The following is a 144,179-nucleotide window of genomic DNA, read 5'->3' on the forward strand; positions in this document are numbered from 1 at the left end:
TCCACGGAAAGGGAAGGAAGAGTGTCCTGAACCAAGCCAGATTCAGGAAGCTCCTCCCTGCCTGGGCGTGTCTGTTTCAAGCAGGGGCGAGCCTGGAGGGATCTGGGTGAATGGCGCTTAGGACAAGAATTGGGTAAAAGCAGGGGGTGGCTCACCTGGTCTGCAATGAGTCCACGGAAAGGGGGACAAAGTCTTAATTTGCCTTTTAGAATCAAATCAGATATCTTTTCTTTGTAGGTCTTTAGCTTTTTATTCTGTTTATGTGGCAGAAATATCCATTCTAATATAATAGTTTCCCTCTGCATCAGAATCCCTGAAGGGTATTCTCTGGATGGTAAAATAACAAGAATACAGTCTAAATTAGGGTCCACATGGTCTACATGTGCGTCCAGTATTATGTTTTCCATCCATTGTAATTCTCTTTCTGCTTCAGAGGATAATATCTGTGGACTGTTTAAGTCCTTTTCCCCTTAAAGACTATTTTTTAAATGCTTTAAGTCATGTCCTTCTACTCCAATTATTGTCAGTAGTTGAGAAATTTCCCCTAGCAATTACTGCAGACCATTAAGAGTTTGATAACTTTTTGCAGCCTGATTTTTTGTAAGTCTATCTTGTAACATAAATAATTAATAGAATCTCCTCTTTGTGTCTTTTTTTGTGGCAATCTGAAATTCCTTAATGAGGTAGAAAGTCCTTCACTGTTTCAAACATCTATTCTAATGTTTCCTTCATAGAATCTGACAACAAAATGTCATCTATATAATGATAAAGTATGGATTGTGGAAATTTCTTATGAAGTATCTCCAAAGGTTTTAGTATGAAGTGCTGGCACAAGATAGGGCTATTTAACATTCCCTGTGGCAAAACCTTCCACTGAAATCTCTTAACTGGCTCTGGTACCAAGAATTTGAATTTTCCCCTATCCTTTTCTTGTAACAATATAGTGAAGAAACAATATTTTAGATCAATGACTATGATAGGCCATCCTGTCAAGGCCAGCATGTCTCAGCCCCAAGCCATGGTAGCCATGAGGTTTGGCCTGAGTGGTGGATCCTGAACTTGGAAATTCCTAGCAACCCAACGGCTATAAAGACCAAACACAGGCATCTTGTCATCTTTTGCGGGCTCTCAGTTCCATGCTCCAAAACTAGAGTCTTTTCTTTATTCAGCATATTCCTGGCTGTTTCCTAACCATGTTTCCCTGACCCTGAAGCCATTTTTCTCTCCCTTCGGTCAACCCCTATGCCTGGTCACAGCTAACTCTCCCTGCCCTTTCTGGTTACTTATATACCTCCAGCCCTCTGCCCAGGTGCAGGCCTATTCAAATGCTTAGTTCTGTAGAGATGCAAACTAGGGGACATTCCCTACTGAGGCCATGCTATTCAATGCAGACTGGAGCTCCTGGTTAATGGAACCACTGGAAATTTCCTAATGGAATTTTCCTGGCCCCTGACAATTTCCCCCTCTTAAGTTAATAAAAAAGAAACCTGTGCTTCTGCCAACGGGACAAATGACTGTGTCTGGCTTAGGTGGCTCTCTTCAACCTACCAGGGGTGCCCGTCATGGAACCACGAATTCTGTCATGTGTGTTCTGTCTTAGGATTCCCTGTAGGCAAGGAAACCCACACCCATCTCTGGCTGGCATTAGTCTCTGTAAAACAAATAAGGTTAATGGGGAATGGGCCTGGTCCAGCTCCAAATAGTTCCTGAATCAGAAAAAAAATCCGCCAGGAGGTACCACCTGAGCTCTCATGGCTGCAAACAATTCTCCTGTGGGAAGGAGACTATAAAGGTTAAAATGGCCTTTTAAAATCTGCATGGGAATGCCTCCAGTGCCTCTGGTACAGACATGACTTAAGTTTGCTCTCTTATACATACTTCTATCCTAAGGCTTGTAAATTACACGTTACATTTTTGTTAGAAAGAACTCTGACTCCTAGTTTCTAATAACGTTTGCATATCACATATAGCAAGGTCACAGACATTAACAATTTCATCATGAACATACATTAGGGTGAGTTACAATATAATCAAAAGACAATGTTTTCACAACCCATGTGGTGTGAACAATTTCACAATTCTAAACTTTTTTCCTTTATTCCCTGCCTGGGACTCAATGCCCTTAAAAACTTTCTATTTCTTGCTTAAAATCCAAAGTTCTGAAATCTGTAAAGTTCTGAAATCAGGTTTGTAATATCATACATAGTCTTTGAATGTTAACTGAAAAGTCTTTTGTCCATGTCCAGTTTAAGCATTGTGAAGGGGCTTCTGCCACTTACTCTGCTTTAAACCTGTATCCGACTGTCCTAAATGGGTACTTTTTCCCAATGGGAAAACTGGCAAAACAGTTTTGTGTGTCTAGATGTGGCAAGAAGGCAAGCTGTTTGTTGTCCAGTTCTTAGCTCCGGGATGAGCACTCATGGATTCGGAGAGGTGGATGTAGTCTGTCTGTAGGGAAGCTGGTGCTCTGGAAAGCATCGCAAAACTGGAACTGAGTGTCTCATATCCTTCTCTGGCTGTAGGTTGGATATCCTCAAGGTTCAGGAACACAGGTTCAGTGTTTCACTCCAGCTGGTTCAGATGGTCTCCTGTGGACCCAGGGCCAGTTTTGCTCTGTTCTATGCATCTCACCAACTGCTCTGGTAGCCAGCACGCCTCGTTCTCCACCTTCGAGAAAACACAGACATGCCCTCGACCCCAGATAATTATGGGGTCTGGTCCCCTCTATTGATCTCTCCATTTGACCTCAGCAAAATTCGCCCACGTTCCAGGCATGCCAGAATCTGTCTGCAGCAGATTGCTCACTGGTATCCACATTTAAAAAGTTTAGGATAAACAGTGCATGGTTTAACACATCATGTGGAGGCTGGGGGCACAGCTGCCCCATTTTTATCTTAGATGCTGTGCTTTTAAGGAGTTATAAGCATGTTCTAAAATTCTGTGTCCTGGAGAATCACAAGGATTATCTATCTGTCTTTTGATCATTTTCCCAATGAGTACAAAATAACTAACACGCCTCATCATAATATCCATCTCTTTTGTTTATCTTTATAATTCTGGGACTCCCATGTAAGCAAAATCATCTTAAAACAGTGACTTATAACATCAAGAAATCTGAATACGTGTCAGTTGCCACGTGTATGTATTTTTAACTTGCCAAACTGTGCAATGAGTAACATCCATTTGCCATAGATGGTTAGGGAGTAGGTCTTGAGGATTCACTCCTAAATTAGCCATAGGTAGATATTGTGGACATATTCCACATTGTTTGATGATTTGACCAGTAGTCTCTCTGGTCAGGCCAAATTGTTTTCTTAGACTTTTGCTATTTTGATGAAGAAAGTTATAAGACTGTAGAGCTTTCTCTATTTAAGGCAAATCAACCAATTTTGTTAATTGATCTGTTGACTCATTTCATTTGGCTAGTAATCAGGGAAAGGCCTTATTTAATAGGTTCCCAGTGTGACCCATAAACCATGGCAATTCTCTTAGGTGAACTGCATTTTGAATTTGCTCAAATAATATTCTAACCTGACTATTACTGATCCTTGCATGGAACTGTCTCTATTACCTGAAGAGCATTAAAGACATAGTGACTATCTATACTGAAATAAATATTTCAGTATAGTAAAAGAATTATTTACTAGGAGCTGAAAGACCATGGCAACAGCTCAAAATTCTTTTATTTGAGTTGACGCCAGAGCTATCTGTTCCACCTATTCCTTTCTATCAATAACATATGCAAGCAACTCTTTCATTAGAGCCATTAGTAAAAACTAACATAGCATTTTTATAGGACTGCTTTTTACAATTTTGGGGAATATAAGGATGTATCAGAGTAAATAGTAACAGTCTTCAAGCTGCAAATTGATTATCAATTTTTCCTGAAAACAGAGCATAGGCAATTGCCCATGAATCACTGTTTTGAAAGAGTCAACTTGTTGCTTGGAATAAGGAACATGTATCATACTTGGTTCTTGCTTAAAATACCTCCTAGAATCCATATGGCATTTCTGCATCAAGTGGGCTACTGTTTTAAAATAAGGGTTTAATACTTTGGCTGGCAAGATAGGTAGGTGTAACCATGGTAATGGTTCCTCCTGCCATAGAACAGAAGTTGGACTATGCTTTGTGGGCAGCACATAAGCTTTCAATTGTTTTGCACAGTCAGTATAATATATCTGCTGATGCTGAATAGCCTCCTCTAATTATAGAAGGACTTGTCTACCTTCTTAGTTAGCTGTCTAGATAAATTGGGATCACTACCTCTTTATAGAATCTATTTATTTTTTATAGAATCTTATTTAAAGGATTTAAAATCATTAGATGTCCCCCCAAAAGGACTCAAGCATTGAATATTTTTTAACAACTTAAAAAAAACTCACTCAAAGATTGTAAACTTTCTTTTTTAATTGTTATATATTAAGCCTTAATTTCTTTAGAATACAACATATGTCCCAAACAATTTTTGAGATTTACTTAAAGTTTCCGAGCAGCCTTTTCTAATCTAACCTTCGAAGCTGACAACCTGATAAGACCTCATTTGCTTCTTAGCTGACCTGGTCTAATTTGCATTTACATAGACATATTCAGGCTGTGAATCTAACAGGGTGGCTGTGTCCTGAGGCTTTTTCTCATAATCCTTTTTAAAATTATGTATCAACTTTTACTTTCTAGATTTTCCTTTTATAACCATAAAAATTTAGGTAGGAGGATCTGGATCCTCTCCACTGCCATATTTTACACAATCAGCCACAGATTCCTCATGCCCTTAAGCTAATGCTATAGGGTTCTGCTATCTTTTTCATTGACTATCTCCTAGGGCTCAAATCATTAATTTTTCCTGTTAAGGCATTGGCTGACTTACTGGATGCTCTTTTTAACTATATTTAAATTGATTTTGATATTTTTTAAACTATATCTGAGGGAATGTAAGTATCTTTCTAATCATATCCAAGGCAATTTAATCAATTAATTTTGTCAGCATTCATGTATTCACAATCATACACATATCAAACATTCATGTGTGGCCACACCAAACATTCATAACTTGCATACATCTCACATTTCTCTTTTTGCCTAGGTTATGATCAGTTTGTTGAAAAGAAAAATCCTTAATTGAAATTTCTCCTAACATAATAGCTATAGTTAATCCTTGAAATATGAGCACCCAAAATTTGAACAGATCTAAATTTACCTATGTTGCCTTTCTTCTCCATAAGGTTTTAAAACAGTTTCTGACCGGTTGTATCAATAGCATTTGTATACATTTGATTGGTATCAGCCAAAGCAGCATCTCCCAAGGCTGTATGTTAACCCGAGGAGCTCCAGGCTGTCTGCCCTGTCAACAGCTTTGTTGAGCCTTCCGTGGCCGCTGGCCCGAGCTGCTAGCTGAGGGTGGGTGGCTAGTGGCTGCTGCCAGGACTGACCTTGGCCTTAGCTCAACTTTTGCCCTCCAGGCCACTGAAAAATCTGTGGCTGTATTTCAGGCACAAACCTGATACCCTAGTTTCTCTTCTGTTGGGACTCTGTTTGACCCAGTACCCTTCCTGATGATGTCCAAAGCAACCTCTAGAAGGCTCTGTGAATTTCTTTCCCCCTATGCCTTGCTTTCTCTGTAGGAATAACATATTTTTAACTGAAGTTCCTGTAAGGCAGCCTCCATCGCTAATCCCTGAGTGTAAGCTAGGTTGAATACCTGAAAAATATCTTAATGAACTCGCCTACATCAGCTGTCTTTCTGTGCAGCCTTAACTCGGCCTGACATGCAGTACCAGCATTCTCATAATCTAGCAGTTTCACAATCAAACTTTCAACACCTGTGTCTCTAACTTTTTTTGGATAATGTCCACACAGGCCTAAAACAAATTCTGAACTAACTCTCTTGGTCCCTGCCTGCCCTCTATAACAAATACTCTCCTCTGACCAGCAGGCCATGGCTACCCACTTTCAATTTCCCAGGGGTGAGGCTTCTACAGAAATATTCCCTGTCAGCCCCTGGGTAAAAATTGCTGTTGGTCCATACTGGACATAAGCCATCTTTAGTTCCTTGAGCTGTTTGAATGGTATTGGCATATGTATCCTGCTTATGTTCCCCTGAGCCTCTCTGAGTCTCTCTCTCTCTGATCCAAGGAAACCTGTAAGTGATTTAGCTAAATCTTTTAAGCCTCTTAGCTCCTGCTGAAGTTTACCATTGGGTATTTGCCTCTCTGTATTCCCAGTTTAAAATGAAGGAGGTGAAGACTCTCCATCTTGGTACTTATTATCTCTCTCTTCCTGTTCATCCCAATCATTTGTCCTATATATTCATTACCATCCAGCTGCCCTTAGTAGTAAGCATGGAGTTTTCTGTTCTCCATTACATCCCTAGAGATCTCCCATGGTCCTGCATGTATGCAAGGTGGCACCTATGTCTTCCCAAGCCCCGGTGCAACTTGAAATGCTAACAGAGTCATGGCAGTGGCTTTTGCAAGTGGGAAGGATCCTTTTAAAACTCTTAAACTCTAAAATCTCCTGTTCTTGCTTTGTTTCTGCTCTCCTGGCTATTAAACTATATCCAAGTAAATAAATATACAATCATCTGATTAACAATTATCTGCCTGATTTCTCTAACCATATATATTTTTACTTTCAAGGCTAACTTACTTCTCATTACCATCTGGCTAATATTCCTGTTTCATAGTTACAATTACCTGCATTTTTTAGCCCCGAAGTTTAACTCACTACATTTTACTACTCCTGATTTTAACGGGTTTCCTTGCATGTTTGTGGTCGATCTACATTCATTGGTCCAGTGTCTGCCCTTACCACATCTCCTACATAATCCAGAAGGTGGAGGCCTTCTATATGAGACATTGTTGGAATTGGCTTGCCTACAATTTCTCCTAATATGTGCTATTCTGCCACAGTTGAAACATCTAGGATCCTGAATGATGCCTTCTCGAACCTCTGGGGATTGCTCTTCCTACCCAAGTTCCTGTTTCATTACAGTGAGAGCATTTGGCCTCTTGGTGTCTTTTTAGATCCTTGGAATTTTCTTCTCCTTCCCAAGCCTCTGTGTCAGCACTTATAGAACATTTAGCCTCTTGGTGTCTTTTTAAACCTTTTGAGATTGCCTCTCCTACCCAAGCTTCTGTATCTTGGACATTATAGTCGAGATTTAGCTGTATCAAGACTCACTCCTCTAGTGGTACTGATCTGATCTTTAAAGGAAAAAGTATTCTTTTGCATATTGGATTTGCATTTTCATAAGCAAGAAAGTATTTGAGTATTTTTCTGGTTCTGGATCTGCTACCTGTAACTCTACCACCCTGGATAGTCTTTGTAAAAAGTCAGTGAACTGTTCTGTAGATCCCTGTGTTATCTTAGTATAGGTTTCTACTCTTTTTCCTGGTTCACAAACCTTGTCCCAGGTATTTAAGGCTGCTGCCCTGCATAAGGACAATATGTGCTCATCATATCCAGCCTGAACCTGTGGATCAGCATAAAGACCCTCACCAAGAATCTTATCTTGGGGAACTTCATAATGTTTCTTTATTCCTTGAAGCTCGAGAGCTTGAATTTTTCAAGCACGGCTGATATTAGGCATTCCCAATCTATGAGTGTTATCCTATTAAAAGTAACCTACAAATTTAATAATTCTTTGACATAAGGGCTATAGAGACCATATGAGAAAACAGACTCCTTGATTCCTTTGAGGTCTTTTAATTGTATTGGTTCCCATTGATATGAAATATGACCATTTGGATATTTTTTTTGGATGGCAGTTTTTCTATCACAGTCGCTGGGAAGACAGAGTGGTGTGTGCAAAACAACATTAGGAAGGTTTTCCTGATGTTTGATTGGAATATGTGCATTGAATTGGGAGGAATAAGATTCTGTGATGTCCAAGGCTTGGAGCCTGGCTACCACAGTCTCATGAAGAGATAATCATATAAGATTATAAGAATTTCACAGAATCATTCAGTTTCCTTGTTTCTTCATTCACATGTGCTTCCTCTAAACCTTTAATATTCTCATCCTTAGATACTATCTGAATGGTATGTAAATTGCATTCTAAATATCTAATCCTAGACTCCAGCTTTTGGCCTGTGGCAATAGACTCATCAGACATGGAGTGAACTGTCTGTGCCAGTTGGCTAATCCTGTCCTGGTTCTTAGTTATCTTTCTATTCAAGGCATCAGACATGGAACAAATTTTGGTTTCTATTTGGCCATGAGTTTCTTCTACTCGTGTAAGTAGTATGGCCAGACTTAGTATCTTCAACTTCTTTATGTAAACTTTTCATGTCTTGCATTTCAGATATCAAGTTTTCCTATCTGCCTTTTATATCTTGCATCCAACTTGCTAAGCTGTCCTTTTCCCTGTGTCTCAATCCTCTGGTTAGTGATATCACCTGAACTATAAAGCTGACTGCTAACATGGTATATAGGTACATTACAGGCAAACCATAAGCCTCCTCTAACATTGAATTCATGTAAGAAGCAAGGATATTACCAATTGTCTGCATTGTCAGATATTCTGCCATGATGTAAATTTACCTGTGCCAGCTTCTGTGCCAGCTTCCCTTTCAGCTGCAGTAACTGTGTTTGACCAGCAAGTGGTAAAGGTTGTGGTGGTGCACTGTTCGCTGCAGATGGCTTGAGTCTGTCTCAAGACCATCTGAAAAATACCTGAATACCTTTTAGACTGAGTTAGAACAGACAGAAGGGATTGGCTGTTGTTAGAAGAAAACGCTTTGGTACTGAGCGGTACCAGTTCCAGGTACCCATTGGTATTCAGTGCTATGAGGCTGTGTTATGGGCCATGCTGACTGTGGCTGCAATGACTAAAACGGAAGGGGAGGAGCCTTGGGTTAGGAAACCCATGGAAGGCACAGGGCGAAAACCTCGCTTGGGCTGCGAGACTGACCTGGGAGGAATGAAGCCCCCCGGTAACTGTGGTTGCAGCAGGCTCCTCTCAGTGCAAATGAGCGGTGCTGGAGAGACTCTGTGGCGATTAGTGATCATGGGTGTTTCTCGGCAAGGGGTGTGGGAGGGAAAGGTGAAAGGTTACCCGGTTGCCAATGCAGCAGGGAGATAAACCCCGCCGGAGGTCACAATCCATCTATTGGTTCAAATTCAATCCCGCTTCTGATACCAGCTAAAGCCAAATGCAATGTGGAGTCAGAACTAAATTGATATCTGGTAGTTTATTAAAGAATAGTACTCACGCAAGGGAGCCAGTGACCAGGTTTACACAAGATGTCTGCTGTTAGCTCAGCCAGGAGGAGGAGAGAAAAGAGCCATGTGAGTGCCTCCCTCTTACTTAAACCCTTGCTACAAAACTTGGGCATGGTTAAGTGGTACCTGTGTCCAGCCCTAAGCAGGTGTGGTTAGCAGTGCCTCTAAACAGGATTTCTCCCTACAGAAGGTAGGATATACAGAATGAAAGAAAGATGAAAAACCTCAAGGCAATATGTAGGTGACTCGAAACAGGTTAAATTAAGTTAAAAGAGCTAGTGTGATAAGCCTAAGTTAAAACCATGCATTCATAATTAATAATAAGTCTCCATGTCTTTATTTGAGAGACAGTTGGTGGCCCAAAGAAAATGCCAACTACAGTTGGGTGTTTTGTTTATCCAGGCAGTTCACAAATAGTTATTGAACACCTAGCATGTACAAGGACCTACTATGTACCCAGAGTGAGGGATACAGCATGGACAAAGAATTCCTGCTTCTACCACCTTACTGATTAGTGTTTTAAAGCAACATTAAGCCCCAGAGACCAGGATCTGGAGCCCTAGAAGGTTGCCACTGTAGCTCTGCTGTACCTGGTGAGCTACGTTGTTTCCCCAAAGTTTTACAGCAGAATAAATTCTGGTAAATGCAAGACTGACTGGTGTCATGAGGACATTCAAGTGTCCCATATTACCAGACATACCACCTTCTGCACTGCCAACCCCAAGTTGCTAGCAGTGACTGTAGAAGCCAGCACCAATGTGGGGTGAGGGGGCTTCCTGGTGTTCCCTTTAAGCAAAATGGGTCACACTGACAAGGCCCACCCAACAGTGTGTGGGCACACAGGGACTGTCTGAACGTTGGCTGGTGTGCCGTAATGATGAAGTCATAGCCAGTGGCTAAGAGGACTGCACACTCATGGTGTGGCAGATGCCAAAGACTGGACTGACCTCCCGTCTGAGAGAGCTAGTAGTGGTGTTTGAAAGGTACACCACACATGTGAGCATCACTGCCTGGCACAAAATGTGCTGCACAGTGCAGGCTGCAATAATGTGATGCTTGTCTGGAGCATGGGCCCTGCCAAGGGGCTCTGCGAGCTAGATAGCTTGCATCCTCATATCACCTTTTTTATGTCAGCTGTAACCATAGGGATGCTTCTGCTCAGCTTGCAAAGACAAGAGTATCTGCATCATCCATCCTCAGTGGCACACCCTGGAGGCCATGCAGGAGAGGGATTATGAGGAAACAATTCCAGGCCATCTTTTTGGCAGGGCAAGGTATTCACCACTGGCTTTAGCTACATGGGTGAATGGCAACTGGCCATTCTCTGGGCTACAGAAAACTGAGGAACCCATGGGACTGGAGGATCTAGATATAAGCAATGGGAACTGGCTGCTCTTTCATGACCCAGACACCAGTGTGGTCTATGTTTGCCACAGGGGTGACTCCAATATCCAGAATCTCAGCTGGGCTGCATGGAGAATGGGACACATGGGGCCACCAGGGACCTGCACTGGCTATTGCATCCTTCTCTTCCTCACTTAGTTTTGGCTGCTAGATCACACTGTGGAGTTTGCTGCTTAGTACCTCTGAGGCAGGTTGTAGTCAGCCTGCATCTCTCCCCAGCCTGGCTGGGAGCACTACCCAGCTTTTGAAAAGTTTTTGTATCTAGGCCAACTCCCAAGTTCTCAAAGGAACTTTTTCTCTCACCCGCCCAGTCCACTGCCCCTTGCCCCATGAAAACAGAAGACATAGGTTCTAATGCAAGTTGAAAATGAATCTCCATGGGAGTCACCACTGGGAAAGAAGTAGGAGCAATTAGAATACAGACAGAGTCTTCTCAAAGGCCAAAGAGACAGTGGGCTTATGGCAGGGTGTTCCAGGAAAGCCACACATGGAATGAAGAGGCCAGTGAAGTGTCTTAGGGCAGGAGAGAGAATCCTGGTGCTTTGTGGGGCCACAGACATTGAAAGGAAACACATTTCTTTTAAAGTCACAGCACAGAAAAAAGTCTTCGCAGTACATCAGGCTGCTGTCAGGGATCTGTGCAATTTTCAGTAGGTCACCTTGAGAAAGTTGCTGTTTGGAAGGTAGTGTGTAGATCTGTTTGATCTAGTTGCTTCAATAAAGTCTCTTCGCTTGATAGTAGTAGTTCCCTGAGCTGCAGCTGGTATGATGACAGTTCTGTTCACACCAGCATGGGAGCGGGGAGAAAGCCTCTAGTATTTCCAGATCTTGCTGTTTTTAATCATTTTCCAATCACGGAAACACATAGCCCTCTTTCCTTAGTGCAAACACCTGGGAGCTCCCTGTGGCTTCACTGCACAGCACCAACTCAAGGAGAGTCACTGAAGACATAAGACAATTGACTAAAATCCAAGTATTCCATTGGGGATATAGGTCAGGGGGTAAAGCACTTACCTAGCATGTGTGAGGCCCTGGGTTTCACCTAACTGTTGCCTAGAAACTTGATGAAGATAATGGGGGAAAATTTTTATCACTATGACGGGGCAAAATTACAGGGCTGTTCAGAAGAGAGGGCACTAATACAAAAGTAATAGATGGATGCACCATGTTAGCTACAACATTTTCAAATACAGCAGAGCTCAAGAAAAACCAAGCTCTTTGTACTAGCAGGTAGTCAGGCAGGTAGTTTAGGGAGCCAATAACCAGTGTTCTAATCTGGTAAGACATGCATCTCTGTAGAATTCTAGAGGATAAAGGCAGAGGGTTGTCATATAGCAGAGTCTTAGTCTTGAGATATTTACTGCATTCCTGCCACACAGTTATAATTCTTCATTTGCTGTCAATGATGAAACAAATATTTTTGTGGATCATCTCTCAATGAATAACAGAATGCCTTAGGATGGATGAAAGAAATGTGCCCTACAAAAGAGCAGCACAGAATTACCTGCAGGTTGTTGGACAGCCCAAGGGATTGATGTGTTCTTAATCAGAGTGCATGGGGTCTAATAGCCTCAGAGAGGAAGGTTCATTTGCTTTTTTTGCTGACTTGAATAATTCCCCACAAGAGATAACAGCAAGAACAGATAAACTGGTCAAAGCCCCAGCAAGTAGCAGAGGCTGAGGATGCTGCTGCTTTTGACTCTGTTAGTGTTATCTTTTTGCTCCAGCACCTGTTAGTAAAACTCCACCTCTCAAGTAGGGCCACTGCTCAATACCTACATCTGTTTCTCAGAGTACTTTGAAGGTATTGTCTGAGTCTTCTTGTCAGAAATGCTGCTGAAAGCATTTCTGTGTTGGGGTAACAACCCCCCCCCCCAGTTTCTTTCATACAGAACAAAAAGTAAAGATGCTACTTTGCCCAAAGAGTAAGACAGTGATGCACCCATCCCTTAAGATAAGCATTGCCTTAGTGCTTCTGCAGTGGTCATGTTTTTCAGAGGTAGAATGTGAGAGTTTGGCATGAGGGAAAGCTGAAGATGCACACACAGCTTCTAGGTTATTTTCCTTGAGAAATAAGGACACTCATCAAGCACACATTATTCTGGATGTCTGCATATGGCATGCCTTTCCAGCTCTATCAAAAGTTTCTGTGTTTCTTGAAGAGTTTCACTTACCTGTTTTGATGGCAAAGTAAATGAAGATGAGTCATCAGCGAGAGGATGCAGAGCTCACCGGGGCATGCTACAAAAGGAATCAGAAGTAACAGAAGGATAACCTTGACAGGAAATTGAAAAGCAGCAGTTGACGCTTCTGCCTGCATCCTGCCTAATTGATGGCAACTATGAATGTGGATCTCACCTTCTCCCAATACTTGTTGCAATGTACTTTGGGAGTGGGGGACAAGAAAGACAAATACCCACATTATCATTAATGTTTAAAAGGATAATCAACTTTACACATAAGAATAGAGTGAGGAAAAACTGATTTGAGTTTTTGATCTGGAGTTGGTGCAGTGAAAAATGAGGAGCTGTAGAATTTCAGAAGGGAGAGAAATACCAGAACATTCAAACTAGCAGCTTTCAAACCCAATTACAGTTTTTAAGGGGATTTAAAGTTTTTATCTGTTATTTGTTCAAGGGGAAGACACCTATTTTTTATAGGGCTGGAAAAACATGGAAAATATCAGTAAGAGAAATTGGCATTGTAAACCATATAGAAATCCTTTTATTTTATTCATATTCTATTATCATTTCCCTTTATCAACATATAGGTGAGTTTATGCTTACTCTTATATTTTTGGTTGTGAGCCTAACCTTTAACAACTGAGCCATCTCTCCAGCCTTATGCTTAGTCTTGAGATTGACAAGAGTACTATTTATTTATTTATCTATCTATTTATTTATTTACTTGTATTTTTTAACATGTGTTCATGTATATATGGGAACACATGTGAGTGAGTGTGTGTGTGTGTGTGTGTGTGTGTGTGTGTGTGTGTGTGTGTGTGTGTGTGTTGAAGGCCAGAAGACATTGTTGGGTATCATTCCCCAGATGAAGTCTATCCTTTTTTATTTATTCTCATTGGCCTGGGACTTGCCAGGTGGGCTAGGCTGCCTAAGCAGAAAGCCCCAAGGCCCAAGGCTCTCTTTGACTCTTCCTCTCTAATCCCACTGGGATTAAAGGTATTCACCAGCATGTCTGATTTTTTTAAACGTGGCGTATGATGATTGAACTACAAGTCAATGTGTATATATTTTACTGAGTTCATTTTAGTATTGCCCATATTAGTGTACTCAATTTAGTGCAGCCTTTGGATGCAGGGCTGACCATTTGGGTATGGGCAATCTGTTAGGGAGATTGTAGAAGAAAGTAGACTCTGCCCATTAGACAGTCACTGCCTGCCTTACTCTTCAAGTAGTCCTGGAGTTTTGTGTGCTTTCCCTATCCATGCTGAGCCTTGAGTGTGGGAGTTCTGTTATACATGTCGATTTGGACCTATACACCCTAGAGTCAGTTCTCTGTACTTTGACAATTTATAGTTCTCTATGATGTCCCCTCTCTGCTGCAAAATGGCACTTATTTGATGAGGGCTGTGAGCTGCACTAATCTATTGTGTAAGGATATGTATTTTGAAGGCAGTTGGCTACTATATCCGTTTAGCAAAATAGTGGTGGATTTTCCTGTAAGGTCTATGGCCCCTGCAGCATGAGTTCTTGGCTAAGTTTACAGTACCAGACATGAGTTCCCTGCTATTGAGAATGTCTTAACTTTATCCAGAAAGCTGCCATAAGTATACCATTGGGCATCTCTTTCTTGGCCCATCATTGTTATTCATTGGAGTTACAGCTGCGAAGGACTGTGATAACTATCCTCCCTCCATGGTTCACTTATCACCTTTGGACACTATTAGAGCTTGACATCATGAAGGAGGTGTCCAGGTTTTTATCAACTTGGTTTCTCCAAGTTCTTCACCAATGTGTCTTATCCTCAAATTCTAGGAGGCAACTAAGAATGGTGAGGGTGCTAGGGGTTTCTTGGACCCCTTCATAATACTTTTTAAAACAAATATCTGTTGTTAGTGAACTTTCTGTTACAACAATAAAGTACCCGCAAGAACTTACATAATGAGAAGGTTAACTCTGTTGCCATTTTGTTAGTTTCAGTCTATAATTGGGTAATGGGGTTGACTATGCTGATCTGGGACCTCTGGTGAGAAAAGTATCATTGTGGAGCACATGATCTCTTCAGGATTGCTTACTCCATGGCTAGAAGTGTTGCAGATTCACAGTCCATTTTGAGAGCATGCACCCAATGACTTAAGGACTTCTAACCAGGCTCCACCTCCTATAGCTTCACTCTGGTGTGTGGGGTCTCTGCAAACACCACAACCCTTAGAGTAATGATCTATGTGAGGCAGAAAGGAAAGTCCAGTTCAATAAGACTCAGTAGCTGGTATTGGCTCAAACTTATAGAATCTGATACCAGGCAGTTTATTTTAGGCGTATTCAAGTACAGCACAATTTGGAGAAGATGTTTCCTGGTGATAATGAGCTCAATCCTATGAGCACAATAAAGCATATACCATGTCTACATTGAAATGCTTTGTAAAGTACATATGATCTCTTCCATAAAGATAGGTTCTATAGATTGACTACATGTGACATCTTAAGGGTCTGTGGGAGGACCTGGTGGTGTCTCAGCCATACAGATCCTGAGAAAATCACCAGACTACTAACCACATCCATTCCCAGACTTCTGTGTTGAAAACAGATCACACCTCTCTTTTCTTGAAGAGACATCCATCCCTGCATGTTAAACATCCCTGGTTTCCCTAGAGCTTATCTGTGAGTACAAGGACCTCATATCTTCTATACATCCTGGAGACCATGCATACATGTTCTTTGAGGGATATTCTACCTCCAAATTATAGAAGCTTGTACACTAACCTAAAATAAAAGTCACACAATAAATAATTTATACATGAACACAACTAAAATGTCCTAACTGTAAGCGAAAAACAATCAATTTATGATAATATATAACTCGAAACATAAGTTCAGCCAGAGAAATGAATTACATGAAATAAATAAGTTTACATTTGAAAGAAGAACAGGAAGTATTCTGAACAAGAAAAAAAAGAAAGTACAAAGCAGAGATGTAGTGGATATTAGAACGGGAACTAGGAGGACCAGTGTGCATTAGAACTGGAAACTGCTTTGCCTTGATGCCAAAGAGAATTAGATTCCAGATTCTCTGATGAGAAGAGTTCTCACCTATTCCATATCAGAGGGGAATTTGGATGGTGGGTAGAGGACAAGTTCTGGTTGTGTTAGATTGCTATCAGCACTTCAGGATTTCCCACACCCTCAACTATACCTGTGAAAAGCTATCCACTCTGTCCAATCATTGAGGCTAAAATCTTCCCCAGGACTGATGTGGAGGACTACTGGTCTGGCTAAATCCCTTTAAAATTATTTCAAACTGATATTCATTGATAACATATACTTATATGATGTTGTTTTGGTATATGTATACATTAAGTAATAATCAAATCGGTCCAATTAGCATATCCATCACCTCACACAAAATTTTCAGTCTACAAGGTAATTCATAAACTAACAAATTTAAGATTAATATCATATCAAGTATCTTTTCTGACAACAATGGGATAAAACCAGAAACCTATAACAGTTAGAACTTTAGAAAATTCCCAAATAAACACTAAGTATCATATCACAGCACAGATATTTAAAGTGATATTATGAAATTATGTTGTTACCAGACCTGCCATTAATTCTTAATTTTTATACGTTTTAAGGGAGGTACTTATATTTTCATATCACAGTCAAACATTTCTGTGTCCAATAAAATTATGATATTCTGTATTATTTTTATGGATTTAAATAAATGCCTGTTCTTTGATTAGTTTATCCTGCTGTAGAAGACTATTGAAAAGATTCATTACCCACAAAATGATTAAGGACTCTTAAAGAGCACACCACAAAGAGCCTAATGATCCAAGAATGAAGCATGTGTTTTTACCTTTTCTAAATGTATTTTCTAAACAATTTTATAGTATATTTACTGTTTTCATAGAGCATTTAAGATGATCTCTGGCAAAAGAAACCCATCTTTTCTATTCATTTTGAAGAATACACTATTGTTAACTATAGTGACCTATTGTGCATTAGAATGTGAGAGCTTCCTGCTATCTGTTCTGTTTCTACTTTTGCACCTGTTGATGAGAATGTCCCGTCTTGCCTCCTCTATACTCTACTCTCCTCTACCCCTCCCCTCTTCTTCCTCTCTTCTACTCTCTCTTTCTCTCCCTTTCTCTCCCTCCCTAGTTTCTGGAAACTACTTTCCTCTCATCTACTTCTACTAAGTGAACTTATCCATAATGGGTGATATCATATAGCTCTTTTTAATCACTTTTTTGCATTGCAGTGACAAAGTACTTGACATAAAAACTCAGGGAAGAAAAATTTATGGTGGCTCATGGTCTCAAAGGTCTCATTCCATCATCACTTGTCCTAGATGCTTGGGCAGAACATTGTGGTGTCAGGAGCATGTGGTTGAAAAATCTGTTCACTTCATGGTGGACAGGAATCAAGGATATTATATCCCTATATCCCTGAGGACTCACCTCTGTGACCCAGTTCTTATAGCTAGACCATACCTATTAAAGTCTCTAGAGCCTCCCAAATAGTGTCACATAATGAATAGCAGGTACACAAAATCATAGTCAGGCCATAATATAATGGCCTTTATCTTTCTGTGTCTTGCTCATTTTGGTTAACAGAAGATACTTTGGGTTCATCCATATTGTTATAAATGACAAGTTTTGTTATTTTTTATGACTGAATAGTATGCCTAACTGCCACAACTCTGATTGAGTTGTCAATCTATCCATCGTTTCCTCATCATTTCTGCCTTGGCAAGGCTCTGAGTTAGGATGTTTTTCTCTCCTCGGATGTGTAAGGAGCCAAATATGAGTGCTAATTATTGCCTCTACAAATGTTAACATTAATAGGCCCTTTCTTATTGCCTTATGGGAATTTTATATGGGTTATATAAAAACATAGTTCTCACTAAAATACTAACTATACACCCATTTTGTGACAGACAGTAATCTGGGTCATTTCCCAATCATTTATTGTTCTTGAAACATGTAGGGTAGGCTCTGTTCTCCCCAATTTGAAAACCAAGAAAACTGCTACCTAAAGGAATTAGAAGAGGGGAGAAGAGAACAGTTAGAAAGTTAACAGAGTCTGCAGAGATCCAGACACCACAAAGTAGAACCCAATTTCACCAACACCTAAAGTTGGAGGTGTGAGTTTCTCTCTCTTGTGTCATTCTTGGTGATTTTGATTTTAACCTCATTTCTCTCTTTCCAATGGTACTATTTATCCCCAAAGAGGAGCAACATACCATATTTTTAGGATTAAATCTCTATAGTATGTCAACACACCTGAGTGCCTTGCTGGTGTCAGTAATGGGAATTACTCCAGTCACTGTTATATCTCTGGGTTTTCTTGGTACTTGGGTTCTTGGCACAGATGGTGAAAGATGGTAGTCATGCTCCCTACTATGTAAATCTCTCATATCCTGAGTCTCTGCTTGTCACTTCAGTTTTCTTCCATCTTCCATGATTTTTCTGTCATCGTAAACAATCAACCATTTCCTGGAGCTACAGAGTCTCCCTAGGATGCTAGCTTAATATAATGTAACTTACTGATAACTCACATAGACTGTGTTTCATGAAGAGTTTGAGACACCCAGTGTGCTTTTTTTTTTCTCAGCTGTGATTTTTGTCTTATTGTTATCTTCAACTGGGTAAAGATGAAACACATCTAATTTTCCCCCAATAAATATGATCTTTAACTTCTTGATTATTTTTTCTTTTTTCAGAAAGGGATCATCATTGTTCTAGCCTCCTATTAGTTTTTAACGTTTTTCCTACTCATGTTTATTTAATCATTGATTTTGTCTTTCTCGATTTTCTTGTGTTTGTCTTGTATTCCATCATAATTGCCCCTTGGTTAGTGCAGCACTTACCCTATCCCTTTATTTCACTTTATGCTTTCTCTATGCCTACTTGTACTGTGGTCTGCAACAATCACTATTACATCCTATAAGCCTACAGTGATCACCACATCATCTGTTGCACTGAGTTTCGATATTTTGATGTACTAAATAGACCCCCATCCCCCGCCACACACAATTTCTTCTTTCTTGTTGTACCAGTTAGCAGGTGCTCCCCTTATTACAGAGAAGGGATGGTACATTCATGAAAACAGAAATCAGTAGGGTTCTTAAATGCTGGAAACCCAAGCCTTAGAGCACTAGAGAATGTGAAATCATTATTAAATATGCAGTGTGTGTGTGTGTGTGTGTGTGTGTGTGTGTGTGTGTGTGTGTGTAAACATGTAAGAGAAAAGGCTGTTCAAGATAAATTCCATCCTTGATGGAGGAAAGAGAAGAGTGGTTATGGGGGCTCTGGGTGTAGCAGAGATGGTGGTGACAATCAATGGTGCTGGTGTGAAAGTGGTGTGTTTTTTTCTAAGCATGCTGCAAGTAGAGAATAATCTTGAGATTGTGATGCTCTGAAAGGAGGGAAAGTGTATTGAGACTTAGCCCATTCATAATTCCCTGCTCATGTTTTTTCTGCTTCTGGAATTTCACTGGCCCTCTCTCCTATCAAGTACTGATCCCTCTTCACCCACCTTAGCTTTTGAAATTGGGCGAAGTTAGGTGCATTCTGGGTAGCATGACTATGCTCTTCTCTCCATGCATAGAAATCCCTCCTGCACCTTCTCTTTATCAAAATCCCTTCTAGATTTTCCATATCCTCCCAAATGTCACCTGAGTCATGAACTGTCCCTATTGTATCCCTTATTTGAACTCAGACAACATTGGCACATGTAGCCCTTGGCCATGGGTTAAGGAAAGTTGGATAAAGTGTTTACTACATCCAGCTTTGATGTGGATCAGATGATTCTATAATTGTATGTGCTCATCCCAACAATGTACAGATGATGTAAGTCATAGTCTTCTCCATTTGATAATTAATGGTAATTAAGACTTAATGAGTTATGTGGGAGCCATTTGAGTAGAGATCCTGGTGAAATTAGTGGAGAGCTTGAACAGTGGTGCATAACCCAAAGTGCAGGCATAGCACAAGGACAGTGATACTTTATGTCATAATCTAAGTCACTGTATTCATAGTCTCAGTAGGTCTTTAATAAGTCCGAATCTCAGTTCCCTCAGCATTTGCTAGTCTTTGTTTTTTCTTAGTTCTGGGAAATCGTAAAAACAGCAGGAACCTCCATCTTCTAAACCTATTTGGAAAGGCAGTAGCGTAAATCGGGGGTTAGGATCTCCATTCTTGCTGACATTTCTCTGTTGGTATGGTTGTTTGAGTACACCTCATATTTTCTTTGCTCAGGTTGAAACTGCTAGAGGGTAAAGTTTATTTGCCTATTTTGTATCCTTCTTAGTAATTGGCTTGTAGGTAAATTGCCAATAAATGTTTATTGAGTTGGCTTCTCTTACAGCACTTCTTCGTTCCAGTAAATCTTTGTACCAATCCTTCATCTTTTAAAAATTCATCTTAAAATGGTTTGAGACATTATTAACCACCTCTGATTCACATTTTTTCTTTTGAGTCATAGAATTTATATTTTCACACAATCAAGTTCATGATTGAAAAAATAAATTAGGTGATATGTATTAATCTTTGTACTTGAAAATATAGTTACTGGTGTTTAGTAATATTATTTGAATCTGGATTGACTGTATCTGTGAAATGTATGCTTTTTAGTAAAAGCAGATTGGGCAAAGGTCTCCTTTTCCATGAGAAGTGAGTTTAAATGAAGGGTGATGGTGCATTGTTTTGTGGGGCCACAAGTAGTTGTTGGATGCAATATGCTTCTGATGGGTGCTTATTCTGTTGTAAAATTTAGCCTGAAAACAACCTCCTCATTTCTCCCTGGCTTACCAGGGAATGACAAAATTCATTTCAGACACTTAAAGGTGTGTGAAATGCTGTGTGGCTCAAAAAAAATCGATTTGCAGGAGTAAATGCTAATGACAGATGCTTGTGACCTTGCTGAACCAACCCATCCCAGTAACCTATGAAACACAGAGTCTGCAGTTTTGAAATATGCTAACTTTGGGAGTTCATGGTGTTATTACTAGCAATGATGAAGACAAAGATGTGACCTTTCAGTCTATGTTCTATACATAGACATAAATGACATAGATAGAAATCAAATTTGCTTCCTCCACAAAGGAACCAAACTACTACTTTGAAAATTTTCATATTTCATTTATTTTGTGTGTATATGCATGTGCACATTAGACATATGACATGGGCATGGGGTTCAGAGGATAATCTGCAGTAGACAGTTTTCTCCCTTCATCATACAGGTCCTGGGAATTAAATTCAGCTCATCAAGCTTGGTGAAAAGTGCATTATCCTCCGAGCTATCTTATAAGCCTTGGATTACTTCTTTGCTCATATATCATATGTCATTTGAGGCATATGCTGGGAATGCTGTGGGATGTTTGAAGCATTTCACAGCAAGCATCAACTTCTCAAGATCATCTATGTATAAGTCTCCTGGGAAGAAGGGGCAGATAAGGTGACAACACACTAACATGGTTCATCTGGATTCCCAAAGGTCTAAGAAACTGATCTTTGAGATATCTGTGTTGAGAGCAGAGTTTGGGCTTATATTATTTATCATTTATTCTATGCTTTCCTAGGCATAAATAATTAAGGCAAATGATTTACTAGATGAAAGAAGTGTAAAAAGAGAAAGGAAGAATGGAAGGAAGAAAGAAAGAAAGAAAAAAAGAAAGAAAGGAGAAAAGAAAAAGAAAGAAAGAATTAGGCTCTATGTAGATCACCAGGCCCCTTAAAATTGTGGGTAGATCACAGATTCAAAAAGGATTTGAAAAGCTCACCACTTCTGTCTTAGGGTTTCTACTTCTATGAAGAGACGCCATGACCGTGGCAACTCTTGTAAAGGAAACATTTAATTAGATTTGGCTTGCAGTTTCAGAGGTTTAGTTCATTATCATCATGACAGGAAGCAAGGCAATTTGCAGGGAGATGTGGTGCTGGAGAGGTGGCTGAGCATTCTCCAAGTTGATCTTCAGGCAACAGGAAGTGAACTGTCCCACTGGGCATGACTTGAGCATATATGAGACCTTCAAGAATTCCTCCACAGTAGCACACTTCTTCCAACAAGGCCACTCCTACTCCAATGAGGCCACATCTGCTAATAGTGCCACTTTCTATAGCTAAGCATACAAACACATGAATCTATGGGCAGGGGATACCTATTTCAACAACCACAACTTGTTAACTTTGATGGCTCATGCAGTAATTAACTGGGCCAAAGGGGACACAGCTATTTGGTCAAACAGTATTCCAGATGGTTGTGAAAGGGTTTTCACATCTATCCTTGCCCCAATACAATGTAGTTCTTTATTTGCTGGCCTTTGGATTGAATTCATACTGTTGACTCCTTTGGATCTCCAATTGGTTTTTCTGTAGAGTTGAGTCAGACTTGACAGTCTGTGAATTCCTTACAACAAATCTCTCTCTTATCTCTGTTTCTGTCTCTGTCTCTTTGCCTCTCTCTGTGCATACACGTGTGTGTATGTGTGTGTGTGTGTGTGTGTGTGTGTGTGTGTGTGTGTGTGTGTTTCTGTCCGTCTGTCTGTCAGTCTCTCTCTCTGTTTTGTTTTCTTCTGAGAGTCTAGATCAAAGGAGTAAGTATTGGTAAGTTATCTAGTCTCCCTAAAGCTCTTCCCTTATCTCTAAAAATGCAAAGAAGGGATAATATTGCTTTTCATAATTTGGATTATATTATTACACATAGGAATTAGATGCTTAAATTAATATACAGTTCGAAATCATTGAGCATAGTAACTCATTTATCCCTTACAACTGTCCAATGAGATAACATCCTCACTGTAGATCAGCAAAAGGAAGCAGGTCTTACTGATGGTGCCTTGTACATGTTGTCATCTTCCTTCTCCTGACCCACATTTCTTGGAGGCATCTAAAAGCAGAAATTTAAAGGAGTAATTGAAATATGACAATAATGACTTTAAGGTACCCTGGAGATAATGGACAATGGTGCCTGCCACTACAATATTTACTCTTGGAATATCAACTCAAGAGAACATAAGCAGTAACAGATAACTTCTCATCTTTATTGTAAGCAGCTGATTTTTGGTTTCTATCAAACCAAGACCATGTAACATTAAATTAATATTAATTAGTATTTTATTGACTTTTTTGTTTTCTTTTCAATTTAATTTGATTTTGTTTTTGCAACCACTATGAACTAACAAAATTACAGTAAACTTTCTTGTATACATACTGTATATGTACACAAACATAGTATAACAATTATATTATACAAGAATAATGTACTATACAACAATAAGAATAGTATAGTAACAATAATTTAAACATAGTGTTGATTAATATTTATCTTTTGGATGGAAACTAGAATTCTTTAAATTTCAAAAGTATTTAAAATACTATTGTGAGGATAAAGTTGGTAAAGTAAGAGAGAAATACAGTTGCTTATCAATACTCATTTTTCCTGTCTGTGAATAAAAACAATCTCAGATTAAAGATATTTGAAAATGATAGGTTGCCACTCAGTTGACTATGTGTTCAAGGCTGTGCATGTACTTTCAGGTATAACTCTTTTCCATCCCATTTACACAGCATTAACATTATTTTAGGTGTAATGATGAAATGTAGACACACTGCATTGTGTGTGGTAGGATGATCCTAGCTTATAATACAAACACTATGTCATTTTATACAAGTGGCCATGACACTGGCAAACTTTGCTCTCTGAGAGGACTCCTATAAATTCTTCTTCATGGATACCAAGGGATAATTTCATTTCCTATTGATATTTGCACCTTACCAGAAACTGTCTACCACTAACTATACAAACAACTTCAATTTATTCTGGGAGTCATCTCTGGGTAGAGAAGGTCATTCATTCCTGCTCAGTCAACAGTAAGCATGCTCTGAGTACTATATAGAAACCAGACTTCATGCTAAGAGCTCAGAGGATACAATGCTCAACAAAAAAATGGCTCTTTCATTCAAGTAGGAGCTCTGACTCATATGTGAACAGTATATTTATTAGTTGCCTTTCATATTTCTGCGACAGAATGTTTGTAGAATGAACTTACTAGAGGAAGAAGTTGTTCTGACTCATTGTTAAGGGAATATAATCCACCATTGTGGCTGCCCTGTTTGAGTCTGTGGGAACATCTCATGTGAATCCAGCTAAGATGCGGAGATTGGACCAGAAATGGAAATGTGCTATAATCCTCAAAGGTCCATTTCCTGGGACACACCTCCACCAGCCATGTACTACAATTTTCCAAAATAGTGCTCAAAGCTGGGAACTAGGGTGTTCAGACACAGGAGCCTGTAGGAGACATGTCGTGTTCAAGCCATAACAGTGTATATATAAGTAAGTGAATAAGATTGTAGTAGGCTAGAGCTTCTAACAACACTGCAGTGGGAATGTAGCTGGTTGTTTTCTCTTTACTCTTTACTCATTGGGGGCCCGCCACCCGCTCCCAAATAAATCATATGGAATCTTATTCTTTCTTATAAATGCCTGGCTTTAGCTCAGCTTATTTCTAGCCAGCTGTTCTTAAATTATCTCATCTATCTCTTGCTTCTGGGCTTTTATTTCATATACTTTTTTTTTTTTTTTTTTGCTTTTTACTCCGTGGCTTGTTGTGTGGCTGTGTGCCTGGCCCCTCTCCTCTTCCTCTCCTCTTCCTCTTCTTGCTCCTCAAACTCCTCCCAAAATTCTCCTCCTGTTTATTCTCTCTACCTGCCAGCCCTGCCTGTCCTTTCTCCTGCCTTGCTATTGGCTGCTCAACATTTCATTAGACCATCAGGTGTTATTTCATTAGACAGGCAAAATAGCACAGCTTCACAGAGTTAAACAAATGAAACATAAAAGAATGCAACATGTCTTTGCATCGTGAAACAAATATTCCACAGCACAAACAAATGTAACACATTTTTAACTAATATTCTACAACAGGAGAACATAGTGATTGGTTCTTTTGTGTAATGGGGTGGAAATGCACAAAGACTGCTGTGGATACTTTGTGGGTCCCCTTCACAATGGTGGCTTGGAATCTATTTTCTCACTTACTGAATTTGGATGGAACCGTTGACTTGTTCTGGTCAACCAAATATGTCAGAAATGACAGTGTACCATTCCAAAGTCTAGCCTCAAGAGGCATTATCCACTTCCTTGTATTAGGCATCTTTCTACCACACTTGGAACAAGCCCAGCAGAGCCTATTGCATGCTGAAATGCCATGTGAAACAGAGGCCATCTTTCTGGGCTAAGCATGCCCTAGACCAGCCAGCCAACAGCTACTTACAGAAAGAATGGAGGCCTTGGCAATGGGATCATAGAAGACAAAGGAGATGCTCAGTGGAGCCTCTTAAGTTACCAGCTCATAAAATGATTGTGATCAAATGTGTGGCTGTCAACATAAACTTCTATATTTCAGAGTGTTTGTTTAAATAAAAGGTAAGATAGCAAGTCAGGGAACACTTCATCATTGAGGGGGAAGCTCAGACTGAAAGCAGAGGAGGACAGGGTGGTTTCAGACAGAGGAAAAAGCCCTAGCACAAGGGCACAAAGCCTACTCCATGCTGTCCTGCAAGTATTAATCATGGAGAGGAAGAATAAAGACAGCCGAGGCCAAGACGCTCAGATTTCAGATTCCAGACTCCAGATTCCCTAGTGGTGCAGGTGTGGGCAGTGTTTGTTAGAGGTGAGAGTCTGCTGTAGAGGTTGAAGCTTCAGGCCCCGGGAAAGGAGCCTTGTCCTGAATGAGCTTGGCTAGGGGCAAAAGTGACAAAGTTCATTATCTGGTTATAGGTGGGGTGACTCTGGTGGCCCTAGAGGCTGGTTTTTGTGGGATGGAGTGGACCTTCTCCCACCAGGAAATAAACTCCTGAAGATAAAGCCCTCACAGAAGATAAAGCCCAACCTGCACCAGGGTTTGCAGTGTGCCAGTGTTTTCAGGCTTCCCTGGGCAATCTGGGCCTGTGTCCCAGGTGAGCACAGTTCATGTCTTCTTGCTGACCATGAAGGAGTGAATTATTTTTCTCCCATGGAAGATGGAGTTTATTTCTTATTTGTTTCTTGATAGCCCTCTAAGTTTCTCTGAGCAATTTCAAATCTCTGAGAGCGCTGCAGCTGGCTTTATTAGCAGAGCTTATGCAACACATGGTAGGGATACCCATGTGCTGTTGATTGTCTGGCAGTCCCTCCTCCAAAATTCACAGACAGATGCATCCTACCCATGCGTCAGTATCAGGAGGTATGGCTGTTAGTTGGTGATTAAGTGAAATGGGAGCACAACAGAACTCGTTGGCTATGGATACCAGTTACCCCACCAGTCTTCCCAACTACAAAAATGCAACAACTAAATTTTTTTTATCTTCTAAAATTATCTAGCCTCGGGTCTTTTGTCATGGCATCACACATTGAATAAAATAAAGTAGATTTAGAATAAGCACTATGGAGAACTAATTATAGCAATTAGCAAAATTATTAGAGGAAAGCTGAGAAAAAATCTATTAGAGTGGGAAAAGCAATCATGTAAAAGCACTGTGTTCTCTTTAAATGGCAAAAGAAATCAAAGAAAAAAACACTTCACAAACTGGTTGTTGTTGTTTCCCGTACCACTGCCTGCCCACAGTTTTAACATGAAGGTCAATGTTTCCTCCTTTCAACCCCAGCATTTAAAATCATGTATGTCTGTCTTCCTTCTTTCACACTCTGAGAGGGGAACTCTCTCCTACAGCAGCACTCTGTCCTATCACCACCACCCCTGCAATCCACACCTCACCACCCTCAACCAGCTGGTTTCTGGATGTCCAGCTCTTGCACTAAGAGCTGACCATCGTATACTGGACATTGCTGGACATACAATGCACAAACTCTCACGTTATTTTTTTCCATAACCAAACTCACACTATAGCCCTGGTATATGCTGTACAGGAGTGTTTGTGCGCAGGTGCCAGATACTCTTTGCTACTCTGCATGGTCCCACCTTTGGGGCAGAACACAGAAAATATGAACAACTCTCCTGAACCAACAGCACCACTAGTCGCCACTCTGCAATTCTTCTCCCTAGCCCCAGCTATTCTTCAGATCCCTAGGGTGGCAAGTTTTATTTCTATGTTGGGAAGAAGTCCAATTCACTCCTATATATTCCCTTCCTGAACCAACAATTAGTCTCTTGAGTGCTTTATTTCACCCTCCTTTTATATATTTATTTTTTTACAACATCCAATTTTGTTCTTTTCATATATTCCTTAAACTAAACTTCAGGTTTTAGATCTCCTCTCTCTCTCTCTCTCTCTCTCTCTCTCTCTCTCTCTCTCTCTCTCTCTCTCTCTCTCTCTCTCTCTCTCTATCATACCTATTTATTCTAAAGTAGATTAATGAATAGAGCCTCAGGACATATGTGGTACCTGAATATTGGGAACTTTCAACATGGCTGGACAGGTGTACTGGGTGGTTTTGTGTGTCAACTTGACACAAGTATAGAGTCATCAGAGGAAAGAACCTCAGCTGAGGAAATGTTTCCTTGAGATCCAGCTGTACGGCATTTTTTTTATTAGTGACCAATGGGGGAGGGCACTGCCCACAGTGGGTGGTGTCATCCCTGGGATACTGGTCCTGGGTTCTGTAAGAAAGCAGGCTGAGCAAGCCATGGGAAGCAAGCCGTAAGCAGCACACCTCCGTGGCCTCTGCATCAGTTCCTGCTTCCAGCTTCCTGTCCTGTTTCAGTTCCTGTCCTGACTTCCTTCAGTGATGAGCAGCAATGCTGATGTGTAAGCTTAATAAACCCTTTGCAATCTTATGTGCTTTTTGGTCATGGTGTTTTCATTATAGCAAAAAACCACCTAACTAAGACAACAGAGTTTCATTTAAATTATAAAAGCAGAATGCATTTTTTAATCTCTCAATGGACTTCTAAAGGACAGATGCTTTAAGTTTTAAGATGTTTTATTTCTTAGTTTGATCTTTTGAGGATCATGCTTTTTGGTGTCTAATCAAGAATTAAAATGATTTTTAAATTATAGTTTTTTACAGTTTTCAGTTTTACATTTAAGTTTGTTATAAAATGTTTTTCTATTTCATTTTGTGTGATTTCTATTGATGACTGGATTCACTGACATTTTCCCTCCTCAATAGCCAATCTGCCTTGTATTGTTCTCAGTGCATTTTCGTATCACTCTGTAGTTCTCATTTTAGAATTTGATATTGATCTTAAAAAGCATTTTGTAAATTTCTTCACTTTTGGGGAATGTATTCAATTATAGTAACTAAAGACATTTGTTATTTCTCTCACCTGTAAAGTTCTGGGTTGTTTTTGATTGATTTTTCTCTTCATTATGGATCACAGTTTTCTTGATTGTTAGCTCACTTGGCAATCTTTGATTACTAGACAAACGTGAATGTCACCTTGTTGGTAAAGGAACAAATTTTTATGCTTAGAATTACGTTTGAGATTTGGTCATGGATGGAGTTCAAGTTTTACAAACTGCTTGATTTGCTCAAACATTGATTTTGGAAATTTGCTAAGAACATAAGAGCTCTCTGTAGTGAAGGTCTAAATGTCATTCACTCCCATGGCAGGCCCTTCTGGATCCTCTCTTTCTCCCTGAGGCAAATCATGAGGACTGTAGTCTAGTCTAGAGGAAGTACTATCCTGAGCTTTTTGCAAACACTGGTTATTGTTACCTCTAGTCAGCCTTGAGAAGTTTTCTTAAACATTATAGCCAGTTCTGACCACTGGAAGGGGGCTTTGTAGATGTGAACACTCAAATGAGGCTGTGTGAGTCATACATTTTCTTCCATGCTGATCACTTCTGTGTGGAATTTTATCAACTCCAATAGCTGGGTCTCCTTAGATTCTGACTTCATTGCTTTACTTTTCGAATCCCATTCCTGGGTCTCCCGTTCCTCTCCTGTGGCTGTCTGTCAAGTAGTCAGCTAAGTAACAGTAGGGCTCACAGGGTTGTTACAATCTTCAATGATTGCCACCACTCACTGCCTGATGTCCACTGTCTTGTGTAATTCAAGTGTTTGGGGTATTGATCCAATAGTTATGGAAAATCACTCAGAAGTAGAAATTCCAAAATACTTTTATTTTCTTCCTCAGATTTTTTAAAATTTGAATTAGAAACAAGATTGTTTTACATGACAATCCCAGTTCCCTTATCCCTCCCGTCCTCCCCTACCCCCCAACAAAAACCCTACCTATCACATGTCCTTTCTGCTCCCCCTGGATGGTGAGGCCTTCCATAGGGTGTTATCAGAGTCTATTGTATCCTTTGGGATAGGGCCTAGGCCCACTCCTGTGTGTCTTGGCTCAGGGAGTATTTCTCTATGTGGAATGGGCTCCCAAAGTCCACACCTATGCTAGGGATAAGTACTGAACTACTACAGCAGGTCCTGTAGATTTCCGAGGTTTCCTCACTGAAACCCATGTTCTAGGTCTGGTTCAGTCCCATGCTGGTATCCCAGCTATCAGTCTGGGGAGCAAGAGTTCCCTGATGTTCTGATCAGCTGCTTCTGTGGGTTTCGACAGCCTGGTCTGGACCCCTTTGCTCTTCAGTTGTCTTTCTTTGCATCTGGATTAAAGTTAAATTCAGTGGTTAGTTGTGGGTGCCTGCTTCTACTTCCACCAGCTGCTGGATGAGGGCTATCAGGTAGCATATAATTCAGGCATCAATCTCTTTATCAGGGGAGGGCATTTAAGGTAGCCTTGATTGTTAACTGGTATCATCTTTGTAGCTCTCCAAACATTTCCCTAGTGCCTGGTTTCTCTGTAAACCTAAAATGTTTCCCTCTATTATGATAACTCCATTCTTGTTATCTTCTATTCTTCGCCTGACTCAATCTTTCTGCTCCCTTATGTCCTTCTCATTCTCCTATCTCCCTCTCCCCTCTTCCCGTGCTCCCAAATTGCTCAGGGGATCTTGACAATTTCCCCTTCACCAGGGGACCATGTATGGCTGTTTTAGGGTCCTTCTTGTTTATAGCTTCTCTGGCAGTGTGGATTGTAATCTGGTAATCCTTTACTCTATGTCTAAAATCCACATATGAGTGATGTTTACTTTTCGAATACCATGTTTGTCTTTTTGTGACTGAGTTACCTCACTCAAAATGGTTTCTTCTAGTTCCATCCATTTTCCTGCAAATTTCAATATTCCATTGTCTTTTTTTTTTTATGCTGAGTAGTACTCCATTGTGTAAATGTACCACATTTTCTCAAAACATTCTTCAGTTGAGGGGCATCTAGGCTGCTTCCAATTTCTGGCTATTACAAATAGTGCTACTGTGAACATCGTTGAACAGATGTCTTTGTTGTATGAATGTGCTTCTTCTTGGTATATGCCTAAGAGTGGAATTGCTGGATCTTGTGGTAGACTGATTCCCATTTTCTTGAGGAGTTGCGATACTGGTTTCCAAAGTGGCTGTACAAGTTGGCACTCCCACCAGCAGTGGAGGAGTGTTCCCCTTTCTCCACATCCTCTTCCGCATAAACTGTCATTGGTGTTTTTGATTTTGGCCGTTCTGACAAGAGTAAGATGGTATCTCAGAGTTGTTTTGATTTGCATTTCCCTGATGGCTAAGGATGTTAAACACTTTCTTATGTGTCATTCAGTCATTTTAGATTCTTCTGTTGAGAATTCTCTATTTAGTTCTATACCCCATTTTTTAATTGGATTGTTTTGTTTTGGAGACTAACTTCTTGAGTGCTTTGTATATTTTGGAGATCAGCCCTCTGTCAGATGTGGGGTTGGTGAATATATTTCCCAGTCAGTGGGCTGCCGTTTTGTCTTGCTGACTGTGTCCTTTGCCTTACAGAAGCTTCTCAGTTACAGGAGATCCCATTTATCAATTGTTGATCTCAGTGTCTGTGTTACTGTTGTAATATTCAGGAAGCAGTCTCCTGTACCAATTAATTCAAGGGTATTTCCCACTTTGTCTTCTAATAGGTTCAGTGTGGCTGGGTTTATGTTGAGGTCTTTGATCCATTTTGACTTAAGTTTTGTGCATGGCAAAAGGCTTGGGTCTATCTGCAGTCTTCTACATATCCGATTCCAGTTATGCCAGAACCATTTGTTGAAGATGTTCTCTTTGTTCCAGTGTATATATTTGGATTGTTTGTCAAAAATCAGGTGTTTGTAGGTGTGTGGGTTAATATCAGAGTTTTCAACTCTATTCCATTGGTCTACCTGTCTATTTTTGTGCCAATACCAAGATGTTTTCAGGACTATAGCTCTGTAATAGTGCTTGAAGTCAGGGATGGTGATGCCTCTAGAAGTTCCTTCATTGTGCAGGGTTGTTTTTGGATATCCTGGGTCTTTTGTTTCTCCATATAAAGTTGAGAATTGTTCTTTCAAGGTCTGTGAAGAATTGTGTTGGGATTTGGATGGGGATTGCATTGAATCTGTAGATTGCTTTTGGCAAGATTGCCATATTTACTATGTGGATCCTACCTATCCAAGAGCATGGGAGATCTTTCCATTTTCTGGTTTCTTCTTTAATCTTTTTTTAGAGAATCAAAATTCCTATGGTACAGGTCTTTCACTTTTTTGGTTATTGTTACCCCAAGGTATTTTATGTTGTTTGTGGCAATTGTAAAGGGTGATGTTTCTCTGATTTATTTCTCCACCAATGTGTCATCAGTATATAGTAGGGCTACAGATTTTTTTTTGAGTTAATCTTGTATCCTGCCACTTTGCTGAAGGTGTTTATCACCTGTAGGAGTTCCCTGGTTGAGTTATTTTGGCCACTTATGTAGACTATCATATCTGCAAATAGTGAGAGTTTGACTTCTTCCTTTCCGATTTGTATTCCCTTGATCTCCTTTTGTTGTCTTATTGCTCTAGGTAGCACTTCAAGGACAATATTGAAGAGGTATGGAGAGAGTGGACAGCCTTGTCTTGTCCCTGATTTTAGAGGAATTGCATTGAGTTTCTCTCTATTTATTTTGATGTTGGCTGTTGGCTTGATGTATATTGCTTTTATTATGTTCAGTTATGTTCCTGTTATCCCTGATTTCTCCAAGACCTTTAGCATGAAGGGGTGTTGGATTTTGTCAAAGGCTTTTCGGCATCTAGTGAGATGATCATGTGGTTTTTTCCCTCAGTGTGTTTATATGATGGATAACATTGATGGATTTTCGTATGTTGAACCATCCTTGCATCCCTGAGATGAAGCCTACTTTATCATAATGGATGATTTCTCTGATATGTTCTTGGATTCGATTTGCCAGTAATTTACTGAGAATTTTTGCATCAATGTTCATGAGGGATATTGGTCTGTAGTTCTCTTTCTTAGTTGTGTCTTTGTGTGGCTTGGGTATCAAGGTTATTGAAGCCTCATAAAAAGAGTTTGGCAATGACCCTTTTGCTTTTATTGTGTGGAATACTTTGAGGAGAAGTGGTATTAGCTGTTTCTTGAATTTCTGGTAGAATTCTTGGGCTTTGTTTTTGTTTGTGAGACTTCTGATGACTGCTTCAATTTCATTAAGGTTTATAGGTCTATTTAAGTTGCTTATCTGTTCTTGATTTAATTTTGGTAAGTGAAATCTGTCCAGAAAATTGTCCATTTCCTTTAGATTTTTGAATTTTGAGGAATATAGGTTTTCGAAGTATGACCTAATGATTCTCTGGATTTCCTCTGTGTCTGTTGTTATGTCCCCCTTTTCATTCCTGATGTTATTAATTTGCATGTTCACTTTTTGATGTTTGGTAAGTTTGGATAAAGGTTTATCTATCTTGTTGATTTTCTCGAAGAACCAACTATTCATTATATTGATTCTTTGTATTGTTCCCTAGTTTCCATTTTATTGATTTTAGCCCTCAATTTGATTATTTCCTGGTTATCTGCTCCCCCAGGGTGTATTCTTTGTTTTCTAAAGCTTTCAGATGTCCTGTTAATTCGATAGTGTGATTATTCTCCTGTTTCTTCATGTAGGCACTTAGTGCTATGAACCTTCCTCTTAGCACTGCTTTCAAAGTGTCCCATAGGTTTGGGTATGTTGTATCCGAATTCTCATTGAATTCTAGGAAATCTTTAATTTCATTTTTTATTTCTTCCTGGACCCATGAATTGTGCAACTGGGTGTTACTTAATTTCCATGAGTTTGTAGGTTTTCTGTAATTAATTTTGTTGTTGAATTCTAACTTTAAAGCATGGTGGTCTGAAAAGATACAGGGGGTTATTTCATTTTTTTTTTTTGTACCTGTTGAGTGAGTTTTGCTATGTTGCCAAGTATGTGGACGATTTTAGAGAAGGTTCCATGTGGCGCTGAGAAGAAGGTAAATTGTTTTATATTTGGATGGAATGTTCTATAGATATCTGTTAAGTCCAATTGTGCCATAACTTCTATTAGTTCCTTTGTTTCTTTAAGTTTCTGTCTTGGTGTTCCTGTCCAATTGTGAGAGTGGGGTGTTGAAGTCCCCCACTATAATTATGTGCTGTTTTCTGTGTGATTTGAGTTTTAGTAATGTTCCTTTTACAAACGTGGATGCCTTTTTATTTGGGGCATAAATGTTCAGAATTGAGACTTCTTCCTGATGGATTTCTCCTGTGATGAGTAGGAAGTGACCTCCTTTCATCTCTTTTGATTGATTTTAAAGTCCAATTTATTGGAAATTAGGATTGCCACTCCCGCTTGTTTCGTGGGTCCATTTGACTGGGAAAATCTATTCCCAACCTTTAATTCTTAGGTACAGTCTGTCTTGGATATTGAGGTGTCTTTTTTGTATGCAGCAGAAGGATGGATTCTGTCTTCTTATCCATTCTGTTAATCTGTGTCTTTTTATAGGCAAATTAAGACCATTAATGTTGAGGGATATTGATGACCATTGATCATTCTTGTTTGTTTTTGATTTGGTGATGGTGGCAAAATTATGTGAGGGATTCTATCCCTTTTTCCTTTGGCTGTTGGTAAAGTGGGATTATCTATTGCCTATATTTTTCTGTTTGTAGTTAACTTCCTTGGGTTGCATTTTTCCTTCCAGAACTTTCTATAGGGCTGGATTGGTGAATATGTATTGTTTAAATCTGGTTTTGTCATGGAATATCTTGTTTTCTCCGTCTATATTGATTGAAAGCTTTACTGGGTATAGTAGTCTGGGCTGGCATCCGTGGTCTCTTAGTGTCGGTAGAATATCTATCCAGGACCTTCTGACTTTCAGAAGTGGAAAAGTCAGGTCTAATTCTGATAGGTTTGCCTTAATATGTTACTTGTCCTTTTTTCCTTTGCTGCTCTTAGTATTTTTCTCTTTATTCTGTATGTTTGTTGTTTTGAATATTATGTGGTAAGGAGACCTTTTTTTGTTGGTTCAGTCTATTTGATGTTCTGTAGCCTTCTTGTATCTTCATTGACATGTCTTTCTTTAGGTTGGGGGAGTTTTCTTCTATGATTTTGTTGAATATGTTTTCTGTTCAAAGGAACAGATTTCTTCTGATTTCTGAAGAACTGGATTTCTTCACCTTCTTCTATACCTATTATTCTTAGGTTTGGTCTTTTCACAGTATTCCATATTTCCTTGATATTTTGTGTTAGGGATTTGTTGGACTTAATATTTTCTTTGGTTGATGAGTCTATTTCTACTAGTGTATCTTCAACTTCTGAGATTATCTCTTCCATTTCTTGTATTCTGTTATGCTTGTGTCTGTACATCCTGATCGTTTACCCAGCTTTTCTATTTCCAGCATTCCCTCAGATTGTACTTTCTTTATTGTCTCTATTTCAGTTTTTAGCTCTTGAACTGTTTCCTTGAGATATTTGTTGATATCTTGTCTTTCTTGGTTTGTTTTTTCTTCCATTTCTTTAAGGGATTTTCTCATGTCCTCTTTGAGGTCCTCTATCATTTTCATGAAGATGTTTTTAAGGTCATTCTCTTCTGCTTCATCTGCATTGTGATATTCAGGTCTTGTTGGTGTATCATTCCTAGTCTCCAGTGATGTAATATTGGGTTTTCTGTTGTTAAATGTGCTTTTACATTGACCTCTTCTCATCCTTTCTTCTGATGGGTGTAGCAGGAGTCTCTTCCTCTCCTGGTGGGTATGGGACCAAGGTTCCCTTCTGGTAGATGCAAACACTTCCAATACTCTGATGTATGTCCTCTTATCGTGGATGGAGGTGGCACTATTATCGGGGCTTTGGCAGTGTCCAGGTGTGTCAGATCCTGCTGCGGATCTTGATCTGGCAAGCAAAACCCCAAAATACTTTTAAACTGTAGCACATTAGGTAAGTTGTCCCATCATTACTGGGGATTCATTTTAGGGTGATTTGGAGCCTTAGGGAAAATGGAATCCTTATTTTAAAATATGGAAACAGAGGGAAACTCATCATAGGGTATTATTAATTATCCTCACTGGTTGAATCTGAATTCCACTTGGATTGTGTTTGATTTCAAGGAAAGTAATGTTTATTTCTTTACTGGAATAATACAAGACAAGAACTTACAAAAGTCTTGATTTGGTAGTCTTTTAATAATTCTACTTTGTGATAAGAGGCAGATGCAGGATATTTGATCACACTGTGAACCCCTAGATTGCTATTTACTGAAAAAACCAGTTTCTGGATTTGGTCTTGCTCAGGGCTAGCACACACCTTTAACCCAAGAGCTTTCTGCTTGAATATTGTAACAGGATTAAACAAAGACAACCATAGGTTAAGTTCAGGGCAAGAGCTGGAGAGATAGATGGCTCAGTGGTTAAGAGTACTTCCTGCTCTTCTGAAGGTTTTGTATTCAATTCCCAGCAACCACATGGTGGCTCACAACCATCTGTAATGAGATATGGTCTTCTGGCCTGCAGGGATACATGCAGACAGAACAGTGTATTCATAATAAATAAATAAATCTTTAAAAACAAAACAACAACAAAAAGAGCAAGCAACCAGTTGACTCTATAAAAGCATAGAGAGTAAGAGGGATACAGGAGGATAGAGAGACACACAGGAAGTAGAAGGGAGGGACATTCAGTTTGAGGAGTTTTGTTTGAGATGGTGGAGAAGAAAGTTCTTTCTGGTATGTCAGTAGAGGAGGAAGGTCCTCCAGGTGCCTTTCTTCTTCTCTGTGACTGGCTGGCTCCTGAGTACTTATTGGTAAAATCAAATGATGGAGATTTTGTTAAAAACTGTAATAAAACAAGAAATTACTTGGTACATAGTTGCTAAACACACACACACACACACACACACACACACACACACACACACACACACACACTACATTGTGGGCTTTTTCCTAGGGCCAGCACATATGTGACTTGACAGTCTACTGATTCATCTTCCTATAATAAAAACTGGCTTTTCAGAGTCATTAAGAATGACCTCAACTTTCAGTGAGGGATTGCCTAGGTCAGGTTGGACTATGGGCATATATGTAAGGGACTTTTGTTAATTGAATTAATTAAAGTTGAAAGACCTACCCTGAATGTGGGCAGTAGTAGTTCGTAGTCAGGGCCCTAAAGTGCAAAATAGTGAAAAAATATAGCTGAGCAAGTAGGCTGCATATATACATTCTTTTCTCACAGCCTGTGGCTGTGGATGGGCTGTAACTAGCTGTTTGAGTTCCTACCTTGACTTAACCCCATGATGGACTGTTACTTGGAAATGTAAATCAAGTAAACCCTTTCTCTCCTAAGATGTTTTTTGTCAGTACATTTATCACAGGAACAGAAATAAAATTAGATTCTTTCTCATTTAGCTATACTGCAGTTGTTTTCATATCTAAGCAGAAATATTAACTAATGAATTCATGATGAGTTTTCCTCTTTTAGGTTTGAGTACATGGATTCTTCTCCATGTACAATAGAGCTACAACTCCATAAACCTACTGTAAACTGGGATTACATACCATATATCAAAAGCACAGTTAATATCTCTAGCCCACTGAACATAAAGCTTAGCATGGCCTTTCTCTAGCATGCTCTGAATATTAGTTGGGCAAAGTTATCTAACACAAAGCCCAGTTCTAATGAAGTGTTAGATCTCTTGTATAATTTATTGTTATCCTTAAAAAGAAAATGCAATTGTTTTGTATGGGTTTACTTTCCTATTGTAAAGTCCAATTAAGTCAAACTATTTTAAGTTGGGGACTGTTTATGTCTCCCAGGAACAACTGGTAAGCAGCAGTATTCTACTCAAGGTTTTCCGTACTCTGCTTTTAGTCCTGATAATTCTGTTGACTCAAATTTAGAGAATTGTCACTAGTTGGATACATAGTAGCAATAGTCTTAGATATACATTAAGGTTCTTATTTTCTTTATTTCCTCAGATAAGCCAATACTTATAAAGAGTACTAAGTTGAGAACCTTAAGCAGATTTTATCAGGGATGCCAGTGGAACATATCGTCAGAATCCTAGTGTTGCAGGGAGACAAAAAGAACTTGGGAAGTTGTTGAGAACAGTCTTAACTTCACTGCTCTTGGTGGTGCCAGGTTTTCAAAACAAATTCAATAGAGCATATGCTTAGCATGCACAAAGCCTAATGTCGTCCTTCATACAGAAACAAACAAAATAACAGAAGTTAGGACAGAATATAGACATGCGGGGCAGCATTTGGCTGAGGTCCTGTCTGAAGCTTTTACTTCTCCAGTCTGTGTGACCCACACTCAAACACTGAACAGTATCGTTTAAATGCCTCTGTTAGCATTCCCACTGCTGTTTCTAAAAGCATAGCTGCTCAGGTATGTTATATTCCTTCTGAGACCTGGATCTTTGATTAATCAAGAGTGAAATATAATACCATGATTCTATAGATACTAGGGTTACATTTCATCTGTGGAGACTTTTCAATTTTTTACCCCCCTTCCCCCCTCCCACCCCCTCCCCCGTGTGTGTGTGTGTGTGTGTGTGTGTGTGTGTGTGTGTGTGTGTGTGTGATGTGTGTCATGCAAGCTTTCGGAGGGCAGAGGACAACTTTTGGGAGTTTGTTCCTTCCATCTTGATTAGACAGGATCTCTCTAGTTTTCTGTTGCTGCACACTTTACTCCAGGCCAGGTGGCCTGTTAGCTTCCAGCAGAGTCTCCTATCTTTGCCTCTCATTCCTACCACATGACTGGGATTACACGCGCGCGCGCGCACACACACACACACACACACACACACTAACTAACATATCTGGCTTTTTGCACAGATTCCAGAGAACCTAGTTAGGTCGTCAAGCTTACCTTAAAACTTTTATCACAGGGACATCTCCCAGCCCTCTGGACTTTTAGATATTTCCATAACACAATTTTGTAGACTGTCAAGTGAACAATGAAGTTATTAGTGTGACCATGCAGTTTTATTAGGCAACTGTAGGGGAGCTACATCATCTGTGCCTTTTATTTGTGAATGGTTGAGAGTACACTCTCAGCAAAGACTCAAGTAGGGAAAGAACATACAAAACAAAATAGGTTTTGCTACTATGCGGACTATAATCCTCCAAAATTAATTGAAAGTTGCACTTCCACTAGTTGTAGTCTTTAGTGTCCCAAGGCATCTCTCAGTGAAGACTTTTGTCTCTCCTCAAAGTGTAGTAGAACCAAAGGATTTTTGGAGGGTATTTTTTAACCATGTAAACTCTCTTCACTTTACCAGCTACTCTCTGGATAATAGGAGACTATATTGTATGTGGGAGCATCTTGTAATGATCAGAATACTCTCCTCTTTGGGAGTCCTCATAAAATAACACAACTTCTGACTCTCAGGTCACAGAGTGCACTGATGGAAGCTCTTGACTCTTCAGCCAGGCAAGTGCTTTGCTTAGCAGATTTGATTCCTCCCACGTGCAATGATTTTTAAGCAGGTGATAGCTTTGCTTTAATTGCACAAACCAAACTGTGTCTTTAATGTTCACCAAAACAGTGCTAATTAACCAAAAGTTATAAAAGACAAATTGCACAATATGTGCCTAAAGCATTGAAGTCCTCATTTTCCCTCTGCTTTGTGTGAGTCACTGAATGTATCCTTGGTGACTGTGTGCTCTGCATGTGCAATACGACCCCTCATTAGATTCAGATTCAACTTATTGAATATCCATTGTGTACAAACACAGGACTAGACCAATCGCATTGGAGCTGGTATTGAGTTATATTTGGAGTTTGCTGGTGGTTACTTTCTTTCACAGTATTTTAAAGGAGAACATTTTTAATAATAAGACTTCCAAGAGATGCAAAGACTACAGAGTGGTAAGAAGTAAGTGAACATCAAGCATCTTCCTTCTCATTTTTGTCATTTTGTCCAGAAATACCCATGGATGTCTGTCAGGAGCTGTCTTCTAAGTACTCTTCTAAGTACTTCTAAGTACCGTATTGATGGTGACAGCTGCAAAAGGTGGTACCTGCTCTGCTCACCGACCTAAACTACTGGTCTGAGGTTGGAGAAGGATACGGTATATGAAGCCTGATCAGATCACGAATCAGACAAAATTAGAGATTATTGAAGAATTAGATCCAGAGCTATATTTAATTAAAATATTCATCACATTTTTATTTATTATGTGTCTTCACAGTGGCACGCATGTGCCATGACATGCGTGTGGTTATCGACGACAGCTTACAGGAGTTGGTTCTCTTCCACCACGTGGGGCTTGGGAATTGCACTTAGGTCAGTGGGCTTGGCAGTAAGTGCTTTTGACCCACTGAGCTGTCTTGGTGGCCCAGAAGTTATTTTTAAGGGGTGTTATCAGTGTCTTCTACAGAGGCAGGAGAAGAAAACAAAGTTTTTATTGAACCTTTGACCTAAACTGACAGAAAGTCTAGCTCAGCAAAGGGGATCCCCAGTTATGGGGAAAAGGGCACTTTCAAACTGAATGAGCAATGTGGTAGATATTTCCTCAGGGCTCTAGTCAGAGCTAAGAATAAACTGTTGTTAGGGCTTTGAACACTTAACAAACTAAACAGACAGCGTGTTTAAGACAAACGATGGCTAATGAATGGAAACATGGTTAACTGTGTAACACCCGCTAATGCTCTCTACAAAATTCATTTCCACCACCACACATGTGAGATGCATTTCGGACTTACATTGTGTGTCTCTTGTGGCATAAAATATTAGTCAGATTCAGTGAGCACTTTCTTCCTGATGTGGACAGTACTCCTAGTCCCTGAGTGAGAATGACAGAGGACCCAGCGAACCCACTATAAGGGTGTAGCATGAATAAGAAAGGAGCATCCATGTCCATTGATGTCAACAAGCCCATCCCTACTGACCAGACTTCTACAGCAATCAGAAAGGTATGCATTAAAACAGCTTCGGGGGTCTTCCCAGTATTTACAGAGGTTTGAAAGTCATTTAGTAGTTGCTTTTCTCACTGAAGACAGACATGTGACATGCTGATGGTAGCTAATTATACATGCATTCAAACTTTATAAAAAAGAATGAACAGCTTTGAAAACAGTCTCAATAGACTTCAACAATAGGTTGTCTGTTTCCCTAAATATTAAGTTTTGTTTCAACAGTTTTGTGTTGTCCTCTTCTTACCTTGACCTACCGTTCACTTTCTTTTAGGAGAAGGAATACTTGCTTATGTTTACTTCAAGGCTGTTCCATTGTAAACAATCTGTTTTATTCTTCTGCCATGATTTCTACTTGTTGCTATGTTTTGTAGGTTGTCTTTCCTTTTGAGTATAGACAACAATACATTCTGTTTGGGATTCATTGATTTCCGTGTGTGTGTGGGGGGGTGGGGGCAGGGTTGTTGTTGTTATTTTCCTATGAAGGGAGCAGGAAGATTCAGGCTGAGGAATAGCTCGAATGCTTACAAGGACCACTCTCTGCTGCTCTGTTAAGAGAATAGAGGTAAAGAAAACTGAGAATTTATTAGGGAGCCCATTGTTCTGTTCAGGCTGGAGGTTGGATAAGTGGAGGGTGGTGAATGGATTTATTGTTCTGGCCAAATGCATAATAACGCAGCCCTACAGTGTGTCATATAGGGAGTGTCTGTGCTTGTTACTGGAGTCCTAAAGGCTGTATGCTACAACAGTGCTGGGGAAACAAAGAAGTCAAAAAGCCAATTAAATGTATTTGTTTGTTTAGTTTATACTCCTCAAAGCTATGATTTCAAATTAGTTATTATTTACAATGAAATCCATACCATAGTATGATTATAAAAACAGTAATTCATAAAGAAAAATAAATTGTAGTATGAAATTTGAATGCTGTCTTTGAGTGATCCATTAGGGATTGTGTTGTTTATTAATTCTTTTACCTGGGATCTTTAAATAATGAAAGTTCATGTCTAAAGGAAATCAACAACTGACAATTTTCAAGAGAATTTGGATGGCAAAATAATCAATATTATAACTTAGCTTTGCTCTGGGACTTGAGATAAATGATTCTGACCATAAGGAAATTTAAAAACCAATTTATCATTTCTCTGGGTAAATATGAAGAGTCAAGATGTTGGAAGAGAACTATTGATTCAGGCTCGGGAAGCTTTGTAGGTCAATATTTCTTTCTTTGTAAAATGAGAAGGTTGAATTAGTGTGCTCTTCCAGTTCTAAAATTCACTTATCTTATTTTCTTTCACAGACCACCTCTCTCTAATCTGAACTGTGCATTCTGTGTACATTGTCTATCCTCATCCAGTGTGGAAATTCCACACAATAGCTTTGGTAGAATCCTTTCAATATAACTTCTTATATTTTTGGTTGTGAGCCTAGCCTTTTTTTAACGGCTGAGGCATCTCTCCAGCCCTCAATACAACTTCTAAATGGTTCTTGAAAGTTCAAAGTCCAACTATAGTTGTAGGAAAAGTGCAGAAATGTCCATCTACATGAGAACAGTATGGGTTTCAAATAGAGTCTGCAGGCTAGAGGTAAAGGTTTTCATTTTGGTAAGACAGGTGACATAAGGGTTAAGAAATTATTAAATTGACACAGGAGAAAAATAGTTTCCCACTTTAACCTTAGCTTTAGGATAGGCAACATTTGTCTTTCCTTCTGGGAAAGGAATGTGGTAAAGAAAATTTCATTCATGCCTTAGCTCATTGCAAAATTCAAGGTGAATGTAGGAGATACTGGCCTGTCTGTCTTCTATGTGGGTAAATTTCTGGAAAGCAGAGACATGTATTTTCTGGAATTTCTGTTGTAGCTTTAAATAATCCATTTCCTTTAACTGCAGAAATTTCAGATACTGGTTTGTTGCAGGCAAGATTCACTTTCTTTTCTTTCTCTCTTTTTTTTTAAAAAATCTGTTTTTCCTTATACTTTTCGGTGGGGAATGTGGAATGCTAGTTTATTGATAGTGACAACGTCCTGAAACATCCCAAATAGGACCAAGTCTCAACTTTCACAGATGTCTTCCTTAGCCCAGTTGACCTAGAAGTTGTAATGAGTCATTCTAGCAGCCAAGGTGTCCCCATTTCCCCAGCTAACATCTGCTATTTCCAGAAGGACCATATTGTTCCACCTGCACCAGACATGTTGATTCTGGGGAATTTGTTCCTTGGATGCAACTAAGACTCCTGTAGGGGCCAACCAGATCCATACTGTCCCTTCAACTCCCAGGTGACTTCAAACCATTTTCAGTGATGTCTTTTTTTTATTTTTTATTTTTGGTTTTTCGAGACAGGGTTCCTCTGTGGCTTTGGAGGCTGACCTGTGTGCTAGCTCTCGTAGACCAGGCTGGCCTCGAACTCACAGAGATCCGCCTGCCTCTGCTTCTCGAGCGCTGTGATTAAAGGCATGCACCACCGCTGCCCGGCTCAGTGATGTCTTTTACACTCAGATCAGCATAAGTAAGGCCATGGTTTCTTTTCCAACTAGTAAGGAATCTAAGATCATGCCACTATTTTTGAGATCACTGTCAAAAGGAGAATCTCTGGAAAACCACTAGAGCCAGGCTATAAAAGATAGATGGATAAAGGCTGGGTAAATGGCTCAGTTTGTAAGGCATTGGCCAGGCAAGAATGAGAGCCTCAGTTCCATCCTAGCAAAAGTGAGGCACAGAAACACGTGCCTCTAATCCCAGTGCTGGGGAGGCTTAGGAAGTGGACTTCAGTGGGTGGCCAGTACAACTGAATCTATCAGTTACAGGTTTGAGAGAGAGAGCCTGTCTCAAAAAACCAAGATGTATAAAAGAAAATACCCGGCACAGAAACAGACCTTGGTGCTCCACAGAGGAATATACACTTGTATGCATACCTGCATGTACACATGCATATAACACACACACACACACACACACACACACACACACACACACACACACACACAGTAGTGACAGATGATAGATAATTGTCAATGTTTAGATGATAGATAGGAAAACAGACAGTTATTAAATGAAAGCTGCTACATCAGTATATTCTCTCCAAATTGTGATGATCCAAGATCTAAAGAGCAATACACTGATTTGCAATAAGAGGAATTACGATAAGATAGATACTACATCTCATGTATACTACCCTTGGAACCACATAATAGGATAATGACAGTATAATGAGAAAAACCACAGGCAAATAGACTAGACAGTGATTCAGAACAATGAATAAAATTGGAGAGTCACTGTTGGGTATCCAGCACCTCTTTAGTACTGGGACTTTGGATTGGGTACATTCAGACCAGCTTCCCCTGCTAGAGGATGCAGAGATCAGGGCTGGCTGATGACCTTCTACTTTTGAAGTTTGCCTTGCAATCTCTGTATTTTCACTGTAGTTATTCTTAGTTATGTCCTTTTAAAAAATAATAGTTCTTATTTTTGGATAAGAGAGCCATTTATAAATATGTCCCTTATTATCACTGTACTTTGAATCAAGTTTGTTTGAGGCAATAATAAACCAAAGGATCATACCTATGCAATTGCAGGCTCTCATTTTTATCATTAACATTTTAAGTATCAATATAGCAGATGGAAAACTATGGTTATGTAAATTATGATCACCAAATTTAAGTTGGATATTTCTTAAGGGACCATTGATATAACCTGATATATAGCAGTCTGTGAATGATTGAAAAAACTTGGAAATAAATTACTGTCTCTTCTTGGACAAATTGATTTAGTGACTAGACAATTTCAGTATTCTATAAAGATTTGCCAAATTCATTTTATTCTTTATCTTTAATTCTGTTATATTTGACCTTTCTCTGTTTCCTTATCATTTATCTTTCTTTATTATGTTAACTTTTCTATTAGTTTAAATTCCCCACTCATTTTTGTCATTTATAAACATTGCATTCATTTTATTAACCCTTCAGCCTTCCTAATTGTCTTTCTAGTCTCAGAAGCTTTGTGCATTTAGGATGATTTTAGCTTCAAGTAACAATCCCCTCTTTTACCTCTACCAACTTCACTGGTTGAAACATCACTTAAGTTTCTGATTTTGTGTAAGATAATGGCTGTGGTCATGACAACCTCTGAATGAGTAAGTTAGAACATGTCAGGGATATCAAGACTTTCCATTCCTCTCAGTCCTGCCATAGCCTATTGGCTTTGTCTTGAAAGTGTCATCTCCTGTGGCTGCAGATGGCTGCTGCTTTCCCTTGCCATATCTGGTCCTGCCAACCATTTCCTTCCCAGAGGCCCCCAGAGACTAATTGTATGTCCCATCGGGGAAAAATTGTAGGACAACAATTCTAAAACTAATTGTTAGCAACTGGAATGGGAGGAATACTACTTCAGAAAAGAAATGCAGGATTTTACACTAATGAAAAGCAATCTGAGGGTGGAGGCTGGAGAGATGGCTCAGTGGTTAAGAGCACTGGCTGCTCTTCCAGAGGACCTGGGTTCAATTCCCAGCACCTACATGGCAGCTTACAACTGTGTACCTTCTGTTCCAGGGGACCTGACACCCTCAAAACAGACCTACATGTAGGCAAAACACCAATGTACATAAAATTTAAAAAATAAGTTAAAAACAAAAATACAACAAACAAAAAACAAAGCAACAACAACAAGAAAGCAGCCTGACTTTACGGGGAGCCCTGTAGCATTGCAATGGAGGGGTTTGGAAGCACAGTCAGATGTTGGGACACAGGCCTAAGGAAGCAAGCCATTCTCAGGCCTTAGTTTGTCCCTTTGTGTTCAGGTGTAAATGTGGTTGTTTGGGCTTGGATTTAAATCATGGCTCTCCCAGTTGTTACTTTGTAATATGGGTAATTAACTTGTAATTAATTGATTCCTTATTTGGGACTATCGATAAGTACCAAGTCTTGAAATCGTTTTGAATTTAAGATGGTATTGACACATAGGAGATAATATATTGTACAACTACAATCATTACATTTATTAAATCAAAAACAAAACAAACCCCTTTCCCAAAATAACAACAAAAAACAGGGATCAATATGCTACCATGGTATTATTACATTAGCATTGAACTTGCATTTAGAATTCCTTTGTCTCAGTTCCAGTTCCTGGAGTGGACTCTGACATCTATCTGCAGGATGTGCTCTCTGGGGAAAGAGCCCTTCGGGGTGCTAATGGAAGCAGGGCTGGGCAGAGGGGAATTGGGCTGTAGTACAATTGCCTTAAGGTTTCTGTGATCCTAAAGGGGATCCAGAGCTGAGACAGGCCTCCTGGGTCTTCCAAGATCAAGGCAAAGGGACTGGGCCTTTGCACCCCTCACAGTGCCCAGTCATTCACACAGAAAACAGACAGGGTCTCTCGGGGAAGGCAGCTTGCTCTGGTGAGGAAATTCTGTGAGAAGGCTACAACACTGAGTCATCTTTCACAGCTTCAGGGGCTTTCAAAGACATCTCAGATCTCAGCATTGTCATTTTGCATCATCCACTCTCCCCTCCTATCCACACTGGAAGACATGTGCATAACAGGGAAGGTTCCAGCACAAAATGAATACACAAATGGCTCAGTTTCTAACGCTGGAGCTTCCAGCTGCAGTGAAAAAGCAGCCACAGGTCAACAAAGGCTCTGTGAGCTTGGGGACTTCTGGGCTGAGTGTTTGCTGAGAACAACCATGGTCCACCTGCCTAGTACACAACCCAGAACAGCAAACCTTAAGAGAGTCAGAATGGTTTGAGAAAGGGAAGCCTTAATAATCTTAGAAAGCATTAACCCACCCAAAGAGACTATACAGAGTGTAAAAGACAGACCTCAAAATTCAAAATTTAGATTGTTACTTTGTTGTTAACTGTGGAGATTGCCTTGCCTCTTGCTTTGAATGCTTGAATATAACTTGTTAAAAATTCATTTTTCGTCATTTCTTACATGGGTGCAAAGCACTGTGATCATTTTTACCCCTCTATCCCCTCTGGCTCTTGCCCATGCCCTTCTCCCAATTTATTCTCCTCTGACTTCCATGTCTTTTTTTTGTAGGTGCAGATCCTGTGTCCACAGCCACTGCTACTGTGTGTTGAACACAGTTTTAAATCTAAATCCATGTTCCAGCTTAGTTCTCTGAGAACTTATATCTGGTGCATGGTAGAGGCACTGTGCACACATGTCACGTATATTGAATTCACAAAGTTGTTCTTTCTGTATTGATAAATACATCCAATTTTGGTCCTTGTGCCACAGATGGCCTCCATTGAGTAGGTGATAAATACTTGCAGTAGGAAAGGAAAGTGGTGGAAAACAGCACTTTTGTGACTGCAGAGCTAATTAGAAGACAACCACAACATAAAACCAATAGGCAGACCTCAAGGCTGCTACCACACTTGGTTTTCACTTACTCTCTGGTTTTCCATACTGAGAGTTGAGAAAGTTGATGGTAGGATAATCACGAGAAAGAGGAATGGAAGAGAATTTGTTTTTGTAGTGAAACTAATGAAAATTGGTTTCTAGGGAGGTGAGCCAAAGAAGGGACCCAGGAGACATGCTTAGACTCTTGTGAATTCTCTTCCTTTGAAAATTCGAAGAAGCAATATGGTATTGGGAGAAAGGCTTATATATTGCCAGAAAACTTGGAGTCCTTTGATCTGCTAGTAATGTGAAATCATGGTTTGCCAACTGGCAGAATGGAGTGACTGAAGCAAGACTGCATATTCACTAAGCTGTCTTCTTTTGCATGTGCCTTAGCAAGAGCATCAAATGGTCAAGTATCAGAGGGCTTCTCTTTGGGTGAAGGTTCTCCACTTGAGTTACAGCTTTTCTGTCTCTGATACATGCCCCCTGGATAGAGCGGGGCTCTGGCTCCTTTAGACCACTTATGATATTTTTAGTAAGAAATATAGCAATAATCTGGGATGTTCTTTGGAAAGTTTAGAGACATGAAAGACTTAAATATATAATTAATTGTTTCAAAAAACATTGATTAAAAAATGCACCCACTAACATTTAGACACAGTCCTCATGTACTACTTTCACAGACGGTTGTAAAGAACATTTTTATTTATATGTACAAAGGATGCTAAGTGGAGTCAAAGCAAATTTTAATGTGTGGGGTGTTAACATGCTTGAGTGTTTCTGGGACCAGGATGTAGTGTGGGCTTTCTAGGTAAATGGTTTGCTGGAGAGAGTAAGGTGTTTCATGGGAAAGAAGTGAACTATAAAGAAATTAAATTAATCACGGTTAGCTCTACCCAGGGACTGCAATGCTAGAGGGATGGAGAACATGAAATTTAGATTTACTTCCTTACAGCATTTGAATCTACAGGATGACAGAGAGGCTTACAATCAAATAAAACAAAATGCAAACAATTTAAGATGTGGGATACAAAGCACCAGGTTTGCTCACAACAAAAAGATGGGAAGAAGGGCACAAGCAATCTGTCCCAGGAGGTAGATGCTCCCTTGAGGGTCTCATGGAAGCTTGAAAGCACACTGCAAATGTGGAATAGACAAGTGACCACTAAAGGAATGCATGCCAAGGAAAGCAAGGAGTCAGGCACACTGAAGTTCACAGCAGTCAGAGAGGATGGAAAAGTCCAAGAGACCCACCCATTCACACACTTAGGAGTCCCATAAAAACACCAAACTGGAAACCATGATGTACAGGCAGGGGACTGGTGTAGATCTGTGCCGCCCTGTGCTGGGTGCTTCCATCTCCGTGAGCTCATAGAGCTTTGCTCAGTTGATTCAGAGAGACTCACTTTCCTGGTGCCCTCCATCTTCTCTGGCCCTTACACTCTTTCCACCACCTCTTCCATGGGGACCCTTGAGCTCTTGGAAGCCTATTCTTCTTCAATGAGAGACAGAAAGGGAGGGGAGGTAGGGTGGAGCTGGGATGAGTAGAGGGAGGGAAAACTGTAATCAGGATATCTTGTATGAAAAAAGACTATTCTCAATAGAGGGGGAAAAGACGGAAGTAAGCAAAGCTACTTTGTTACCACTAAAGCCTCTTCATATTAGTTCAATGGTGGCAGGATCTGCCATACTTCCCCCACACCAAACAACTCTCTGTCTTCTTGGAGACACAGCTATCAACACTTTTTCTATTCTATTCATCTTTTGATGCAGCCACAGAACTGAATTCTGACTAGAAATAAACAAAAGTTATGTGTGCTGTGCCTACTCCTTGCTTGTAGAAGAACTCACAAGGAGCACATGCCTTTGTAGAACCAAGTAAACAAGTTATCATGTCAAACTATAATAACAATTACTTGTAAGTATTATTACTTTGCTTTTTAAAAAAATATATATATAAACCAGGCTTGTTCTTGAACTCACAGAGATCCGCCTACCTCTGCCTCCCGAGTGCTGGGATTAAAGGTGTGTGCCACCACCACCCAGCATTACTTTGCTTTTTTAAATTTATGTTTTATGTGAACCCCTTTTAATTTTTAGGGAGTGCCGAAAAAATGAAACCCAAGTTAGTGGACCAGCCTCAGCCTCCTCCGCTTTGTTTAGGTCATGTGGTAATTGAATGTTAGATACATTGCCAATATGCACAAATAAATATAGACATTTTCTTTATAGAGAGTAATCTATGATAGCCAGACTGAGTTTATTTAAGTATATAGCAAGTAGCAGATAGGAGTAGCAGACAGACAGTGAACCACCATGAAATCAAGCACATACAACATCCAACAGAGACAACAGGAACAGCCTAATGGAAAACACAAACAAGTAATACCAGATTAGATGCTCACATCACCCAACAGAAATGACTGGGGAAGGCCTGCTGGCATGACCACACTGGGAGTCCCAAATGTGTGTCCTGTGTAGGGCAGAGAATTCTCTCTACAGGTGAGCTTCCAGCATCTTTTCTCACTGGAGGCTTTATTGTATTATGAGCTAAACAGTGGTAATCTCTGTTGGAAATGCTTCACTTTTCAGGGATTCTTCACAATTTTTTTTTTTATTAGTTCAAGATAGGGAGCAATCTTGTTTCACATGTAAGTCCCTTTTCCTTCTCCCTCCCCTCACCCCCATCCCTCCACCCCCACCCCAACCTACCCCCCACCCCATCCACCCACCACTCCCCAGGCAGGGTAGGGCCCTCAACGGGGGCTCTGCAAAGTCCACCAAATCTTCCTGTGCTGGGCCTGGGCCCTTCCCCATGTGTCCAGGGCCAGAGTGTATCCCTTCACGTGGGATGGGCTCTCAAAGTCCCTTCTTACACCAGGGAAAAATGCTAATCCATTTTCAGAGGCTCCCTGGAGTACAGAGGCCTCCTTATTGACATCCATGTTCAGGGGGCTGGAACAGTCTTGTACTGGCCTCCCCGACAGCATCTGGGGTTGATGTGCTCTCCCTTGTTCAGGCCAACTGTTTCTGTGGGTTTCTCCAACCTGGTACAGACTCCTTCGATCTTCATTCCTCCCTCTCTTCAACTAAATTCCAGATTTCAGCTCAGTGTATATCTGTGGATGTCTGTCTCTGCTTCCATCAGGCACTGGATGAGGGCTCTAGGATGGCATAAAGAGTAGTCATCAATTTCATTTTAGGGGAAGGGCTTTTAGGTTATCATCTCCACCATTGCCTGGGTTGTCAGATCGTGTCATCCTTGTAGGTCTCTGGAGATCTCCCTAGTTCCAGATCTCCTCTCGGACCTATAATGGCTCCCTCTAATATGGTATCTCTCATCCTGCTCTCTCTCCTCTATTCTTCCCCCAACTCAATATTTCTGCTCCTCCATTTCCTCTCCTCTACTCCTCTTCTCTTGCTCTTATTGTAGCAGCACCCTCCCCCCTACCCTCATGCTACCAATTAGTTCAGGAGTTCATGCCACTTCCCATTCCTGGGGTCCATTTATCCCTTAGAGTTCTTCATGTTTCCTAGTTTCTTTGGTGAAGAGGATTATAGGCTGGTAATTCTTTGCTCTATGTCTAAAATTCATATATGAGTGAGTACATACCATGTTTGTCTTTTTGTGACTGGGTTACCTCACTTAGGATGGTTTCTTCTAGTTCCATCCATTTGCCTGCGAATTTCAAGATTCCATTGCATTTTTCTGCTGAGTAGTACTCCATTGTATAAATGTACCACATTTTCTCTATCCATTCTTCAGTTGAGGGGCATCTAGGTTGCTTCCAGGTTATGGCTATTACAAACAATGCGGGTATGAACATGGTTGAACATATATCCTTGTTGTATGAACATGCACTCTTTGGGTATATACCCAAAGAGAGGAATGGCTGGATCTTGAGGTAGACTGATTCCCATTTTTCTGAGCAACCACTATACTGATTTCCAGAGTGGTCTTACGAGTTCACACTCCCACCAGCAACTTAGCAATGTTTTTAATACCCTTAGCTGTTTACTGTTTGCTTTCATGTTACAGAGCCAGAGGGCCAGACTGGGCCAGCACAGGGAGTTTGGAAGGACTCTTGACATAAACCTATTTGAGTCTGAGACCAGGTAGTCTTGTTCTTAAAGTCAGTTCTCAACAAGCACAAACCACACATGAGAGTTGACCAAGGTTATTTACATTGTATCACATATGCATGAATACATGTACATACTTTTATATACCTCTCCACTTATACATACAGTTTAGCTTTTCTGAAAACAACAACAAAGTAATGCAAAATCCCAGGGTAATTCTTACCTGTTTTGTGCTGCTATAACCTAAGAGCTGAAACCGGGAATTATAGAGAAGGAATTTAGTTCTTATACTTTGAGTGTTAGGAAGTCCACAATCAAAGATCCTACATGTTGCAACAGTCTTGGAGCTGTGTCACTTCATAGGGGAAGGTGTGTGTGTGTGTGTGTGTGGGGGGGGGCAAGACACCATCAAAGAGCAAGAAGCCTTTGCAGACGTAACCCCATTTTATAATCGGCATTAATACTTTCATGAGAGTAGGGACTGATGACATGAACATTTCTCATTAGACAGTGTCTCTCAATACTATTGGACTAGAGTTTAACTTTCTAACACACACATTTTGGAGAACTTCCAAAACATAGCAGTGTCCTAACACTGGAAGACAGCGTTATGTAGGTTAACCACACCTACTGTCTCCTCCCCCATGGTCAACCCATCTCATTCATGTTACCTGACAGAATTCAGGAGCCTTTATGATTTGTTAATGCTTGTCATTAAGAATTTACTTAAATTTTTGAAGAGGTATTTTGTTTGTTTCTCCCAATGACACTTCAAATGTCACCTAAGCTCTGTAAGTCAAGACATCTTTCTCTTCCTTCCTATGCTTACCTTTTAGCCTCTGTCATGCTCCTGGAACAGAAGATAAACACTCCATTCAAATCTGGAACTTTCCAAGCCTCTGCCCAGGTCTTGTGCATAGAGGATTTGTAATCTAGTATACCCACAGTGCAGCATTCCAGCTGAGTCCCTTCTCTTCCATGTGAAACCCACACATCTGAACCCTTGTTCTGCTATGGAGTATGCAAAGCAGGGAGCATCAAAAACAATGGCCCCAATAAGGGTTATGGCACTGTCAATTACTGCGGGTCCCTGTTATGCTAACACTGGGAGCAGCCACAATGAAACCCTGATGAGAGGGCAGAGACAGAGTGTGCTGTCATTAGCTCGTCACACACAGGTCAGAGTGGGCAGTGAACAGTAGGACATGGAGAATCTGTCCTTTGGGGATGACTGGCATAGTAAAGAGTGTTTGTTCAAGGACTTTTTTTTCTGGAAGGAAAACAAAGCCTGTCTTCGGAGAAGCACTCGAAGTATTTAGTGTTAGGGTTATATAAGCAATATGCTTTATAGCAACAGCTCATGGGAACAACAGAATATCCATTATGAACTAAGAAATCTGAGGAAATTGTTTAACTTCAATTATTATCATGTCTGCTTAATTTTTAGAGCCATAAAACGTTGGACCTTTTCCTCATAGCTCTCTTTTAATGACTTTATTCAAATCTAAGTTCTTTCCCCCCAGAGTCTAAATGAATGAATCAGACTCACATTAAGTCAGGACCAGCAAGAGAAATGGGCTCTATTTAATGAAAGTAATTGCAGATTCCAGAAAAACCTTGCTTGAAGTTTTCCATTTTCTTTTAGAATGCTAATCCCTTGGAGGCTTCAGGAGCTACACCCACCTTCCGGCTGACCTTTCTTCATCTAAGGCCAGGGTTGTGTTCTCAGCTACATCTGGGATTGGCATTACTCAATGACAAACTCTTCTGTGAGAATACTGTAGTTCACATATTTTTCTTTGTAACTGGCTGTGCAATTCAAGACTAAGAAGTTTGTAGTCAAGGAGCCTGTATCTGATAAGGGCCTCCTTTCTGTGTCATCCCCCAGTGGTAGGTGGAGGGGCCACTAAGCATCAAAGATCAGGAGGTCTGCCTTTGCAGTCTCGATCCCCTTTAAAATTGGCATTAATCCATTCATGAGAGTGGAGACTTGGGGGCCTCAACATCCCTCACCAGATGCCATCTCTCAACAGTGTAGGAGTCGAGTTTAAGTTTCCAACACATACCAATGGCAGCACACATTCAAATCATAGCAGTTTCCTTACTCTGGTAAGCAGAGCTTGGCAGGCTGGCCAGAGGTCACATCTATTCATGCAGTAAGTGAGTGTTTTCCGTGCAGAACTGTCTCCTCTCCCAGTTGTGCAATGACAGGCCTAGCTACCTCTTCCATCATTGGTCTGGGCATTTATTTATTTATTTGTTTACTTATTTTTAAGGTAGGCTTTCGGTCCTTGCTGGTTTCAAACTCACTTTGTTACTGGTACTGCCTTCAGATTTGAGACAGTCTCCATTTTCTTTATCCCAAGTGGTAGCATTAGAGGAATGTGCCACCGTGCTCACCCATCACATTCCTGGGTATTTAAAGTCGAGTCTGCAAGGTATTTTCAGCCACTCTATCACTGTTGAGGCTGATTTCTTGAGTAGGCTATTTGTAGAACTGGATTTCAGAGCTTCAGCCTGACATGCTCCTTTGCTGTAGGTGGATTTCTTTCCAGGCAAAGTAATTCTTACAGCACGTGTATAGAAAATATGACATGTGAATCTTATGGGCTGCCAAGGCTTTTCTCAGGCCCAAATAATTGGTTACTGATTGGGACTTTTGCTGAATCTTTATTATTATCAACTGAGGATTTCTCAAGTCTACCAAACCAATTCTGAGACATTCCAATATTAATTTCTTCTTTTCTAATTATTTGTAGAAATGAAACAGATGCCTGTTTCAGAGGCACGACAATGTGGTGATAAGAAAAAGCATGATTCTCTTAAAACTCAACAATTGATGGTGCGTTTTCCATTGCTAGATAGAACAAGTGACAGGAGTGGGGAGTGGAGAATAACTTAAACTACATTTCTTGTGCCATTTTTGGTAATAAACAAATGTAAAATTTAGATGTAAGCTAATGTGTGTGCATATATATATGTGTGTGTATATATATGTACATATGTTCCTTTTTGTGTACATATGTTTTATGAAATCTGCCTCATTATTTTGTAATCACATATGCATACTCATAACAAAAAGCCTCCAGTTGATTGACAAGTGAAACTCTATACGAGGAAAACAAATTTAACACTCCATCCAGTGTGTAGCATATGATCACCTACACAATCTGTGTGTCTGTGAATTTGGATTTGCATATACTTGTCTCTGGGGAAAAAAATGACAGTCTCTTCTTTTAAACATTTCTTTCCTGATCTGAATTTTTGACTATTAGTGAAATTAAAGTAGTCGAAATGATTAGAATGATGCACTTCTTAATAGGAAGATAGAAGCTGTCACTAAACAAAGAAATTGGACTAATATGACCAAAGAGAACAAAACTCATCATTTCCTGGTTTCCATAAGCAATGTGGACATCAGTAGTCATGGAGGTGTCTAGAGCTGGGAAGCATTGTGAAGTGATCCTAACCTACAGTCAACTTGGTGGTGCCTTGATAATAAACCTGCCAGCCTGCAGAAGTGTAAAAATAAATTTATATTGTTTATAAGTTACCAAGTTTATGGCTTTTTCAAAAAGCAGCCTGAACAGATCAATTTAGTAATTCTATTCTTAAAGCAAGAATAGGGCAGTGCATCATGATTTGTTTCCATGTGTCTTTGAGGTCTTCTTTAAAAACAAAAAACTCGTATGTTTATAATAAAAGGTTTCAAATTAATAGCTTAGAAAAACTAAAATACATTCTTATTTTGAAGTTGACTTAATTATGAGTCTGTATAAGAGGCATGAAAAGCTGATCGATAATTTTCACCGAATAATTACACCACTTTCTCCCTGCTTTTTCTCTCTCCAACCTTCCCAGCTACCTTCTCTTGAACCCCTTCTATGTCCATCCACACTCGAGTTGATAGTCTCTTTTTCTTTTATTATTATTGGTCTATATATACATGTTTGTACAGAGATATATGGAAAAGGAATTTATTGCATCTGCTTTTGTTGTATTATTGTTTCCAGGTTGATCACTCTGCACTAGACAACTAATAAGTGGCCTCATCCCATGGAGAGCATGATTCTCCCTCTTTCAGCTTTCAGTAGTAGCCTGGAGTTTTTTGCCCAGGGGTGGGGACAGCACACAGATTTCCCACTCCCATGTTAACGGGGTCTGGTGATACTGTCATTTTCTGGTCTTGTTCATGCAGCCATTTCTAGGAGAGACCTTTTCTCAGCAAAATCAAAACTTTTGGTATTCTGGCTCCTCCAATTTTTCTATCGATTCTTCCATGATGTTCCCTGAACCATTAATGCAGGAGTCATGATGTAGATGTATCTGTTGGGACTGGGCTCTCCACAATCTGTTGATCTCTGCATTGTGTTTAGTTGTGATTTCTGTGATGGCCTCCATTTGCTGTAAGTGAGGATTTGTTGATGGAAATTACACTTAATCCAGTAAAGGGAGCTCACACACAAAGAGGGTTTGCTGGCTGTGGGTTCATTGATAAATTTATTAGCTAATGAAGCAATGGTGATGAGTGCCTTTCTATATGTCAAAGTAAACGTGTCTATTTTTCCATTAGTTTTGTTCCATTTGGTCCTTTTATTTTCATTGCTTTCCTAGAGAAAGTAAACGGTGAGAATTTAAAGTTTGGCAGAAGAGGTTTATACCTTGAGTAAAGAGATGAATTAAATGAAGAACCCACAAACTCATAGTGTGTTTCCTGTTCAAAGTGTTAAGAGAGTATATGGTCATTGGTTGGTTGTAGTTTTAGCTACAAATCCTCAGTTCTGCCATATGTGGTACTTATGGTAAATAGTTTTCAGCAGGGTTAATTGAATTGCAATGACAAAAATAATATACACATATCAATTAAGTGCATACTATATATCAGGTACCACTAATTATCTACAATGGGTTCCATTATTTAGACCTTAGAGCTTTCGTGTGAGATATCTGTCACTGTTCAATTTTATAAGGAACCCAATTCTCAGATGTATAAGAACTTTATGTTCTCACATTACATTGTTCAAGAAGCTTTCTTGTGAGTGTTCTTAGTCACAACACCCCTAGGGGTTGGGAGGGAGCATGGCTGGTTAAAGGAGGTTAAACAGCAGTGAGTTTGTAGCAGAGAACCCTGGGTAGCATGTGTCTGTACCTCCTAAGGTTGACTTCTCTGCTGCTGAGTCTATTATGTAGCAGCTTCCCCCCAAGACTGAAACATTGCATCCTACAAGGAAAACCTTTAAGCAGGAAGGTAAACAACTCAAATATCATCAGGAAGTCCCTAAGACCAGCAAAGATGACTAGGCCCCTGCCTGCCAATGTAAGCAATAGAAGCTGAGATGCCAAGGAGATTCAGAACAGCTGAGCTACAAAGACAATTAGAGAAGAAAATGTGCATAGAAAACCCTGAGACCAGACCAGCTGCTTGGAAGGGCAGATACAAATGGAGATGCCTGGAAGAGGTTTACACTAGGACACATGGAAGGGATGCTCTCCAACCTATTGAGATGCCTGCAGGCTATGCAGTGTGCTCCAGGTCTATGGGCTTTGTGATCTGTTACCCATGTCAGGATGGGATTTGGTGATGCAGGCTGTATTTGAGTCATTTCTGCTCCTGTCAATAACCACAATCCTGTAAATAATCCCAATGAAACTCATTGGTTTACCCATGAGGACTTTGGTGGTATCTGTACTTTGTTCTGTCATGGACTCTTAAGAGACTGGTATCGGCTCAGGACCCCCAAGTCTGAGTTCTCAGCACAAAGGAGATTTATTTTTCCCAGAGAGGCAAGGGCAGGAAATAAGAGATAAAGATAGGAGATAGAGCATAAGGAAGAAAGGGAAGGGAGCAAGGGAGAGGAGGCAGGGATATTTTCTTAGGTAGGACAAAGGACTGCCTCTGAATAGAGAGTAGACAGAATGTAGCCCATAGGAAAATGGTGGCTTATAAAGGTAAAAGTAGAAACTCTGTGTTAGGATGAGATACTTAATTTTAATTTGGCATGTTAATTAAGTGAGCCAAAGGGGCCTTTTGTTTGCTGGACTTCAATACTTTGATAGCTAAACCTTGCTAGTCAGGCTTAGGAGGAGGTATTAGCCAAATAAGGGAATAGACCTTGCTGGCAGCTTTAGCAATGTAATCTAATGACTTTTTGCAAGGCAGAGGGAATGGGGAGAATGGGCAGAGCTTTGCTTGCAAGGTGGCAAGAGTCCCTTCAGGCTCCCTATCTGGAGTGAGAAGATATGTGTTCAGCATCTCTACAGGAAAAGTATCGTCATACAAGAGCTTCCACTTGCCACACATTCATCAGCCCGTGTAGGAACAGCTTCTTTCTGATTCCAGAGTGTCTCTTTGTCTGGGAAGAATGAGAAAGAGACTAATCAGAAGACTATGCCTCTCATTTCTCTGCTAGGTTTGGATAAAAGACATATATACTGTAGGGTAAAAGGACCAGGGAGAAAAACACCCTGACCCTGACTTGACCCCAAGACCACGGGCCAAGGAAAATGACCCTGATGTGACTCTGAGACCAGGGCCAAGGAAAGAACAGCCTACCCCTGACTTGACCCCAAGCACTTGGGCCAAGGGAAGAACAGTTTGCCCTTGGCTTGATCCTAAGCTCTGAGAAATCCCTCCATTCCCCCACCTTTCTCAGTGTTAATGGCCAAACAATGCTTCATTTCCTTTCCCCCAAAGCTCACTGCCCATGCTCCAAAAATTCTACAGAAGCCTTCCCCTCTGTCCATCCTTTTACTGACTTTCTCCCATTCAGAAGCAGCGCTATTCTGTTCTCCCCAATACATTTCTTCTGTGAGATTTGTTGTGTGGTGTGACTTGTGGTATTCTTTGGCTCCGAACTGCCAAGATGCCCTTGAGCTGGAAAAACCCTTACATGTACCTTACTACCCGCTACTTCCACACTTGACTAGGCCCTACACTGGTCTGTGTGAATTCCCTGATTGGATAGTACAGATCTTTATCCATTAGAAGTCAGAAACCCTGGCCATCTTGGCATTTGCTGGCTACAGTTGCTGAATTTGCCTGTTTACTGTTAACACTGGGAAGACAGGACTAGGAAACAGCCTAAAGGATCACCTGAATGTTACATACCTATCCAGTGTGTAATAACAACTCTGTCCTCTTCTTTTGACCATAGTCAAGGAAAATGCCTCCTTCCAGCATAGTGGCTCTTTGCTTTGAGCATTTTTCTTTTGCTTTGAGATACACAAAGCAATGGGGTGGCAGACAGAATTGAGACATTAATGGGGCACTTGCTATGTCTCCTAGTACAATGAGACACCATCTGGCAGCCAGTACTTAAATTAACAAAGCTTTGGAGAAGGTAAACAAAACTCCTCTTAATTAGGTAATAGGAGTGAGGATAAGCCAGGGCAACCTCTAGTTCATTTCTGTGTGGGTAGCAGAATGTCCTGCATACTAGCGTGAATCTAAATATATAAAGGACAGTTACCCCTCAGTTCTCAAGGGTGCTGACACATCTATTGCTAAGATTTCATATTAACTTCAATTTGGACTCAAGAAGGTGGCCTCCTCAAAATCTCTGCTGGTTAGGCAGCTATGCAAAGTGTGGAGGTTTTTTGTTTGTTCATTTGTTTTGTCTTGATTGTTGTATTGTTGGGAATTAAACTCAGGACTAGGTCAGTATTAGGCAGTATTCTGTCATTAAGTGATAGACCTTTGTTTCTCTCATTTTCTAGAATTCTTTGGGTACAATATGGTTATAAAATGGCCTCTTGAGCTGTATAGATACCTCAGTGGATATAGTTATTGCTGTACAAGCCTAGAGAAAATAGTTAAGATCCCTAGCACACATATAAAAAGCCAGGTGCCACAGTATGAGCCTGGAACCTCAGATCTGGACAGTCAGGTTTAGGAGGAGTGACAACTTGTCCTGAAAAATAAGGTGCAGAGCAGAAGCAGAAGATATTGGACATTGACTTCTGGCCTCCACACATGTATACACAGACTTGTACAAAGCCCCAGTCGTCCCCCACCACGCATTAGTTTTCTTTCATAGGCTGTTGGGGTGTGGCTGGTTGCTTTAGGTAGATGCGTGATGAGAAAATTCCACATTCTACAATTGGAGTCGTAGCTCTTGCCTGCTGCCCCAGCTAAATCCAGTGAAACAGGTGTTTAAAAAGCTTCTGAGTTTTACTGGATATTCAGAAGTCCCTATTGAGAAGCAAGCATAATATCAGGACACCACAAATTGAATCAAAGAATCTTCTGTTGTTATTTCTTAATGACAAGACTGTGACTTAATTTGTTAACCTCATTGTCAATAAAATTATTTGATAGCATTAAGATGTAGGGAGAACATTTAAGTCCATTGTCTACATATTTCCAGGCTACAATCATATCATCTTGGATTCCACTAGGGTCTTTGGAAGAATACATTTCTTCCCTCTCTCTGAACTCACACAGTTATATATATGGGATCCACCTTCATAGCTACTCACCAAAGCCCTTTAGGTAGAGCGATTATCTTATATGGGCAAAGAGAAGTTGATGCTGACTAGAACAAAGCAAGCCAGTATTCTGCAGGTGCTATTGAACATCCAACTCTCTTTGCTACCAACCCTCTGCATTTCTGTGTTCCAATAACCTCTGGCACTTGACAGCAAGAAGGTAGTGCCAGGGTTTCATGAGCTTGGAGAATCTCCTGATACTCAGATTAGCACATCTGCAGTGCCTGCTCCCGTGCTGAGGTTTCTACCAGAATGAAATCAGTCTATGGAACAAGTCTTGCTTTAGGGCAACTTGTTTCTAATGCCAATTCAATTTTATTTTAAACACTTTTCTGTCAAATGCATCATAGCTAAAAAGTAGTTCAGCTTTTCAAAAGTTCCTTGTAGAAGAAGAAATCCTAAAAACAGACTGGTATAAACTAAGCACTTAGTAAGCTTCTGTTTACTGTGCCAAAGCCTGCAGAATTTGTGGATCATGCTAGTATTTTATTTTATTTATTTTTTGGAAGTAGAGTGTCTTAGTCCCGGCTGGCCTTGAGCTCCCTATGTAGTCAAGGATGACCTTCAACTTCTGATCTTCCTCCCTCTACCTTCTGACTGCTGAGATTACAGGCATATACCACCATACCCAAGTGATGGCATACTAGAAATCAAACCCAGGCCTCATGCCTACTAAGCAAGCACTCTATCAAGTGGTCAATATCTTCACTTGATTATTTTTTATCTACACTTTACTTAAGTTGACTGATATCTAGACTATAAGAAAGGTCCTGCAGCTTGAGCTCAGAAATGTCCAGAGCATTTCTGCATAGAGAGGGGTGGACCCAGGAACTGCTAAGTCACTTCTCAGTGCAAATTGAGGCCACAAACACACAATTCTCCATTGTATTTTAAACAGTCTCTCAAGTCTACAGAAGAACTTGAAAGAAAGGGAAATGAGATATTCCTCAATAAGAGGTTCAGATTCCCAAACCAATAGGGGAAAGAGGAAATTTCTGGCCACCAAGAGAAGAGAGGTGGTATTTTGAGTGAGTGTGGAGTCTTGTAGGAAGTTGGTGAGTCTCCTAGGATTCACCGTGATGGCTAGTGTTATTTAAGAAAATGGTTTTTCCCCTGAACTCTTACTATCCATGTTCCCGGCTGTGCAGAGACACAGTATCCGACTCAGGTCAGGTCTATTAGAAATCTAATCTGCAATGCTGGGACAGATCACGGTGAAAGGGTTTTGGGACATGGCCAATCCCCATGATTCCCAGTGATTCTGCTCCATGGTTGAAAAGCAAATGTGTGGGTGTGTGATATAGCTGCAAATGGGAGAGCACTGACCCCAGGGGACACTCAGTTGCCTTCTAGATTGTTCTGCTTCTCAGTAATCTCATATGTGTCTTCAGGATGCTGAGCATGAATTTAGAACACCTCTCGAGGGATAGAGATTCTGAATTACAGATGAGAGAAAGATCACTTATGCAGGGAGTGTTTCCATTTCAAAACTGGGGATAGAAGCAGTATCTGGAGGTAAAGCTTGGCTGGGTATTCACTTGAGCGCATGTATTTCCTGGAAAATTAAAAAATCAATGTATTAAAATGAGCCCTTCTAAAAGTCAGGCAAATGCTTTTTTTCATTTCAAGTATCTTATTAGCATATATTTACTATACATAGTTTTGGGTTTCATAAAGAAAATTTAGTTTAAAAATGTGTGTGTTGGCCTTATTTACCTCACATCTATTCCCCTCCCTAGGACCCTCTCTTCCTTGTTCCCTCCCACTAGTTGTAGTGCAAATTCTAACCGGTTTTAATAATAAAATCCTGGAGTCAGATATGGGGTAAATGCTGAAAGATCAGAGAAGCAGAGCAGCCAGTCACTGGTTCTTACCTCTACTGAATCCTCAGACCAAAGGGGCTATCTTGTCCCTATGAATCCTCAGACTGAACACATTGAGCTCCTGTCTTCTCCTGCTGATACTCCTCTCTCCACCCAGCCATATCACTTCTGTCTCAACCTCTCTAGAGTTGGGATTGAAAGCCAGTGACTCCCAAGTACTGGGATTAAAGGTGTGAGCCACCACCACCTGGCTGTTTCTCTTTTAGACTGGATCAATCTCAAGTAGCCCAGGGTGGCCTTAAACGCACAGAGACCCACCTGCTTCTGCCTCCCTTGTGCTGGTATGTGCCATCTCTGCCTGGCCTCTATGGCTAACTAGTGGCTAGCTCTGCACTCTGGTCTTTATTTTTTAAAGTACAAACAAAATATCACCACACTAGTTTTGTTCCTTGCATTTTCTTTTGCCTTTAGGTCATATACAACACACACACACACACACACACACACACACACACACACACACACACACACACACAGTGTATTTATGTGTTTATGAATTGATAAAGAATTACAATCAGAATTACACATATATGCATGGTGTACATATGTGTTTATTCCTAAGATCCACAAATAAGAGGAAACTTGAAGTTTTTGTGGGTCTGACTTATTTTGCTTTACAAGTTACATCCATTTTCTAGGAAATTACATATTTTTGTTCTTTATACTTGAACAAAACTCCTTGTGTATATAACCATGCATTTGATTTATAATTCATCTGTTAGATAATTGAGTTGATTATATAACTTAGATATTAGGATAATGCTACAGTTAATTTGGATATACAAGTTTTTATCGGCATGCTGGCCTAGAAACATCCTAGTACATTTCCAGAAGTGGTATAGGTGGGTTATAATGTGGATTTATTTCTTGAGGAGCTTTCATACCAATTGGATGGACCAATGTATTAGGGTTTATTTTCTTATACATTGGTAAATGTATATCAGCAGTGTATAAGGGTTTATTTCCTCCTATATCATTTCTAGCATTTGTTTTTTTCTTTTTTCTTTTTTTCTTTCTTTTTTTTTTTTTTTGGTTTTTGGAGACAGGGTTTCTCTGTGTAGCTTTGGAGCCTATCCTGACACTAGCTCTGAAGACCAGGCTGGCCTCAAACTCACAGAAATCCACCTGCCTCTGCCTCCCAAATGCTGGGATTAAAGGTGTATGCCACCAATGCCCAGCTTGTTTGTTTTCTTAAAGATAGCATTCAGACTGGGGTGCAATGAATCTTCGTGTGGTTTTAAGTTCTATTTCTCTGATGACTAAGAATATTTAACGTTTTTTTCATGTGTTTATTGGACATTTGCACTTCATTTCAGAGAACTTTCCATTTCATTAAGTGATTTATTATGTTGCTTGATATTTTTGATATTTATTCTTTTGTAATCTGTGTATGTTCTAGATGTTAATCTTCTCTTAGAGGAATAGTTAGTGAGAGTTTTCTCCAATTCTGTGATCGGGTTTGCATATGCTGCTTTGTTCTTTTGCTGGGCAGAAACTTCTGAACTTCATGTAAACTCATTTGCTAATTCTTCCTATTATTTCTCAGTCCTTTGCACAGAATCTTCGCCCATGGCTACGTCTTGAAGTAATTTCCCTGTTTTCCTCTAACACTTTCAGAGTTTTAGGTCTTATATATGGTCTCTGACTCATTGGTGGGTAAGTTTTGTACATGGTCAGAGACAGAGATCTAGCCTCATTCTTCAACATGTGGATGTCCACTTTCCTAATACCATTTGTTGAAGAGATGTCTTATTCTTAAGTGTGTTCTTTTGGCATCTTTGTCAAAAAACATGTGGTTGAAGCTATAGTAGGATGCATCTAGATTTTCCCTTCTATTCTATATATCTGTCTGTCTTTAATTCCTTCTTTTGTGACAATACCATGTTTTTGATGTCACTGTTTATAGTGTGTCTTTACATTAGGGATTGTGATACCGACAGTATTATACTTTTTGTTGGGGATTAAATTACCTACTATCTTCTGTGCTTCTATGTGAATTTGAAGATTATTTTGCAACTTTTATGAGCAAAGCTATTTGAATTTTGATAGGTGCGGCGTCCACCCTTGACCAGCACAAGAAAGACACCACACCGAGGAATCTTCTTCAAACACAGTTTAATCGGGAACCTCTTTGCTTTGTACAATGTATAATGGCGGCGGCGGCCCCGGGCCGAGGGAGACGGGGCCTGATATAGTCTACATCTACCAATCACCTAACCCTACGTGGCACGCCAGGATAGGTTGTCTCCAAGCAGAATTAAGAGGATACATGACCTTTACCTAATTTGGAGTTGTTTACCACAGAGAGCGCTCGCCATCGGGCTGGCGGAGGGCGGAAACCGGCGCCATCTTTTGGGTGCGGTTTTCTGCAGCTCCCTACAGATAGGTATTACATTTATTCTCAGATTGTTGTGGTGGATTGCCATTCTTACAATATTATTTATTACAATCCGTGAAGATAGGAGTTCTTTCTCTCTTCTAGTTCCTTATTTAATTTCTTTCTTAGATGTTTTAAAGTATTCATTGCAGAGGTCTTTTACAATTCTCATTAAATATTCCATAAGTTTTTGAGGCAGTTGTGAATTGTATTATTTTTCTGATTTCTTTTTCAATATATTTGTTGTTGTAATATAGGGGATCTATTAAGATTTTTAGGTCAGCTTATCTCCAGCCATATTGCCAAAAATATCTATTATATGTTTTGGCAGAGTCACTAGGTCTATGTATAGAATTGTGTAATCTACGAATAAGGGTACTTTGACTTCTTTTTCTATCTGAATCCCTTGATTTTTCTTACTGTTTTAGCCAAGACTTCAAGTACATTTAGTGAGAGTGGAGAAAGCGAAGCTTTCTCCTTACTGGTTTTGGTGAAAAGGCTTTGAGTTTTTCTTCATTTAATATAATGCTAGCTATAGTTTGTTAATGATAGCTGATGTTATATTGAGAATGTTCCTATAATTAGTGGGTTTTCCTCCTAAAGGATTTCATAATGAAGGAGTGATAGATTTTGCAAATACTCTTTTCAGCATCTATTGAAGCAATCATGTGCTTTCTATCTTTGAGTTTGTTTATGTAACTGATTGTGTTATTGATTTGTGCATGTTGAGTTGTTCTTGCATCTCTGGAATGAAGCTAACTTGATATAGAGAATAATCTTTTAAATATGTTCTTGAGTTTAGTTTGCATATTTTTTACTTAGAACTTTTGTATCCTCATCTGGTTTTGGTGACACAACTAGTCCTGGCTTCATCAAATGGGTAGGGAGTTTCCCTTCCCTTTCTATTTTGTGTTGGTTCTCTGGAGGTTTGGCAGATTTAAATCATGATTCCATTTGGGCCTGGGCTTTTCCTGGTTTGGAGACACTATTACTGTTACAACTTTATTACAGATCTATTTAAGTCATTTATGTGTACACATATCTGGGGGCTGGATAGATGCCTTGGAAGCACAAGTACTGAGTTCAAATCTTTAGCAACTATGTAAAAGCTGGGTCTGGCAGCATGTATCTGTAACCCAACATGAGATTGGGTGGGGGCTCATTAGAGACAAACTGATCATAGATAATTGATGATCAGCCAATCTAGATAAAATGGTAAGCTACAGGTTTAGTTAGATATTGTGTCTTAAAATACATAATGTGAAGAGTGATGGAGAAAGATACTTGATTGACCTCTGGCCTCCACACACTCTTGCCTGGGTAAATATACCCATATGTATCCTACACACACACCCTCCCTCCAAAAGAAAAAGAAAAAGAAAAAGAAAAAGAAAAAGAAAAAGAAAAAAACACCTGTAGACACTTCATATGTGTCTAGAAATTTATCTGTTTCTTATAGTTTTCCTTATTTATTACAATGTAGGTTCTCAACATATACCCTAATAATGCTTTGAATTTTCATTTGTTGCAGTATTTTCCCTCACCTCTAATTTTATTAATTTGGATCATGTCTTTCTTTTGGTCAGTTTAGTTGAAAAGGTTCATCAATCTTGTATATCTTTTTGAAGAACCAACTCTTTCTTGCATTAATTTTTGTGTTGTCATTTATATTTTCATTTCATTTATTTCTGTGCTGATTTGTATTATTTTGTCATTTTAATGTTTATGTATTCACTCCTGCCCTTTTGTTTTTTCCAATACTTAGTACTTTCCTTAATATAATTTGTTTACTTGTTGTTCTAGCATGGTTTCTTCTTTCCTGTGTCCTAGTGAATATATTTCCCTCTCATCTGTATAAGCTTATTTGAGTATCTTCTGTAGGTAGATGGTCATGAAGAAGCAAAAGAGATTTCGAATGCCAGGTGAGACAAAAAATAACCTTTTCACAGCATCGTATAGTTAAAACATTAAATACACATAATGTAAAAGTATGTTGTAACCTGTCAGAGAGAAGAACTAAGTCACAGAAAGACAGTCTGATAAAAAAGACACAGTAGATGTCTCAACAGAAACTAGAAGGCAGAAGAGCATGAAACAATACATTTCAAGTTTTGAAAGATAATAACTGCCAACCCCAGATTAATATGTTCAGCAAAGTTATCCTTTATAATTAAAGAAAAATGAAAAATTTTGCATGATAAGCACTAATATAAGGAATTTATGATTGCAAAACCCTTACTTCAGAAGTTTTGTCATGCAGCTATCCAGGTAGATAGTAGCACTTTTATATAATGAGATAAACAATGGGAACAAATAGCCGTTTTCAAAGACATAGGGCTTTTTCTCTTTGGGTGTTTTGTTCTTCATTCTTGTCCTGGATTTGGGGTCAGACAGCTTACCATACATGGGGCAATGGAGAACATTTTGAGATAAACATGTATGGATCTGAAATGGGGGGTTGGGAAATAGAACCCTGTTTCCAGAGTCAGCTTCCCAGTGAGCTCAAATAACATGTGACAATTTACCAACCTAAGGTGTTATTATATCTATCTACTAGGATACATAGACTCTAAGTGTCCCTTCTAAGAATAATACAAGACAAATGTTGAAGGGGGAAAAACAAACAAAAATAAAACAGAAACAAACAAATAACTGGGGTAAGTGCTTGGGCAGGCTGGGCACAGCTAATTACCCCCAGTAGGCCAACTGTGGGTCAAGTTAATTTTGGGAGTCCTTATATGAAGTTTAGGTTTTAATAGAGGGCCAGGGGTGCATATGAGTAAGCAGAACTGGTCAAGGTGTGTCCCCAACTCTTCTTGGTTCCAGTCTTTCCTTGAAGGTGTTCTGACATATAGTTAGCTCCATGCGAATTCCCTTTCCAGAAGACACACCACTGTCATTGCATAATTATTATTTATAAAATGTATAATAGGGTGTTATAAAATTCTCTGGGGTAAGGTTGACTCTGGCAGCTCCCTTTCCTGGCTTCCAAACCTGTGGTGACTATGGCTCTGTCCTGTCACTATAGTTGCTGGGGTCCTCAGTGATGTGGCCTTTTGGAATTCTTGTTCATCCTTTTTCCTCTCATGGGGGACCCCCAGCCCAGGACTGGACTGAAGGTGGCTTGTGTACTTATTCCACTCCGATGTACTGTTTGTCTAACAGGAGTCCCCTCTCTTGCATGCTGAATTCTAATGCTTTCTACCTCAAGATGCAGCCCCTTATTTGTTGTTTCTTTTTTGTTGAGGAGGAGGTGAACACTGGGCATTTCTGCTACACCACCTTGTAAGTTTTCTCCAATTAAAGATGAGAGTTTCCCTGTGGTTTTATGAGAGTTACAAGACATCAAATCCTAAGATTTTTTTCCTAGGATTTTTTTTAATGTTCTTCATTACACATTGGTGAGATCTAAGGTAAGAATAGGTTTATTTTTAGGAATAAGAAAGAATATTTGAATTATGTGAAACCATAGGGATTTCAGTAGTGCATGCTAATAAGGAATATATGTAATATCTTGGAATTATATTAGTAAAAAGAATAAAGAAATAATCTGTATTGTGTATGACTCTCAAAAGGGTGGATTCCATATCAATAAAGAAGGAAGAAAAATGTCGTGGTGGTGCAGACTTCAAATGTGCCGCAGCATTTGTCACTTTTGCAATGTCAATGGAGGGAATATGTCAGAGTCACAAGAAGCAAAGGGAGGTTTAACATGAAGTCCATATTCTCCTGAGATTTACTTTTAGGATTAAAATGAATTAATTGTAAGTAAACATAATTAAAAACCAAACTCTTTCCCTGTCCCAAACATGCTTTAAGAGCATTGAAGGAAACAGTCTTGTATTGGAATAAGCAATTAAAGAAAAATGTGGGCCTATCAAGATGGCTCAGCAGGTAAAGGGTACTGCTGAACAAGTCTGATGACTTGAGGGCAGCCAGAGCTGCAGTTATAGGTAGTCCAGGTTTGCCTCAGACTCCATTTGTAGCAAAGGATGGCCTTGAGCTCCTAATCCTTCTGCCTCTATCTCTGAGTGTGCACCACCATCCAACCTAGGATAAGAAGTCCCCGACACTCAGACACCCAGCCTTCTTTTAGAAGTATTTCTTTATCTTGTCTTTCTGGAGGTTGGAATTACTACAGCTAAGAATAATGAGGATGTTAATGTTGATGCTTATTTGTTGTTGTTGTTGGCAGTATTTATCCTGCTTGATGTTTTCTGAGATCCCTAAATCTAGGATTTGGTGTCTGATGTTAATTTGTGGGAATTTCTCTGTCACGACTGAAATACTATGTCTGCTTCTTTCTCTAGTATTCTTATTATTACATAGACCTTTATAGTGGCTGTGTAGTCCTGGGAATTCTGGCTCAGTTTTTTTTTTTGTTGTTGTTGTTTTTGTTTTTTCCTTTTTAGCCTTGCTGTCTTTCCTTTTCCATTTTGGAAGTCTTATTAGTCATGTCGAAGAGGCTAAATCCACCAAACACATCCTTCATTTGTTTTACAATAAGTCTTTGTTTTTCTTTTTGTCCATTCATTTCTGTTAGACCCTTAGCTGTATTTCTATCTTTTTGCTTACACCACTCCTTTGTTCTCTCCTATTGTCTATTAAAGTCATTAGTGTGTTAATCATAACCATCTTAAATTCTTGGTCTGATAATTGCAATCCTCTTGCCTTATCTGATTACCATGCTTGCTTATCACATTGTTAGATTAGTTGTTTGTTCTAGTTGTTTTTTCAACTAGACACAAGCTAAGTCATTTGGAAAAGAACCCAGTGGAAGAATTTTCTCTATTAGAATGGCTGGTGGGTGGACAAGCATGTAGTGCATTTTCTTGATGATTGACGTGGGAGGGCCCAGACCACTGTGGGCAGTGCTACCCCTGGGCAGGTGGTCCCAAGCTATATATAACAAAGCATGCTGAGGGAGTCATGGAGAGAGTAAACCAGTGAGTGGTGTTTCTTCATGGCTTCTGCTTCAGTTCTGCCTCCAGGTTCCTGTTTGAGTACCTTCTCTCTGACTTCCCTCAGTGACAGACTTTATGACATGGAAGTGTGAGCTAAGTAAACCCTTTCTCTTCAGGTTGGTTTTGGACAGGCTTTATCATGGCAAAAGAAAGCAAAAATAGAGCAATACCTTGTTTCCACAGCCAGGTTTGATACACTGGACAAAAGGACTACTATAGACAAGCAGCTAGTCATGTGGCTGTGAGATTTGGGAACTCGGGATTTGTTCCATAGGCCTGTGATCAGCTCTCTTTGGAACGCATGCCTCTAAATTGTGATCTCTCTCTCTCCCTCTCCCTCTCCCTCTCCCTCTCCCTCTCCCTCTCTCCCTCTCCTCTCCCTCTCCCTCCCTCTCCTCTCCCTCTCCCTCTCCCTCTCCCTCCCTCCTTTCTCTCTTTCTCTTCTCTCTCTCTCTCTCTCTCTCTCTCTCTCTCTCTCTCTCTCTCTCTCTCTCTCTCTCTCTGTGTGTGTGTGTGTGTGTGTGTGTGTGTGTTTAGTGGGTTTATTCCCCTTTAAGTGGGCAGGATGGCTTGAGAGGCTGGGTTGGGCATCACCCTTCTCCCAGTTTGGCTGGAAAAAGAGTTTTCCCCTTGTCCCATGTGCATCAGATTTTGGTTAAGTAGTTTCTCCTGAGAGTCATCCTCATTAAGAGGAGTAAACCTCCCTGGTGCATTCCAAAATGGCTCCTCTCCCTTTGCTAGAAGATTTTTCATTTCTCGGATGTTTCTACTGAGCAGTGCTTGAGTAAGCCTTTCAAAGCCCTGAGAGCTACACACTGCAGTAGCATTCGTGCGGCTGCCATCTCCACATGGTAAGTTGGTACTTCTGCTGGTCTCTCCAACCCTGAAGGCAACAGTTTGCTTTCTATTACAAATTCTTGGGAAGCCATGACTTTTCAGTCCGTCCAGCCGTGTACTTGTTTTATTGAAGCTATGACTTCAAAACTCCTCCCTTGCAGAGTGAGTCTTGCTTTAATTTGTAACAGAGAGAATTACTCCTCTTACTCTTTCATTTGTCTTTATGTTAGCGAGTTGAACCTCTAGTCTCTAGTTTTTAAGGCAACACAACAGATAGCAAGGACATAGGAATCCCTTGAACAAATCCCCTGTATTCAAAGTTGAAGACGTGGCATCCACTTTGGGGAATTAGGTCATTTTTTATTTACTGCTGAGACTTTGTTATGTCACCAATTAATTGTTTTAGTTAAGAGAGAGGAAGAGAATGATAAATCGTCTCTTTTTAAAGATATGTAGCTTCCTGGCAACAATTCATCACTGTTTGCTAACAGATTCTGGAATACAGTTGCCATTATGTATACATATTTTGAGAATCAGAATGAGCCTTTTAACAGTATCCTGGGCTCTGGTACCAGCTGTGAGTATTTGTGTGGGGCAGGGCAAGCTGGGCTCACTCAGGTGGAAGTTCATGACCTTGGAAACTCGTTGCCTGATTTCCACTGCAGGGTGTATTAAAAGTATCGCGTTTGCCTGGGTTATGTTCTCAGAAAGTTGAGGCTTGAAAAGTCTTTAGAAAACCACTGGTTATTCTAGTTATGTCCTAAGATCCCTTTTCTCCTCTCTTGTGACCCTGTCTCCAGATGAACCATCTCTAAAGACACTAGGTGTCCAGAGATGATGAAAGGCCTCTGGGAAGCTAAGTGAAGTTGGGAACCAAAGGTCAAATATTCCTTTGGTATCTTCCACTTCCCATCCAAGCAGCTCAGAGTCACCCGTAGACTCACTGCCTTTTGATTGTATTCTATAATGGAATTTATGTGAGAATTTCCAGATTAGCAATGACATAGATCTGAGCATTCCAAACTCATCCTGTTAGGGCATATTTCTGTGGGAACGATCTGCATACAAAGCTGGCTTCATTTGGTGTATTTGATCCTGTTACTATTTCTTAGTTTTGCAGTTCAGGTGGTTCAACTTGTGTTGATAATGAACTTCATTTTAGTTAAGTGAAAACTTAAAATGGAGTAAAAAATTTCCACTGTATGTCATCTGTCTCCACCCACCACAATGTAAAACATGTCTTTTTTTATAGTTGCTGTCATTTCTAAATGCCCAAATGTGTTCCAAAATACACCTTTTTCTCTTTAAAATAGTGTTTTTATCTAGTTTTCTACTCTGAGCTCTTCAATATAAAATGTCACCTCAACAAATGGCAAAGTTCCTACTTTAAAGCCCATGCTGTATGCTAAGCTTAAAATTCTGACTAGCATGGAATAAGTAGGGAATAAGATGTTTGTTATGTGACTTTATCTACTGTGCTGTAATTAATGGGAACTTTGAATAAAAATGAAATTAGTCATGTGATGGGAGCAGACAATAGTTAGATAAGTGAACTAATCTCATTATCTGGATTTTAATATTGTTACTGCCTGTCTTGAGACCATCTTGAAAAATTCAGTCATATTAACTGAGCTATGAATATCGATATAAAGGCTCAATCTTGACTGATTTCTCATAAAAACAGAGAAATCTCTCGGTCACTTTAAATACTTCCCAGTGGATGCAATTTCATATATGTCAGAAATAAGTAGGGTTGACAATGGGTGTTTGCTCCCTCCAGAATGCAGAAAGCAGTTGATATTAACTATTTTGCAGCACCATGTGTGAGATAGCAAACAGGATGAAAATAGGCTCTCTCCATGATGGGAGGAGTGCCTGCCTCATCTCTGGAAGCTTTGGTAGTTATGCTTAAGTTCATGTTAAGACATTCTGTCCTGAGATTTTAAAGGACCAGAATCTGCTACTTAGAATATTTGAAAAGTTTTATTTTTCAATTTCTTTTCTGTTTTAAAGTTTGTCTGTTATTGGTATATATAACCCCAGAGCAAAGGTACTAGCTGGATGATAATCAAAAACAACAAGTAGGCAAGGAGGTGTCTTCACATTTATGAGGGGACTCAGAGTATCTACTGAGTTTATCCTATTCTTTCATCATGTTGAGCCTTTCAGAAATAACTGCAAGAGGACGATTTTCTACCTCAATTCTTGCTTTCTCAGCTAAGGCAGAACTCAAATATCAGCTTTGACTGTTACTTATTGGATGATCTATATAAACTCACCAGCTGCTTTTATTGCATTATTTTTGTTCCTGCCATTTAGGATTTTAAATACCAGGAGCGCTCAGTCAGCATGTTGCTGGGTTCTGAAGCAGGGCAAAGGGCTGCATCTTCATGGGGGTGTGAGTTGTGTGTGCTGTCCAGTGTGTTGTTATCCTGGGAGGGTCCTGGAATTGAACTTGGAATGCAGCTCTTACCAGTGAGAAGAGGAAAATGGTTCTGGTTGACATAGGGTGGGTTTTGGATTGTGTCACCATTGCTAGTTAATAGGAATCTAGCAAGAGTGACAATAAATGTATCAACATTATAGCTCTTGACTGGGGATAAATAATAGTCTCCCCTAAACCCTCAAATTCTAATTCCCAGAACCTGTGACACTGTTGCTTTAAATGGGAAAGGGAGCTTGTGGCAAAAATTAAGGATCTTAAGATGAGGAGCATATTATGGGCTGTCTATATAGTCCTTGAGTATCACAAGCAGCTCATATGGAGGCATACCACAGCACAGGAGAAAGTGTGATAATAGTATAGCATAGTGGAAGGGGCTTTGCAGATGGAAGAAGGGCATGAGAAAAGGGCAAGATGAGAGAGGGTCTTTAGATGGCAGGAAAAGCAGCAGAGAAATGGGTACTTCCCAGAACTTCCAGAAGAAACCAGCACTTTCATTTAAACCCAGTGAAACACACTATTGACTTCTTACTTACACAATCTCAGAAAATGCAACTACCTTGTTTTAAACCCTCAAATGTTTCTAATATGAGCTGGCTGACAAACACTGTCATACCTGTCTTTAAGGAGTAAGGGTGAAATGGTCTAAGGGATGCTATATATAGAGGTGCATAAACAGATTTAAGGTCAAGGTTCTCAACAGGGCAATGTGTGCATGAACATAATTAAAATTCTAAGACCGGCCCTTGAAAACACATAAAGGTAAAAGATCAAAATAAATAGAAATAAATGAAGTAACTTGTATCTGACTAAAGCCTGTTCAGTCCTGGCAAATACTATACAGGAAATAGAATCAAAAACTTGGACTGCTGGGTCAAACCCTTTAAAGTCCCAGGGTATAAAAGATTGATGGACAGTCTTTTAAGCAGATTGGTAGCTTCCTCTACTGTCTAGTTGCTTGACCTCAGGCTAGCTTTCCTGGGAACAGACAGTCATTGTACAAAACCTACTGTGGAGATGAACTGCTCAGATCCCAGTTAAACTAAGCTTCATAAAAGGCAGTGAGCTCTTGGGGCTGACAGCAGGGATGAATTTTGTGCTTTGCTTATGTAGTACAGGTCACACAATCGAGTTTAAGAGAACAGAGAAAGAAAGAAGGTAAAGTCTCCAGGCTTGGTTGGGCTCCAGATAACTCTCTCTCTCTCTCTCTCTCTCTCTCTCTCTCTCTCTCTCTCCCTTCTCTCTCTCTCTCTCTCTCTCTCTGTGTGTGTAAAAGAGAGAGAGAGAGAGAGAGAGAGAGAGAGAGAGAGAGAACCTAAAATGGGTAGATTCCTTTCTTGCTGTCAGTTGAGGTTGAGGTGGTCAAATCATGATCAAAGAGTGATGTTCTTTCAGACATGGAGTGGAGCGGTCTTCAGACAGAGTGTGGACAGTAGCATTAACTTTCTCTGTAGGTGAATTCAGCCACTAGAGAAGGTTGCATCCAGCATTTGAATTATCATACTATCTATCTCAGGAGTGTGGCATTCTTCTTGGAGTAAAGTGTTAGTTTTCTAGGGGCATCAGTAAGCCATTAATTAATGCTTCTTGGGAGCCATGAAAGAATAGATGAAATAAATTGATAGCAAAGTACATGGTCTTTGCAAATTAGTCATTTTTAATGGATACATCTTGGGAAAAATAACTTTACTAAGGACTGTGGCTTTAGAGGCTAAAGTACAGAAAAAATTCTAACTTTGGCATGGAAAAGTAAATCATTTTTCCACTTGAATAATGATGTGGAAGATTTTGGGGTTTGTCATGATGTAGGCATGAGAACTAACTAGGTACTACATTAAACCAGGCAAAAAGGATATATTAGGGTACATGCATGGAAATGAAATACAGTGAAATCCATAGAGTGAAATCCATAGAGATCTCAGAAGAAATATCAATATGATTTATTAATGGCTTGAATATAGAGAGAAGTATTAAGAACTTTGAAGTCATCAATTCTGGGAGCAAGCAATTTTTATATCCTTCAAACACTTATCATCCTTTTATTCTTAAACTCTTTCAGAAACAAACACTCCTGAGTGACAGTTTGCAGAAATCATAGATGGAGCTAAAGTGAGGTTGGCTAGAGAAGAAATCAGTATGAAGAAAAGCTTCCATGTTAAAAGGCCACATGGAAGTAAGCTTTTGTTTCTTAACCTTAGCTTAAATTTTTGCTCTACATCATTATGCTCAAAGCCTGGGGTTTTGTTTTGTCTTTTCATTCCTTGAGAGTTTCGTACAATGTGTTAGGATCATATTCACCCCTACCCACTCATCCAGATCAACACCTCCTTCTCTACCCACCTATTTGTCCTTTTCCTTTTTTTCACCCATCAAGTCTAACATGTACTACCCACATATTCTTGGATGTATGGCCTTTCACTGGTGTGGTTGATTTACTAGTGATGAAACTCTTAAAGAAAACTGAATCTCCCTGCCCAACAGCTATGAATTTCCAAGAGCTTCCCAGCTAGGGCTTGGATTCTGTTCCCACGTCCCTTCTCCATGCTGCGATTTCCATCTGGCTTGAGCTTGCAAGCTGCATAGAACCACATGCCCCACCCTACCACCATATTCAAAACCTAGCCTTATGTGCTTGAACCTAGCCTTGGTCATGCTAGGCAGGCAATCTACCACTGAAATACATTCCTAGGTCATAGCCTAGTTCTAAACCCAGCATTTGAGATAGAATAATTAGAAAATTAAAAATCAGTTCCTTCCTGGTACTTTTGTGTACTGGAGTTTATAAAGTATATTTTACTAAGTGTGGTAGTTTGAACGTAATTGACCCCCAGAAGCTCAGAGAGTGGCACTATCAGGAGGTGTGGCTTTGTTGGAATAGGTATGGCTTTGTTGAAGGAAGTGACTCCCTGTAGGGGTGGGCTTTAAGTTCTCCTTTGACGAGGCTCAGTGTGACACTCAGTTCACTTCCTGTTTCCCGAGGATCAAGATGTAGGATTCTCAACTCCTTCTCTAGCCCCATGTCTGCCTGCATGCCACCATGTCCCACTAAGATGATGGTGGACTAAACCTCTGAAACTGTAAGCAAGACCCCAATGAAATATTTTCTTTTATAAGAGTTGCCATGGTCATGGTGTCTATTCCCAGCAATAGAAACCCTAACTAAGACACCCAGGGATCATCTTGATCACGGTTTTAGGATAGCATAGATTTTGCTAAAGCTGGCATGGAACAGCTCTACTCTGAGTTAGATTTGTTGGCTCCAGTGGCTATTGTGACTATACATAATTGGTGTTCTAGAAACAAGGTGACATTTATTTTTCTATACTCATTTTTATCTTGAACTACTTAGCTACAGTATTCTTACCGATATCAAAAAATAGCTCATTTTGCATACTAGCTCAGACTGACAACTTACTCAGCCATTGAAGAGAAATACAAATGAAAGTTGCTGGTTTACAATGAAGCTGGGGCTTTTGAGAGACATGGGCATTATTATCTAATAGTCATATATCGTTTTAGCAAATACTATAAAGATCATTCTGAAGTCTTATTATGAATTATCAGTTATGATACCTTTGTGATTTCATTGGGCAAAACCAGAGCATACAGGTTTAATGTTCTCTGGTACTGGAGAGATTGTACAGCTAGCTGCAGTTGAAAACTGAATCTCTTTAGGAATAGAGAGAACACTTGATATCTGAGCCCAACTTCTCTTAGGAACTATGAGAGTGAGGAGAGGGGCCTAGGGTTAGTTGTTAAATGAACTTAATGCGGGGTGTTGGAGAAGTAGTGGAATGAAGTAGGAAGAATAGTTTTTCTTTTGTCTGTTCTCTTCTGGGAGTATTCTTCAAGGATTTATACTGAAACCTGGGCAGAATGAGAAAACAGCCCTGAGTAAGTTTGCCAGACGCTGACCAGGGTAGGCATGTGGGAGGTAAAAAGAGATACAGGGCTCCAGAGTGTTCCATTAGTGAATTTTAAGAGTAAGAGAAGAAATTAAAATGCACTATTAAATACTCACTGGTTATTTTGGCTCACATTTTAATTAAATATAGATAACTCACTATTGGTGGGAAAACACTTCAAACCTTTAGGAAATAATTATTTGATCTCTCATGGCAGGTATTTGTAGTGTGACAACAGGTAGCAGAAGGACTTAATTGATAGTTAGTAAGAAACCTGGAATTAACTGATAAATTACTGCCAAAGATAAATTTTCCTTGTTTTTCAGAAAAATATACAGAACATTGCTTGTGAAAAATTTATATTCAAAATTACTCAAAAATAGACAAAATAGGGACTGGGTTACCAGGACTAACAGTCTATTGAAGGAAGGTTGTAAAGTGCTTAGTCTTAGTTAATTATAAAGAAAGAGACTTAGACAGAAATTGGCTGTGAGCAACACTCACAGATTTGTGAGGTAGAGAGTATGCTTTACTTATTAAGCAAGTTCCCTCTTTGGGAAAGGTCCCTTTTTATCCTTTTATATAGCACACAAAATAAGAGATTTTTATTATGACGTATTCATGCTTTATGTCATTCTACTTTGGTAATTGGCCCCCACCACTTCTGTTCAGTTCCCCAACACTGGTTGATTTTCCTTCCCCAGAGCTTTCTCTTTTCTCCTTTTCTGCCAGCTTTCTATCTAGATTCCACCCGAGAGAAAAAGAAAAACATTTATGGCTTTGTTTTCTGTCCCTCTTATCTTTTCCTGCACTCACATCTCCTATGTCAATTCCACTATGTCATACAGTTGAGCAGTCACACCTAACAGTTGGGCAGCTGTGTGATGCAGCGCAGAAGCCATGTTTTGTAGTGGAGCAAATACAATGAGAGTGAAGGCTGAAAACCCAGACTCCACATGTTAAACATAGTTTGAATACCTAGAAAAGAAATACAGTGTAGGTTAAAATGTTAGAAAGTGGAAGAATAAATGTAAAATGACTGCAGCCACTCCTTTGTGCTTTAGACAATTCAACTTCCAGGTTTAATTCTAAATAATTCTGCCTAAAATTCCCTTCTTTTTCTTTCTCCTCCTTAGGTATTTCACACGCACTGTCTCACTGCCTCCTACTCATCACATACAGAGACTCTGTCTGTGGAATCTGGATCATTTATGAATGATTGATTAGTATAGCAGCATATAATTTACATATAGATTTACATTCTGTCTTTTCTAATTAACATTGTGTTTTTAGCCAGTTTCAATGCTTAGGTTTTAAATGCACTGTTTAATGCTTGCGTAGTCTATTATATAGCAATATCCTATATATTTTGCCTATCATTTATTTTGCCTATCATTGAACATTATATACTTATCCCTTACTATTTGCAATAATTCTGTAACAAAATTAATATCTTAATGTATTTGTTCATATCTCCAATTTATTCCCTCAGGGTAGTCTTAAAGTCTAATTGCCAGAACAATGTAAGTAAGGCTCTTTTTACTGTTTCTAAATTTATTTCTAGGATCTTCCTAGGTAGACTATGTGTGAGTCAGTGAGAAAGATGGGGAAATTTACAGGGACACAAGAAAGAGGCTATCATGCAAAAAAACTAGTCAAGGTCTCATCAATTCACATTTTTGTAAGGTTTGCATATAAAGAAGCAATGTTCTTTCTATGTAGTATATTTAAAATAAAGTATATTTTATGTAGGTATATTTAAAACAAGAATGCCCCACAACAAGGAAACATGCTTAAGGTCTAAGTGTGTATGATTTTCTAGGCCTTTCTCCTTTTCTTCTTCCAAACAAACAATGTTCTAGGAACCTCAGAAGTGAAATAACAATGCTTCTTTTACAGTAAAAGAAAGAATTTCAGCTTCTCCTGCAATTCTTATGACCTAAATTTGCCCTTGACGGCTATTATTCTGTCAAATATATACCATGACCTGTTCTTTAGTCTGAATTCCTTAGCAACCCTTTGAGATGTGACTTTAAAGCCTCCAACAACACACATGGCTAGTCTGAAGACAAAGGGTGACTGTCTGTTGGGAATCCCACACATAACCACTGATCTGTTTGTGCTGCCCATTATCTGGGCTTCTCCATGTTAACTCCAGGCTTAACCATACATTAAAATCTTTTAAATAAACTTCAACTTGGCTTCATACAGATTTATCATAAAATTCTTTTCTGAAGCAAAGTGAGGAATCCCAGCTTCAGAGTAGGGGTCTCTAGGGAACTCTGGCTGCCATAGGCATCAGTGTAGAGTTAAGACTCTGGCCTACACCGACCACCCCGACCTACTGAATTTTACCTCAGAAGAATTGTTTTAAGTCTGTTCACTAGCTCCCCCCCCCACTTCATTGAGATCAAGTCTCACACTGGCTGGCCTGGAACTCATTGTTGCAGCCCAGACTGACCTGGAATTCAATGAAGCCAACCCTTCTTGGCGGGGAGACCCAAGGCATCTCAGTCCTTGAGGCTCATTGTTAAGGCTGGGGCACTGAACAAGTCATTCTCTCTGTCCTTTTTCCAGGCTGGCACAGAGCTCAGGGGTTCTGCTTGTCCATTTGGAAGGAATCAAACCCCACCTCAGCTTCCTAAGTGTTGGGATTCCAGGTATGAGCCACCATTCCTGGCTTTAATTCAGTCTTGGTAATAATGTTCAATATTAGGGTGTTACTTATTTTGTTAAATAAACGAAAGCATGTTTTCCTTTTTTTTTATTTGAAGTAAGAAGACCCACTTCTTTTTAAAAAATGTTTTATCTATGTATATTGGTGCTTTGCCTGTATATATGTCTGTATGAGGTGTTTGGTAACCTGAAACTGGAGTTACAGACAGTTGTGAGCTGCTATGTGAATGCTGGGATTTGAAGCTGGGACCTCTGGAAGAGCAGCCAGTGCTCTTAACTGCTGAGCAATCTCTCCAGCCCATGTTTTCTTTGTTTTAACATGGATTTTGTTTTTATTGATGAGGGAAAACAATTTTTAATTGAAGAAAATTTTTCATGCAATGTATTTTCATGATTTCCCCTCCCTCAATTACTCTCAGTTGTTCCCTACCTTCCTGTTTAACACATTTTATGTTCTGACAAAAATCACAACCCCCAAAAGCCCTGCCCTTGAACAGAAATCAAAATAAACAAGCAAAAGAAGAACAAGACAAAAAAAATGAAGGGAAAACTTTTTTCCTTCCTGTATGTAAAGTTTTCCTTGTAGCATGTTCTCTACATCCAAAATAAATAAATAAATAAATAAATAAATAAATAAATAACAGAAGTAGAACCACTCTATTAAAGGATATGAATGTTGCAAAATAATGTTAAGAAGTTACACTTTTTGTGAACAATGATTTAGATAAAAGGAAATCTCAACATGTAATTTATTTCTTTTATTCTTTAATTGTCTCAAAATATTTTTTCCTTTTTAAGTACATTTTTAAATTTAAATTAGAAACAAGCTTGTTTTACATGTCAATCCCAGTTCCTTCTCCCTCTCCTCCTTCCTTGTCCACCACTAACTCCCTATCCCAACCACTTTCTGCTCCCCAGGGAGGGTGAGGCCTTCCATGGAGGATCTTCAGAGTCTGTCATATCATTTGGAGCAGGGCCTAGACCCTCCCCTGTATGTCTAGGCTGAGAGAGCGTCCCTCTATGTGGAGTGGGCACCCAAAACCCATTCATGTACTAGGGATAAATATTGATCAACTACCAGAGGCCCCCTAGATTAACCAGACCTCCAAACTGACATCCTCGTTCAGGGGGTCTGGAACAGTCCTATGCTGTTTTCCCAGCAATCAGTCTTGGGTCCATGAGCAACCCTTTGTTCAGGTCAGCTGTTTCTGTGGGTTTCTCCAGCCTGGTCTTGACCCCTTTGCTCATCATTCCTCCCTCTCTGCAACTGGATTCCAGAGTTCAGCTTGGTGTTTAGCTGTGGGTGTCTGCTTCTGCTTCCATTAGCTACTGGATGAAGGCTCTAGGATGACATATAAGTTAGTAAACAATTTCATTATCAGAGGAGGGCATTTAAGGTAGCCTCTTGACTATTGCTTAGATTGTTAGTTGGGGTCAACCTTGTAGATCTCTGGACATTTTCCTAGTGCCAGATTTCTCTTTAAACATATAATGGCTCCCTCTATTATGGTATCTCCTTTCTTGCTCTCTCGTGTCCTCCTGCCCCCTCCTCTTCTCTTCTCTTTCTCTGAAGTCCCTTTCCCCTCCCCCATGCTCCCAATTTGCTTAGGAGATCTTGTCCCTTTGCCCTTCTCTGGGGGACCATGTATGTCTCTCTTAGGGTCCTCCTTGTTTCCTAGCTTCTCTGGCAGAGTGGATTGTAGGCTGATAATACTTTGCTCTATGTCTAAAATCCATATATGAGTGAGTACATACATACCATGTTTGTCTATTTGTGTCTGGGTTACCTCACTCAGGATGGTTTCTTTTAGTTCCATCCATTTCCCTGAGAATTTCAAGATTCCAATGTTTTTTTTCCACTGAGTAATACTCCATTATGTAAATGTACCACATTTTTCTCCATCCATTCTTCAGTTGAGAGGCATCTAGGTTGCTTCCAGGTTTTGGCTATTACAAATAATGATGCTGTGAACATGTTTGAACAGATGTCTTTGTTGTGTGAATGTGCTTCTTTTGGGTATATGCCTAAGAGTGGAATTGCTGGATCTTGTGGTAGACTGATTCCCATTTTCCTGAGGAATCACCATACTGATTTCCAAAGTGGCTGTACCAGTTTGCACTCCCACCAGCAGTGGAGGAGTGTTACCCTTTCTCCACATCCTCTCCAGCATAAACTGTCATTGGTGTTTTTGATTTGAGCCATTCTGACAGGAGTAAGATGTTATCTCAGAGTTGTTTTAATTTGCATTTACTTGATGGCTAAAGATGTTGAGCACTTTCTTATGTGTCTATCAGCCATTTTAGATTACTCGATTGAGAATTCTCTATTTAGTTCTGTACCCCACTTTTTGATTGGATTATTTGGTGTTTTGGTGATCTGCTTCTTGTGTTCTTCGCAAATTTTGAAATCAGCCCTCTGTCAGATGTGAGGTTGGTGAATGTCTTTTCCCATTCTGTGGGCTGATGTTTTGTCTTGCTGACTGTGTCCTTTTGTCTTACAAAGCTTCTCAGTTTCAGGAGGTCCCATTTATTAATTGTCAATCTCAGTGTCTGTGCTACTGGTGTTATTTTCAGGAAATGGTCTCCTGAACTAATCGTTTGAGGGTACCACCTACTTTCTCTTCTAAGTTCAGTGTGACTGGATTTATGTTGAGAACTTTGATCCATTTGGACTTAAGTTTTGTGTTTGTAGGTTATGTATGCATTTGTTTCAAGTGTCTTTTAAATTCCCAATTAATGCTTTATTGTTCCATGATATAAGTACACCCATTTCTTTCCTGGGATATTTTTGAAATTGCTTCTTGGTATGTTACATGTAGTATTTTTAAAACATATTTTCATAATAGAGTAATATTCCAAATGTGATATTATTTTGAATATTTATTTTTACTCAATAATAGATGATATCTAAATAACAGTCATAGAGTTCCATGTGCACAAAAATGAAACAGGACAAGATTTTTCAATCCAAAATCATGGGAGGTTCCCTCCTTACCCTGTCAAATCCTTTTCTTCACTGCAGAGGGGCTCTTTCTCTATGTTTTCGGTAGTTTTTTTTTTTTTTTTTGAAGGGGCGGTGTTTATCCCTTTATTAGTGTTTCAAAACCTGAATCAATATATATTTAGTGGTAAAAAATATTTTTGTATAAATGGTATTATACTTTGCACAAACTTGACTCACAAAATACTTTTTATTAATCACCTTATACCTATTATATCTTCAAAGTGCACAGTGACACTAAAAAGGTTCAAAGACTGGTCCAAGGAACCTGTGAATGCATTCCATTACATGGAAAAATGGAGTTTGCAGATGTGACTGGGGTTGAGATTGGGAGTTATCTAGGATGATACCTATGAGCTCAATCCTAAAATCCCATACATATGTAAGGTGGAAGCAGAGTCGCAATGAAACAAGGGAAGGAAGCCTTGACCTTCCTTTACTGACTTTGAACATGGAGTAAGGGACCATAAAGTGAGGAATGAAAGCAACCTTGAAAAGCAAGAAAAGACAAAAGTAAAGATTTGTCTGTCTAAGCATTCAGAAAGAAATAGCCCTGTCCACATCTTGATGTTAGCTTAGCAAGACTAAGAACTTTTGGCCATGGAACCTTAAGAAATGGCTGTGAGAGTGAAGCTGGCTTACGGGAAGGAAGAGCCGGTAGAGACCAGAGGTACCTGCAATTTGTGTAGGAATTGGAGAAGTGACTGTCTACCTTGACCTTGTAGGGGAAATCTCACATGGCAGAGGCCAGAGCCTCACAAGCACAAGATACTATGATGATATCCAAGCAGAGAGCAACAGCTATTGATCCTTCAGGATTTTCTTGTGCAGGCCCTAGTGACAGAACCATGAGGGGCTAAAAACAGGGTGCTGAGCTGGTGATGGGCCAGTATAGGGACATTGCCTGATAAGTCTTCAAACACCTTAAAGTTAACAACATTTTCTGAAAATTAAGAATCTCAATAAGGTAAACTAAATGGATTATAACTCTCAAGTATGATGGGAAGTCTGTACCAGCAGGATGAGGTAGTTGATAGCTGCTGATTCATTTGATTGCAGTTGTTATCTGAGCAATTGAAGAGCTTTTCCAGATTTCTTAAGGGTAAAGGAAGATTATTGGGATAAATCAGTTTCTCTGAATAGCAAAATCTAAATGTAAGTTATGTTAAGTAGGAGATAAGAGTAAAAAAGTTCAAAATCAGAAAACCCATATGCAGTGAATCAAGTGATGTTATAAATACATGCATAGATCAAATATTCAGCACCATAAAATACAGGCAAGAATCACACAGGCATAAAATAGATTGCATCTAACGTGTTATGACAGGGTAAATAAATACAGTGAAACACAGAATGGATTTAGCTACACGGTTTGAGTCAGAAATGGAAACTTCTGGTTCAGATTGTTGAATAAATTAGCATGGTGAGTTTCAAACTCCAAAATAGGAAGTGAGAAATTATACTGATGTTCCATGCTTGGAATTAGGTTTGGGAGAGAAATCTTGCATAAATACAAATTCAAATGTATTTCTGATGGGGTCATTTGAGTAGCTTAATGGAAAGGTTGGAAAATGAGAACCCAGTGATCTAGATTTGAGTTTGTTTTCTTCACTTGTAGAATATACTTGGATAGTCTATTAAATACTCAGCCATAGAATAAAGAGACTTGGGAATGGGAGGAAAATTACCTACAGTATGGTCACTAGTTAGAATTTATAGTTGCTTTGCTGATGAAGTGGTCCTCAGTAGATAACTGTCCCTTGTTCCCACAACACAAACTTGTCTGTGATGACAAAACAAACAGGTAGGTAGAATGTGGAGGTAAGACTGACAAAGGATCATGGGAATATTTCGAACGTGATAGGTATGTTTCTAGTGTTTAATGTGATGGTTACATAGATACAAACATTTAGCAAATATTACTATCATATAAAAATAAATATTTTAACATCACAAAGACTTCTTAACGTTTTTCATAGTATAGTTCTGCTGGTTGTATTTTCTTTTAATTTTTGTATGCATGAACACCTTCATTTTAAACTCATTTTTAAAAGGTGCCTTGACTTGGTATAAAATTCGAGATGGACATCTGTAATTCAATAAAGAGATTCTTCAGTGTCTGCATAATTCTGTCATGTTTGTCTTTGTTTTCTTTTATGTAACATTCCCTTTATTTATAGATTTAAAGTTCTTTTCTTTATCATTGAACCTTGTTCTCTTAGACTATGCTAATTCTGTGCCTTTTTAGATAGTTCATATTTCCTGTGCTTAGACTATGTGTTGGAATAAAAAATGGATCAGATATCTTAGAACTATGGATTTATAGCTTTTATTCAAATGTGGAAATTCTTTCCAATTCATCCATTCTTTCCTCATATACAATTTTTATTTCCCTCTGTTACTTTTGGATACTCCAACATCAAGAATATTAATTGACTGAATCAAGTTGCATAGCCTATGGAACACCCTGTTCTTTCATAATTTTTCTTGGTTTAATTTTGCACTGTCCTATTTTCCATTAACTTTATCTAGTATCTTTCTCATCTCCTGCACTGTAGCTTTCTTCTATGTGATTCTTTTTTGTATCTCTCCTATTCAACTTAACTTTTCGAACACCTGCAATATGGTTATAGCAGCAGTTTTAATAAATTTTCTGGTAATTTTAACATTTGATTTCCAGGCCAGGTTAGACTGGTTTCTCCTCATTATAGATTCCTTTCCCCACTTCTTTGAATGCCTGGTAAGCACTGATTTTTGTATTTCTGTAAATTATGACAATTTTTCCTGAGGTAGAATATAGTTGACAAAAAGAATCCAGTGGGGAGGGGTTTGTTTGAATAATTTCTTAGGTGTGATCAGAGCAGCATATTGAAGCAGAACTATTGTTTTTCACAAAGGCAGGGCCCTTCTCCATTAATTTAGGTAGTACTCCACGAATTACCAATGTTCTATGGTGTGTGGTAAGAACAGGTGTGGTGATATTTTGTTTATGATCAAACAAATAAAGCTTGCCTGTAGATCAGAGTGCAGAGCTAGCCATACTAGTTAGCAATAGAGGCGAGGCAGTGGTGGCACACATCTTTAATCCCAGCACTCCAGAGACAGAGGCAGACAGATCTCTGTGAGTTCAAGGCCACCCTAGGCTACATGAGATTGGATCTTTTAAAAAGAGAAACAGAGCTCATACAAAAGTGATCCCAGCACTTGGAATCTTATGCCTTCAATCCCAGCATTAGGGAAGTGGAGATGGGAGTGATATGGCTGGGCAGAGATAGGAATATAAAATGGGAAGAGACAGGATCTTAGCATAGTTTGAGGATTCGTAGAGAAGGATGCAGTCTGAGGATTTGTAGGGACAGGATTGCTCCTTTGGTCTGAGCATTGGTAGAGGTAAGAACTCTAGTGACTGGCTGCTTTGCTTCTCTGATCCTTCAGCTTTCATGCCCTGCTAGCAGACTCTGAGTTTTTATTATTATTAAGACCAATTAATTCATGGTACAAACAGGTACTATTTGGGCCCATTGTCAACATCAAATAATACTATTTTCTCTCATCTCCATTGTTGCTTTTCTAGATTGGGGGAGTTTATTCTCATGCACTATTCATTCAATCTTCTATTTATCTGATGGGAAATGCTTGCAGATTTATGAAATTCTTTTTCTGTGCTGTTGTCTATTATTCATACTCTGCTCTGAGCACTCTTCCCCCCCCCAGTATTTGAGACCCTGACAGTGCAGGAGCCCATTGACCTTTGCCTGGGTTTTCTCTCCCCTTTCCTGGTTGGGTATTCTCTGAATATTGCAAACTGAAGTAATTGTTGGGCTCACTTAATTTGTTTGTCATTTCCCTGGAATTACTGTCATTCATTGCCTGTCATTCAGTCTCTCAAACATTGTCATTTTACATAGTTTTCTTTTTTTTTAAATGTTTTTTCTTGTTTTAGTTGGCCATTTTCAAGCAAAATGATAAATCCAATCCCTTTCTCTGTCTTGTCCAGAAGTACAGTTCCATATGCCATCCTCTTATTTCCCTCCTGTTTCCTTCCTAAATTTTTACATATGTGTTTAGTGCTACAAGCCAGGGCTTAACCTCAAGATCTTGCAGGCTAAAATTTATTCACAGCCTGGCATAACTTACAGTCCTCTCCTTGGCAGTAGAACATAAGCATCTCTTTGAGTCCTATTAGGTCTTTCATGATGTTTGCAAGCAAGTAAATCTTAAACAAAAGCAGAACTTTGTAGCATTTAGCACAAACACACTGTCAGTCATTGTCCTTGGCCAGTTTCAGAAAGCCTCATCAAGTCAACCTGGTTTTTTCAGAAGGTCTTTGTGATGTGTTGGTTTGAAAAAAGTCTACACAGTAGGAGCATGAATCTTATTACACCTAAGAAATACAAATACAAGCATCAAGATTCTTGGAACAGGTCTGGGAGCTGAATAATAAGATGGGTAGAGGTTCTTATTTTCAATTCTTTAATCCATATTGAAATCAATAGTGAAATGGTTCCTATCCTAGAAATGGCGGAGTCAGCCTCTGACAATGTATATCATGTTTGATATGCACATATATTTTTTACAAATATCCATGATTAGTATAGTTAAGCAAGCTACCATAATGTGTCCATTCCTCAAATAGCTATCCTTCCGTGGTAAGAAGATCAGAACTCTACTTTCTGAGCAGGTTCCTGGTGTGGAGTGTATCAGCTGGAATAGTCATGCTGAGCATTGGACCTCTAGATTAGTTGCCCCAAATGACACTTTTTTACTCCCTGACTGACATCGAATTGCTTAATTGGAAACTTCTACCCTACTATTTTTATATATGCTCAGTATTGAATTATACTTCTGAGTGAGAATGTGTGTTTCTCTTCCCTTCTGGTTTCTTTCACTTAGAATAGTGTCCTTCAGATTCACCAATGTTACTGTAAATACAGACTTGATCTTTCTTTGTTAAGGCTGAACACTATTCACATCACAGTTAATTAGTCATACATGCCAATAGCAACAGAGTATTTCCATATCCTAGTGATTCTGGGTAATTTGACAGTAATCATGACTTCAGATTGCTGTTGAATTGTTGCTTTAATTTCCTTTAAGTACATAGCAGAGAGGGCATTCCAGAGTCATGTGATAGCTCTGATTTTGAATTTTGGGTGACCCTCCAACCTGGTTTCCATGTTGGCACCAGTTTGCATACTCATTAGAGGTACATAGGGCTTCCACTCTGTCCACACCCTCACCAGCACTTACCATCTTTTGTGTTCTTAATAAGAGCCATCCTGACAGGTATGAGGTGATATTTAATGTGACCTTCATTTTGTATTTTCATGGTTCACAATGTTGAACATTTAAAAATACATGTCCATTGGCCAATTGTATCAATGCTGTCAAAGAGAGAGGTGCAAGAATGGGTTTGTTTAGTTTATTTTTTTCTACCAGTTAACAAATTAAAAGGTAGGAAAGAAGTGTTCCTGGGAACCTTAGAGTGTCCCAACAGGGCTACCTTGGGATTCAGGTTCCTCTAGTAAGGTTCTTCATTTCATCAATAAAAGAAGTTAAGAATGGACACAAAAAGAAGCTGAAGGGCAAAGAACAGACTCAAAGAGAAGCCCAAGGATAATTTATTAGAATTTAGAAGGGGGAACACCTGGGTAGGCAATCTATCCATCTCCTAACTGCCTGGAAGGGAAGAATGGGGAAGAGAAGGAACAAAAGCCACACTGCTTGAGGTCTGGTCATCCAGGGGACTAAAACGCAGGGGAGCTGTAGGAAAAGAGGAAGGTGGCCCAAAGCCTAGGTTAAGGAGTTTAAAGCATACTTAGGCTCTAGAAAGATACTGAAGGAAAAGTTGGAGAAACAGAAGCATTCACTCCCTTTTGAATCAGGCCTTAGCAATGTGGGTAACAGCCCAACCTCACAGCAACTTGCTGGTTTGCAGGGACTGCACTAGAAGGCAGGAATTCTGGAAGGGGAAAGCATTGTCTCAAGGTGAACTTACCTTTCTAGGGGTGGTCTCCTGCCAGGTCCCTGACCTGCCCTATAATCCAATAATTTATGGGTTATTAGACTAACTGATAAGGGACAAAACAAGGTCAAATCTCCATCTAGATGTAGAATCCATCCTCTTTTTAAATTTTTTATTTTATTTTTAATTAAAATACAATTACATCATTCCCCTTCTTTCTCCTTCCCATGTCTAGCCCCTCCTATATCTCCCCCACCTTCTCAAATTCAGGACCTCTTTTTCTTTAATAATTATTATTTTACATCTAAATATATTAATAAATGAAAATAAACTCTGAGTCTATTTAGTGTTGCTTGTAGTTTTATTTTGGGGGGGGGACAGGGGAATATTAGTTCTCCATGTTTAGTAGTTGTTAACTCCCTATAGTTCTTGTCTAGGAGTGGGGCTCTATCCACATTGGCTTGTCAGTTGGTGTTGTCATTGTTCAGGTCTTTTCTAGGCAGTAATGTTGAGATTTGATGGGTGTAGCTTAGCTGCCACATCTAGAAGATAAAATCTTGCAGCTAACTGACTGGTCCTCTGACTCTTCAAATCTTTCTTAACTTTCTTCAACAATGTTCCCTGAGCCTTAGGTATATGGGTTGTGTTGTAGATATATCAGTTGGGCCTGGACACCTGAGATACTTTGAATGTATTTGCCCCCATAAGCCCATAGGGAATGGCACTATTAGGAGATATGGCTTTGGTGGAGGAAGTGTAGTCTTGTTGGAAGAGGCTAGATGATACATGCCTTTAATCAAGACCTTGAGACTGGAGGGCGCACCTTTAATCTGGGCCACACCTTCTGTTGGAAGTGTGCCACTGTGGGGGCAGGCTCTGAGGTCTTTTTCTCAAGCTTCCCTCAGTGTGACAGTCAGTTGACTTCCTGTTGCCTCCGAGTCAAGATGTAGGACTCTCAGCAACAGCACCATATCAGCCTGCATGCCACCATGCTTCCCTCCACGATCATAATGGGCTGGACCTCTGAAACTGTAAGCAAGCCACCCTCAATTCAATATTTTCTTTCTAAGAGTTGTTGTGTCATGGTGTCTCCTCACAGCAATAGAAACCCAAACCAAGACATCACCCCAGGGTCAGTTGTTCTCTGCATTTTGACCAGCTGTGGCTTTCTTTAATGGTTTCTGTCTGTTGCAAAGAGAAACTTCCTTGATGAAAGATGGCAGCTATACTTTACAGTGGGTATAAGGATAAGTGGAATACAGTTAGGAATTATACTAGTTGAGGAAAGTGACTGAAGTAGATTCTTTTCTAAGCTCCATGACCACTCTAGCCCCAAGTTTATGATACCAGTACCATTTTCCCTCCTGTTGTGTCAGCCTTAAATCCAATTAGATAGATAGTTACCACCAAGACATAAGTGCCATTATGGCACCTTAAGGGATCTTGTGCTATGCTGGTGATGGTTGTGGTTCATAGGTTTCACCATCAGGTAAAACTATTAACTGGTTTCCTCCCTTGGCAGTTTACAAGCATCTTAAGATATTTTGAAAGCCAGACCATAGGAAGGTGGCTTTCGGGTGAGAAATGGCTTGGTTCCTTTGAGTCTTGTGTCTGAAGTGCATGGTATCATCAGGAGTAATGACTTAACCTCCAATTTCTGTGAGGCACCCTAGGACAACAGTAACAGTGTAATGATTTGTGAGTCACTTGGAGTTTACTGACTAACAGCTTGAAAGAAGTTTCTTGTCTGGCACTAGGGTTTCCTTGAATAATCTGTGGCCCTTGTGTGTGGGGGGGTAATTATCACCACAGTGTCATTACATCATTAAAAGTGTGTGTGTGTGTGTGTGTGTGTGTGTGTTAGCACACACTCTTAATCTCACTACTCAGGAGGCAGAAAAAGGTAGATCTCACTAAGTCCAAATTTGGCATAGTCTACATAGTAAGTTCCAGGACAGCCCAAGCTACAAAGTAATTGGAAGGATTAAAAATCAAACCTCAGCAACTTTTTCAGAGTAGAGTAACTCTACCTTGACCTTCGAGTTACCCAGTTCCAGCCTGTTTCAAGGAATTAAAACAAAAGCAAACACAAACAAACAAACAGACCACTTTCAGGGAAAAGTGAAAAGGTCATGGTGCAACCCCCAAACCATAGAATGAACCCTTCCCATGGCAACCAATAAAAATGTGTAAGATAACAGGTTGTACTGCCAAAACTATGAATTCCCCTAGGCCCCACATCAATGAATCCAAAGGTCACATACTCTTATCCAATCCTGAAGAGTCAATGCACGTACCACCCTGCTTATGGTTTTTTCCTTTAAAAACCCCTTGCAATCGAGGCTAGGCACTCTTTCCCTACAACTGCTGTGCCAGTTTGCTAGACAGGGTCTCTGCTGAGGCTTGTAACTTAACATTAAACCTTATGCATTTTCATCAGTGAGTTGGCTCCTTGGTGGTCTTTTTGGGGGGGTCTCATGAACTTGGCATAACAGTAGTAATACACTATCTCAAAAAGACCAAAATGTATATGTATGTGTATGTATGCATATGATATATATGCATGTGTATATGTATGTATGTATGTATGTATGTATGTATATATGTATGTATGTGTGTATGTATTCCATTCTTTAAAGTGTGTCAAAGTATACCTTTTGAGAAATGTCCTACTTCATGTCTTTTTTTGTTTGTTTTGCTTTGTGACACACTAGGTTTAACTAGGGCCATTCACAGAGGCATGAGTGTTACACTATCCACTGGAACATGAATAACTCAAAAGTGGCCATGTAACCGACGATAATGACCTCCTCTCCCTAAGCAGCTTTCAATTGCTCCCCTGGACAGGGCTCAATGTTCCTGCTCCATGTATGACCAAATGCAGGCTAAATCATGCATGGTTGAAGTCATAGCACTTTTGAGAAACCATTGTAACTTATTAAACATATTGTTATTTCTTTTTAGGCTATGGGTTTTAATTTTCTTTCTAAGTCTACCTCAAGGCCCTAAGAGTCAGAAGTGCCAAAGACCCAGGGTTATTCTGGGAGATATTACCATTTGTGATGCGTAATGCTGAAAAGGAGCATTGTCTAGCAGAATTCAGAGCAGAAGTGCTGGACTGAGGTATGAATCCATCATGGAAACTACCATTTACCCATTCCCACTGAAACTGAGTGAAAAGAACAGAAGGCAAAATGAAGGTGTGTTTTAGAACATGAAATGCAGATCATAGGAACTGAGATGTGCTCTGAGTATAAAATACATGCTAGATTTTAAGGATTTAGTATGGTAAAATTTAAATAATTCATTAATATTTTTAATAGTAGTGATTGCTTAAATGATATTCTACCACTATTAAAATTGCTTTTTGCCAGTATGACATGGCAGGAGGAACATGCAATATCAACACTCAAGAGGTGGAGGTGGACAATCAAGAATTCAGGGCCAGCCTTGGCTACATAACAAGCACAAGGCTAGCCTGGACTATGTGCGACTCACCTAAAAAAGCAGTTTAAAAATGCTTCGGTCCAATTCTTCTTGTGCTTTTATTTTAACTAGGACATTTAAAATTGCAACATTTGCTGCACGGTGTTCCCTTCCATGGTACAGGTGATGTTTCCTGTGAGTCTCAGCCAGTCAAGCTTGCTATAATGTAATGAAGTAATTACATAAGATCAAATAAATCCCAACCAAGGATGTTTGTAAATATTAGAAACACATTTGATGATCCCAGGGTGAACTAGAGAGAAAAGACTCATCCTGTGTGTACAGTGATTCAGCATGTGTGCTTACTCTAGTGCAGGACAGCCACAGTACTGTATGGCTAAGAGCAGAATTAAAATAGGATTTACTTTAAGGAAATGGAGAAGAGGAGAACAGGTTGAGACTCACTAAGTTAATTGAACATTTATTAAGTATAACTGGGTGTTGAATCAGCAATCTACTCTCTCTCTCTGTATGTGTGTGTATGTGTGTGTGTGTGTGTGTGTGTGTGTGTGTATACGTCCATGCATGCATGCGTGTGTGCATGTGTTTCTGTGAGTTTATGAACTACTTATATCTACAGATACAAGTGTTATGGGGAAACCAGAAGTATTGGTGTCTCCCATTTATGATGTATACAGGTTGTCTCATGCTGCACCTGTTAATTGGGTAATACTAAGATCATGACTTGTCAGAATTTTATTAGTAAATAAAAAAGTTCATCCCATAACAGAATTACTGTGGGGATTAAAAACATTTCTTACACCATCCCCCACACAGTGACAGTCCCTGAGTAGCTTATTGGCTGAGTATGCATGTCCTTAGGGCTTCTGAGTGGTGGAGAATAGGATGTCCTTTATACTTCTTTTGATGGCTTGCTAAGTCTCTCCCATCTTTAATGTCTGAGTATCAGAGGGAGTGTCAGGTACAAAATCTCTGAAGAAGGGCAAGACCAATTGCTGACATTCTAAGTAGCGTGCGGCGAGCCAGGGCATCAGTTTCTGGCAAGAAAATATAAGCATCAAACTGTTGAGCAAAGGCTTAAAAATTTAATTCCGCAGTATTTTAGCACTTTTTACTTTGGCAAATTTCTGTCTCCTCGTGATAAAACTGAACATTCTACACTTTTTCCAGAGTATAAATCAATTTATTTCAGATTTCCTGCTACAGAGATAACACAAAATCTGACTTTGGCACACAATTAGTCACTATAAAGCCATTTACTAAAAAGTCAGAATTAAAGTATTTTATAGCCTATCAAGTGTGCCAGCTGGTGAAGGGCATTCCTAAGGACAGTCAGTAAAAGCCTTGGACCTTGGCACAAGAAGTACCAGCCTCAGAGCCTTGACAAACATGTGTCCCAAGGGGCTCCCCACCACCTGGGGACACCCTGTTGACTTACCCAGGAGGTTGAAATAGCCTTGAGTACCAGATTCAGTGGAGTTGCATAGAAATTTTTTTCTCATTTTCATTTTGTTTTGTAATTACTTTCTTTAGTGTTCCTTTTTATCAGTTCAGTTTCTCTTTGAAAATGCTATCTTGCTTCTTTTAAATTAACCCCCAAAATTACTTTTTATTTGGAATGGGGATAAGGAAAATTAGGATTTATTGTTTAAAATGTTCAATGCATGATCTTTGCAGAAAATCAGAAAATACAGAGATGAATAAGAAAAATGTAAATGAATAGCTCATCTTCCTTATGCACGCATTGTTAGTATCTCATGGTGTTTTTCTCTGAAACATTTCTATGACAGGAAGTAGATGTGGATAGCTTTTACAGGATTCATATGGATATTTTCTATAGGAAAATGTAATAGTAATTTTACCACAGAGCAGTATAGAGAGTGGCCATTTCATAATTATTTTATTTTGTTTTAATTACTCATATTTACATATCCATTCCCCCACATTCCCTCACCCTCCCATCCTCTCAAGTTCCCCACCCTACGACTCCTCCCAAGAAATAGTGAGGCCCTCCACCAAGGACCTTCAAAGTCTGTCATATCGTTTGAGGGAGGGCCTGGGCCCTCCTTGCAGTGTCTGGGCTGTAATAGTATCCCTCCACAGGGAGTTGTCTCCCGATGTCCATTTGTGCTCTATGGAAAAAGAGTAGCTCCACTGTTAGAGGACCCATAGACTGTCTTGGGCTCCTAGCTGGCACCCACATTCAGAGGGGTTGGTTTGGTCCAATGCTGTTTCCCAGCTTTATGACTAGGGTCTCCATTCTATCAGTAGATCAGTTCCACTGTTTATACAGGTCTCTCCAGACCCGTCTTGGCTCCTTTGCTCATCCCTCCTCACTCTCCATGATTGGATTCCAGGAGTATGGTTCAGTGCTTAGCTGTAGGTGTCTGTTTCTGCTTTGAACAACAACTGAATGAAGACTCTCTTTCCTCTCCCTGCCCCTGGGCTCCAATTTGGTCAGGCGTTCTTGTCTCCCTCCCCTTCTTTGAGGGACTGTGCAATCTTCTCTTGGGGTCCTCCTTGTTTCCTAGCTCCTCTGGCAATGTGGATTGTAGGCTACTGATCCTTTGCTCTATGTCTAAAAATCAATCAAAAATGAGTGAGTACATACCATGTTTATCTTTTTGTGATTGGGTTCCCTCACTCAGGATAGTTTCTTCTAGTTCCATCCATTTGCCTGTGAATTTCAAGATTCCATTGCATTTTTCCTCTGAGTAGTACTCCATTGTGTACATATACCACAATTTTTCTATCCATTCTTCAATTGAGGGGCATCTATGTTGGTTCCAGGTTCTGGCTATTACAAATAATGTTACTATGATCATAGTTGAACATATGTCCTTATTGTATGAGTGTGCATTCTTTGGGTAAATGCCCAAGAGAGGGATTGCTGGATCTTGAGGTAGACTGACTCCCATTTTCCTGAGAAACTGCAATACTGCTTTCCAAAGTGGCTGTACAAGTTTGCACTCCCACCAGCACATCCTCTCCACATCCTCTCCAGCATAGATTATCATTGGTGTTATTGATTTTAGCCATTCTGGCAGGAGTAAGATAGCATCTCAGAATTGTTTTGAGCTGCATTTCCCTGATGGCTAAGGATGTTGAGCACTTTCCCGAGTTTCTTTCAGCCATTTTGGAGTCTGTTGTTGAGAATTCTCTATTTAGTTGGGCACTCCATCTTTTAACTTCATTGTTTGGTGTTTTGGTGGCTAGCTTCTTGAGTTCATTGTATATTTTGGTGATCAGCCCTCTGTCAGATGTGGGGTTGGTGAATATCTTTTCCCATTCTGTGTGCTGGCATTTTGTCTTGCTGACTGTGTCCTTTGCTTTACAGAAGCTTCTCAGTTTCAGGAGGTCCCATTTATTAATTGTCATCTCAATGTTTGTGCTACTGGTGTTTTGTTCAGAAAGTGGTTTCTTGTACCAATTTGTTCAAGGGTGCCACCTACCTTCTCTTCTAGGAAGTCAGTTTGGCTGAATTTATGTTTAGGTCTTTGATCCATTTGGACTTAAGTTTAGTGCATGGAGATAGATATGGATCAATCTGCAATCTTCCACATGTCCAAATCCAATTATGCCAGCACCATTTGTTGAAGATGCTTTCTTTTTTTCCCATTGTATAAATTTAGCTTCTTTGTCAAATATCAGGTGTTCATAGGTGTGTGAGTTAATATCAGGGTTTCCAATAGATTCCATTGGTCAACCTGTCTATTTTTGTGCCAATACCAAGATTTTTTCAGGACTATGGCTGTATAATAGAGCTTGAAGTCAGGGATGGTGATGCCACCAGAAGTTTTATTGTACAGGGTTGTTTGGCTATCCTGGGTTTTTTGTTTTTCCATATGAAGTTGAGTACTATCCTTTCAAGGTCTGTGAAGAATTGTGTTGGGATTTTAATGGGAATTGGATTGAATCTGTAGATTGCTTTTGGCAAGATTGCCGTTTTTTACTATGTTGATTCTACCTATCCAAGAGAATGAGAGATCTTTCCATTTCCTGGTATCTTCTTTAATTTCTTTCTTTAAAGACTCTAAGTTCTTACTATGCAGGTCTTTCTCATTTTTGGTTAGTGTTACCCCAAGATATTTTATGTTGTTAGTTGCTATTGTGAAGGGTGATGTTTCTCTGATTTCTTTCTCAGTGCATTTATCTTCTGTATATTGTAGGGCTACTGATTTTTTTCAGTTAATCTTGTTTCCTGCCACTTTGCTGAAGGTGTTTATCAGCTGTAGTAGTTCCTTTGTAGAGTTTTTTGGGTCACTTATGTAAACTATCGTATCATCTGCAAATAGTGAGAGTTTGACTTCTTCCTTTCCGGTTTATATTCCCTTGATCTCCTTTTGTTGTCTTATTGCTCTAGCCAGCACTTCAAGGACAATATTGAAGAGATATGGAGAGAGCAGACAGCCTTGTCTTGTTCCTGATTTTAGAGGAATCACCTTGAGTTTCTCTCCATTTAGTTTGATGTTGGCTGTTGGTTTGCTGTATATTGCTTTTATCATGTTTAGGTATGTTTCTGTTATTTGTGATTTCTCCAAGTCCTTTGTCATGAAGGGATGTTGGATTTTGTCAAAAGCTTTTTCAGCATCTAGTGAGATGATCATGTGGTTTTTCTTTTTCAGTTTGTTTATTACGTGGATTACATTGATGGATTTCTGTATGTTGAACCATCCCTGCATTCCTGTGATAAAAACCAACTTGATCATGGTGGATGGTTTCTCTGATGTGTTTTTGAATTCGATTCGCCAGTATTTTGTTGAATATTTTTGCGTCAATGTTCATGGGGGATATTGGTCTGCAATTCTCTTTTTCGTTGTGTCTTTGTGTGGCTTGTGTACCACACAAGGTAATTGGTAGGGTAGCCTCATAAAAAGAGCTTGGCAATGTCCCTTCTGCTGGTATTGTATGGAACAATTTGAGGAGTACTGGTATTAGCTTTCCTTTGAATTTCTGGTAGAATTCTCAGTGAAGCCATTTGGCCTTGGGCTTTTTTTTTGGTTGGTAGGATTTGATGACTGCTTCTATTTCATTTGGGGTTTTAGGTCTATTTAACTTGCTTATCTGTTCTTGATTTAATTTTGGTAAGTGATATCTATCCAGAAAATTGTCCATTTCCTTTAGATTTTCCAATTTTGTGGAGTACAGGTTTTCAAAGTATGACCTGATGATTCTCTGGATTTCTTCAGTGTCTGTTGTTATATGAGAGTTAATAATTTTCCTAAAGCAGTGTGGTACCATAGCAAGTGTGGTACCTAAAGCAGTGTGGTACCATAGCAACACAATGTTCTCATTATCTTAACCTCTGCAATTTCTTTTCTTGATTTTGTTATTGTGTGGCAGACTTTGAGGAACTCCCAAGGAGGGCCTTATGCTCCCTGGGGAGCGGTGGGGGGCTGATGGGGGATGGGGGAAGGGGGAGGGAGAAAGGATTGACATGTGAACAAGCTTGTTTCATTTTTCTTTTTTACTTCTTTTTTTCTTATTTAAATTCTTTAATTACCACTCATATTTACATATCCATCCCCCCATTCCCTCACCCTCCCATCCTCCCATGTTCCCCACCAACCTCCCCCCAACCCATCCCCAAATTCCTCCCCAGAGATAATGAGGCCCTCCACCAGGAACCTTCAAAGTCTGTCATATCATTTGGGGGAGGACATGGGCCCTCCTTGCTGTATCTGGGCTGCAATAGTATCCCTCCATAGGGAATGGGCTCCCAAAGTCCATTTGTGCTCTAGGTTCAAAGACTGGCTCCAACTGGTAGAGGTCCAATAGACTGTCTTGGCCTCCTAGCTGGCACCCACATTCAGAGGGCTTGGTTTGGTCCAATGCTGTTTCCACAGCTTTATGACTAGGGTCTCCATGCTCTCACTAGGTCGGGTCAACTGTTGCTTCAGGTTTCTACAGAAAAGTCTTGGCTTCTTTGCTCATCCCTCCTCCCTCTCCACAATTGGATTCTGGGGGTATGGTTCAGTGCTTAGCTGTGGATGCATGTTTCTGCTTTGAACTGGATGAAGTCTCTAGGAATGATAACCAAGGTAGACACCAATCTCATTATAGGGGAAGGGCATCAATGGCATTTTCTCCACCACTGCTTAGATTCTTAGTTGGGTCATCCCTATGGATCCCCTAACATTTCCCCTGTGCCAGACCTCTCTCCATATTGTCTCCCTCTATCAAGGCATCTCCTTTCTTGCCCTCCTCTATTCTTCCCCTCTCTCAGGCCTCTTGTTCTCCTCCCCAAGACCCTTTTTTCTTTCCCACCTCCTTCCTTTCCACCCATGCTCCATGATTCCACTTTGTTCAGGGGTTCTTGTCCCCCTCCCTTTCTTTGAGGTACTATGCAATCTTCTCTTGGGGAAGAGAAGGAAGGAAATCCTCCTTGTTTCCTAGCTCCTCTGGTAGTGTGGATTGTAGACAAGTAATCCTTTGCTCTATGTCTAAAAACCATATATGAGTGAGTACAAACCATGTTTATCTTTTACCTCACTCAGGATGGTTTCTTCTAGTTCCATCCATTTGCCTGTGAATTTCAAGATTCCATTGCTTTTTTCCTCTGAGTAGTACTCCATTGTGTAAATGTACAGCATTTTCTCTGTCCATTCTTCAGTTGAGGGGCATCTAGGTTGCTTCCAGGTTCTGGCTATTACAAACAATTTTTCTATGAACATGGTTGAACATATGTCCTTGTTGTATGGATGTGCATTATTTGCCTATATGCCCAAGAGAGGGATTGCTGGATCTTGAGGTAGACTGATTCCTATTTTCCTGAGAAACTGCCATACTGATTTCCAAAGTGGCTGTACAAGTTTGCACTCCCACCAGCAATGGAGGAGTGTTCCTCTTTCTCCACATCCTCTCCAGCATAGATTGTCATTGGATTTACTGATTTTAACCATTCTCATAGGAGTAAGATGGTATCTCAGCTTGTTTCTAATTTGAACTAATAAGATAATAATAACAGTAAAGGACTATTTTCTCAAAATATGTAGTCTTTTATTGTCTTCTTGGTGAAGTAGAATATTTGTAGTCTAATTGGTAAATGCTCCTGGCAAAGACTTGTTTTCTACCTTCACCTAATGTGGTAGTTTGAATACAATTGCCCCCTATAATCTCATAGGGAGTGGCACTAATGATGGTTTTGCCTCTTTTCACATAGCAGAATAAGGATCATCTTAGGCAGTGCAATGGTCTTAGTCCTTGTGCTGGGAAATGTGTAGCCCAAGTAAGTAACTGGAGTTACAAGCATATGCTGTAGTCTCTGTTACTCCAGCATGAATGTGTACCAGTTGGGGATTGGTAAAAAAGTGTGTATTTGATTCAGCAAACCTGGTGTATGGTTTGAGAGCATGTGTTTCTAACAAGCTCCTCAGTGGCAAGCAGTGATGCTGCATGGGGACCACACTTTGAGTATGGAGGCATCCAGGAGATACATGCTATAAAGCTGGTTTTATAAACTCTTTTTATTAATTTCATTGCATCCTTAAATACATAACATTTAAAAATGTGTTAGTCTTCCTATACAAATTCAATTTAAAGCATATATTTTGAGTTGATCATATGGAAAGTATTGTTGTTATAATGAAGAAAGAAAAATACTTGACCTATTTCATAGGATCCCTGAGGAGGGAAAACACATAAAGAAATGAAAACCACATGTTTTAAGGGTATGTGTACCTATAAATTAACAGAGGTATATAAATGCATTTCCTATACCTGCTATGAAAACTTTAGACTGGAGTTGACATTTTGACAGTGTGTAAAGAATACAGTGCAGTTTGGTCCTATTGTCTCCAAGACGCCTGTGTTTTAAAGGCCCAAGTCCTACCCACCCCATCTTTAATAGGTGGGGCCTGGTGGAAAACAGTTGGTTCACTGGAGGTATGCCCCTGATAGGGATATGCAGGCTCTGACCCCTCAGTATCCTGTGTTTGTTACCCAGCCACTTTGAGTTTAACAAGCGTCCTCTGCCATGCATTCAGCCATGATGAACCAAGGCTGCCTCAGGCCCCAAGCTGAAATCTCAGTGACTGTGGACCCAAAACCCCAAGTCGACATTGTTCCCTTTTGATGGGCTCACCTGTTTTCTTACAGTAACAGGGGGCTGACACATGTCCTCATGGACAATGCTTAGAAACATACCATGAGTTGGAAGGACCCAAGCCAGGACCGAGCTTTGGTGGCTTCTAAAGTTTTGGTTTATGTTTGGAGCAAGCATGCCACATGGCTAAGGGGGCGTCTTCAATACTTCAGCCATTAGCCCTTCCTTCATCCTCAACTTTGTTATGTGTCCTGTGGCCATAATGAGAGAAGATTGAAGGAGACACTAGTTAGGAAGTACTCTGGATTGCTGGTATCAAAGTCTCTAGTTAGGATTATAAAGGATATGATACCGGTAGAGAGAATATTACATTTCAGCCAACAGAAGTGATAGATCCTTAGGCATATGTTGTTTTAATATCATAAATTAATATACTTACAGCATAGAATATCAAGTCATTGTGTCATTAATTTACATTTTAAATTACATACTCCTAATAGAGGAATAACTTGCTAAGAGGAAAACGACATATACATTTGTTCTGATGGGACACAGGAGAGTATGTAAAAAAAAAAAAAAAACTGCATTGATGGTAGCTGACATCCTGGAACATCTAGTCTTGGTACATCGTTACAACACATTCACATGCATTGCACATTGGGACACTTCCAGAACACATCATGTTATATTTGCCTGCCAGTGATTGACAGGGCAGAGGTTGTGAAAATGACTGTGTGTCTTTATGCATGTGTTTATTAGATGTTTACTGCAATTTAAATATTCTGGATACATTTTAAAATCAGAAAACGCAGTCTGTAGGCTCTTCTGAAACAATCTGTAATGCATGAAAATACAAGTGACATAAACTTGATATGAATATTTATTTCCTGAACATCTGCTTGAATACAAAATATACAGTTTAAGGAAGCCCAACATGAAAAAAAAAAAAGACAGCTAAGAGCATAAGCATTTAAGAAGAACATTATCTTGAAAGAATTAGATCTCACTTGGTGACAGTTAGGCATATATTGGGCATGTGAAATGACAAAGAACAACAAAAGGAATCATTAGCTGAAGTTACAGAATGCTAATGAAATTATAAGAATAACTGTACAAACTTCATAGTATTTAATCAATACTTAAAATATATTTGAATAAAAGTTTAATAAAAACAGACTAAAATATTTTAATAGAACAAGTTTGCATATTAGCCCTTTTCCAGATAACTCATTTTCTGGCCCCCCAAAATGTGTAAAAAGAAAAGACCCCCAACATGTTTTGTATTCTGTGTTAGCACATGACGGCTTTTATATGTAATCCGTGGCAATATGTCTTTTAATGGTAGCATTATACTTTGTAAGCTCTTTTGTCCAGCAGAAGTTATCAGAGTGCAAGAAGAATATTTTCACTTTGTAATCGAATGGTTTGAGGGTCACTGATATGAGCTATCGTGGAAAAGTTTGCTAGAATTTGCAATGATTCCTTTAGTCCAGGTTTTTGTTTGTTTGCTTTTTTGCTTTGCTGTTTGATTTGTTGTTGTTGCTGCTGTTGTTGAGACACTCTACTACTGTTGTAGTCTCTTCGGTGCTTCTGGGTAGTTTCAGATTTTTATAGCACATTTTATTCAATTTTGCTGGGTCATATGTATCAAAGGACTTACTATTTCATCTAGATTTTTCAGCCTTTGAGAATATAAACTTTGAAATTATTCTCTAATGATTGTCTGAATTTTATTGGAATCTGTTGTCATTTCTCATTTCTAATTTTGTTAATTTGGTCTTCACTCTTTTCGGTTAAATTGGCCAGGGGTTTTGGTTAGATTGGCGAAGGACTTTGGTTACGTTGGCTGAGAGTTTTCATTACTTTGGCTGAGGGTTTGCTAATCCTGCCATGTGTTTTTGAAGACTAACCTGTTGTTCCATGTGTTAGTATTTTAGTTCCATTCCACTGACTTCTGCCTGATCTTTGTCGTTTCTTGCTGTGTGCTACTTTGCAGTCTGGCTTCTGCTTGTTTTTTGCTTGTTGAGCCAAAACTATGCTACTTTTTACTTTTGTTAATGAGCCTATCCTGGTTACAGATCTTCCTCTCAGAGCTGCCTCAGTTATGCCTCAGACTTCTGGTGATATGTGCATTCATTTTCATTTGACTCTAGGAATTTTTAAGATATCCTATGATTTCTTTGAGTGATCCCACGGGTCATTAAAGAGTGAATTGCTCACTTTACATGTTTGTGCATAGTTTCTGGAACTTTTCTTTTTGCTATTGAATTTATAGTTCTGTTGTACTATCACTTGGTAAGAGAAATAAGTTATTTTGTCTTGTTAAAACTCGCTCTGTGGTCTGGAATGTGGACCATTTTGGAGAAGGATGCTAAGGAGAATGCGTATTGTGTTCCTGTGGGGGTGAAATAGTCTATCATTGTCCATGAAGTCTATTTGATCCGTGGTGTGGTTTAAATCTGAAGTTTCTCTTCTGATTTCCACATTGGATCACCTATCTAGGCATGGGAATGTGGTATGGAAATCTCTGTTATTGTATCAGTGCTTGTCTGAACCATCAAGCCTTTTGATTTATGAAGTCTGAAGGTCCATATATAGTGCACATATGTTTACAGTTGTCATATCTTCTTTATGATGGTTCCATTCATTAGTATGTAGTGGTCTATATTATCACCTCTGAATAACTTTTGTTTTCTGTATACTTTACTGGGTATGAGAACAGTTGCACAGCTTGTTTTTGGCTTCCATCTGCATGATAGATAGGCTTCTAGTCATTGCATCTCTGTCTGTGAGTTGAGTATCATTTCTAGGGAGGAAATTTTTCTTATAGAAAACATAGTCAGGTCTAATTTTTCTAATCTAGTCAGCCCAATTGTGTCTCTTATTGGTGAATTGAGGCCATTTACATTAAGGTGACTATGTGTGAATGGTGTTTAATTCTGTACTGCAGGTAGTGGCTTTACTGGTTCGTTCATGTAGCCTTTGTTAGCTTTTTCCTCATCTTTTAACATTAGGATTTTGCTGATTTAGTGTGTTAGATGTATACATTACTTCATAGCACTCCTCTGCTCATCTGTTTTCTCTCAGGTATATGCTCACATGATTTATATTTTATTCTTTCTTTATAGTATTTCTTTAAGTACCTTTTATGTCTTGCTTGTGATAAGCTGCCTTTGTTAGTGCGTGTTTTCAAATGTTCTTATTTTTCTATCGACTTTAAAGATAGCTTTGTTATATATAGCAGTCTTGAGCGACACTTTCAGAATTTTATATATTTATATATAAAATATAAATATGTATATTTATGTGTAAAATATAAATATGCATATCTATATATAACATATAAATATACAGTATATATATATAATATATACATATATATTATTTCATGTTGCTTTATTGCACATTCTCTTGAATCTTTCAGTTGCTGATGAAATACTGTTATTTGGATGTCTTCTATAGATGAGCTGACATTGTTTCCCTATGCAGTTTTTGATACTGTTACTTTGCCTTGAAAAGAAGTAACCAAAGCTGAACATAGCTCCATCCTCCCAGGTATCTGTCTGGGTACCACTCATTATATTACACTTCGCTTTCTGTTGGTGTGGTGTACACCATGACCAAAGTGACTTGGAGAGGAAAAGCTTACACATTCGGGTCACAGTTCACCATTGAAGGAAGTCAAGGCAGGGATTTAAGCAGACTAGAGGCAGACAGCATTTAAGAAGACTGCTACTTTTCCTGGTCTGCATAACTGGATTTCTTACACAGCTGCCAAGTTATGGTCCTGCCCACAGTGGGCTGGGCTATCTTATATCAATTAGCAATCAAGAAAATGCCTCATAGAGTTGCCACAAGCCAATCTGATGAAGTAATTCTGTAATCGAGACTCAGATATTTCTGGAATAGGTAAAGTCAACTAGGAGACCCATTTTTTCCCCCTTTGGACTTCCCAGAAAGCTTTCAATACCTTTATGGATTCCCAAAGCTTTCTCTGTTCTTTGAGTCAGATTTATTTTTTCTTTGAGTCTTCCTGACATGTCACACAAAAGCAGGTCATAGTCTAACATCCCAGAAATCTCAAGATCTTTGCTGATATCCGAGGGTCCAGAATCAGTATTTTAAATTATATTTGTAAAAGTAGCATACAATATGACTTATGAGGCAAAGATGTAGTCCTGCACATTTCCTGGAGGTTTAAAAGATTTAATTAAAGTGTGTTTCTACTTACTCTCTAAGAAATTGAGATATTTCAGATGAAATTTTAATCTAACATCCTTATTTATAGATTCTTAGGTACAGGGTAAAACAAACAAAATTGAATACAGTAAAATAAGCAAACAATAAATATGCAGAAGCTGCCATGCAAAACTTCCCACTCCAAAAGTGAATATTTCAGAATTCTCATTGTGATCTTTTACAGTATATTATAGGGTCACCAAATTCAAATTACAAAGGAAAAGAACAAATAGCCCATTTACATTCGATATACACATATTCTCTGTGTATACTCATTCAAACACTAATGCCTTTTTCTTTTCAGACATCCTAGGAGCTGGCCAGAGTATGTTCCACAAAGAGACATGGAAAGTGCTAGAAACAAATAGGAACATCACACTTTGAGGCTTACATTACAATTTACCTTACTATTCCTTATGATTTTGCATTCCAATGTGTTTTCTGCAGTGTGAGAAGGAACAAATGCATTTTTACAGTTAGTGATACAGCTTGGTGGTAAGTGCTTGCAAGGTATGAACAAACAGTGCCATGGGTTCCATCCTGTACACCACACATGTGTGCGTGTACACACACACACACACACACACACACACACACACACACACAGAGAGAGAGAGAGAGAGAGAGAGAGAGAGAGAGAGACAGAGACAGAGACAGAGACAGAGACAGAGTCAGACAGAGAAAGAGACAGAGAGAGAGAGAGGCTCAATTTACTTTCTGATGGGAAATTGTAATAAAACCCAGTTTCCCAGACACTGTTCTTATTGGATGCATCACTTTCTCCTATGTACTAAAACAACAACAAAAGCATGTGGCAGTAGTTTTAAAACTGTCTTACCTGCATTTTCAGTGGCAAAGTATTAACTATAGAGTTCTTGTGTCTACCTGTACTGCCAAACAGGGAAGAGTGGCTGGGAGCCAAATTATTTAAAAACTTTACAATTTTGGCCTGCCCCTCACTGTAGGCACACTGCCAATCCAACCCTTTTGTCATTTTTTTTCTATCAGAGCCCAGTTGTCACCCAACTCTGAAAAGGTATCTAGGATAACTTTGTGAGATCAGGTGTGGTAATTTTAATGTCATTGACCCCCACAATCTCACAAGGAGAGGAGGTGTGGCTTTGTTTTTCCTTTATAAGAGTCCCTGTGCTCATGGTGTCTCTTCACACTCTTCACAGCAATAAAAACCCAAGACACAAATGTAGTTCTTTTCTGAATAAAGAGTGGCCAATATTATAATTTCAAATATATATATATATATATATATATATATATATATATATATATATATATATGAGAGAGAGAGAGAGAGAGAGAGAGAGAGAGAGAGAGAGAGAGAGAGAGGCAAAGGCAAAGTGACTAAGTTTTGTTTGAAATTTAAAGGACTTAAGAAATTACTTTTCAGATCCAGGGGATTATGACTTAAATGTGAAATATATCAGGCTTCTGTTTGTTGGCTCTTTTTTTTCAACATAACACTTAACACACAATGTTTATACATGTTGTATTTAGTTGTTCCACCATGGCAATGGTGGCTTCTCTGTGACCGGGTCTTGGGGACCAGAATCTCTGAGTGGAAACATTGGTTTAGACATGCCAAGAGGGCACGGATCCTAGAGTCCATATTTGAATCAGTTATTGTCAGCCATGTTGATGTGGCCAACTGTACCCTACCACGTGCCACATGGGGACTGAGAATTGGCATAATCACAGGAAGATGGCTACCTGGTTGCCCTGCTCCTTCAGAGACTCCGTTACTTTCACTGTTTACTTAGAATCCTCTTCTGCCTGTCCTGTCAGTTCGTGTGTGTGTGTGTGTGTGTGTGTGTGTGTGTGTGTGTGTGTGTGTGTGTGTGTGTGTGTACTTGTGCATATGTGTGCATGTGGAGGGGGGTATTCACAATTACCCTCCAGCCTCATTGACTGTGTGAGCCCAGTGGAGCCTGTTTGGGGGATGCTGCTTATGCCTCTGGTGTACTATCTGGTGGATAACCAAACTTCCCAGGCTGACTTGATGTGACAGCCTTTTCTCAGCCCCACATGGAGAACTACTCTTGGGTTTTCTTCTTGCCTTTCTGGCTCCTGCAATTCTGTTCAGGGGAAGCTGCCATTTACTTATTTTTAGCACAGTGGTGGGTTGAAAGGAACCTTTGCATGGATTGTTTACTATTTTAGGAGAGGTTTTTTTTTTTTTTCTTCAAAGCCCTTTTCTTTTGTCTTCTGTTTTTTCTTCTCACCCCTTTTTTTATCCATCCTTCATTTACCTGAAAACTTCACCTTGTCTTCTTAATTTCTTCCACTCTTCTTTGTTATTTATTTATTTTTAATAATGAGATTATAAGTGTCCAGAGCTTTCATGTTCTCTGCAATCCCATTTTTATCTCCTTCTATCTTTTCACCCCCATATATTCTTTTTTTTGTTTTACTTGGATTTTTTTTATTTTATAAGTTCAAATTAGGAACAAGCTTGCTTCAGATGTCAATCCCTTCTCCCTCTCCCTCCCCTCTCCCCCCAACATCCCACTGCCCCTAGCCATCCCCCCCTCCACTCCCCAGGCAGGGTAAGGCCCTCAAAAGGGGCTCCCCAAAGTCTACCACATCATCCTGGGCCAGGCCTAGGCCCTTCCCCATGTGTCCAGGTCAAGAGAGCATCCCTTCACAAGCACCCCATATATTCTATCATTATGTTTTCATTCTCATTTCTACTCTCTGGACAATTTCATTTTTAGTAACCCTTCCCATTCATATACAGAAGACCTCCTGGGAAGGAGAAAATGGTCTCATTATTTGAGGTTGCTTATAACTATTTAACAGGACATGTTTCATTCCCATTTCCTGGACATCTATTTACTGCATTCATCTCTAGAATAATCAAAACCACTTTCACTATGTCAGTTTGTAGAGATCAGAGTGGAAGTTGATTGTCTGAAGTAGCTAGAACTCACCATGGGATGCTAGTTCTGTGTGCATACTCTCCATGTGTAGAGAGATGCCAGCTCCATCTTACTCAAATTTCTTCTTAAATTGCTGTTGGAGTCAATAGCCTAGTTGTTGCTGTGATTCATTCTACTTTGACGTGAATGAATGAGGCAGGCTGTGATTTCTACTTGATTTCATTGCCTGTAATGCTGAGAGTGTATGCATTTTGTTGAGATGGCTGTTATGTCTTCATTGTCGCATTTTCACGTAATATTCTTATTTGTTTTATCTCTTGTTCTGTTTTGAAGTGTGTTTTCCTTGATGTGTGTATGTGTGAGTGTGCTCATTTATTCAGGAAAAAATGAAGGAAGCCTGACAGTCAAAGGCAGCCATAAAACCCCAACCCCAATAGAATACAGCATCCTTCGCTTCCTTTCACTGTAGCCTGGGGAGGAAAGTGATGATTGCATCCACAATGGGCATATACCTAGGAGGAGACAGAGTGATGATGACATTTAACACAGATTCTTTATATGGGGTAAGGGCAAAGAACCATTATAATGGGCAGGATCTTGGTTCCTGTATATTCTTCCTGGTTCCAGTATATTCTTCTCCCATACCGAGTGCAGATTTAGGAAATTCAGAGCAAAAATGTGCATGTGTCTGTGCCATGGTCTTCTAAATATAGCTGGGGGAATAAGTCACTTCTCTGTTCCTGAGGCTGGAGAAAGGAGCCAGTCATGCGAGAAATGCAGCAGAGCCATCATTCCAGAGCTAATAGGAGATGAAGTTGTGACTTTATTTGACTTAACCTCTTTAAGGAGGAGGGTGACGAGCTTATCTACTGTGCTAAATGTGAAGCTAGAAGGTTTCACAAAGAATTCTTGAGCTTTGTCTTCCAGTGATGAAGATGGTATTAAAGATATTTTCATGTCTGCTCTTGTCAACTACCCTATTCTGTTCTCTAGTGATTTTGTGGCTTCTGTCTGGCTATGTTGTACCAAGACAGCCTTTTTGCATTTGTGTGTCTCAGTTGTAAGGGGTCACTAAGCTCTTTGGTGCCTATTATGGCAAACTGTTAGCATGAATCTTACTCTGTTTCTGGATGCTAGGGCTGGGACCTTCTATATCTTTTCTGTCTCCCTCTTTTCCTTGCTTGCTTCTTTTATACATGTGTCTCTTGTTTGGTTCTTCAGCAAAAGAAAAAAAATGCAGAGGGAGGGAGAAATTGGCTCCTCTTGTAAACATCCCCCAAGAAGTCCTTAACATTTGATGAGAAAATTTGGTTCACTTTACAGTTCACCCATGTGTTCAAAATCCAGTGTCTTAAAACTCAACAATATAAAAGCTAACAACCAAACTTATAAAATGATGGAGAGATATGATCATTGAAACATCCCACTAAAGAAGATATGTCAAGAAGCAGACTGTTGTTCCCAGTGTTATAGCATTCTGTTCTGGCCCTAGTGGGCACTACACATACATGGCACATATGCAAACATGCAGGCAAAATACGTATACATAAAATGCATAAATAATAATCTATTCTGTATTTTAAATAATGATCATTTATCAGACATGTCTTTAGCATACACCTTTTCCCAGGTTGTGTTTGGTCTTTGATTCTCTTGATGTTAGTATTTTTATTTTATTTATTTATTAGGTGTGTGTGTGTGTGTGTGTGTGTGTGTGTGTGTGTGTGTGTATTCATATTGGGCATATGTCGCGACTGCCTCGACCAGCAAGGAAGACACAACGCTGAGACTCTTCCTTAAGCAGTTTACTTAGGAACCTTGAACAATTTTCTGACCCCGGGGAAAGCCCGCCCACAGCTTAAAAGCACTCTTGCCAGCCAACCTCAGAACACCACGTGGCTAAGGCGGATAGGCTCACATTTGCTGATGCAAGTTTGAATCTTAGACCAAGCCAAATAAGGAGTTGTTTATTCCAGAGAGCGCTCACCCTCGGGATGGTGGAAGGTGGAAACCTGCGCCATCTTTAAGGCGCAGTGCATCGCAGCTCTCCACAGTTCCCCCTTCTTTATTAAAAAACAGAGCAGGTGAAGATAGAGCCCGATCCCCGGTGTGCAAACATGGGATAATGTATTGGTGACACCCACAAACTCTACGCCTGCGGTGACCCAAACCCATCCTGTACCTATTTTCCCAGGGGAAGGATCTTGGGTACAACCTTCATGCAATCGGGCTTGTCTTCCGAGGGTAGCCTAGCTGCATACAAGCAAACCCTCATGCAGTGCTTAGCCTCACACCCTGCTTAAGAGAGCATTTTAGTTCTTAATAGTGGCCAACCAGGCCTGGGGGGACTGCCCTGCCTCTATGGCAGTAAAGGCTTGAATAATCATAGCTGCATCGCACTTTTGCGTAACCCTAATCCTGCATATACACCACAGGCAGACCAGAGAGACCATAAGCAAGAGGCCTGCTAACACTCCCATGCCCGCCCACTCTTTCAAACGATCCATGGCGGAGTTCAATCAGGAAGTCAGGCCGCTCGCAAGGGATAGGTCTATTCGGGTGGAGTTCACATGCACGATAGCCATCCTGAGTTCTCTCGTGGTGTCTTCCAAACTCGGATGACCAATTCTGTAATAGAAACTGAGATAATCTTTTAAACTTCGATTGGTGGTAAAAAGGCGTGGGAAAACCCCTGCATTATACATCCATACAAAGCCCGGCAAGGGACTCAACCAGAGCCACAGTGAAGGATGCAGTAACTCCATAAGTCCTCACAGACTCTGCTAGGGCCTTGATAATTTTAAAGTCTAAAGGCTCGTGATACCTCTGCCCCTGTGGGTCTAAGAATACCGGGCAAGCGAGGCGCAACTCTGAGCGAACTTCCCGCCAGACCTGAGGGCAGTGTGAGGCTCCTTCGCCACCGCCTCCACCATCTCCTTCTGTCTTATTGTAAGGAGGCGGCGTGGACGGGGTTTCGGCTGGGGTTTCCCTTTCATTTTCAAGAGCGAGGGACCTTTTGAACTCAGGCTTCTCCCGTTTCCCTTTTATCCTTTTTACTTTGGTTCTCTCTAGCTGCTCTATTAGTGCTTGGAGTTCCTCTTCATCCTCTGTGTCCCCCTCGGAACTGGAGAACTCTGTCTCCTCCAATTCCTTAAGACTCGGGTAGATTTTCTCACTGTTAGCTTCCTCGGATCGCTCCTCCTGAAGGGAGTCAAGAGCCGCCTGTCCCTGTTCAAGTGCCTCACTGCATCTCTTGTCCTCCAGGCAGCCTCTCACTAATCTCCAGACAGAACGGACACCCGGCTTCAGTGTCCCCTGTTCCCAACCAAAATCTAGGTCCCTCCCCAATTTTTCCCATGAAGGGACTGTAAGCTGTCCAGTGTTTGCAAACCAGGGTGCTATTATGTCCACCTGCTCTAAAAACTTATCTAGGGTGCTTCGTTTTAGTTTTAAGCCCTTCAAGCGAAGCAACTCATTTAGGGCCACAAAAATAGGGTGCGAGATCGACGTGCCCATATTTACGTATCTACAACGAAAGGAAAAATTTATCACTACTCTAGTCACAGTCCTTAGATTCTTCCCCCCCCCCTTTCTCTTTACCTACAGAGAAAGGAAAACTTATCATCGCTCTAGACGAGGTCCATAGATTTTCTGCCCTCTTCATGGAACCTTAATTTTATCCCTCTTACCTGGGACTTACCAGTGCACTGCCCTGGCTGCAGAAGGTTCTGAGTCTCCTCAGAGGAGGACGTCCCGTACGGGCCACCACTTGTTGCGACCGCCTCGACCAGCAAGGAAGACACAACGCTGAGACTCTTCCTTAAGCAGTTTACTTAGGAACCTTGAACAATTTTCTGACCCCGGGGAAAGCCCGCCCACAGCTTAAAAGCACTCTTGCCAGCCAACCCCAGAACGCCACATGGCTAAGGCGGATAGGCTCGCATTTGCTGATGCAAGTTTGAATCTTAGACCAAGCCAAATAAGGAGTTGTTTATTCCAGAGAGCGCTCACCCTCGGGATGGTGGAAGGCAGATAAGGTGCAGCGCATCGCAGCTCTCCACAGGCATACATTTGGTGTCAGAATTTGTGGAGGTTGATGGTAGGTGTGTTTCTGAATCATGTCTTATTACTTTGTTTTAATTTTTCTTTTACTGCTGTGCACATTTGCGCTTTTTGGAGAGCAACTTTGCTTGGTAAGCTCTCTCCTTCCACTTTTTTTTTTTAAAGATTTTATTTATTTATTATGTATACAACATTCTGCTTCCATGTATATCTGCACACCAGAAGAGGGCACCAGATCTCATAACAGATGGCTGTGAGTCACCATGTGGTTGCTGGGAATTGAACTCAGGACCTCTGGAAGAGCAGCCATTGCTCTTAACCTCTGAGCCATCTCTCCAGCCCCTCCTTCCACTTTTACATGGCTTCAGGAGCACCTTTTACCCACTTAATCATCTTCTTGTCCTTATGTTAATATATTTTCAAGTATTCTCTAAATGTTTGCATATATAGTTTTAAGTAAAAAATGAATTTTCCTTACACTATTTTTACTTTAGAAACCTTAACTACATTTTAATTGGTGTGTGAGTGTGTATGTGTGTGTGGTGTGCTTTGTGTGTGGTGTGTTTCCCCTATGCCATAGTGTTATATAGAGAGATCAAAGGACAAGTTGTAGAAGTCAGTTCCTTCATTCCACCATGTGGGTCCTGGGGGGTTGAACTCAAGTTGTTTTGCTTAATGGAAGGCACCTTTACCCACTGAGCCACTGCTCTAGCCCTGCATACACTATTTTATATGATGTTAACAATAATCCTTGTCATTGATATTAGCCTGTTTCCTCCCATGTAAAGTAGAGATAATTATAATACTTGTGAGAATCAGTAAATGCAGGCCTGGAGATCTTAGAACAAAGCATGATATGTAATACGCACTATGGAAATATGAGGTCTTCTTGTTGTTACTTTGAAAATGAGCAAATTGAGACTCTCCAACTGATGAGAGGAGAAGGTGTGATATCATCACAACAATTCTGTTTTTCCAGGCTTCTCTCAGCTTCAGCTCTGATGCTCAAGAAGCTGAGTGTGTATCAGTGGGGAGGGCTGGTGCGTGTTGGGGGGGGTGGAACTGCCCTGCCAGGGTAACAACATTACAATTACAACATTGGAAACTTACTCTTTTGGTTGTATAGGTCTTTCTCTCTCTAATCTAAGTAGCAACATTTCTCCATTTCCAGATACTTGCTGAAAGACCTGAGACTTGTTTTAAAAATCTAAAGCGATAGCAGACTGTTAAAAATCAGCAATTCTAGGGTTTTCATTCAACAATTAAGCCTCAGACAGGGCACTGAAGGTGCACAAGGAGAGGAGCAGACTTGAAATTTCCTGACTCATGGAGCCATGAATACCCTAACCCAGGTCTCCATGTCCTTGGTAGGGAGTCTTTCTGCTTCACAGTCATGTTTCTTCATTTCCCTTCTTCTGTTCTTCTTCCTGTGAGCTTTCTGGTCCCACCAGTCCCGCCACCTTTCTCTGCCCCAAAGAAACATGCAGATGTTACATTAATTATAAGGCTGTTGGCCATTGGCTATGGTTTCTTATTGGCTAGCTCTGACTTAATTATTCACTCATTTCTATCAATCTAAGTATTTCCACGTGGTCTTGGCTTACCAGGAATGCTGGACTTGCAACTCCTTGTATTGCTACATCTCTGCAGAGAAGAGGACAATTTCCTGTTTGTCCCTGCTTATAGTCCGATTCTGTCCAGCTATGTCACTTCCTGCCTGTCTGTTCAGACCTCCAGACCTCTATGGTTAGCTAGTTGCAGTTTCTGCCCAGCTACATCACTTCCTGGGATCACATGATGACTCCTCTTTAACTATACTTCCCAGAATCCTCCTTGTTTCGTAGTCTGACCTATCATCCTGCCTGGCCAATCAGAGTTGTATTCATCAACCAATAAGAAAAAAAAAAATATATATATATATATATATATATATATATATATATATATATATGAAGAATGGTCTTATATATATTATAAGACCATTCTCCATCATCTTCCCATCATGTGTCTCCCCTTCCTTCGTTGCCTGAAGTATGTACGAAACATCACTGACACGTAGAGAGATGCTTAGCACACACATCCTTCACAAAGAAATCTCCCATGAATCACAACCCCAGTGGAGAGGTAGAACACAGACTCTTCATAACAGAGCTGATCATATCAACTGACTCCTTGAACTGGATTGTCAGGGGGTAGTGTGGGATGTGACAAGTTGCACTAGAAAGACAGACCAAGCACGCACTTCCTCTCAGGCAGAGAACTGGAGAAAGAGGGAACAAAACTTTCCTTGAGGCAACACTGTAGAGATGTCTTGCCAAAAACTAAGCATGGTTAAATGATTGTCAGCTGATGTGCCATGAAAATGACTGGAGTTAGGGTCGAAGTGATTTTGGATCACAGGCATTTTGTTGCTGCATTTGTCTCAAGAAAAGCAGCTTTTTATTTTAATTAGAGAGATTATTTTACATGTTAATCCCATGTAACTCTCCCTTCCTTCTCTCCTCCTCTGACCTCCTCCCAACTAATACCCTACCTATCCCATACCCTTTCTGCTCCCCAGGGAGGGTGAGGCCTTCTGTAGGGGATCTTCAAAGTCTGTCATATCCTTTCTGATAAGGCCTAGGCCAACCCCCTTGTGTCTAGGCTCAGCGAGTATCCCTCCATGTGGGATGGACTCCCAGAGTCCATTCCTATGATAGGGATAAGTACTGATCTTCTACAAGGGGCCCCATAGATTTCCAAGGTCTCCTCACTGACACCCACATTCAGGGTGTCTGGATCAGTCCCATGCTGGTTTCCCAGCTATCAGTCTGGGGACCAATAGCTCTCCCTTGTTCAGGTCAGTTTTAATTTCTAGAAAAGAAAGTACCCTGGGATTAATGTTGTATTACAATCTTTCCCTTTACAACACAGTAATTGTCACAGTCAACATGGCCAGAGAAGATTTTTGTCATGATTTTGAATACATTGACATGTAGCTGTTAGTTAAATTTAAACAAGCTTTTACATGCCGTTTCTGTCACAGACAACCTGCAATAATTTATAGACACACTTGGTTTGAATGCTCCCTTTCTCCATGTGTAGATGACATGTTTGCTGAATCTTATACAATGTCAGTCCTCCAAGGATGTGTCTATTATCTCTGTACTGGCATTGTAGTGAAGAGGAAACACTGGAATTAGAGTGAGAATGTGTGATGCTACTTTCAGACAACAAAATAAAAGCACAGATCAGGGTTTGATTTAAAAAAAAAAAAAGCCCCATTTGCTGTCCCTGATCACCAGCTCTGCTCTTCTCACAGCACCCAGGGAGCCCCTGTGCCTGTCCACCATCAGCAATCACTTTCTCTTCTTTGTTGTTTCACACATGTTATCTGACATGATCTTCTGTTGGTTTATTCTGTTTGGAGATCTTTCAGCTTTGGATCATTATGTTTATAGTTTGCTTGTGTTCTTTTTCAAATCATGCTTTACCTTCTGTGTGGTTATTTCCAGCAAATGCCATTCAATTTAGCCTGTTTTATTGCTGTTCATAATGTAAATGCTACACAACAAAGTGCATATATTTAAACTTTGTAGTTTCAGGATTTTTGACATATGTACAACATAGAAACGGCACCAAAATCAAGACAGTGTGCAAACACATCTTCCCCAAAATCATGCTTGATTGTATGTCCTCTTTCATGCCCCTGCCTGCTCCATCAACCTTCCTCTAACACTCTAGAGACCCTTGATGTTTCATGCCATTACTCATTAGGATTACTTCTAGAATATTATGGAAATGAAATGGATGGTATACTCTTTCTGTCTGGCTTCATCCATCCTAGAAGGCATGATGTGGTATCTTCTTAGGGTTTCTTTTTTAAATTTTATTCCTTAAAAATGTGTTTATGTATGTGCCTTTGGGTCAGTAAGTGCATGTGGGTGCAGGTGTCTGTGGAGTCTGGAAGAGGGTGTTGGACTATCTGGAGCTTGATTTACAGGTGAGCTGCCTAAAGTGGGTGTTGGGAGCTGAATTCATACTGAGTTCCACCAGTTCTCACTAGCTGTTAGTTCTACCTGAGAGATTCCATCTGGATATTATATTATTAAATATTATATTTTTCATCCTAAGTCTTTATGAAGAAGAGCAATACGTAACTGTTGAGCCATTTACTCAGCTCATCTTCTTAGAGGTTGACTTGTCGTGTGGTTGTTATCTGTGTTAGCATGAGAAGATACTCTAGACACTTTTATTTTGGTGTTTAGATATTTTGTATAAGCCAGTCATACATCTCATTTTTCCTTTACCTGTGGTTTTGTTCTCACTTTTGTGACAATGCCTTTTGAAAACAAACACTTTAATTTTCATGACATCATTTTCTGTTTTCCTTGATAATTAAGGTTGTATATTAAATCTCCCTCCAAATCAATCTTAATAAAATTTATGAATATAGCATTTCCCTCTGGGAATACTATACTTTAAACTAACTCTTAGATTTAGATCTATGATTCATACTAAGTTTAGAGTAAAAGTCATACTGTTACAGCTAATTATTATTGCTAAATTATTTCTGGAAAACACTATTTCTTTTTTGGATTGCCTTAGCACCTTATTCAGAGCTGTCAGATGATTGTGTTTCTATTTTAGTATTTTCTATTCTGTTCCTTATATGTCTACTTATGTAAATGCAGTCCTATTTACCAAGTTTGTATTATGTTTTGAAGTCTGGTAATTTCAGTTCTCCAACTTTAAAGATTTTTTTCCTACAATTGTCTTGTTTTAGATGGTTCACATTTGTATACTTGAATGAACAATGTAATCCCAATAAAAGTTTCAGAATAGGTTTTTAATGTTTATACAACTCCATGAACATAGTATCTTCCATGCACTGAGGCAATTCGTATTGTCTCATTGGTGAATTTTAGGATATAATATTATTTGACATTATTTTATGTAGGTTTATTCTGCTTGGGGTTTATTCAGGTTTTTGGATCTTTGTGTTCAGAGTATTTTAAATCAAGTTTAGTATTATTTCAGCCATTATTCCTTTAAGTATACAACCAGTCACCAGCTGCCTTTTCCTGACTTTAGTTTCAAGTAAGAGTGTATTATTCCAAATGTCAATGCTACTCTGCTGACCATTTACTTAATCTCATTGCTCTGTGTTGAATGTTTATATTTTTATGCCACTAACTTTCCTGGTCCTATATTCTTCTCACTAGATTTTTTTCATTCTAAATCTTTTTTTTATATTTGCTTTTATATACATGTTTGTCTTCTTATGTAATTGACCAAGTAATTCCTTGGGAGAGGACATTTTTTAAGCTAGGTGCACACATTTGTGTATCTTGCTGTGGGCTGCAGGATGATAGCCTTCTCTAGTCTTAGGACTAAATTCATTGAGAGGGGACACACAGTCTAGCTGTTCTGTAATGGCCTTCCATCACTGGGATGAAGAAGTTGGAGTTGTAAGATGAAGGAAGTCCAAGTAAATGATCCCTTTCTTCATAAGTAGGTGTGCTATCAATCTAGTGTCACCTTAAGTGAAGGGTAAAGCCAGAGGTACTTCTTCAATGACTCAGGTGAATCAAACTTGGGGTGTTTTGTTTGTTTGCCTGTTTGGTGTGTGTGTGTGTGTGTGTGTGTGTGTGTGTGTGTGTGTGTGTGTGTGGTGTGTGTGTGTGTGTGTGTTTGTGTGTGTGTGTAGGAGTGTGTGTGTGTTCCTATGTGAGTTTACATGCACCATGTGCATGCAGGTGCCCAAAGAGGGCAGAGGAGGATGTCATATCACTTGAAACTGTAGTTAGATTCATTTGTGATCTGCTTTGTGTGTGCTGGGACCAGGATCCAACTCCTCTGCCAGGATCCAACCTTCTTATCTGCTGAGCATTTTCCAGCCTCTAGGCTTCAGCTTCAATTTTACATAAGAACTCACCCAATTTTGACTTCACCTCTAAGTTGATGTATCAGCTAATATTACTCATAGGTTTTAAAACTTCAATTGTAATATATGCATATTTGGAGTGTATATGTATATATATGCTGTATGTTATGCATCAATAGCAGCAACAGCTTTTCCAGGTTCTGCAGTCATTTGAACAAAATTGTAGAGACAACCAGCACACTCCATTTAAAAAAGAAAACAACAAACAAAAGTAAAAAACAAAATCCCAGAAAGCAGCACAGTTCTGTTACTCTTGTAGTACCTGGCACCATTTTTTTTAAGTTAGCTTCTCAATCATCACCTGGAAGGAAAACATTCTGAGCAACATTATTAAAAACAGCTCTGATAAAGCACAGTCACTACTATGTATCATAAAGCAGGTCCACATATGAGTGAGTACATATCATATTTGTCGTTTTGTGATTGGGTTACCTCACTCAGAATGGTTTCTTTGAGTTCCATTCATTTTCCTGCAAATTTCAAGATTCCATTGTTTTTTCTGCTGAGTAGTACTCCATTGTGTAAATGTACCACATTTTCTCTTTTCATTCTTCAGTTGAGGGGCATCTAGGCTGCTTCCAATTTCTGGCTATGACAAATAATGCTGCTATGAACATAGTTGAACAGATGTCCTTGTTATATGAATGTGCTTCTTTTGGGTATATGCCTAAGAGTGGCATTGCTGGATCTTGTGGTAGACTCATTCCCATTTTCATGAGGAGTCGCCATACTGATTTCCAAAGTGGTTATACAAGTTGGCACTCCCACCAGCAGTGGAGAATTGTTCCCCTTTCTCCACATCCTCTCCAGCATAAACTGTCATTGGTGTTTTTTGTTTTAGCCATTCTGACAGGAGTAAGATGGTATCTCAGTGTTGATTTTATTTGCAATTCCCTGATGACTAAGGATATTGAATACTTTCTTATGTGTCTTTCAGCCATTTTAGATTCCTCTATTGAGAATTGTCTATTTAGTTCGGTACCCCATTTTTTAATTGTGTTGTTTGGTGTTTTGGAGAATAGCTTCTTGAGTTCTTTGTATATTTTGGACATCAGCCCTCTGTCAGATGTGGGGTTGGTGAATATCTTTTCCCAGTCTGTGGGCTGCCGTTTTGTCTTGCTGATTATGTCCTTTGCCTTACAGAAGCTTCTCAGTTTCAGGAGGTCCCATTTATTAATTATTGATCTCAGTGTCCGTGCTACTGGTGTTATGTTCAGTAAGCGGTCTCCTCTACCCATTAATTCAAGGGAATTTCCCACTTTATCTTCAGTGTGGCTGGGTTTATTTTGAGGTCTTTGATCCATTTTAACTTAAGTTTTGTGCAGGGCTTGGGTCTATCTGTAATCTTCTACATGTTTGCATCCAGTTATGCCAGCACCATTTGTTGAAGATGTTCTCTTTGTTTCAGTGTATAAATTTGAATTGTTTGTCAAAAATCAGGTGTTTGTAGGTGTGAGGGTTAATATCAGGGTTTTCAACTCTATTCCATTGGTCTACCTGTCTATTTTTTGTGCCAATACCAAGCTGTTTTCAGGACTATAGCTTTATAATAGAGCTTAAAGTTAGGGATGGTGATGCCTATTCCAGAAGTTCCTCTATTGTACAGGGTTGTTTTGGCTATCCTTGGTCTTTTGTTTCTGCATATAAAGTTGAGAATTGTTCTTTCAAGGTCAGTGAAGAATTGTGTTGGGATTTTGATGGACACTGCATTGAATCTGTAGATTGCTTTTGGCAAGATTGCCATTTTTGCTATGTTGATCCTGCCTATCCAAAAGCATGGGAGATCTTTATATTTTCTGGTTTCTTCTTTAATTTCTTTCTTTAGAGACTCAAAATTCTTACAGTACAGGTCTTTCACTTTTTTGGTTAGTGTTACTCCAAGGTATTTTATGTTGTTTGTGGCAATTGTAAAGGGTGATGCTTCTCTGATTTCTTTCTCCACCAATGTGCCATCAGTATATAGTAGGGTTACCGATTATTTTGAGTTAATCTTGTATTCTGCCACTTTGCTGAAGGTGTTTATCAGCTGTAGGAGTTCCCTGGTTGAGTTTTTCGGGTCACTTATGTAGACAATCATATCATCTGCAAATAGTGAGTTTGACTACTTCCTTTACGATTTGTATTCCCTTGATCTCCTTTTGTTGTCTTATTGCTCTAGCTAGAACTTCAAGAACAATATTGAAGAGGTATGGAGAGAGTGGACAGCCTTGCCTTGTCCCTGATTTTAGAGGAATTGCATTGAGTTTCTCTCTATTTATTTTGATGTTGGCTGTTGGCTGTTGGCTTGCTGTATATGGCTTTTATTATGTTGAGGTATGTTCCTGTTATCCCTGATTTCTCCAGGACCTTTATCATGAAGGGGTGTTGGATTTTGTCAAAGGCTTTTTTGGCATCTAGTGTGATGATTATGTGATTTTTTTTCCTCAGTCTGTTTATATGGTGGATTACATTGATGGATTTTCCTATGTTGCACCATCCTTGCATCCCTCAGATGAAGCCTACTTGATTGGGATGGATGATTTCTCTGATGTATTCATGGATTCAATTTGTCAATATTTTATTGAGAATTTTTGCATCAATATTCATGAGGGATATTGGTCTGTAGTTTTCTTTCTTAGTTGTGTCTTTGTATGGCTTGGGTATCAATCTTATTGAAGCCTCATAAAAAGAGTTTGGTAATAACCCTTCTACTTCTATTTTGTGGAATACTTTGAGGAGAATTGGTATTAGCTGTACATTGAATTTCTGGTAGAATTCTGCACTGAAGCCATCTGGCCTTGGGCTTTTTTTTGGTTGGGAGACTTCTAATGACTGCTTCAATTTCAATAGAGGTTATAGTTCTATTTAAGTTGCTTATCTGTTCTTGATTTAATTTTGGTAAGTGAAATCTGCAAAGAAAATTGTCTATTTTCTTTAGATTTTCAAATTTTGAGGAATATAGGTTTTCAAATTATAACCTGATGATTCTCTGGATTTCCTCTGTGTCTGTTGTTATGCCCCCCTTTTCATTCCTGATTTTATTAATTTGCATGTTCACTCTTTGTTGTTTGTTAAGTTTGGATAAAGGTTTGTCTATCTTGTTGATTTTCTGGAAGAACAAGCTTTTTGTTATATTGATTCTTTGTATTATTTTCCTAGTTTCCATTTTATTGATTTCAGCCCTCAATTTGATTATTTCCTGATGTCTGCTCCTCTGGGGTGTATTGACTTCTTTGTTTTCTAAAGCTTTCAGTTGTGCTGTTAATTCTCTAGTGTTTCTCCTATTTCTTCATGTGGGCATTTAGTGCTATGAACTTTCCTCTTAGCACTGCTTTCAGAGTATCCCATAGGTTTGGATATGTTGTGTCAGCATTCTCATTGAATTCTAGGAAATCTTTAATTTCATTCTTTATTTCTTTCTGGACCCATGAATTGTGCAATTGGGTGTTACTTAATTTCCATGAGTTTGTAGGTTTTCTGTAGTTCATGTTGTTGAATTCTAATTTTAAAGCATGGTGGTCTGATAAGACACAGAGGGTTATTTCAATTTTTTTGTACTTCTTGAGGTTTGCTATGTTGCCAAGTATGTTGTCGATTTTTGAGAAGGTTCCATGTGGTGCTGAGAAGAATGTAAATTGTTTTGTATTTGGGTGGAATGTTCTATAGATATCTGTTAAGTCCTATTGCGCCATAACTTCTATTCGATCTTTTGTTTCTTTGTTAACTTTCTGTCTGGTGTTCCTGTCCAGTGGTAAGAGTGGGGTGTTGAAACCTCCCACTAGAAGTGTGTGAGGTTTTCTGTGTGATTTGAGTTTTAGTAATGTTTCTTTTACAAACGTGGATGCCTTTGTATTTGGGGCATAAATGTTCAGAATTGAGACTTCATCCTGATGATTTCTCCTGTGATGAGTAGGAAATTACCTTCTTCATCTCTTTTGACTGATTTTAGTTTCAAGTCCAATTTATTGGATATTAGGATTGCTACCCCCTGCTTGTTTCTTGGGTCCATTTGATTGAAAGATCTTTCCACCTTTAATTCTTAGGTACTGTCTGTCTTTGAAGTTGAGGTGAGTTTCTTGTATGCAGAGGAAGGAAGGATTCTATCTTCTTATTCATTCTGCTAATCTATGTCTTTTTATAGGGGAGTTAAGACCATTAATGTTGATGGATATTAATGACCATTGATTATTGTTCATTCTTATTTGTTTTTGATTTGGTGATGGTGGCTAGATTATGTGTGGGATTTTGTCCCATTTTCCTTTTGACTGTTGGTAAGTTGGGATTATCTATTGCCTATGTTTTTCTGGTTGTAGTTAACTTCCCTGGGTTGCAGTTTTCCTTCTAGTACTTTCTGTAGGGCTGGATTGGTGGATATGTATTGTTTGAATCTGGTTTTGTCATGGAATATCTTGTTTTCTCCATCTATAATGATTGAAAGCTTTGCTGGGTATAGTAGTCTGGGCTGGCATCCATGGTCTCTTAGTGTAGGTAGAATATCTATCCAGGACCTTCTGGCTTTCAGAGTTTCCAAGGAAAATAAGGTGTGATTCTGATAGGTTTGCCTTTATAGGTTACTTGACCTTTTTCCTTTGGTGCTCTTAATATTTTCTCTTTGTTGTGTATGTTTGGTGTTTTGATTATTATGTGGAAAGGTAACTTTTTTTTGGTTCAGTCTATTTGGTGTTCTGTAGGCTTCTTGTATTTTCATTGGTATGTCTTTCTTTAGGTTGGGATAGTTTTCTTCTATGATTTTGTTGAATATGTTTTCTGTGCCTTTGAGTTGGATTTCTTCACCTACTTCTATATTCTTCTATTATTCTTAAGTTTGATCTTTTCATGGTATCCTATATTTCCTAGGTTATTTTGTGATAGGGATTTGTTGGACTTAAGATTTTCTTTGGTTGATGAATCTATTTCTGCTAGTGTGTCTTCAACTTCTGAGATTCTTCCATCTCTTGTATTCTGTTGGTTATGCTTACATCTGTAGTTCCTGATTGTTTACCCAGCTTTTCTATTTCCAACATTCCCTCAGATTGTGCTTTCTTTATTGTCTCTATTTCAGTTTTAAGGTCTTGAACTGTTTCCTTGAGAGATTTGTTGATATCTTGTATTTTTTGGTTTTTTCCTCCATTTCTTTAAGGGATTTTCTCATGTCTTTTTTGAGGTCCTCTATCATTTTCATGAAGATGCTTTTAATGTTATTCTCTTCTGGTTCATCTGCATTGTGAGGTTTAGGTCTTACTGGTGTATGGTTCCTAGTCTCCGGTGTTATCATATTGGGTTTTCTGTTGTTGGATGTGCTTTTACCTTGTCCTTTTCTCATCCTTTCTTGTGGTGAGTGTAGCAAGAGTTTCTTGTTTTCCTGGTGGGTGTGGGACTAAGGTTCTCTTCTGGTAGATGCAAACAGATCCAATACTCTGATGTTGGTCCTCTTCTTGTGGATGCAGGTGTCACTGTTACCTGGGTGTCGGCAGTGTTCGGGTGTGCTGGGTCCTGCCGGGCAGCAGTTGGAGGCAGCGCTGTCCACCGGGCCTCGGTGTGTCAGATCCCGCTGGAGTCGCTTGTGTTAGATGACTGACTCTGAGCAGCGACGATGAACAGGAGCCAGAAACAGCTCCTGGCCTACCTGGGCTGGCTGATGGAGGCCAGGCTGCCTCTGGGTGTTCAGTGGAACCCGTTGTCACCGAACTCGTTCTGGCACGTAGGTTGCTTGCCTCAGATGACTCTGGATTTTTCTTTCTTTTTGGTAGGTGCCCTGGCCCTCGGGGTTCTGGTAAGTCGTGGGTCGTGAGGGGGACTAAGCCTGAAAATAAATGGGTGAGAAAGAAAGAGGGAGACCAAGCAATGGGTTGTCAAGGTCTGTTTAATGAACTTAAGCAAGGAGCTTTTAAAGAGAAAGGAGGAAGTAAAGAAAGAGGAAGTAAGGGAGGGGGAGGAGTGGGTGTTAAATGCCCTCAGGCCTGGGCAGGTGTCCTGGAACTTTCTTGTGGTTTATCTCGGAACACTAATCTAAGGGGTGGGGTGCTTGACTAAATTGTCGGTTTAGCATGGAGGTCGCCAAGCCTCTTGTGAAGGAGACTTTTATATCTGACCAAGGCTGGCTCCTGACAGGTAGGGACAGTAATAAGGATCATATTCACTGCTTCATGTCTGGTAGATGTGTGTTCCACCGCTCACCTATACTTGTAGCCCTGTATTTTAAATTCTCTCTCTCTTTCTTTTAAGTCACTATATTTATAATATAGTTGTGTATAGGTAGCTTAAACACTTAAAGAAATTTTTGTTGACTTTACTTCCTTCTCATTCCAACCCTTCTCCCTCCTATAGCTGACTCACCTTCCATTCCCAACCCCCTTTTGCCTCACAGATTTGTGGTATCTTTTTATTATTTACACATACATGTGTGTAATATATAAATATGAACTGCTAAGTTAGTTTAATGTTTCTTGTGTGTATATGAATTCAAGGCTGACCCTTGTTTTCATCCTACAAATTAGAAAACCTAGTTTTCCTAGGATCAAAAGTCAACTGTGTTACAGAACCATCTTTAAATGGCTTTCATTTCTCTGGCCCTTTAAAGGACAGTTCTGGTTTATTGACTTGCTACTTCTAAAAGTCCAACACATTCTTTATCACCATCTCTGTAATAAAAGAACTGGCACCTGTCCTTTGTCTGGTGGCAGGATTGTCACACTCTATCTGCAGAGAGTGTTAACTCTAGGGGTAGGGGAGGAAAGGATGCTCTCATTCTGATTGTGCTGCATTTTCTGGGAAGACTTCGCCTTGTTTTCTGAAAATCATTTGATTTTGACAGTGCCTAGCTCTCAAAGGGTTCAGCGGCCAGTAGAGATTAGGGCTTCTCCATTGCTGGCATCTCTTGGCATCACTTCATTGCATACTTCCCCTGGCATCCTATAAGTGTCTTTTCAGAGTCTCATGAGTAGCTTTGACAAATGATCCCTTGAGCTGCTTTTACAGTAGAGCCAACTAATGGGAAGCTTCTTCTGGTCCAGGGCACCTCTCAGAAAGAGGCTTCCTAAGAGCTATGATACTTTACATGGTGGCTTTCCCCAGAGCCCTCAGTGAATTAGTCTAATTCTAGATGTTATGAAGAATTTTATACCTGTCATGCAACAATATGGATGGACCTGGTGAGCTTTATGCTAAGTGAAGTAAGCTAGGCACAGAAAGATAAATAATGCATTTCGTAGTAGTAGCTAAAATTTTAAAAAACAATCAGTGCCATAGAATCACATTAGAAAGATTTTCTTTATCAGTGTCAGGGAGAGGAAGTGAAAGAAGGAAAGATGCAGGTCAAAGGTTGTCATGTTTGAGTTAGCCCAGAGGAAAAAAGTTTCATTTAACTATTACAGAGCATAGTGAGCATAGTGAATGATATATAGGACACTTCAAATTGCTAAGAATGGGAGATTTTTAGCCTCTTAACAAATAAAGTAAGTAGATGGAGCAATGGATATGAATTAGTTTGCTTGAATCTTTGTGCAATATATATGAGGATCCAAGCATCACATTGAACCTCATGAACATAAACTCCGATTGTCCATTTAGTTTTCATTAAAAAAAAAACAATGTCTTATATCCTTGCCAGTTTACTTTTAGGAGAGGTGTTGATACAAGTAGCTTGTAGTCACTGAAGTCTTGAATGGCAGGAATTTTCCCTAACAAGGAAATTTGCTAACTTGGAGAGACAAGAGAACATCACATAGGCTCTTCATAGAAATACTGTTCTTCTAATAATCGTGGCCCTTTTGGTTCCATATGTGCTTCAAGTCTGTTAGCTGCTTATCATTATGGCTTTGCTGAAGTTAACATTTAACATTCAACATATATTTACACCAATTCTGAGCACCAGCCACCTGTTTTCTGTATGTACCAGAGCACCATATCTTCCCACCTGACATTTACATATGCTGTTTCAGCATTGTCACATGTCTTGGGAAGCATTTGGACATGACCCCTGAAAACTTGGCTGTGTCTGTGTTTTGCCTTTGTGTTTCCGCAAACTACTTTTATTTGTATCCAGCCCATTCATCCTTGGATTGAAAATGTCATTCATTGAGTTATTCATTCAGCAAATAAATATTTAGCATATTGCTTCCCCGGCCAAGAAAATCAAGATAGAAAGATGCTGCAGGCAGGCACTATTCTAGCTTCATATTTTGATTTAGCCTTGACTATTTAATGTTCTATTTCCCTCCAACTATTGTGAGATGGTTAGCCTTTCAGGACCTTGTTTGTGAGCTGTACATACAACTGTGTAAAAAATAAATAAGTCATCTTGAATGAATTAATGATGAGGTCTGAAGCCAAAGAGGAACTAGGAAATCTCAACAAAGAATACTGGTTGAGAAACATTAAAATTGCTATATTTTGAACCAATCCCTTTAGTAAGTTTACAAATTTTCTATTCCTTATATTTTCCTGTATTTGACTTTTGTATGATTTGATAAATTATGTGTTTTATTTCTCTTGTGTATGTTATATGCATGTTCATGTTTATGCAGGTGAATTTTTGTTGACCTAGGATGTCACCCTTTGTATTCCATCTACCTTATTTTTGAGACAGGTGCTGTCGCCATCCTGGAGTTTACTCAGTAGGCTAAATAAACTGACTGGTCAGGGATCCCTAGGGGCCCTCTTGTTTCCATTTCCCTAGAACTGGGATTAGAAGTACTTGTCACCACATTCAGACTTTATCTGCTTTATTTTTGACATATTCACAAACACAAAGGAAATAACTCAAGGGATTTGAAGAACTTAATACAATTTTGCAGCTGCATACTGCAAGTCTAGACCATCCATATACTCAAGAGCCTGCTGTTAACACATTCTGCTGTTTCTTGCAGTTCCGGCAAGTCAGAGTCTGGAGGATTCATTGTATTTCAAATGTCTAGGATGACTTTAGTTAATTACTTTAGAAGTTGATGTATAACTCACTCTAAAGAGCTTGTTATTTGCAGTGTGTCTTTTATCACAATTCCAATTGCCTTGTGCATTGATTTGTCTTTGGCACACATCAAATCTGCATTTTTTATGGTTATACTTTGAAAAGCTGACATTGCTCATGCATAATTTCAACAGCTTGCTTCAGCATACAGGACAATAGTACACAGTCTTTCACCAGTGGGGTATCTTTTAGAACACAGAGCTTGCTTTTCCCATGTGTTTATATGTTTGCCTTAGTGCTTATTGGGAGGGACTGTCGCAGAAAAAGCTTGGGGTAGAGTGCATTACCTCCATCCTGAGTGTCCAGTTTTGGAAAATGTCCCAGCTGTTGCTCACTGGTTGAGAGTCTGAGCTAGAAGCCAGGGTGAGTGGTATACTTTTATCTTGTGCTTTAATTATGATGGGAGAAAAGACAATTTGACTACTCAGAGAGAGGTTGTTAGCACTGGCGGAAGATGGCTGAGAGCAGACATCTTGGAATTACATGTGTCTATAATGTGGTTCACAGCTAGACATCTATGCTCAAAGTCCAAATGAGAATTCTTCCCTTATGACTCATAAGCTTGTCCAGAGTAACCACTCAGAATTCAATTTTCTTACCTACAAATGAAGGAGGCAGTATTACTATCCATCTCAATGGAATATCTAGAGGTCTACTTCTGTCCAAAATATCTGTGAAGCACAATGAATGCTCCCTTTTCCTTTGCAATTAGATGAAGTCAAATGTAGCAATATTCCTTAAAGATTAAGTACATGGGTTTGTGATTGCTTAATCTTACTTTATTGACTTCCTGTACTATCCATTTTTCCTATGTATATACATTTCTTCCATAAATCACTTGTTTTAATAAAAATAAATTTTCTATTGAAAATATGGAATGAAAATCAGGCTAAAAGATCACCTACTAAAATTATACATATACCCCAAAGTAATAACCAAGACTATCTGAAAGATGATGAAATGGAGATTTAGGAAAGGGAGGAGTTGATTGTGCCTCTACTATACCAAGGAGAAGGTAAGTGGGAATCTCTAACTTGTCTAACTTTTGGGTTGGAGAGACACTTTGTGTGTTTACAAAACAGACTCTGTAAATCCATGACTGGATCGAATAGAATCCTACATGAGCTTCCAGGCACAAGTAAAACTGACACAATTGTCATTAAATAGCCTTTACTGTTGGAAGATGCCAGCCAATATCATTATCAATCAAATTATGTCTGATGGGTTTTTTGAAACTTAATAATAGTCCTCTATACAGTGAAGGCACAATCTGTAAGTTCTCATGGGTTTAATGTCATTGATGTCTTAATTGTTATGAAGAGACACCATGATCAAATAAAAGAAATTATTTAATTCAAGACTTGTATATTACTTCAGAGAGTTAGTCCATGATCATCATTGTGGGGAACATGGCAGCAGGCAAGCATGACCCAAAGGAGAGAGAGAGAGAGAGAGAGAGAGAGAGAGAGAGAGAGAGAGAGAGAGAGAGAGAATATAGATAGACCCTGAATGGGTATTTGAAACCTCAAAGCTGACCCCCCAGCCCCCACCCCCTCCCAGTGATACATCTCCTCCAACAAGGCCACACCTCCTAATCCTTCATAAACAGCCCACCAACTGGGAACCAAACATCAAATATATGAACCTATGTGGGACATTCTCATTCAAACCACCACGATCAGCTTATCATCAACCAAGCTGATTCTTTTTAAAGGTCATTTCTCTTATATAGGTCTTGAGGCATTCAGGAAGGTTCATTATGTTGGTAGTTATTATAGGCTACTAAGTGTGGGGGGGTCTTGAACTCTAGCCCACTAACCATGTAGCTATCACTCTAAAAAGTAGACATCTGTATGAGGCTAGGTGGTTCTTGTGGCCAATCTGGACTATTGAATTGTAGGACTGAAATAAAAGCAGTTGGTTGCAGAGGCTTCTTGTGAGCTGGATTTGGAGAGTGCAGTCATCACAACTGCAGATAGTTTCTGGTATCTTTTCTACTTCTCATAGCCTTGCTGTAGGGTTTTGAAAGCAAATACCCAGTGGAAGTTTCTACATATGGAAATAATTATTACTTAATTACTCACTGGTAAGAAATGCACGTAATAATTCCTACATCATGTATTCTAACTTCAGTGAAATTCTATCTGCCCTTATTTGGAAATTTTATTCAAACAGATCAATAAAATTTCTAGGGTAAGTTTCTATATTCCTATATCATAGACACCTTACAGTGAAAATCTCATAAACCAGTGGCTATGTTCATAACCCATAAGAAATATTTCCAGACATACTTTTCCTGTGGGATGCAAGCCTGGGTGGATCCTTAATCCCAGTTCTTGCTTGGGTGGTGATTAGCTTAGCCATCTTGGCCAATGTGCACAGCAAAAGTATTTTCATTTTCTTTTAATTAGTTTTCATTTTTAATATTCACCAGAGAGTATTGAATACAAAAAGACTCTAGTTCTATGAATGAAAGTCACTCTGGTTCTATGAATTTAAATCACTACCTTCTGTGGTAGCAAAGTATCAAGTGTTTATTGAGATACTAAGACCAGGAGTACTTGCAGGAGCCACCTCTAGTCATTCTTTAGGTCCAGTGCCCACTGATTACTAAAGCTGAAGTTGGCACAAGTATAATATTATACTCATATCCTGCTATTTCAAAGTGGATTGGAGACCTTGTATCAGGATTCAGTGTTTCTACATAAACATCTTTGGGAGAACTAGTTTTTATTTAAATCCAACTTCCATATGGGAGAAGGTAAATTTCTTTCCATGGTAGAATTTTTGGTTCTGCTCATATATTCTTATTATGTTTTTGTCAACTTGACACAAGCTGGGATCATCCTGGAAGAAGGAACTTGAGAAAATGCTTCTATGAGACTGGCTTGTAGGTAAGTGTGTAGGGCATATTCTTCATTAATGATCAATGTGGTAGGGTTCAGTCCACTGTGGATGGTGTCCTGGGAGGTATAAAAAGGCAAGCTGAGTAAGCCATAGCAGTGAGCAGTTTTCCTCTATGGCCTCTGCTTCAGTTTTTGCCTGCTGATTCCTGTCCTGCCTTCACTTCACAAAGGACTATAAGCTGTGAAATGAAATGAACACTCTCCATCTCAATTGCTTTTAGTTGTGGTCTTTATTACAGCAATAGAAGGCAAAGCAGGACACCATACTAAGCAAATGTTGAGTCTTTTGTGCTGTGTGTGTTACTGCACTTACAGTGAAACAAGTCAAATCTTTAGGGTAATAAGCCCATCTGATAAGCATGCCTTATGGTGTAGAATTATATTGGTTACTTTAGCAGTATTTTGTAATCCTCAGAGATATCTGGTGGTGGTGCTTTGTACCAAAATAGAGCTGAAATAACTTAGCCAGGGTCACAGAATAGCTGGGACATTACTCAGAGCTTGAACTGGAATTCCAAGCATCACATATTTAATTAATGCACTATATCACTCTAATGGGGTTGTGTTTAAAATTCATGTTTCTTGAAGACAGTACATCGTTTATCCCAATGGTCAACATTTTCAGAAATGATTTTTTTTAAGGATGAGATATTACTTCTCATTGGTTTTAGAATAGCTAAACTGTCATGGAGAAGGGGGACAAGTATATGTGCACATACTTAACCTCCAATTTTGAGCATCCTGACCTTTATAGTTTTTTAAATTTTTTTGTTTGGTTTTTCAAGACAGAGTTTCTCTGTATTGCTTTGGAGCCTGTCCTGGAGCTCACTCTGTAGACCAGGCTGACTTCGAATTCACAGAGATCCACCTGCCTCTGCCTCCTGAGTGCTGGTTTAAAGTTGTGTGCTCCACCAACACCCAGGCACATCCTGACTTTATATTTCAGCATATTTCTAACATACCATGAAACTTGGAATATATTTAGTGAGCCACAGTAAGAGTTGCCCATCCCAGTACCACTTGGGGAATCTGGATTTACAATATAGAAGCTTTCTATGTGACTGAACTATTTTTTCTACATCAGATTAACAAAAAATTCTGCAGGTTCTGGGGATAGATACCAGAATTTCAGTGCTTGAGACAGGCAGTGAGAATGCTGGAAATCTGTTATGCAGCTTTCAAACAGTCTTGAGTAGCTGACTTAAGTCAACAACAATAAAGGCAAGTCTTTCTACAAAAAACTGCTTCAGACAGAGTTGCATCTGAATAATCCCCAAACACAAACCAGTCTCAGACCTTTACCCTCAAATTTGTAAAGACAAGACCATAAATGGCATTTTTGTTTGTTTGTTTTCTTGTTTTTATAAAGTCTGATCAGTCCTTAGTAAAAATACTCTTTGAGGTTACCCAAAGACTGATGGAAAGCTGTGCCATGGGGCTTTCAAAGTCTTCTGGGTCATCAGTATCCCTTTGAGAGCTGAAATCTGAGGCTAGCATACTAAGTTTCTCTGGTTCATGTTTGAAAGTGGAACATGTCTTTTTTTAACCTGTGTTTCAGCCATCAAAGCTGAGCTGCTTCACTTCTTAGATAGATTGGAGTATCAGAAATACTGTCTCTTTATGGACAGACACTTCAAAACAAACTTGTAAACAAAGGGATTACTATAAAGAACACTAGCCTTGGGGAAACCAAATACCTTAGTAAATAAAATAAAGGGAAGACTGCATAAAAATACCCCTGTATGTGTGTAAGTGGTATCTATAAAGCCTTCCTAATAATTTAATTCCATCAGTATATAATTAATATGTATGGAGATGTTTTATGGGATTAAAAGATAGGAAGACCCATATGCCTACATTCAAAAGATTGATAAAATGTTAACTGGGACAGGAAAATGGGCCTACGATCCTTGAGTAATAATTTTTGTTTTAAAATAGACCTATTTAAAAATGATAGATATCAAGAGTCATCTAGACTGGTTAACTAATATTCCAGTATAGCGATATAAGATATGGTATGTTCATGAAAAGAACTTCAAAGCTCTATAATCAGGGACAAGAAGGAAATTGTCCTCTTGCTCTTTCTCTTCCTCCTTCTCTCTTCTCTATGGAGCCACCATGTGATCCCAGGAAGAGGACACCAGTGGAAGGAGTCCTTGATACGATAAGTCTCATAAAATATATAGATTTATGATAATTAAGACTGAGCTAGCATATAAGAAATCCTAGTCAAGCCAGGCATTGGTGGCACCTTTAATCCCAGCATTCTGGAGGCAGAGGCAAGCAGATCTCTGTGAGTTTGAGGCCAGCCTTGTCTCCAGAGCAAGTGCCAGGATAGGCTCCAAAGCTACACGGAGAAACCCTGTCTCAAAAAAAAAAAAAAAAAAAAAAGAAAGAAAAAGAAAAGAAAAGAAATCCTTATCAATTGAGCCAGCAGCATTGTAACCTATTATAAGTCTCTGTGTATTATTTGGGGCCCTAATGCGGCAGACAACTTGGGCAGAACTCGGGCGACTGGCAGAAAGTGCCCATGTGGCAGCAGGACTCAGGAGGCTTTGGCAGAAAGATTTATCTTTACAAATACTTCATAGTGGTACAGATTTTCATTTATTGATACAACTTTAAGGTCAATTTTTGATATGTATATTTTTCCTCTTATGTAGTTATTGTGTTTATACAGATCTTTTAAAATGTAATGCATAATTAAATGCAGATTATATAGTCACCTATAATAGTCAGAACTTCTAATTGGGTTAGTTAGGTTTTCTATATATACAGAGATGTATTTGAGATGGATAGGTATTCTTCAAACCTTTCAAAGACCTACAGAAATATGGCATTTAAATGGTTTAGGGTTTTTCTTGACAGTGAGAACAACTGCTCCTGGCACACCAGTTACGTCAGAAAGGAGGATGAGCATCAAAGAAACTCAATATGGAGTTTGCCTTCAACATGGCAAAATTTGCCATTTGGTCAAGAAACTGCTCTTGCCTGGACATGTTTGTAGCTGTATAAACTGGACATGCAGGACCCACAAGAAAGTGACTGCTGAACTTACAAAACAAGATGAATAGTACTGAAGGGTTCCTGCTGAAATGGAGAAGTGTGCCAGACACACTGTGGCCTATAGGCTGAAGATGGATGCCCCAAAGTTACAGAGGAATTTTGGGTGACTATCCAGGTAGCGAGATGTCTCTGTCAATTCTAGAGTTTCTATATTATCCTTCTGTGGTCTTTGATGGAGTTGAAGACAGATAGTTATGGTTATAGTTTTCTTCAGTTATTATAAAAGATGTTATCCTTTTTATTTAGACAGAAAAGAGGAGATGATGGGGAATGTCCTTCTGTGTTTATGTTTGTCTTATTGGTTGATAAATAAAGTAATGTTGACCAGTAGGAAAGCAAGATAGGTGGGACTAAGAGTCAAGGAAGATTCTGGGAAATGCAGTAAAGATAAGTCTTGAGATCCAGGCAGGAAGCGACATAGCAGGCAGACTCAATATAAGCAGGGACAAGAAGGAAATCATCCTCTTGCTCTTCCTCTTCCTCCTGCTCTCTTCTGTATGGAGCTGCTGTGTGATTCCGGGAAGAGGACACCAGGGGATGGTGTCCTCAATAAGATAAATCTTATATATAGATTTATGATAATTAAGACTGAGCTAGCATATAAGAAATCCTAGTCAATTGACCAACAGCATTGTAAACTAATATAAGACTCTGTGTGTTATTCTGGGTGTCCATGTGGTGGTGGGGCTTGGGCAGATGGAGTAAAGATTTATCGTTACAAAGCCCCCTCAAAGGAAAACTGCCATTAAAATCTTCCTCAGAAGAGTTAATGTAGATGGCCCTGAAGTTGTCAATCAGACCCACAGCCAGGACAATAGAGAATCTCAACATGCTGGGAATCAAATGAGAGGTGCTGAGCACAAATTGTGGGGCTTGACTCTAAACATAAACACATATTTAGAGCTGATTTTGGTTTAGCTATTTGGATACCCTTTGAAAATCCAATCATTTAGCTAAAATGATTATTTGTAGGTGGAAGTTCCTGTCCCATCTGCCAGCTCCTGAATAACTGACATAGAGACTTAATATTACTTATAAATGTTTGGACAACAGCTCAGGCTTATTACTAACTAGCTCTTATATTTTAAGTTAAACCACATTTCTTATTTATGCTATGCCACATGGTGGAACCTTGCCTCAGTATGGCATGCTCATCTTGCTTATCCCTGCATCTCCTAGCAACTCCTCTATTCCTCCCTTCTTGCCATCATTCTCAGTTTGGCTCTTCTGCTTAATTTTAGTCTGTTCAGCTATTGGCTAGTCAGCTTCTTTCTTAAACCAATCACAGTGAAAAATCTTCTCAGTTTATAAAAAGATTATTACAAAGTAATTATTTAAACAAATAGCATTGAAAATGGAAATTTTTGTAATTTTAAATTTAATTAAAATATAATTATGTTAATTCCCACCATCTTCCTTTCAAATTCATGGCCTCTTATTATCTATTATTGTTACATGTGTGTATATAAGAATAAATATATAATTGAAACTTGCTGAGCCCATCTAATGTTGTATGTATGTGTATTTTTTTAGGGCTGACCACTTGGGATTGGATAACCACTTAGGGTGTTCATCTTTGGGGAAGATTCTACCTCTCTATACACATTTTAGTTGCCTATAGCTCTTCATCTAGGGCTAGGGCCATATACAATTTCCCCTATCTACATTGGCATACTGAATTGTGTTATATTTGTTCAGGTCTTATTTAAGCAGTCATTTTGTTGAGATTTCTTAGGTGTGGACTCCCTGCCATATGCACAGTACACAATATCACAGAAGACTTCCTGGACCTCTGGCTCTTAGAATCCTTCTACCCTCCCTTCTGTGATCTCTGAGCCTTAGATTAAGGGTTGAGTTATAGACATATCAATTGGGGCTTCACATCACAGACAGTCATTCTCTGCATTTTGACCAGCTTTGGGTTTTCTGTAACAGTCTCTATTAAGATATAAACCCTCTTTTATGAGGGTGAGAGCTACACTTGTCTGTGAGCATTAAGATAAATATTAAGAATGCAGTTAGGGATTAATCTGGCTTAGAAAAGTAATGGTAGTATATTTTCCTCTAAAATCTATGATCTCACTCAACATGAATAGTTGACTAGTTTTCTAGTACTAGGCATGATTTTCTTTTTAAAATTTCATTGGGAATCTAATTAGACTACTGTTGGTGAGCTCCAAGATGTAAGTGGCACTATTGTTCTTTTAGGTCTATTTTGCTATGCTGATCAGTGTTCTTCACAGTTGTCACAGCCAGGTAGGACTATTAAATGCTACCCCCAACTTTGAGATTCACACAGCATCTTTTGGTATTATGGCTAGTCTCCAGGGATTAGGTTTTTGGTCAAATCTATATCTATTCTCAAAATCCTATGTTCAGAGTGCAGGTGTCTCCAGCAATGAGACTTACTCCAACATTTGGGAGGTAACCAAGGGCAACAGCAATAGCCTATGCTGTTTGGGGAGTCTCTTGGACTTCCCTAATCAACAACTTGAAAGGATGTTTCTCATGTCTAGAACTGGAGTTTTTGTTAGTTTATGGATCTTGGGGAGAGTGTTATCACTCCACATGACATAATTTCATATGAACTATATGCATATGCATACAATATACTTTTATGTATCATATTTAATTATTATGATTTCTTTAGGCATTTTTAGAAATATTGAGAAAAACTTCTACCTATTTCATTTGGTGACACATATCTTTGTAGTAGTATTATGTGGTGTGTAAGTGTGTGTATCTCTGTGTGTGTGTGTTGCTTGTTATATGATATGCACTCCTCCTGTGCTATATCTGCATGACAATCTAAGATGCTAGATAGAATCCATGTTCTTCTAAGCTGAGACTTTAGGATTGGAGCTGCCAGGTGCTCAAATGAAGCACCTGTTTCTAGTTACCATGGGAGGCAGTCAAAGAAAACTAGAATTAATTTTACTTGCCAGAGGAAATCCAACAATACAGTGTGTAATACAGCTCACTCATTCTGTTGAATGCATTGTGCTGAAACATGAAGGGAAAGATGAAAGAGTATCTTTGCCTATTTTGTCTTATGACTCTGTTTTTCATTTTGGAGGTGTGATACTGGATGACTTGTTACTTTAAGTGGCTTTTTAGTAAGGAGTAGGTGATGGCTATGGGAATGTCGTAACTGAGGCAAATCTCACTTATATGTCAATCTTTGCTCATGTTTCTCATGTAGGCCTATAGTAGTAAAATCAGGTACCTCTATCCATTAACTATTGTGATTGTGGCTGACGTAGAAAATGGCAATGTGGCTTGAATCTTTGCACTATAGGACAGGTACTAGCGAGAGAAAAATGGCTGAAGGAAAAGAGCAAGGGGTCATAGATAAGACTATTTATTAGTTGATTATCATGGAGGAATAGCCTGTGTTAGGCTGTCCATACAGGAAGGAGAGTGGAGAACCAGAGACAAAACTGTGCAAAATCTCTAAGTTCTAAATGTTGAGGAGTGGGTATTCTTTGAGTCTATATAGATCTACTTGGAAATTGTGGTAAGAAGAGCTTCCCAGTTGTGCTGGCTAAGCCACTTGCTTCTAGATGACTACTGGATCCAACAACCTGGCTCTTTCTGCATGCCCTGCTGACCCCTTGCAGCTAGACTCCTAGTTGGATCAATAATGATTATCTTGAACCCTGATATGGGTCCCAGTCATATTTCTCCCTTTCCCAATTCTTGCCATGTCCTAACCTGTCAACCTGTTTTGGAACATTGAAGAAATGCATTCCTGTTCTTCTAATGCAGGGGAGTAGTACCCTAGGTACTTAATGACTATTTACTCCTAGGAAAAGCAGGTAGTTCATGTCTCCATTTTTTATCTTTCTGGGAATCTTGTTCTGTTCTGTGTCTGTTTTCCTCCCAGCCTTCCTATGTCTCCTTCAAGTTTTCCAGAAATCATGGCAGGCCTTTATTTTATTTATTATTTCTTTATGTGTCTTAACCCTAGAAACCAAGCACCTACTTCTAGGCCTTAAATTTTCTTCACAGCCTTCCCCTAAGTAATCTATTATACAAAAAGGAATTCTGATGATTTGCTTTTAGCTTCACATATCAGAATTCCAAGGATGGTAAAGTAGGGACACCACCCCACTACTACTTCTTTCTCTCTTCTTCCTCCCTATCTTATATTTAACATACAAGGAACTATTTTTTCCCATTTCCAATCAGTGAATACTCTAAAAATAATGTGCTACATTGAAACTTTTAAGGTTTTATTCATTGGGAATTGTATGTATGTTCTTCCAAACACAATGAAATCATAAAGGAAAAATGGCAGTATTTCATGTCTTTTGTAGGATCACATAAAATAAAAAGATATGCAGTAGTGATTACACTGCAACTTCACAAGTACTGCTCCCCATGTTTGGGACCTCTTCATTTTCTTCCTGGAGATGGTGAAATTCTGTTCTCCCCATTTTCTCAGCATCTTGTCTGTTTTGCAAAGCTCTACGATGTAGTGTCTGTTAAGGAGTATGTGTGTGCTTGCATGCCTATATGCACAAGCATGCATGCACATGTGTGTGTGTGTGTGCGTGTGTGTGTGTGTGTGTGTGTGTGTGTGTGTGTGTGTGTGTGTGTGAGAGAGAGAGAGAGAGAGAGAGAGAGAGAGAGAGAGAGAGAGAGAGAGAGAGAGAGGGTCCTTTCTATCAGGGTCTTTTTGCAGCAGCTTTCAAATTTAACATTCAGATTGAAAGTCATTTATGTAATACTATCATTCACCCCAAGTTTTAATTTCTAAGGTCCTGGTAGAATTTAAGACTGTATAATTCCTTCGTAAGTCATTAGTTGTTTCTGTCTAAAAATATCATTCTCTTCTGTACTGATCTAGAGAGGGGAACTTGAAACAATTGAGAAATGATGGTGACCCACGGTAAAAGTAGATGTTTTATTTTTTATAGCATTTCCAGAAATTATGTCTAGCCATAGAATTCTCTTTTTGTGTTGTGCACGAATGACAAGCATTCTTCAACTCCTACATAGAAGGAATATTCTGGAAGGGTCAGGTAATTTACATGTCTTTCATTTGCACCTGCTGAAGAAACATGTTTGTGCATGAAGCTGCCGGGTTCAATGTGGAGATCACTAATTGAAAATGCCCAGCATCGAGCGAGATCAAGGCATAATAAAGCAGAAAAGGTCACTGAGCAGATTGATTATTTCCTCTTATAACTATGTTTCTCTGCTGGCAGAAAAAGAGGCAGTATCATCTCAGGTATATGTGGTTGCCATAGGGACAGAAGTTGTGATTTACTGGGGAACAGTTGCTGCAAATAGCAATAAAACAGCAATTCAGCTGAGGTCAGAGGCACAGATTCTCTGAAGCTGCAATCAAACCAGACAGCTGCTCAATTCATTCAGTACGAATTTCACAGTTGCCATTGTAAAGCAAGTGGAAGAATGGGGAAATCAAGCCAAGTGTTCCTCTTATGCTTACTCCTCTGCAAACGATGCCAGGGCTTTTGTCCAGAGCTTTCAAGCCACTGTACCAAGAACTCTGGGTAATCGAAGGGGGTCAAAAGTAGACCAAGAAGTGTTATTGTTAATGGAATAACTCAAAAGCAAAAATTTAGAACCCCAGTAATATTCTAAAATGTGAAGTTTTATGAAGAAACATAGAGACAGACAGCCTAAATATTACAGGTAAACCTGGTGCTCAGGTTAGTTTATGAAATGATAGGAGCACTGTATGTCAGCTTGCATATGCTATGCATGTGTGTGGGTTTGATATATACATATGGAGAAGAGCATACATATAATGTAGTTTTGGTTTTAAGTGGAGCAGACTGACGTGGCAATGGCCTCTCTTCCTTCCCTCCTTCCCATCCCTTTCTATCTTGGAACAGTGTGCTCTGAAATGAGAGATGCTCTCCATTGTCTTAGAGTGAGGGGTGTGTCGCTGTCTCTTTCTTCATTATCAGCACAGCTGCCTTGTCTGCTTTGTTCCTTCACCTGAATCTTCAGTTTCAGTATTTCTATAGCACTTTCTGTTATACTTTTTATTTGGGGCTAGGATTTGACAGGGGAGCCAGTGGTGTTTTGAAAGGAAGAGGGCAAACTTTACCTATGTATTTGTATTTCATTAAGAGGCACTTCATAGAAGCCCATCTGGTATCTGTTCTCAGGGGATGGAATTTGGAACATGCAAAATAACACCAGCTGTGGTTTCTGCACAAAGGAATGTAAATTTTAGTGGGACTCTTAAAAAGAAACTATTAACAGATGAAAGAGTAGACTGTGCAGAAGACAGCATGCTCTGTTGCCTTATATAGGATTTGGCTGATGGAGTGACTCAATGTCAGCTGAGAGGCATTGAAATGATGTAGCAGGAGCCAGGCTTTGGAATGTCCAGTTCTGAGAAGCCTTCACATCTGACAAGCAGAGGAGGGCTCTCAGAGGCACATGTTTCATCTTTTGATGGACTGAGCCATTAGTTGGTAATACTTGTCTTTTTTTCTTTATTAAAAGAGATTACTGTTTCTTCTGAAACTCAAGCAAAACAGATTACAAATACAAAAACCTTATAACAACAGAGCAAACACAAAAGGCAGTTTTCCTCAGTGCTATATGTAAAACTATCTGTTTTGTACCCGTCTTTCTATCCTGAGTTTTTAGGCATTTGGAAGGGGAAGTTTTTAGGCATTGGGAAAATGCCACCATCACATTGCCTGTAGGCAAATGTGTAGATCATTTTCTTGGTTAATGACTGGAATGGGAAGGCCAAAGCCATTTGGGAAGTACTGTCCCTGAGCTTGTGGTCCTGGATGGCATAAGAAAGCAGACTGAACAAGCCATGGGAAGCAAGCCAGTGAGCAGCACCCCTCCATGGCCTCTGAAGTGGTTTCTGCCTTGAGCTCCTGCCCTGACTTCCCTCAGTGATGGAGAGTGACCTCAGGTTGTAAGATGACATAAACCCTTTCTTCCCCAAGTTGTTTTATCAAAGGAACAGCTATTCTAACTAAGATAACTGCTCATAATTAGCAGTTTTCTCACTCTAGAGCATTTTTATTTGTAAATGTAAATGTAGACGTGATAAGTGGAATTGATCAGCCACACCACACATGGATTAATTAAAGTACAGTTAGTCAGTACTGGTAGCATTTGATTGCTGCTTTGTTGTTGTTTCTGTTTTGTTTTCTCTCAGTCCCTGGCCTGAGTTATAGTTACTGTCCTCACCTCTCCCCACCTCCCCTTACTTTAGAAGTTCAGTTTGTTTAATGCCTTTAGTAAACATTCTAAGATGAGTTTTATCCATGAATAATATATTGAATTCTTTTTGCAAGGTATTTAGTGCAGTAGGCAGGACTGAAAACCTGACCCACCTGCCTGGGTGAGGACTTCACATCACCACACATTAGGCAAGTGTCCCTGGGGCTGATAAGTCATCATGCGTGTGCTTCAGATTCTATCAGGACAGTGAGGGTGGTAATTAGTGCCCATCTTGATGACTGGTTGATTATATATATATATATATATATATATATATATATATATATATTATACAGGACACATATATAATGTATATAGAACATATATAATTATATATACATATGTAACACTGAGGACAGTGTCTAGCACATAGTATTTGTATTTGTTATAGTAAGGATTATTAGATATGTTTAATTTACACATATAGAATTGGGTTATAGCACATTTTCACAGTAGTTATTTTTTTAAACAGCAATTTGTATGGCTTAGTCATTTTCTTGACTGGACCTGTTTTCTGAATTGGCATATTTTGTGGCACATGTCCCTATGCATTCTCACTTACAGAATACACAAGCTACTCCTGTCCTTCTGTACTGCACACAAGGATATAGTGTCCTCCTTGGAGGGCATGAGGGAGTTTCTAAGGCTGTACCTGCCACTATGAAGCTGCTGAGCTCTGGGGCATAGGATTATCAAGAACTACATTCATATTCTTCTATATATCTTCCTCTGCCTGCTACTCGAAATTTTCCGATTCTCACCAGAATCCCATGATCTTAAAAAAAATGAAATTGATATATAATTTTATTGTCATATAGTTATTGTGCATAGTGATGGATTTTATCAAGGTATTTCCAAGCAAGTATACCAGGTCCTTGAACCATATTAGCCTTCTCCCATTCTCCTCCCATCCATCTTCGTCACCTCATTCTAGTTTCATTTTCCTGTGTTTGTATATATGGTGCTGCTAAGATGTCCCCAGTCCTCAGATACAAGCTTCTTAGCATTACATTTCTAATTTTCCTGCATTACAGAGCCTGAGAAAACCTATGGCCAGTTTCCTTGGACAGTACTTAAGTCTTGTGGTTATTATACTGTCAGTTTATGATAGTCCCACTGAATGTAAAGGAATATATTTACAGATATATTCATTTATATATGTTTAATCAGTATATTATTTGCCTTAGAAATCCTATTATGGATATTTTAAAACAACTACTTCTTTTTGGCGTCTTGAGCTATCAGTTCCTCATGGGAATAGATAATAGCCTAAGACTATAGCTTTGCATTCCAGGTTCACAAAGGTAGTTAAATTGGAGCATATGACATATAATACATAACAACATCCCCATTCTACTCTGTGACATGCCCGCTATTTGCTTCACAGAAGCCAACCACTTACTTTTTATGGGTGATTTCTTCTGTTAATTATTTTTGTACTGCTAAAATTTCAATTTAAATGTCAATGTGTATGTGTTTTATTTATATAAATAAAAATCTCATGCGCATAAATGTTTTATACATTGAGATTTTACGTTCATATAAATGCTGAGCAGGAACTATTTACTATGACAGGGAGATACAGACTTACTTGTTACATGCACTCTTTGATCTCTCCTCTCCCTCCTCCTCTGCCAAACAGTTATGGTTTTTAGAGTCAAGATGCATGGATTACTGTGATATATGTCACAATGTATTATTGGTTATGTTTAGCAATTGCCTCATTTCTTACTGATTATTTCTCAAAGTTGGAAAACCCCTTTTGAAAAGATCAATCATGCCAGAAAATCTGCCAGTTTAAATTTTTTATATTAATTGATATTGATTGTGTTCTAGGATTTATATGTATATACACATATATAGATGAATATATGTATATATCTATAAGCATATAAGCATATATACATATACTATACACATATAGACATATACTATATATACTAGATACTTATATACATATACATGTAATATATATATATATATATATAAAACACATAATCTTACACACGTACACACACACATATATATACACATACTTATAAACACACTTTCTAAGATTTCTTTATCTCTTTTTTTCCCCTATAAAGCATGTGTTTTCTGTTTTTCTTCTGGCTTCTTTTATAGAATTTCTTGTACTCTTTTGACTAAGAATGTATAAAAGAAATATTTGTAAGACACTGTTGAATGAACATGGCTTACTTTCATAGGACATAGTTCTACATTTTGAACAATTCTCCTGCAGAGTACCGAGACTATAGTTTTGTTGCCTTCTAGCTCAGGGCTGTTGTTCTACCATCCATCTTGTGTCTCACCTACCTTGTAATGAAAATGGCAGAAGGATGAAAGCACCAAGGACATATGTGTTTACTAGTTTGGGCCCCAGACTTCCTTGGATAGACCCTCCTGTGTCCCTAGCACCTGAGACTGGCGTATAATGTTAACTAAACTCACTTTCTATTTCATAGCACTGCAGCATGACCCAGAAAAGACAATGTTAGCACAGAAATGAAAACCCTTAGGAACCATCCCCTTTAGCTTTTTCTGGACCATGGCTCCCTCCTTGCTGGAACCTATGGCTGACTCCTTGGGTCCTTGCTAAATCAGGATGACATGGCAATCTAGATGCCATGCTACTCAGGATCCTTAAAAAATTCTTGTTATGAGGAACATGAATATTATTCAAAAATATATTTATAGGTCAATTCCATTAAAGTAAACAAATACTGGAATATACTGTCTGTTCAGAGCTTCATACTTTTTCCTTTTGGTGAATGGCATAACTTCTCAGCCCCAAGTGAAGCTGGACTCTAAGAAGCAGTTTCGTTTCTTCCGTCTCCTTTACCTTACATACTTATTTCACTACCAAATTCTTAAGACATTGCTTTCTTCAAAATATATCCTAAACATGTCCACTTTTCTTTTAAAACTTACTGCTTTGAATTATATTTTTGTGTGGCAGAGGCCAGCAGTGCCAGATCTCCTGGATCTGGAGCTACAAGTAGTTGTGAGCCACTTAATGTGGTTGCCAGGAAATCAAACTTGGTTCCTCTGCATGATCAGTCTGTGCACTGAAGCTCAGAGTCATTTCCCCAGTCCCACTTTTCTTCATATACCCTGCAGGTAATGTGGATTGCCATAGTAGCTCAACATGGTCTTCATTCCTCCAATGCTCTCATTATCTACAAGGAAGTGGCTGTAACATAGTCAGATGCCCTGTCTCCATGGCAGACAGGAAGCATAGCTCAAGTTTCTCTCAGGTTTCCAGTCTGCAGTGCCATTTCCTTAGCCTCTGACTGACTTTCAGTGTCTACGTAGTCTCTGTTCTTCCCAAGTCTCTGATTTTGTGTGGGAAGTGCTCTTGCTTTTACTGTAACAGCTATTGTTCATCTTTTGAGCATCAGTGTGAATAATGAGAGGCTTTCTCTGAGGACTCATGCAAAGGTGAGCCCTCTTCAGTTTCCACTTAGAGTCATTTCCTGTTCCTTCACTTCTTTTAAGACTGCAATCACACTGACATTTACGTGTTTACTTAGCATCTGTCTCCCAAGAAGACTGTAAACACAGGTGTCCTGTTTGTTTTGCTGAAGTCCCTACCTGAGGAAACTGCCAGAACCTTGTTGAGTCATAGTGGCTGTATTTGGACTTAGTAGCATGTGTTCCATTGCTGTGAAGAGACACCATGACCACAGCAATTGTTACAAAAGAAAGCATTTAATTTGGGTGGCTTACAGTTTCACAGGTTTCATCATGATGGGGAGCATGGCAGCATGCATGCAGACATGGTGCTGGAAAAGTCATTTAGAGATTCTACATCAGGATCTGTAGTCAGCAAGAAGAGAGATGACAGACAGACTCTGTGCCTGGCTTGGGCTTTGAGAAACTCAAAGCTTACCCCCTAATTTCTCCTAAGTAGTACCATTCCCTGATGAACAAGTATTCAAATATATAAGCCTATTTGGCCATTCTTATTCAAATGACTGCATAGCAAGTGTTACAGCCCAGTGGATTGTTCTGTAGATGCTGCTGAAGAAGGTGTGTAATGATAAGTCTGACATCATTTTGTAATGACAAATCTTTCCTCCAGCAGCCCAAGTTCCACCTGCTGTCTCATTAGGGCCCCAAGTAACACACAGAGACTTATATTAGTTACAATGCTGCTGGCCAATGAGTAGGATTTCTTATCTGCTATCTCTGTCTTAAGTATCAACCATAATTATTAATCTATATATTTTATAAAGACTTATCTGATCGAGGACACTGGCAGCATATGTCCTCTCTTGTTGGCTCCCAGAGAAGAGGGGAGGAAGAGAGTGATTTACTGTTTGTCCCTGTTTATATTCTGAGTCTGTCTGCTTTGTCACTTCCTGCCTGCATCACAAGACTTGTCTTTGCTACATTTCCCAAAATCCTCCTCGACTCCTAGTCCCACCTATCCTGCTTTCCTATTGGCCAACAGTTCTTTATTCGACAACCAATAAGATCAACATACACAGAAAGACTTTCCCCATCAAAGGTGTGACATGGACATGTGGTCCGTAGATATAAAATGATTTGTTCAGCTCTAAAAATTGAAATGATGATATTTTCAGGAAAATGGACGGAGTTGGAGTTGTTATACTAAGTGAAATGAGTCAGTCTCAGAAGGACAAGCTCTGTGTGTACATACATAAGTAGAACATGAAAATAGAAGGAGGCTTTGAGAGGGGAAGTGAAATTCTAAAGAAAGGGGAATGGGAGACAAAGGAATGTGGAGAATTTACATGTCATGAAAGCCAACTGGAAACATATTGGAGGAAGGATGGGGACAAGCAAGAGATGAGAGATGAGATGTGAGCGCAGTAGCAGAGACATTGAATAAGGACAAACTATAAAGGTAAATATGTATGAAAATGTCACCATGCAATGCATTTGGTTGTATGTTAACAAAAAATAATAGCACAAAAGTTAAAAGATTAACTAAATGGGAGGCTAGACTTGAGGATAGGATATTAACACATCACCCCAAATAGATGGAGTGATTTCTACATTCCCTGAAATATGCTAGGTATGGAGTTCTAAGCTTGGTGCACTCATCTGAGAAATTTAAGCACCCAGTTTGTACTAACATATGCAGTTGCATGTCTGAAGAAAATGTATGTATTTTTAATGCAAAGCAGAATGACTTATGTATTCCCACAAAGCCAAGCATCAGACCTATGGGGATGCTGGCATCAGATAAGATTTGGAAACAATGATGGCAGCTTAATGTTGAAGGAGGTGAAGGATTTCACAGGGGGCCTGGGGCTCTCCCTCTCTTTCAGGTAATCTAAGCAGTTGTGGGATGGATCAAATCTCTTGTCAGACGGATTTAACAGGATTTCCTCTTCTGCACAGTTCTCGGTGTTACAGAAGAAAAAATGTGTGCTGCATAAAGAGAATATGCAGGTGAAAAATTGCAGATGTTTAATATGATGGAAGGAAAGGTTACTGGTGTTAACCAAATTTTTGTCTAGTGATTAGCCGACGAGTAACTTTATCTCAATCATACCTTCTCTTTAGTGGGCTATTGTGATCTTGAGAATAAAGTATTTTAAACACTACACATTTAGGTCATAAACAATCTAGCAATCATACAGTTTATCTACTACTATATTTGTGTGTGTGCACACACAGATCAACTTCTAGGTTGAATGAAGTTTGGCTGAATTTGAACATAATTCTTGTTTTCTTTTATGATTTTACTTAGATTATAGCTATATACACGGCAGCTAATTGCTTCTGAGCATTTTAATGTGGGAGGGGATTTCTCTCCCCTCTCAAGGTAATTTGCTGCTGTAAATAGGCACACAGTGTTCTCTGCCTGCACAGCACACAGTGGTTTGTAAATGTTAGAACCTTTACTTAAAGGTGAACTGATGAGAGCAAAGTGACAACCAAGGATTTAATAATTCATGGGAATCCTATGTTCTCTTGCATAGCCTTCTCCTTAGAAAACCTTTCTGGCTTGCCATTTACAATGGCTAATAAAAGCATTCACCAAGGGACTGGGGTTGTAGGCTTGGGAACAGGCTAGTGCATGCAGCTCATTTTCCTCTTCTACTGGACAGTTTCTCTCTGTCATTTCTGAGACCTTGGTTTCATGTATCTCTGGCTGCTAAAGGTAACACAAGGGTTGAATGGAGGGTGAAGATCCTGAAGCTAGCAGACAGTATGGAAAGGGAGTTTCTGTTAATCACTGTACGTTAAAATGATGGAGAAAGTTCCAATTTTAGAGATAATGTGAACACGTCTATCATGTATCTTTAATGTTCCAGTGTCTTGCCCTCAAGACTCTGAAACCAACATACCTTCTTTATCTCTGTGGCTTACCTTACAAGGAATCTCCAAGCACACAGCTGCTTGGCTGAGTTCAGGATATGTGGTTAAACCCTTCCTGCAACTTTGAAATAGGACCTGTCTCTGTACCCAATGTGTAGGAGTCTCAGT

At 39.4% G+C, this 144,179-nt stretch overlaps 1 pseudogene; it reads left to right on the plus strand.

Annotated features, from left to right (window-relative positions):
* Window positions 1-8,806: 8,806 nt before the first annotated feature.
* Window positions 8,807-108,199, plus strand: LOC100761872 (annotated as a pseudogene).
* The last annotated feature ends 35,980 nt before the right edge of the window (window positions 108,200-144,179 follow it).

The sequence above is a fragment of the Cricetulus griseus genome, assembly GCF_003668045.3.
Source record: "Cricetulus griseus strain 17A/GY chromosome 1 unlocalized genomic scaffold, alternate assembly CriGri-PICRH-1.0 chr1_1, whole genome shotgun sequence".
Taxonomy (NCBI): Eukaryota; Metazoa; Chordata; class Mammalia; order Rodentia; family Cricetidae; genus Cricetulus; species Cricetulus griseus.